Genomic DNA, 118757 nt, shown 5'->3' with positions numbered 1-118757 from the left:
GAAGAGGTCTAAGGGGAAAAAAGCAAACTACAGCATGTTGTTGCCATATATGGCCGGGGGAGCGGTATGAATAATTTAGAGCAGAAATGACTGTAATTGTTTGTGGGAGCAGATGCACAGCAAAAACACAAAGAGACGATTTCCCTTCTCTGCACAGACTGTGCAGCAAGGCTCATGTTGCTCTGAGGTAAAATAACAACATCTGGTGTTTCAGGGCTTGCCAGAGGGCCAAGGCCTTTAACAGGGCTGGCCCCACAGAGAGAACAGCTGGGTTGTCCCCTAGAGGGACTGGGTTCTTTGAAAGTGCCCAGGCTAGGGAGGTAGATGGGGCTTCCTCCCACAGAGGAAACGGTGAAGACGGTGCCCTGTTCATACGTGGGGTGATGTGGCATATTGTGAGCATGTCCGTGGGGCTGGACAGGAGCTCAAGCAAGGGAGCTTCTAGGCCCTAGAATCTAGGGATTCTCTCAGATTTAGAAAAATCCAGTTAGGATATTTTTGCCTCTCTTTCCTAAGTGCAATTGAACATGCATGCCTGTTATACATGGGTAATAAACATGTCAAAAGGCAGAATGGTGGGGCCGGGCAGGGGGAGGGGGTGCTGAGGGAGAGGGGCTGCCGTGCCCTGGCTCTTTGGGGGCAAGATTGACCTGAGGCACCTGATCAGGATTTTGACACAAACCTGAGCCTGGAGCTTTCATGGACTCGTTACTGGGCCAGATGTGAATGCCAGACAATTGGCCTGAGCGTCTGGACCCAGTCCCTGCCTGGGAGGCATGTGCCAGGGCAGTGTGGGTACCAGGCCGGGACCGGCAAGAGCGCACGCCTCTATCTTTGAATCTCTACCTGATGGGGTGCCAAGAGGTGTGTGCCCGGCCCTGCCCATCCTGCTCAGCTCCCTGGGGCCTGGCCAGCTGGCGCTTCCTGCACAGAGGGCCTTGGACATGGTGAGCCCCTGGCGGTTATCCAGCCAGGAACTTGGGCCGTTGGTGGGGGCTTCGGAGTACTTCCTTTCTGTGAAAGTGTCCCGGTGCTGTGGCTGCAGTGACTCTGGTCTGCCCCGGTGACAGCAGCACAGGAGATAGGCCAGCTCCAAGGCCCCAGCTCGGTAGCTGCCAATTTCGCCAAAGGCACAGTCTATAGTGAGAGAGGGAGTGAGGGAGGGTGCAGACGGACTTGGTGAACTGCAGCCCTCACACGGGTTCTCCCCTAATGAACACACCGGCACCTTCCCATCATGGAAACTTAGGCTGAGGGAGGACACACAGAGTCAGTGTCTGACCCAGGTCTCCTGAGGGCCAGTCCAGCCACTCTCGCCTCCAGCCTCAGCAGCAATCCCTGCACAAAACAGCGCGGGAGCTGGAGGCTGGAGGCTGGAGGCTGGAGGCTGGAGGCTGGAGGCTGGAGGCTGGAAGCTGGAGGCTGAGCGGTGCTCTGCCCCAGCTGGGGAGACACGGCCCGCACTTTGAGCCTGACCTCAGCGGAACTGCCAAGAGAAGTGCGGTGTAGACTGAGGGCTGGACCCAAGAGTGTGGTTTCTGTTTTCTGCATTTTTCATTTTGCATTGTTTCCCCTTTGGGTTTTAGGGGATTGGGAACCTGGCATCCTTCACAGGACCGTCAGTGCAGCTTCCATCTGGGGAACACATAGGAGTGATTCACACTGAATTCATCCACGAGGATGCAGGAGGCCTGGGGCGTGGGATCCAGGGAGGAAGGGAGACCCCGGAGTACAAGGACAGATGTGGACCTGAAGCAGAACTGGAGCTGCTTTCTGCCTCTGGGAGCCTGGCTCTGGGCAGCTCGCAGCCCCTGCTTAGCCCTGGACTGACACCTGGTGTCCAGGAAGGCTCAGCACAGTCTTGTCCCAAGGCTGTGAGGACCCAAGGGGGAAGGTGGAGAGACAGGCAGTTCTGCTGAGGCCTGAACTTCTCAGCTCTCCCTTCTCCTTCTTGGCACCTCTTCCCTCCCACTGTACACCCCCTCCCCAGAGGAGGGCAGCTGACACACCATTCCAAATCCTCCTTAGCCAATGGCATTTTTCTACATGAAGCCAGGGACTGTGGCTTGGCGTGATGACTCATGATTTCAAACAGGCTGAACCAAAAGGTCTAAAAAGCACATAGTTGGGTTTAACTTAGTCAGCCTCCAGACCTCAGTGACTTATGTTTCGTGTGGTTTGCTCTGGAGGGAAGCCGACCTCGCCACAATGAGCCCGTGGAATGAGGGGAGAAGCGCTGCCGCTGAGGGCAGAGAAATCTCCACCATGACCAATTTGTTGGGCACTGGCCTGGGCCCTGTCAGCCGCACTGAATGTTCTGCCTCTGACTCAGGTGCTCTGTCCCCCACAGGCCCTGGGCTGGTAGCTGATGAGCTCGGTCCTCCTGGCTCCCCAGGGCCTCTGGGCACCCTCTCCATTTGGGGCATGCCCTATCTTGCAGGTTCACTGCCCACACCCTCCAAAAGACTGTTCTAGGGCTTTTCTCACGGGAAACAAGGCCTGCCAGGTCTTCTCTTGGCTCTCCACCAACCCTGCAGGGAGGCCACATCCTAGCATGCTGCTTTGGGGGATGCAGGTGGTACAGGGAGCCTTGAACGGGGAGACCAGTCTTGACTCGCGGGGTGACCAAGGCCAGATCATCTCTGGTTCTCAATCAGTCTGGATGGGGAGGGTGTGAAGGCCCTTCAGGGATGGCAGATTGTGGTTCTAGGAAAACTTTTTGGAGTGTTTTATTCCTCCAGCCCCCTCTGCCTGTTTGAGTTTGCTACTGGTGCGCTGAAGACAGGACTCGAGGCCAGAAACAAAGGTCTTCTTTGTGAATTCGGGAAACCAGGAAGCGAGAGGGAAAGACAGCCCAAGGCAGTCCTGAGTTATCCCAAGGGCAAGGTCCAGCGTCCAAGCCTTCCTGGAATGCCCTGTGTCTCTTCCTTCTGCAGTCTGTCTCACCATCCGGACAGAAGCTGCAAAAACACACAGTTCACTTCACAAAATGAAATGTAAAACTTGTCCGCGGGGCCTCTGGTGGCCTAGCTCTTGCTTTCTCCCAAATACTGCTGGAGACAGACCCCAAGGGAACATCAGAGCATTGGGCTCTCACTGAGCATCTGTGCTGGAATGTTAGCGTCCTGCCCAAGAGTGGTCCTCCTGCTGGTCGCCAACCAGAGGGCCATTCTTTTCAAGGAGACTTGGTGCTCAGACGTCAGCTGCAATTTAGAAGAGAGGGGAGGGACTTACTAGGGGCTTTGGGGCTATTGGACAAGGCTACCCTACTGCTTTTGCTCTTGATCCTATTATATTTAATTTTCACTTCATTAATTTCTGATCTAATTTTAAGATTTTCTTCTACTTTATTTGGGTTTAGTTTGCTTTTCTTTTAATGCTTTGAGATTAAAACTTAGCTCTTGATATATAGTTCAATATATTCATGTAAAGCGATAAATTTCCCTCTAAGCACATATTTAATGGCGTTCTGCAATTTTATGTCATGTTTCTTACTATCTAGTTTCTAGTTTGATTTTTCTTTCTAATTTCAATTGTGTGTTTTTTCTTCCATCCAATAGTAAAATAGAAATATATATTTTAAATGTCTTATATGTGGATTTTCACATTATTGAAGGTTTTGTTGTTGTCGTCGTCAGCTCCCTAGCTCAATTGCCTTGTAAGCAGAAAACATCCTCAGTATGAATTTGGCTGTGAAGGAAAGCAGAGAAACGAGGTGAGAGATAAAGAGGGATGATATGGGTCAAAGAAGAATTTTCAGGGTGAGAGCTATCAGAGCATGTTTGTACGCTGGTGGGAATGCTTATGATGATGTCTATATTTCCTCCTCATGAGAGGTACATGTCATACACATGACAGGTCAATTATCAAGTGGGATTTCTATGTTTGCCCCACTGTGGTGCTTTAATTAGCATGAGTCAAAGTCCATGGGCCCTGTCACTCATGAAGTCCAGTGACAGCCAGCCTTTCTTATCTCATCCATAGTCACTTCCATTTCCTCCCCGACTCACTCCCACATCATCCTTGGCCCTTGACTAAGCCCATCCACTGTCATTAGAGATGATGCTCCTGACTGGGGCTCCTACCTAGGGCCACCAGTTTCCAGCCCCTTCTATAGGAAGCTACCAGAGCCAGTCATATTGATTATATGCCAGTCACTGTTCTAGGTGTTGGGAGCACTAAAGTGCACATTTAAATACACCACTCTTGCCGTAACTGGTTTGGCTCAGTGGATAGAGCGTCGATCTGCGGACTGAAAGGTCCCAGGTTCGATTCCGGTCAAGGGCATGTACCTTGGTTGTGGGCACATCCCCAGTAGGAGGTGTGCAGGAGGCAGCTGGTCGATGTTTCTCTCTCATCGATGTTTCTAACTCTCTATTCCTCTCCCTTCCTCTCTGTAAAAAGTCAATAAAATATATTTTAAAAATAAATAAATAAATAAATAAAATAAATAAATACGCCACTCTCCTATTTAATACCTTTTGGCTCTCAGTTTTCCTTTGTTCCTACCTGTCTCTCCAGTCTCACCCTTTTCACCTTTGTTCCCTCTCCCCAGCAGGCCGTGTGTGGGGGGTAAGGTTGGCCTGTCTGGGAAAGAGATGCTTAAGTTGAGGAAGGTGGGGGCTCTGGGTGTCAGAACTTATCTGCCCGCCTTGGGCCAGCTGTCCCAGGGCTACCCTGTGCTGGGAGGCTCTGCTTCCCTTGGCTGGGAGCCCCTGGGCGGCATTTGAGCTAAACTCCATTTCCAGGGAGACAAAGGGAGACACTCTGAACTGGTGAGCCGGGCTGGGCTGTGCCAGGGCCTTTGCTTCTAACTTGGGAGAGGCTTCAGGTTTCTGTGTGTGTGTTTTCTCTAAGAACTGTATACGTGCCACATGGGCACCACAACAGCCAGAATCAACAAGAAAAACAATTCCCAGGGGAAAAACCTACTCCCTTAAGTCACAAGATTGTGGTGTGTGTGTGTGTGTGTGTGTGTGTGTGTCTCAGTTTCCATATCTGTCACATGATTATATGTGTCTCTATACGTGTATTTCATATCTGTGCATGCACGTGTTGCTGTGTCCCTGTGTGTGTGCATACCTGTCTGTGTTGAATATGCTGGGAGGTAGGACAGGGGAGGGTCTGTATTGTTGTCCTGTCTGTGAATTAGTTGTGGGCCTGGCTATGCTGTGTGACTGTGTATGTCTGCATGTACGCCTGTACACCCTTGTCTGAGTGTTTCTGATATATGTTTGCATTTGTTTCTAATCCTATATATTTATACGTATTTAGTCCTCAAATTCCAACACTTCTACTCCAACATTTCTCCTTCACTGCACTTCAGCCACTCCCTCTTGTGGTCACGTCCTGAATCTTGTCAACAGTGAGAGAAGCCTCAAAATCCAATGTTTCAGGCTCTGACATGCCCTCCTCTCTCTAGTTCTATCACATTCTGACTCTCCCCACACTTGTCTTCCACTCCCTGGGGCCTTCAGCCTTTCCCGGCTCCCCATCTCCTTCAGCCTTGACCTCTAGATGTATGAGTTTAATAGCTCTCTCCTCAGCACCTTCAAAGTCCTAACCTTCTAGCAGATGTGTTTTATAGTTTACCTCACCCAGCTAATGTCCAACGTGTAGCTGAGCTTTGCTGGAGCAAAATCATATACAGTCAGGTGGATGAGTCTACCTAAAACACATCACCTGTAACCTGGAGATTCCTCTACCTGACCCAAACCGCCTTCCTCTCCGACTATAGCTATTCTTTATTTCCAGCTGCACCCTTTACCCCACCCCAAGTGCTCTGTTTGATCTCAACACAAAGGTCTTGCCTCCTATCACCTCACAGAAGGAAAACCCTGGAGATCAATGGGTGTGAACTTCCTCCATTTCCTGCCCCCTCTCACCTTCAAACTTGTCTGCAGCTGCACCCACTCTCACCTCCTTTTTCTGTATCTTGGTGTCCTTCCACGCATTCAAGGCTAGATCCAGCCAAAAGAATTTATCTCAGTTCTCTTTTGTCAGCACTCAAAAGGGTCAGAATCCCAACCCAAACCAGCTTAAGGAGACAAAAAGGGATCCTTTACCAACTCACACAACGAGGGTGGCCAACTTTGCATTCTTTTTAGGAACAGCAAGATCCAGGAGCTTGTGACACCACCTGGACAATATTGTTATTCTGTGCCTCAGTTTGCTCATCTGTAAAATGGGATGTTAATAGTTCCTACCACATAGGGTTTTTTGTGAGGAAGAAAAGTCCTCAGAAAACCAGATAACACTCTTTGTTTGCTCTTTTTCTCTATGCAGCTGGTTTTATCCTTTTCTCTGCAGCCTGTCTTTCTTTGCTCCTTAGTCATGCAACAGAAAATGACCACCCACACTTCCTCCGCATATCAGGCCAGTTAGAACTAGGATATTTTGATCCCAATTCTTAATAGTTGGGAGAGAGAGTCCTATAGGCTTAGTTTGGGTCAGTGCCTACCACTGGGCCATTTAGGTATGGTGGGAAGAGAAGAACCTGGTAAAAATGTGGCTGCAGCAGGCCCATCCCTGAGGGTAGTTGGAGCACCACAGGGAGAAAGAATTGTGAATTGGCCAGACATCCCTAAAGGTATCCATTGCAATTGGAGGATGAGGAATCCCAGTCTGCTTTATGAGTAGATATAATATGGAGAATGAAGCTGGAACCTTCCCCTTGATGTAGATGAAGAAAGGCCAAGCATTGAAGGTGTAGAAGCTTAGTCCTTATTTTATGTCTTAGAGTCCCTGGAAGTTGAAGGAAAGTATTCTTGGAAAAGAGACCAGAGGTGCTATTTAAGAAAAAGGACAATAGTGGGGAGTCCCTGGGGGGGGGGGGGATGTACAGAAGGCCGTACATCATCCTGGCCTTACCCTGTAGATGCTGTTTGCTCAGATTCCAGATCCAAGGTGTGCTGAGGGAAACCACAATCCTAACAAGTCATGGTGTGGGGAGCTCCAACCTAACCTCACATCTGAACCCCAAGTTTGTGGGAAGAACTCTTCTGTGTAGATAAAGGAGGTGCTGGCAACACCCCCGCCTTGTGGCTTTATGTCATGGAGGCTGAATTGGTCAGGGATTCCAGGGATCAAGACAAAGATAAAGATTACAGGGGACCAGCCGTCCACCACCTGGTTGCACATGAGCAGAGTACAAACCACCTGTGGGAGCAACATTGCCCTAAAGAGGAGAGGAGGTCCCTCCCTCCAAAACAGATTTGATTTTGACTTTCAGCATGAATTTTCTTATTATGTTAAGAAACATAAATAAGAGAAGGGCTTTTACTTTTGATATATAATAACAATAACAGCAACAAACTCTTATTCAGAGCTTATTATATACCAGGCACTGCTCTAAGTGTTGTATATGTATTAACTCGACTAGTCCTCATAACTTTTGAGGTAGGGACTATCATTGTCCTTATTTCACAGATGAGGAGACCAAGGCACAGAGAGCTTAAGCAACTTGCCTAAAGTCGCACAGCTAATAAGGGACAGAGCTGGGATTCCAACCCAGAAAATCAGTGCTCTTAAGTACTCAGAACTGCTACTCTCACTCCCATGGTGTGTATTGGTTAGGTTCTTAATCTCTCTCCCCTACACCTCTCCACCTTACTATCCAGTTGGACACCTGGAGCACAGGTTTACAATGGCAGCTTTTCTGTGGTTGGCCTGCCCTCTGCTGGTTAAAGAGCTCGATTGCAGAGATGTGGACTTCTGGGAAGCGCCGGCTTTCCAGAAAGAGGGTTTGATCAATAGACCGGATTTCCTTTGGGTTAACTCTAGGCCTTTTGTTGACCAGAAGGAAGGCCTAGGAGGCTGGGACCCAACATTTAAATGGGGAGTGGGAAGCTTCCTGATCAATACAACTGCCTGTTTAGAGGTTAAAAAGTTGTCTGCCTGTTTGAGTTTATCTATACACAATAGAGAGATGTGAGAGAACGCATTTGTCTAGTGTTAAAAAATTTCCTAGCCGAAACCGGTTTGGCTCAGTGGATAGAGCGTCGGCCTGCGGACTGAAAGGTCCCAGGTTCGATTCCGGTCAAGGGCATGTACCTGGGTTGCGGGCATATCCCCAGTAGGGAGTGTGCAGGAGGCAGCTGATCGATGTTTCTCGCTCATCGATGTTTCTAACTTTCTATCTCTCTCCCTTCCTCTCTGTAAAAAATCAATAAAATATATTAAAAAAAAAAATTTCCTAGACAAATTGATCTTTAGTAATTGCCAAAGTTTACCAACTTGCTAATAATGGATCCGCAAGATGACAAATGCTTACGTTTTGTGTATGAAAAGGATATAGAACTTGATGGCTTATACAGTTAGGATACAGAAGACATATAAAGCAGCTAGTTTAGAGGGGAAACTTCCCTGACAAGGTAAAGGTTGCAGTTTCATTACAACGGTAACAAAAATATCATATTTCAAGTCAGTTATTAGGGAGGAAATATAGATGAGGAGAGTGTGTGAGGCGAGGAACATAGTCTATCAATCAGAGATTAAAAATACAGTATACCTAAGAAGCAAAATGAAGATACATCTATGGCTGCCAACTGTAATGATAAAGTTTCATTTCTCAAGAATGATAACCTGACTGCCATGGACACATAAACCACAGACACAGTGGCAAATAACCAGTTCTGACTTGAAACAGGCTGCTTGGCTAGGGATTGTCTCAAGCAGCAAGCATCGCAGAGAGAATATAGTTTATACTCTGTCACCCCCCACCACTTCTTTTCTTTTTAAAAAAATTATTATTTTTTTAATCTTCACCTGAGGATATGTTTTTGATTGATTTTTAGAAAGAGTGGAAGGAATGGAGGGAGAGAGAGGGTGAGAGAGAGAAATACGGATGTGAGAATCACGTCAATTAGTTGCCTCCTGCATGGGCCCTGACTGGGGCTGACTGGGATTAGAACCCACAACCCCTTGGTGTGCCGGCTGACATTCTAACCACTTAGCAACACCAGCCAGGGTCATTTTTTTACTTAAAGAAATTATTGAATTTTTTGGGGTGGCATTGGTTAATAAACTTATATAGGTTTCAGATGTACAATTCTATAATACATCATCTGTATATTGTGTGGTTCACCACCAAAAGTTAAGTCTCCTTCTGTCACCATTTATTCCCCCTATATCTTCTTCTACCTACGCCCGCCCCCTTCCCCATGGCAATCACCATGCTGCTGTCTGTGTCTCTGAGGTTTTTTTTCCCTTTGCTTAATTTCTTTACCTTTTTCACAAAGTCCCCCAAACCCCTTCCCTTCTAATAGCTGTCAGTCTGTTCTCTGTATCTATGAGTCTGTTTCTGTTTTGTTTGTTAGCTCATTTTGTTCATTAAATTACATATGTAAGTGAAAACATATGGTACTTGTCTTTCTCTGACTGGCTTATTTCACTTAGCATAATACTCTCTAGGTCCATCATTGCTCTTGTAAAAGGTAAGATTTCTTGGCTGATGCCATTTTGGGGCTCAGCCCATCTGGTCTCCAGGTGACCTAATCCTATCTAATAAAAGAGAAACATGGTAATTAGCATACATCCGCTACCCTTCCCATTGGCTCATCAGCGAGATATGCAAATTAACTGCCAGCCAAGATGGCGGCCGGCAGCCAGGCAGCTTGAAACTAACATGAGGCTTGCTTGCTTCAGTGACGGAGGAAACCAACGTTCCCCGCCTGCCTTGCCGGCCTCTGAACTTGCAGTTTGAAACATTGTTACAAATATAGAAGCTAAACAAAACCCCAGAAACCTGCTTTCAGCCCGCCGGGATCTCAGAGCTGGAGTTGATACAGTGTTTCGATAATAGAACCCAAACAAACCAGATACCTGCTTTCAGCAGCAGAGGCCTCAGAGCTGGAGCCAGAGCTAAAGCTGGCCCAGAATAAAATTAAAAAAAGAAAAAAAGGAGCAGTTGGGAGCTTCAGTCACCCACTAGCCTGAAAACAGCCCTCAGCCCCTCACCCAGACTGGCCAGACACCCCAGTGGGGACCCCCACCCTGAAGGGTGTGTGACCAGCTGCAAACAGCCATCATTCCCTCACCCAGGCTGGCCAGGCACCCCAGTGGGGACCCCCACCCTGATCCAGGACACCCTTCAGGGCAAACCAGCCGGCCCCCACCTGTGCACCAGGCCTCTATCCTATATAGTAAAAGGGTAATATGCCTCCCAGCACCGGGATCAACGGAGCTGAGAGGCCTCCCGGCACCGGGATCAGTGTGACAGGGGGCAGCGCCCAAACCCCCTGATCGCCCTGTGGTTCTGTGTGTGACAGGGGGCGGGGCCACAACCTCCCTATCCGCCCTGCTCTGTTCATGACAGGGAAAGGCATCCCAACCCCCTTATCAGCCCTGCTCTGTGCCTGATAGGGGGGACCTCCCCAACCCCCTGATCGCCCTGCGGCTCTGTGTGTGACAGGGTGCGGCACCCCAACTCCCCAATCGGCCCTGCTCTGAGCCCGACCAGGGGCTGCACCTAGGGATTGGGCCTGCCCTCTGCCACCCGGGAGCAGGCCTAAGCCAGCAGGTCATTATCTCCAGAGGGGTCCCAGACTGCGAGAGGGCATAGGCAGGGCTGAGGGACCCTCCCTCCCCGCCGAGTGCACAAATTTTTGTGCACCGGGCCTCTAGTCTATGTATATAAAAGGCTAGGTGGCCATCCATCCGTCCATCTGACCATCTGATCGACTGGCCGGTACATATGACACACATTGGCAATTTAAAAATAAATGTTGACTTGTGCATGCGTGATACATATAAAGCTCTCGCTGGCACCAATTGCATGTGTGTTTCGATCTGTTATTGTCAATCATGAATTTTGTTGACACTTTTATTATAGAGAAAAGGCAAATAGCGATATTAAAATATTTCTTCTAATTAATTTCCTTTCGATGTGCATGAATTCGTGCACTGGGCCACTAGTAAATTTATAATCCCTTTAAAAAAAGGTAAGATTTCCTTTTTTATAGCTGAATAGTATTCCATTGTGTAAATGTACTATAGCATTTTTTAAAAAATATTTTCAATTGATTTCAGAGAGGAAGGGAGAGGGAGATAGAAACTTCAATGATGAAAGAATCATTGACTGGTTGCCTCCTGCACATCCACTACTGGAGATTGAGCCCACATCCCAGCATGTGCCCTGACGGGAAATTACAGGTTGATCTCTTAGGTTGATGCTCAACCCCTGAGCCACACTAGCTGGATTGTACTACAGATTTTCTATCCATTCATCTACTGATGGGCACTTGGACTGCTTCCAAATCTTGGCTATTGTAAACAACCCCCAATGAATATAGGGGTGCATATATTCTCTCTAATTAATGTTTCAGGTTTCTTTGGATATATTCCAAAAAGTGGAATCATTGGGTCAAATGGTAGTTCCATTTTTAATTTTTTGAGGAAACGCCATAGTGCTTTCCACAGTGGTTGCACCAATTTGCATTCCCACCAACAGTGTACACGGGTTTCCTTATCTCCACATCCTTGCCAACACTTGTTGTTTGTTGATTTATTGATGATAGCTATTCTGACATGTGTGAGATGACATCTCATTGTGGTTTTAATTTGCATTTCTCTGATGATTAGTAACATTGAACATCTTTTCATGACTATTGTCCTCCTCTATGTCCTCGTTGGAGAAGTATCTATTCAGGTCCTTTTCTCATTTTATAATTAGGTTCTTAAAAATCCTCACCCGAGGAGATTATTATTTTTATGAGAGAGAGAGAGAGAGAGAGAGAGAGAGAGAGAGAGAGAGAGAGAGAGAGAGAAACTGATTGGTTGCCCTGACCAGGAATCAAACCCACAACCTTTTGGTTCATGAGACAACACTCCAACTAACTAAGCCACCCAATCAGGGTACAGAGACATTATTTTCTAAAATATCTTTCTAAGGTTTAAAAAAAAAAAGGGTAAAAAGAAATAAGAGATTGGAGTTGTTATATTGGCATCATTTCTAATGAAGATCTTGCCAACATGTTCTCAAGTATTAATCTGTTGAAGGCCCTCCAAATATTTTACAATATTTCCTTTGGTGTCCTGAAATTCATGGATAACACAATCTACTTACACAGATATGAAAAAATCAATATAAAGCTTAACACATAAAAATAAATATGTGGATTATAGAGAACAACATAGACTGATGAAAAGGGACAGACCCAAAGACTGAGAAACAGTGATCAGGCTATCAATCCCCAGAAGGAAAGTAGGGGAGGGCGGGGGTAAGGGGAAGAGATCAACCGAAGGACTTGTATACATGTATATAAGCCAAACAAATGGACATGGACAACAGGGGGATGGGAGCATGAGTGTGTGTGTGTGGGGGAGGTTGGGGGTTAATGGGGGGGATGAGGACACATTTGTAATACCTTAACTAATAATAAAAAAAAATTTATAGGAGTGACAATCCTATATAATAAAGAGCTATTATGCTAATTAGAAAAAAAATAAATATATTTGTTATAAAATATAGTAATATGTATTTCAATATTTAAATCCTTGGGTTTACTACTAAAAACATAATGAAGCAATGAGATGCTTGCATCTATGTTTAATGAATAAATTTGGACATAATAGGAGTCATAAGAAGAAAAGCCATTCTAGTTAAATGAAAGCAGAAGTGTGGTGGACACTAGAATAAAACCTGGTGTTGAAGCTGACTGGGGCCCTGATACGAGGAGGAGGTTGGACGTGAGCAGAGGAAAGAGCACTCGGTGCTCGAGGACACGGAGGAGGCAGCCCTCGCCTCTGCAGTAGGTTAAGGTTGGAATTTTTGTTTCTGGAATGTTTGGTGGGGCCATTGATGGTAAACCTACCTGGGTGGTGCCCCTGCGGGAAGGATTTACATCGCTGTTCCTTTAATCATTATGCATCTGTTGTGCCCAGATTTCAAGATTCCCAAGAACCCACAGGGAGCCAGCGAGTCCGATGCAAAAGCAAAGAGTCATTTATTTCAAACCTAGGTTTGGCTCCCCAGCCACACTCACCGATGCAACGGTGAGCTCCAGTGGCCGAGAGAGAGTGAACTCTGTGTGGAGAGAGGTTATATAGGGGGTTGGGGTAAGGGGAGGAGAAAGGACTGTGGGCCCTGCCGATTGGCCAGGCGTGGAGTCGGTGTCTCATTACACAGGATGTGGTCATAGTGATGGTGTGCACTTCCCTTGACTATCACTGGCCAGTCCAGAGAAATCCTGGGCGTGGCTAGCAGTTTCTTCCCGTGAGGAAGCACATGGCACCCTCCCAAAATGGAGGACCCAAGGCAAGATGGAGGGCGCAGTCCTTGCCCGGCTCCTGCTGTTGCCGCTCGAAGTTGCCACAAGGCAGGATGGCCCTCCCGCACAGCACTCGCAGCCGGCCTGTGGGCAGACTGGGACTCCAGCGCGTCTGGGTGGCACAGGCCCAGCAAACGGGGTGCGGCCGGTGGAGTGGCCCAGCTCTGGAGGAGCGGCATCCGCTCGGAGCAGGCCCGGCCCATGGGGCCGTTGCACTGCAGCATGGCGGCCTCACCGGGCTAGGGCACGCGCCCCACTCCGCTGCCGCCGCTGCTGCACTGGGCCCAGTCCGGGGGGCAGCGGGCGGGTGGCAGCCTGCGCCGGGCTCCCGCCGTGGGCCAGGGAGCCAATGCCCCCCCCCATGGGGCCCGGCGGCCGGCCCACGCAGGCCCCCGTCCCCCTGACCGGACCCCGAGGGCCGCATGGGCCCCCGGCCCCACGGGGGAAGGGAGGAAAGAGCCAGGCGGTGAGGCCTTCGGCACCCATGACCTCCCCCGTGGTCTGTCGCCGCCTGGCCCCGCCCCCCCCCCCCCCCCCCCCCGCCTGCCGCCGGCCACCACACAGCCGGGCCGGACACTCTCGGACCTGCTCCGGGGAGCCCAGGCCCCACGGCGGGCGCAGAGGGATCCCAGAGCCCGGCAACCAGACCCCCCTCCCCAACCCCCCCCACCCCCCCCCCCCCACAGCCGGGAGAGGCGGGTGCACGGTGGGCCTTTCACATCTTTTCACTCACTGTCCTGGCCACTGTGGTCCTTCTGTCTGGCTGTGCATCCTCGGGCTGGGGGCGCTGGCTGGCATCCTCTGATGTGCTTCCCACTGCCCGTGTTTGTCTTCGTCTTAAATCATCTACTTGGGCCTTAGACCTCCAGGTCCCTATACTAATTGTTTTTGTTCAACTGCTTCTCATGGATTTGTTTGGCTGGTTTCCTCAGCTTTCTTCCAGCTCCACGAAATTCACGCTCGGCCTTGACCCTGTACCTGGTGTCCCTGGCCACGCCCGCTCCGGTCTGACCCCAGGAGATAACGTTCTGGATCTTCCTGCAGGGCCAGTGGGGTGCTGACTGTCCGGGAGGGGGCAGCTCGGTGGGCTCCATGTGCCTTTGAAAGTCTCACAGCTGGTTTGTTCTCCCACAAACAGTCTCTCCCAGTTCAGAGGGCGGGCCTCCTGTTCCTGTGCTGATGGAGCTGCAGCAGGAATCAGCTTGCTTTTTTTTTTAAATCCTCACTCAAGGACTTTCTTTCTTTTCTTTCTTTCTTTCTTTCTTCCTTCCTTCCTTCCTTCCTTCCTTCCTTCCTTCCTTCCTTCCTTCCTTCCTTCCTTCCTTCCCGCCCTCCCTCCCTTCCTCCCCTCCCTTCCCCTCCCCCCGATTCCCTTCCTTCCAAGCGGGGGAGGGAGGGAGGCAGAGACTAGGTTGCCCACGCTTTGTGTCCTTGGTATGTGGCACAGTGTCTAGCATAAAGTAGGTATCAATACACATTCATCAAATAAAAGAGGAATTGAGCCATTAAAAAAAGAGACAAAATGTAGAAAAGCAAGCAAGACTTTATTGACTGCGGCAGAAGTTACTGAGGACAACGAAATATGAAGAGCCTAGAAGAAGCCACAGGAGAGCCCAGGCCGGCTGCTGGCTCACTGGGAAGCTGAGAACAGGGGGCCTGGGGGACAGGCTCAGGGGTCAGCCAGGACGAGCTGCCGCTGCCCATGGCTCCCCCGTGGCAAGTCTCCTGGAGGTTAGCAGATGCCTGCCTGGGGGGAGGAGAAGGAGGGGATGGCACTGAGTGCTCCCTGGAGGGGGAGCACCTGCCACCTGCCTTTTCAGGGGTTTAAAAGGCTGGGCGTTTAGGGGCGGTCTTAGGGGTGAATCAGTAGACTATTTTTTCATCAGTTTTTTGCTGATGTGCCAAAATGAGATTTATTGCCGGGGTCCAACCCCAGCAGGTCCAGGGGTCCCCAAAGGTGTGGACGGAGTCGGTGAAGAAGGAATGACATGGAGGCAGCGTTCAGGTGATCATCATAGCCAGGTTCTGTAGCTAGGTTCTCCAGACTGGTTCTGTAGCCAGGGTCTAGTCAGGTTCTCTTGCCATGTTCTATAGTCAGGTTCAGTCCAGGATCTTTTGCCATGTTCTCTCCAGCAAAGTTCTTCTGTCTCCAGGCTCTGTGTAGGTTCTGTCTTCTGAATTCTGTGTTCTAAGTTCTGTGTCTTTCTGTCTTGTTACATCTGTATTTATACCAGTTGATTCAATCCCATCAATCTCTATTCCAAAGGTTAGGGCGTTTCTTATCTCCATTCCAGGGAGTAAAGATTATGTAGCTTAAGCATGATTGTTCATAGTTAAAGTGATTAATTACCCGCCTGGCACTTAGTTAAGGGGTTTTATTCCCTCCCTAACTTCAGGGGAAAATCCCTACCTGGGGAAACAACCTTTCTCAGAGGTGACCTTGGTTAAAACACATAGTGCCAAGAAGGTGAGCAAACATATTAAGAAAAGTATGCCATATATGCCAGGTCCCTTGAAACAGCAAGGATGGACCGGCTCCCGGCAAATTCCCCCTTTTTTATTTTTTAAAAGCAGGCATTAAAAAGAAAAACCTGAAATGCTCTCTTGTATCCATTTTAAGAGTAGGATTGGCGCTTTCCGCTATTACCTGAGTCCTGATCTATCACCCCAGGGAGAGCTCGCCAATCCTGCACTTTCCCGGGGTGGAAAGGCTGCAGTGGGGTTAAGGATAAGGCTCCTTGGGCCTACCTTCTCCCATGCCATTACATTTACCTTTCCTTCCTCAGAAAAGCATGGACATACTTCTTGTATAAAACGTTCTGTCTGACTGGGAGTAACCTTAATTCCTCTGCTAGCAAGCATATATGTTAAAAGATCAATACAGAGTCTTTTTTCTTTAGACTCAGTATGGCACATCTTCTTAATCTAAAGATCAATACAGAGTCTTTTTTCTTTAGACTCAGTATGGCACATCTTCTTAATCTAAAGATCAATACAGAGTCTTTTTTCTTTAGACTCAGTATGGCACATCTTCTTAATCTAAAGATCAATACAGAGTCTTCTTTCTTTGGACTCAGTATGGCACATCTTCTCAATCTAAGTTCTGTACTATCCACCTTCTTACCCTATTTATCCTCTATAGGGGGGTCTGTAGCACCCTGGTGGAGTACTATCCGTCCCGAGCGTGGGGGTTCTCAATGGGGGGGCTTACCTAAGGGAATCCTGTTCCAGGGGTTCCCAAAGGTGTGGACGGAGTCGGCGAAGACTATCCACCCTATTCCTATGGTGGAGTCCGATCCGTCCCGACTGTGGAGGTTCTCAATGGGGGGGCTTACCTAAGGGAATCCTGTTCCAGGGGTTCCCAAAGGTGTGGACGGAGTCGGCGAAGACTATCCACCCTCTTCCTACGGTGGAGTCCGATCTGTCCCGAGTGTGGGGCGCTTACCTAGGGGTCCCTGTTCGGGCGCCATATGCTGGGGTCCGAACCCAGCAGGTCCAGGGGTCCCCAAAGGTGTAGACGGAGTCGGCGAAGAAGGAAGGACACAGAGGCAGCGTTCAGTTGATCAGCAGCCTAGCCAGGATCTCTAGCCAGGATCTCCAGCCAAGTTCTGGTCTGGATCTCCAGAGAGGTTCTGCTTTGGATCTCCAGCGAGGTTCTGTAGCCATGTTCCTCGCTAGGTTCTCCAGCCAGGTTCTGTCCAGGCTCTCCAGTCAGGTTCAGTGTCCAGGTTCCAGTCAGGTTCTCCTGCCAATCTCTGTAGTCAGGTTCAGTCCAGGATCCCTTGCCATGTTCTCCCGCTAGGCTCTGTCTCTAGGCTCCGAGGCCAGTCCCTCTCCAGGATCCTCTGGCATGTTCTCTCCAGCAAAGTTCTTCTGTCTCTAGGCTCCGTGTAGGTTCTGTCTTCTTGATTCTGTTATAAGTTCTGAGTGTTTCTGTCTTGTTACAACTGTATTTATACCAGTTGATTCAATCCTATCAATCTCTATTACAAAGGTTAGGGCGTTTCTTATCTCCATTCCAGGGAGAAAAGATTATGTAGTTTAAGCATGATTGTTCGTAGTTAAAGGGATTAATTACCCGCCTGGCACTTAGTTGAGGGGTTTTATTCCCTCCCTAACTTCAGGGGAAAATCCCTACCTGGGGATTCAACCTTTCTCGGAGAGGTGACCTTGGTTAAAACACAGCGCCAAGAAGGTGAGCAAACATATTAAGAACCGTATGCCATATATGCCAGGTCCCTTGAAACAGCAAGGATGGACCGGCTCCCGGCAATTTATTCTCTTACTTTGCCTGTCCCAGGGTGTGGCTGGCAAATGGCACTGAATGGATTTCTGTTATCATCTGCCTAAATTGGGTGATTTAAGCGATCTGCCCTCTGGTTGGGAGAAGTACAAACCATTTACTCCAGTCTGCTTGGCCTAGGGCAGGGGTGGGCAACCCCTGGCACGCATGCCAAACATGGCACGCCAGTAACTTTTGCTGGCAAGCGAAACCCTCTCTTATAATCTTCCATTTACAATCTTTTTCTTAATATCGACTTTTTCATTTTTCAGATAAATTCAGTGTATGTGCATCTTAGATAAATAAGTAATTTTACATAACAAGATATCTTAAAGACCATAGACATGGATTGACGAGAGAGGGGAAGAGCAATTTCTATGCCTCTGCCTTAACTCTCCCTGCCTTCCTAGATCCGACCAGTGTTTTGGTTTCATCCACATATGCTTGTGAGTCTTTGTTCTCAGTGATGAATTTTGTTAAGTCTCATAATAGGACTAGCCTGACGGATGAAAGTAGTAGCTCGTGCATACCTCTGAAGGTCACGAAATAGAAACCTGATGTAAAATCTCTGTCATCAGTGATGCAGCAGCAAAAGTCCCACTGATAGTATCAAACAGAGTCATAAAGTTTTCTGTCGGACTATCAGTGTACATGTATACATTAAAAAATAAATGTATTTTTCATCATCAAAAAAAAAACCCAAAAAAAAACCCTGGTGTTAAGTAATTATAGAGAAGACATTTGTATAAGCAAAATAGGGAAGTAACCTTAATTAAAGTAAGAATAATATATCAAGTACTAGGTAGAGACAGTGAAGGTATATACCAGTGATGGCGAACCTTTTGAGCTCGGCGTGTCAGCATTTTGAAAAACCCTAACTTATCTCTGGTGCCGTGTCACATATAGAAATTTTTTGATATTTGCAACCATAGTAAAACAAAGACCTATATTTTTGATATTTATTTTATATATTTAAATGCCATTTAACAAAGAAAAAATAACCAAAAAAATGAGTTCGCATGTCACCTCTGACACGCGTGTCATAGGTTCGCCATCACTGGTATATACTATTGTTGAAAATTAACTGTCTCTTATTTTTAAGGAAGATGTTATAATTTTCTATGTTGTGTTGTAGGATGGGATAGTAAAAGAAGATCTCAGAAGTCATAGCCTCATCTAGTTCATTTGACCACATGTTGGAGCAAACACTTTGACTCCCAGAACTTTGAGATCTTGGAAATCAGGTCCTTCAAGAGTTGATGGGGGAAAAGAGAAAGATTTGGAAAAAATAAGCAGTATTTAAGAGGCTACAGGGAAGTTCTGTGGCCAACTTTCGGGGACACTATCAGATAAGACTGAACGCCAATAGGAATCTGCAAGTAAATCATTTCAATAAGTAATTTTCACAATAGATTTCTTACCATTGTGCTGCAAATATTTTTAAATTCATATAAATTGGCAATAAAATATTTTAAAACTAGCCTTTATTTATAAAGTCCATTGATATCCCTGCATTCATCTGCCTCTACTAATTTAGTAATGCGTAAAGTCTATTAAAAGGAGTCTCAGCTGTACATATTTGCAGTTGGTTTCACTGTTTTTCCAGCAACTGTACCACTGAAACGAACCCCTTTTCAACTACTTAGTTTGAAATGCTGTAATTTAATTCTTCCCACAGTGGGTATGAAAATCCTAACTGGGTTCCAAACTTTTCAGTATCAGTCTGATTAAACTGTGGTTTGGATTCAAACTCATCATTCATTCATTCATTCATTCATTCAATTCATTCATTCTCAATGAACTCTACCTACAAATGTTGGCTAGTGTTCCATTGCTTTCGAATGTATTAACCTCCCAGTATTGTAAATTCGATCCTAACTTGAAATCTAATCAACTAATCGCATCAAACAAAAGCAACATTTCCAAACCAGTGTTTCTACGCAGAGTGTTCCTCCAGAAAAGAAAGGAGAATTCTCTCGAGCGGGTGCGCGGACGCCGGCTTCCGACGGCCTCTAATGCCCCGCCCCTTCACGTTCTCCATGCCCTCCTCCCGTGCGTACCGCCTTCAGGGCGGGCGTCCGACGTCGAGCGGAAGTGACGTAGGACGGCCTCCGGAGGTATATTTGGTGGGTTGCGCGGCTGGGCCTCAGAGTAGACTGGTGTCTGCGGCCAGGAAGAGAGCGCGATGTCTATCGAAATCGAGTCCTCGGAGTGAGTCCTGCGGCCCGGGATGGTGGGGAGGTGGCGGGGCCGGGAGCTGAGGGGTGTGGAGTGGAAGGTGATCAGGAGAGGCGTCCGCGAGGCTAGGGGGTGGCGGGGCATTTCCTTGCCCACAAAGAAGTTTCTTGCCTCTGGCTCCCACGGAGGCGGGTGCACGGGAAGTAGCGGACCAGATGCCCAAAGCCCAGTGGGAGGCGGCGCGGGGCTGGGGAAGGGTACTCCTCGAAGACCGAGTTCTAGCCATCGCCGACCCCTGGCGCTCCGGGGCTGATCAGGTGACCCTCTGCGGGCTCCCGTCTGATGATCTGCTCCGGGGGCTGCTCGTCCTGCCCGGGTTAGAACAAGTGTGATTCGTTTCCTCTGGGGTTGCGTGGCTTCTTTGCTCTCCCCTTCGCAGCATTAACCCAGTATTGTCATTGTTTCGCTCCCCGCCCCGCTGTGCTGGGCGCTTAGAAGCTCCTTTTTCTATTTATAGTCCCAGTGCCTAGCACACTGTAGAGGCTCGATCACTGCCTTTGAAATGAATGGACGACTAGCTTTTTTATCATGTCCTACCTGGAGCTGAGTTCTGGTTAGTCTGTGAGCTCTGTGTAGCTACAGAGAGAATCTGGAGATTGGGCCCAAAGAATGGCAGATTGGGGGTGGGGCGGTCCTAATGAGTGACTGAAGGTCTTAGTGAACTTTTCCAGGACAGCGTCCTCCACCTTGCACTTGCCAACACTCAACAATTGAATCGTCAGACGTAACATTTGTGTTTTGAGTGTAAGGGAGAGGACTTGTTCTGAAGACCTGCCATGGGATGAAAGGGAGCTTATTTATTCAACAAATACTGAAGTCTACTACTATATTGTTCTAGATTCCTGGGGATACAGCAGTGAACAAAACAGACAAAAATCCTTACCCTTACAGCATATACATGGCGATTGGGGAAGGCAAACAACAGACAAAAACAGCAAATAAAATATTGCCGGGGTCCAGCACCAGCGGTCCAGGGGTTCCCAAAGGTGTGGACGGAGTCGGCAAAGAATGAAGGACAGGGAGACAGCATTCAGATCAGCAGCATAGTTGGGTTCTCTCTTTATTCTCCTGTTACATCAGTATTTATATCATTTCAGATGATCAGCATAGACAGGTTCTCTCTTTATTTCTTATCTAACCTTTGCCAAAAATCCCATCTCCATCTAGTTGTGTTAATCCTATCCATTCTATTCCAAAGGTTAGGGCTAGTTTGTTATCTCCATTCCCAGTCTACTAGCAATAGAGTCTACTGTTCTGTTAAGCTACTAGGAAGTAACTGAAGGAGATTATCCTAAATAAAGATTATGTAGCTTAAGCATGATTGTTCGTAGTTAAGGTGATTAACTACCCGCCTGGCACTTAGTTAAGGGGTTTTACTGGTTTATTCCCTTCCTTAGTCCTGTTAATCCCTAACTCCAGGGAAACATCCCCACTTGGGGAAACCTTTCTCGGGGAGGTGGCCCTGGTTAGAACACATAGCTATAAGAAGGGGAGCAAACATATTAAGAACAGTATGCCAGGTCCCTTGAAACATACGCTGTGCAGATGTTTCTTCCCTGCAGCAACTGTGTCAAGCAGCAAGGATGGACCGGTTTCCGGCAAAATATGAGGCTTAGCAGATGGTGATAAGTATTGTGGAGAAAAAATAGAGCAAAGAAAAGTGATAAAGAGTGCTGGAGTTAAGATAACTAAGTCAAAGGCAGGGGTTGGAAAGGATTCTGTGATTTAGGACCTAAATAATAGTGGATACTGACATTCTCCCATTTTTGGGCTGCTGTGCGTTTTTATCTTCTATAATAATAAAATCGTAATATGCTAATTAGACCGGACAGTGGACAACTTCCGGATGACCTTCTGGACGAAGCTGGGGCTGCGAGGGCCGAGCCCCATGCATCGGGCCTCTAGTTATCAGTAATAGCTACTATTTACTAAGTGTTTTTTATGCTCGTCGTGCTGTAAGCAATTTAGTCAACCCTTTCACCAAGCCTACAGGGTAGGTATTTTTTTTAACAGATGAAGAACAGGCACAGAGATAACTGACTTGCCCAACCTCACAATTAGTGACAGAACTCTGATTCAAATCCCAGCCTATCTCCAAAGTCTTGAACTCTTTATTTTTAAAAAAAAAATTTTTTTTAAATATATATATTTTATTGATTTTTCACAGAGAGGAAGGGAGAGGGACAGAGAGCCAGAAACACCGATGAGAGAGAAACATCGAACAGCTGCCTCCTGCACACCTCCCACCGAGGATGTGCCCGCAACCAAGGCACATGCCCCTGACCGGAACCGAACCCGGGACCCCTCAGTCCGCAGGCCGACGCTCCATCCACTGAGCCAAACTGGTTTGGCCAAAGTTTTAAACTCTAAATGTATTACATTGTGTTTGAAGGAAGTAAATTTGATTGTGGTCATACCAAATAAGAGGTCTTTACAGGGAGAGTGTCTTATTTGGGAGTGCAAATAGAAGTGTGTTAAGGAGGATAGTAGGTACTAGAACAACAGTGATCTAAACCTGAGCCCTGAGAAAAAAGACTACTGCAATTAGCAGTAATCGGTTTCCTTCCTAAAATCACTGCCAATTTGAATCTTCATTTTCCCACTTACCTGTTATTTGTCGAGATTCACATCTATAAAATGGACATTACAGTAATAACCTACCTCATAGGATTGTTTTGAGGAGTAAAACAATGTGTCTAAAATGTTTAGAATAGTACTTGGGCCCTGGCCAGTTGCTCAATGGTTAGAGTGTCGACCCATGCACCGAATGGTCGTGGGTTCGATTTCTGGTGAAGGGCACATCCTTGGTTGGAGGTTTGATCCTCAGCTCTGGTGGGAGCTTCTGGGGCACATGTGGGAGGCAACCAATCTCTCTCTCTCTCTCTCTCTCTCTCTCTCTCTCTTTTTCTCTCTTTCTCATCCCTCTCTCTCTCTTTCCCCCCCTCCTCTATACCTTCCACTTTCTCCAAAAATATCCTCAGGTGAGGATTTTAAAAAATTTAAAAAAAAAAAAGAATAGTACTTGGTATATTGTAAACCAAGCATGTCAAACTCAAAGGCTAACATGGGCCAAATAAACAAGGTTTAAGTTTATGTGGGCTGCAAAAAAAACCCAAAAGCTTCAATTTTCATAGAAACGTAGGTTTATTTCGGTAGAGATATGCTGAATACAAAAGGCTGAAATAAATGAGTAATCCTTAACATAAAATAATAGAACATTGTAATAAAAATTAATATTTTTTCTTGAACATTAACTTACCAGACACTGAATAACTGCACAAATTAATAAGCGTAACGCAAATACCTATTTTTCTTTTTCTCTGAAAGCGAAATATTTCCTGTTGTGCACACCAAACAAGTCAGCACAAGATTAATGATGGGGCAGTCAGCTGCTAAAATATTCGTTACTAGTATTAGTGGAGAGAAATGTCCGCCTGTGCATAAGGCTCTTAAGAGAAATGCATGGAACACGATTATAGTAATCAGTCATTAGCAAACGTTGTAGTTCATTATTAATAATTATGTATAACAGGATATTGGAAACATTAAGTTACGAAATTTTTATTAAAACGTTTCTTACATACCATTATATTGGTTGGGCCGAAAAGTATTTGTTGTGGGCCACATGTGGCCTGTGGGCCGAGAGTTTGACATGCTTGCTGTAAGTGCATAATAAACATTGGTTATTATTTTATGTTTATTATTTCTCCCCAGAGAGAATTGACTAAATTTCAGTCTGAAACCCCTTCCCCAATCTGACCCTTTATACTAGTGCTGTTCAGTGGAAATACAGTGTGAACCATGTATAAGGAAAGAGAAGGAAAACAGTGTATCACAACATCATACAGTGAACTTTTACAGTACATGTGAACCAGATTCCTCACTAGACTCATGAACTCCAGATCAGGAAGTTTTAACTATAAACATTTAACTAAAAAATTTATAAGTTTTCTGTCACATGTTGAAAATGGATGCTTATTTCAATAGTTGGCAATTACCTGACTCCTCTTTTCCTTGGGAAACTGAGTGTATAATGTTTTTATTTCACTTGTCCTGAAAATTTGGTAATAGAGGCAGTAGGTAATGTTATTTTTGCAAGTGAGGACACATGGATTTGCTTTACTTTTATATACAGTATAGCTCACCTTATTTGTGTTCAACAAATCCTTATTAAGAAAATCCCAATTCACATGTTTTGGTTGTCATTTTAAAAATGGACCAAATAATCCTAATAAGAATTTAGAGTACTTGAGTTAATGACTAGACTAGGTTTAAGTATTTCACTAAAGTGTGCAACAATGTAATTGTACAAATTAGTAAGAAAGTTGGCATAATACAAAGCTCTCTGGCCTTGGAAGTAAGAGTTATTTTGTACCAACTCCCTTTCTAGCTGACTATGAGACATTAGGCAGATTATTTCTCCCCTGAATCTCAGTTCTCCTATTTCTGAGGCGGAGGTAGGACGGGACAAGCCCCAGAGTCCCCTGTAACTTAGATTCTGTGATCTGGGGCACACTTTTCTCATATGATAAAGAAATGAAAAGTGGGTAGAGAAAGCCGATGGTTGAGTAGGAGAAATAAGCTGGGATGGGCTTTTATTTTGTGGCCTCTCTGGGGAGTAGGATCCCTGACTGGATGACTTGCTTTCTTTTTTCAGTGTGATCCGTCTTATCATGCAGTACCTGAAGGAGAACAGTTTACACCGGGCACTAGCCACCTTACAGGAAGAGACTACGGTGTCTCTGAATACCGTGGACAGCATTGAGAGTTTCGTGGCTGACATTAATAGTGGCCACTGGGACACAGTTTTACAGGCTATACAGTCTCTGAAATTGCCAGACAAAACCCTCATTGACCTCTATGAACAGGTAAGAGTGGAGGTGATGCTGATTCCCATGGGTTGGTTCATTGTGGGACCCCTGACTGAGAAGCATTAGTGAGCATTCCTTCAGGCCCTATAGGGCTGGAATAGTCCTTAAAACTCAGACTGTCAAGGTTCAAGTGCTACTTTGTACTTTTCTTCTCTCTTCTTGGAAAAGCCAAGAATTTCCCAAATTGAAAGTATTTCTTAAGTGATCATTAAATATTCCGGCACCAACCGTTCTGAAACCAACTAGTGTACTGCAAATTCAGTTCTGGCACTAACCACCCAAAGTTAGCAAAGACCCCATAAGTTAAGGGCTCAGTTCTCCATAAGATTGCCCTTATTCAGACACCAAATGCACTTTGGGGTCTCACGCCACCCACATTCCTGACTAATGCTGTAAATTTGGGGACTCCCATGACCCCCTCAATTGATAATTCACTAGAATGACTCACATAACTCAGGGAAGCACTATATTTATTATTGCAGTTTTATTATCAAGGATGCAGATTGGAACCAGCCAAAAGAAGTGACACATAGGATGAGGTCTGGGAGGGTCCTGAACACAGAGCTTCCAATACCCTCTCCCCGTGGACTCAGTGTCTTTCTCACCTGGCATATTAATGTGTTCACCAACCAGGAAGCTCCATTGGGCTTTTTATTGGGGTTTCATTCATTCTTCAGCCCCCTTGAGATTGGGCTAGCTCAAAGCCTCAACCCTACAATCACATGGTAGTCAGCCCTCATCCTGAGCTATGTTATTAGCACAAACTTAGGTGTGATGCAGGGGGCTCTTTAATAACAAAGATACTCCTATCTCTGGCAAACTTTTAGGGTTTTTAGAAGCTCCGTGCCAAGAATCTAGGACAAAAATCATACAAATTATATATTATGCAACAGAACAGAGTGGAGTTTATGGAATAAGAATGTAGTGTTGTTTGTAAAAATAGGGTAGTTGGTTTGTTTCTTTACAATCTACATGAGTTCGGTAATTCCCCAAAGAAAATTTTGGTACCTGAAGAAAGGTTTCTCTGAAGCCCATGGAGAGATTCCCATCTTTAGTTTTCTTCAGCATATATAGTCTGAACAAATGGCCTGAGAGGAGAGGAGATTGGTAGATAAAAATGGAGGGTGGAAGTTGAAAGATTGAAGTTATTACTTAGAATTACTTCATTTGTCCACCTGAAAAGGAGAACGGGTATTTCCCAATATAGGAAGTCACTTTGACAGGCCATTTTGCATAAGAAATTGTACTGAAAAAGAAGTATTATTATGAGAATGCATTGAAACAGCCATTTTCTTTCATTTGTCCAGGTTGTTCTGGAATTGATAGAACTCCGTGAATTGGGGGCTGCCAGGTCCCTTCTGAGACAAACGGACCCTATGATCATGTTAAAACAAACGCAGCCAGAGCGGTATATTCATCTGGAGAACCTCTTGGCCAGGTCTTATTTTGATCCTCGTGAGGTATGACTGTGGTGACAAACAAAAAAATTGTTGTTAATTTTTGCAAACATGCAATAATGTAATCTTTTGAAATCATTTCATTGGATCGTATTTGGGATTTTGATTTTAATTTTCGATAGCACTTTTCCATTTATATATTTTTGTTGAAGTTTGCATATATTAAAGGGGTTGATCTTGTTCAGTTTTCTGAGTATTGAAAGGTTTCCCTTCCCCACATACCACATTTTAGAGGCTGTGTGTCAGTCAAGAAGCAGAAAGTTTATTCTGATATCATTTCCTCATTAGCCCAAGTACTTGTCTGGCCCTGAAGGGCTTCCTGACGGCTGGTATATTCTCTATGCATTTATGTCCCTTGCCCCTGACAATTGCATTTTCTTTTGGTTCAGGGAAGCGTTCACTTCTTCTTTTTTTTTTTTATATATTTTATTGATTTTTTACAGAGAGGAAGGGAGAGGGATAGAGAGTTAGAAACATAGATGAGAGAGAAACATCGACCAGCTGCCTCCCGCACACTCCCCACTGGGGATGCGCCCGCAACCAAGGCACATGCCCTTGACCGGAATCGAACCTGGGACCCCTCAGTCCGCAGGCCGACGCTCTATCCACTGAGCCAAACCGGTTTTGGCAAGCGTTCACTTCTTAGCCAATTATGTTTACTGGTAGGGCATGATGACTGATGATCTTTTATTTCCCCCAAAGCTTTTTTTTGTATGTGTGCTTTCATTCTTTCTCAGACAGCCTTTACTAGTCTAAATGGGGTGAAGAAGAATAGACATTGGATAATGGAAAGTTAGAAACCATGAGGATAAAGGGTTACCAAGACAGGATTAATGTTAGAGGTGGTGAAGAACTTCTGGGCTGGGGTCATTTGACTGAAAAAAATTACCAAAGAATATAAAAGAATCCTTGACTGTGCAGATTTTTCAAAAACTGGAAAACAATCCTGGCTTTGACATAGTTTACTTGGACTCCTTTGAGCAATAACAGTGTGGATCGTCTGACCTCAGTTTTCTTTCAGCTCATACTTTTGAAATTTAGGTGGACAGAATGGGGAAGCCATTTTTGAAAACTAATTGATTTAATTAACCCCCTGTTCAACTGGGTAGTTTCTTTTCATGTTTTCCATTTTGAGTGTTTCTGCTTGATGATTGTTGTGTAGTTTTTTTTTTAAATAAGTACAGTCATATCTTGTAACCATTTCTTGGAAATGATGGTACCCCCTTTCCTTTTCAGGCATACCCAGATGGAAGTAGCAAAGAGAAGAGAAGAGCAGCAATTGCTCAGGCCTTAGCTGGGGAAGTCAGTGTGGTGCCTCCATCTCGTCTCATGGCATTGCTGGGGCAGGTAATTAAAGTTTGTGGAACTGAAATTACCCTTTATATAAACTACTAGAGGCCCGGTGCACAAAAATTTGTGCACTCAGGGGGTAAGGGGGGTCCCTCAGCCCGGCCTGTGCCCTCTCACAGTCTGGGACCCCTCGGGAGATAATGACCTGCTGGCTTAGGCCTGCTCCCCGGTGGCAGAGCGCAGGCCCAATCCCTAGGTGCAGCCCCTGGTCGGGCTCAGAGCAGGGCCGATTGGGAAGTTGGGGCACCACCCCCTATCAGGCACAGAGCAGGGCTGATAAGGGGGTTGGGGCGCCTTCCCCTGTCACGAACAGAGCAGGGCGGATAGGGAGGTTGTGGCCCCGCCCCCTGTCACACACAGAGCCGCAGGGCGATCAGCGGGTTTGGGCGCTGCCCCCTGTCACACTGATCCCGGTGCCGGGAGGCCTCGCGGCTCCCCTGATCCCGGTGCTGGGAGGCATATTACCCTTTTACTATATAGGATAGAGGCCTGGTGCACGGGGGGGTGCCGGCTGGTTTGCCCTGAAGGGTGTCCTGGATCAGGGTGGGGGTCCCCACTGGGGTGCCTGGCCAGCCTGGATGAGGGGATGATGGCTGTTTGCCCATGATTTTTTCACTCATAATATAGTTGTGAGTGCTGTTGAAGTTGTAACTTTTTGGGAAAACAGTTTGTCATTGTATATTAGGAGCCTTAACCATTCTTGTTCTTTTTTGAATTCAATAATTTCTATTCTGGGAATCTATTCTAAGGTGGGAGTAACCCCAAAATAGAAAAAGCCTTATGTTCAAAGATGTTCATTGCAGCATTATTTAGATGAGTAAAAAATTGGAAATGTGTAAATGTCCATTAATATATTAATTAAATAAACTGTTAAACATCCAGGATATATTTTACAGCCATTGAAATGATAATTATGGCATAGCATGATCTGATGTTAGGTGAAAAAAAAGAATATAAAACTTTACCTATAGCGCCCTGGCTGGTTTGGCTTAGTGGATAGAGCATTGGCCTGCGGACTCAAGGGTCCCAGGTTCGATTCCGGTCAAGGGCATATATCTTGGTTGCGGGCACACACCCAGTAGGGAGTGTGCAGGAAGCAGCTGATCGATGTTTCTCTCTCATCGATGTTTCTAACTCTATCCCTCTCCATTCCTCTCTGTAAAAAATCAATAAAATATATTTTAAAAAAAACAACAACAACTTTACCTATAGTATAATTACAGCAACATTAATTAAATACATGTGTAAGGGGGAATACTAGAAGGTAATATATAAAATGCTAAAAGTGGCTGTGTTTGAATGTTAGTTAGAACAATGGGAGATTTTTGTTTTCCAAATTTTATTTATAATAAGAGGGTCACATCTGTAAGAAAATAGATGTGGAAAGATGAACCTATTAGCTCTTAGAGTTCCCTGAGATCAGCCTGTGTTCCCAGGACACACAGAGCAGCATAGATTTTGCTGTGTTTAGATGGTTGGGTCTAGATGGCTCAGTTTCCTGTGAACCTCATTATTTCAGGCTTGGCTTTAAGCAATCAGGATCAGATCTTAAAAGCACCCAAGTGGATTATTACACATTTCTTTTCTCATAGGCGCTGAAGTGGCAGCAGCACCAGGGGTTGCTTCCTCCTGGCATGACCATAGATTTGTTCCGAGGCAAAGCAGCTGTCAAAGATGTGGAAGAAGAAAAGTTTCCTACACAGCTGAGCAGGCATATTAAGGTAGGATCCTTTGACACTCAGCCAGTTGGTAATCATCTGTTGAGGACTCAACCATGTGCTTCCTCAGTCAGGCCCTGTGGTAGGCACTTGAGTTAGAAAGCAGAATTCATTCTTCAGCTCTGATAACATTCAGGGTTGCTGTTAGTGACCACTGGGTCCTGTGGCCTGGCAGTGGCACACCTCAGTTGTATAACCAAGTGGACATACAGTTGACATTTGGCCTGTCATCTGCCTTTGCACTTTCTCCCCAGAAGCCTGCATTTGGAAGAATGGTTAGCTCTTTGGTTAAACCTGGGACTAACAATGAACTTTTAATGTATTTGCCTTGTTCAACATTTGTGTTTTTGCCTGCTGCATGTCAGCCAGAGTACCAGGCGTGGATTGTAAAGTGGGCTTGTGTGGTATTTGAGGAAAATAACTTATCATCTTATGGCTGGTTCTTGTTTGTTTTCTTTTAATCTGAGACTTTTCTAGGACAAAGCACAATCAAGTAATTGGCAGCAGTTTCCAGAATTACAAGTATATTTGCTATTTCAGCATCTTTTTTATATTATAGTTTTTGGGTTTGTGCTCTCATTGAATATATTAAGGATTTTAAAATAACTCATTCCTCAAATCTTTTGACTTTGGCTTAGTGCATTGAATTAGTCTTTTCTGGATTATATGTTTTGACTTGTATTCAAAGATGATTCTGAGCAGTATTTTTACCCTGACTGAAGCCTTGATACGAATAGAAATCTTCTATTTATATAAAAGCCTAAGCTATTGTTATGACCGAACGACCAGAATGACTGACCAGTTGCCATGACACACACCACCAAGGGGCAGACGCTCAAGGCAGGAGCTGCCCCCTGGTGGTCAGTGCACTCCCACAGCCAACTTCCCATGGCCAGCCAACTTCCCCCAGTCCCTCCCCCTGCCAGCAAACCTTCTGCGGTCCCTCCCCTGTCCCTCCCCCAGTCTGGCAGGCCCCATCCAGCAGCCGGCAGACCCCAGCTGGCAACTGGCAGGCTCCCAGCCCCAGGCTGGCATGCCTCAGCCGGCGGCGGCAGCAGGCCTGACCCTGATTGGGACAGGCTAAGACAGCTCTGAAAGGCCCTGATCACCAGCCAGGCCTAGGGACCCCACCAATGCATGAATTTTGTGCACTGGGCCTCTTCTAGTCCATTATAATTATGCTGCTGGGCTAAGATTTTTGTTACAAACACTTTCCATTTTTGGCATTTAAATTGAAATTCATAAAAGAGCTTTTCTCTGTTATCTGTCTAATATTTTGTAGTTTTCATCTGTTATTGGGAGCATGATTGCTGGTAAGTGCTTAGGATACATTGCCCAGATAAATAGTCTCTATTAGCTTTAATTAGTTCTCCTAGAGTTAGTCACCTTCGCATTATCACTTGGTTAAGTGAAGGTCATGTAAAGAAACAGTGATAGAAAATTTGTTTACAAAACAGTATATGAAAGCTGACATTTATTTTATAAAAATGAGTTTTTTCCTCAGATGCACAACAGGAACATATGCCATATTAAGTTGAGTGTGAAAGTCATGCTAATCGTGGCTGACTCTGGTAAAAGATTATTGTTTGGGTTACAGGATTATTTGTTCTAAGGCCCATTATAAAATATATTTTACTTTTCTTTGAAAATGTCAACTTCACATTAAAAAATTAGTTTCAGCTGACAGGCTAGACCAGGGGTGGGCAAACTTTTTGACTCGAGGGCCACAATGGGTTCTTAAACTGGACCGGAGGGCCGGAACAAAAGCATGGATGGAGTGTTTGTGTGAACTAATATAAATTCAAAGTAAACATCATTACATAAAAGGGTACGGTCTTTTTTTTTTTTTTAGTTTTATTCATTTCAAAAGGGCCGTATCCGGCCCGCGGGCCGTAGTTTGCCCACGGCTGGGCTAGACTTAAAACTGGTCGGAGAAAATATATCCACAACCTTCCTGTGTCCAGGTACAGAAATGTCCCTCCAATGCTCCATTAGAATAAGCTCACTATGACTTCATGCTAGGGCAGGGTTTCCCGAAAGGTTAAAATGGGAATTGTTTTAAGGCCACTAAATAAAAATGTATCTGTTTGTTTCATTTGAAACAGTTTGGTCAGAAGTCACATGTGGAGTGTGCTCGATTTTCTCCAGATGGTCAGTATTTGGTCACTGGGTCTGTTGATGGATTCATCGAAGTATGGAACTTCACAACTGGAAAAATCAGGAAGGTAAAGTATTTAAAATATATTAACTTTTCTAGTGAAAGAATTAACTATTGTTATTCTTAAATTACCTGTTAAATTTATACCCTTTATTTTATTTTATTTATTTTTTAAAATATATTTTTATTGATCTCAGAGAGAAAGGGAAAGGGAGAGAGAGATAGAAACATGAGTGATGAGGGAGAATCATTGATTGGCTGCCTCCTGCATGCTCTACACTGGGAATAGAGCCCACAACCCGGGCCTGTGCCCTTGACCGGAACCAAACCTAGGACTCTTCAGTTCGCAGGCCGACGCTCTATCCACTGAGTCAAACCAGCTAGGGCTACATTTTATTTTTAATTTTTAAAATATATTTTTATTGAGAGTCATTGGTTGGCTGCCTTCTGCACACCTCACACTGGGGATCGAGCCAGCAACCCAGACATGTGCCCTGACCAGGAATCAAACCATGACCTCCTGGTTCATAGGTTGACACTCAACCACTGAGCCATGCTGGCTGGGCTATTTATACACTTTAAACTTATTTTTGAATGGGTGGTATGTACATCCAATACAATATTTTACGAAATAGAAAAGCTGTTCAGTAAAAGGTCATGCTCCCACCTTTGGCCCTCAGCTGGTCAGTTCCTTTCCTTGGTCCAGCCAGGTTACCAGTTTCTTGTGTAACCTTCCTGGAATAGTCTTGGTATGTATGTGTAAGCAGTTACTTTTTATGCCCAACCTAACCTAATTGTAGTACTAAATGTGCTTCTCTTATTATGAGTGAGAAAATGGTCTTTTTATATGTGAAAAACCACTAATATTTCCTATTCTGTGAAGTGTGTTCATATCCTTTGCCTGTTTTGTTTTTCCAGTTTATTTTTTGAAAATATTTTTGTTGATTTTTAGATAGAGAGAAAGGGAGAGGGGGAAAGAGAGAGAGAAACATTGATGTGAGAGTGAAATATTGATCAGCTGCCTCCTATATGCTCCTACTAGGGATTGAACCTGCAACCTTTTGGTTCATGGGATGATGCCCAACCAACTGATCCACACTGGCCAGGGCTGCCCATTTTTCTTTTGGATTGTAATTTAAGTGATTTGTTGGAGCTTTTTATTTTTATTATTATTTTTTTTAATGTATTTTTATTGATTTCAGAGAGGAAGGGAGTGGGAGATAGAAACATCAATGATGTGAGAGGATGGTTGATATGCTGCCTCTTGCACGCCTCCTATTGGGGATCGAGCCTGCAACCCAGACATGGGCCCTGACTGGGAATCTTACCTCTACCTTCTGGTTCATAGGTTGACACTCAATTCACTGAGCCACACTGGTCAGGCTGTTGGAGCTTTTTAAAGTTTGAGGGAATCAACCTTTGCAATCTGTATTGCAAATATTTTTCAGTTTTGACTTTTGTCTTGATTTTGCTTATGGTTTTGCTTTATAGACTTAAAATCTTTTATATCATCATATTTATCCATCTTTTCTTCCACAGTTTCTTCTAATCTTTTTATGTTTCATTTTATGTTCAATTTTTGATCCATCTAAAATTTCTTTTTTTCTTTTTTTTAAATATATTTTATTGATTTTTTATGGAGAGGAAGGGAGAGGGATAGAGAGTTAGAAACATCAATGAGAGAGAAACATCGATCAGCTGCCTTCTGCACACTCCCCACTGGGGCTGTGCCCGCAACCAAGGTACATGCCCTTGACCGGAATCGAACCTGGGACCCTTGAGTCCGCAAGCCGATGCTCCATCCACTGAGCCAAACCGGTTAGGGCCTAAAATTTCTTTAGTGAGATAAAGTTGGTGTAGATAAAATTTAATCATTTCCCCAAATAGCTATTTATTGACTTTACGCTGATTTAAATTGTAATCTTTATCATAAGAGTACTGAATTCTACTTGGGTAGTGAAGTAATGAGTGATATTCACTTTCTGCTTTATATTAATTTTTTATAGTTTGTCTTTTTAAAAAAAAAACACACACGATGAAGCAGTTTATAATTTTTTCAAAATAGAGATACTTCTGTTTGAACAATAATGGTTGATAAAATAAGCATCCATAAAATGGATGATAATTAAGTATATTAGTCAGTACATGGTTTGAGGGAAAGGAGCTGACAACTTGGAAAAAACATTAGTTTCTCACATTATACCCCTAAGATAAATAAATTCAGATTTATTTAAGATGTACAATATGAAACTGTGCACCCATGGAGACAGACAACAGTGTGGTGAAGGCCAGGGGAGGGGTGTGGAGGTGGGCAAAGGTGAGGAATATGATGGGGGCATCTGTAATAATGTCAACAATAAAATACATTGTAGGGAAATTCTGCTTAGAAAAGATTAGTAAGCATGCTCGCTTCAGTAGCACATACACTAAAATTGGATGATACAGAGAAGATTAGTGTTCCATATTTTTTCATGTAATAAAAGTGTTTATTTAAAAGAAAAAAGATTAGTAAGAAAAATATATAAGCTGTGATGTTGGCATTTTTTATAATGTTTGAATTGTGTAAAATTTATTCCCAGTATTAGTCATTTGTTGGAATTTGTGTGCATGCCACTACTGTTTGCTCTGGAGATTTAGAGTATGTACAAGCCATTATCCTGATTTTAGTGAGTTTGTAGAGATCTGGGGTAACTGGGTTTTTTGTTGTTTTGATAACTGCTTATCATTGTTTCCTTTAGGATCTTAAGTACCAGGCCCAGGATAACTTTATGATGATGGATGATGCTGTTCTCTGCATGTGTTTCAGCAGAGATACGGAAATGTTAGCAACTGGGGCTCAAGATGGAAAAATCAAGGTATGGATAAGTGGCACAAACTCTGGTATGCAGACATTCGGAGAGTTCTGTAATTAGGGAGTGTCCTACATATGATATGAGCTTGATAACAGCTACTGTTTGTTGAGCATCAATTTTGTGCTGATAATCAGTTTACCTTTTTTTAATTTTTATTTTTTTTATTGCTTAAAGTATTACAAAGGGTATTACATATGTGTCCTTTTTTTTCCCCCCCGCCCTTGACAATCCACTGGCCTCCCCTACCCCCCCAGTGTGTTATGTCCATTGGTTATGCTTATATCAGTTTACTTTTTCTTGTTTTATCCTAAGAACAACTCTGCCTAGTGAGTTCCAATAATTTGTTTAAGGTCACAGTTAATGAGCAATAGGTCTGAGACTTCAATTCAAATCTGCTCATGCCCTTTCTGCTGTACCACCATTGCTCACTTTATATGATGTGTTGTACTTTGTGTTTTTTTTTATTTGTTTGTTTGTTTTTAGTGAATGGGATTTTTCTAAGGAATGGGGTAGTCTGCAGTTGATTAGCTGTGGCTTGTATTTAATTGCTGGTAAAATGCCGTGAGCTAGGTAAAATACAGAAGTAGTCTCTGCTAAGTGAACTTAGTCTAAATTTTTGTTTTAATAATTTACAAGGAAAGAGGTTTAACTTTCAAAGGATTCAGTTATCATTGTTCTGTGTAAATCAAACATATCATATTCAGCTATTAGTGTGCATTTTTAATGCTGTTTTAGTACATTAGTGAGCATTGCATCTTGCTTGGCTCTATGGACATTCTACTTACAAGTTTTTACTATTTTTTTTTAATAAAGGTTTGGAAAATTCAGAGTGGACAGTGTTTAAGGAGATTTGAAAGGGCACACAGTAAAGGTGTCACCTGTCTAAGCTTTTCTAAGGATAGCAGTCAGATCCTCAGCGCCTCTTTTGACCAGACAATTAGGTAAGTAAGAATCCCCACTGCCCTTACTTGGGTTTGATGTGATGAAGCTCTGAAGGGAAGTACTAGTGATTCCTTATACTTTCACCAGGATGGTATTATATAGAGAGTGAGGTATATGAGATCTCGTTTCCCCAGGCAGAGTACAGCTGACACAGTGCTATAATTTTGTCTACTTGAGTCATTACCCACCTGCATCAGAATCATGTTAGAGGGCATATTACAAATACAGATTCCTGGGATCTAGCCAAGACCTAGAAGTCTGTCCCTGAACAGAAACCTGTGGTATTATTTGCATATTTTCTACCAGTTTCTGTGCCAACCTTTGGTTTTATTTTTGTTTGATTGTTTGACATAATGAAAATTATACTGCATACGTAAATGCATAGCCCCGTTTCTTCACTTAATATTATAACAGGAGCTTCTGTAATTCATCTAAAATGTATTCAACACTTGGTCTCAACCATAATATATAGAATATTAATTGTTCTTTTCATTTCCTTTTATGTGTGATAGAATTCATGGTTTAAAATCTGGGAAGACCCTGAAGGAATTTCGTGGCCATTCTTCCTTTGTTAACGAAGCAACATTTACACAAGATGGACATTATATTATTAGTGCATCCTCTGATGGCACTGTAAAGGTTAAGTATTTGCTACTGGATTATTTTGGGGTATCCGTTCCATTTTTGCCCTTTAAGGAGTTTTCAGTGGTGGTAATGGTGATAATTGTGGTGGAGTAAACCTCTTTACTAGCTATTTTAGTTATAATTGAGGTGAGTCTGAGACAGTAATAATATTCTGTGGGTAATTCCTATTGGCCTAGGAACCTCAAATCTCAAATCTACAAAATCAGACTTTAGCATGTGTAGGAAAAGAAGAAACGTGTGGAGTCTTAGGTTTAAGTCATCCCCCATTTAGAGTGTTTAAATTTGATCTTGTCATAGGTATGGTCCACCCACCAAAAATTCACAAAGGGCTCAGTGGCCAAATAAATAGCTATCTTTTTTGTTGCTCAGCCTCATCCCACCCCTGACACCCACATTTAGGGTCTTCCTACTAGCATTTATAGAGGAACAGAAGAGGTTTAGAGTTAAAACCAAGCCCTGCCCTGACCGGTTTGGCTCAATGGATAGAGTGTCGGCCTTCGAACTGAGGGGTCCCAGGTTCGATTCCGGTCAAGGGCATGTACCTTGGTTGCGGGCACATCCCCAGTGGGGAGTGTGCAGGAGGCAGCTGATCCATGTTTCTCTCTCATCGATGTTTCTCTCTATCCCTCTCCCTTCCTCTCTGAGATCAATAAAAATATATTTAAACAAACTAAATAAATAAAACCTCAAAGCTGTAGAAATTCTTAGGCTTTAATTTTCTTATTTTTATTTATTTTTTGTCATAGATATGGAATATGAAGACCACAGAATGTTCAAATACCTTTAAATCCCTGGGCAGCACTGCAGGGACAGACATCACTGTCAACAGTGTGATCCTGCTTCCTAAAAACCCAGAGCACTTTGTGGTGTGCAACAGATCAAACACAGTGGTCATCATGAACATGCAAGGGCAGGTGAGTACTCCGGAAGTACCTGTGGACCATTCCCAAATCAGCACGTCTTGGTCCTGGCCCTTCCAGTAACCAAATATGGGTTCACCACTCCAAAAAGCATATACACTGTATTTGTTATTCAAATGCTTATTTAAACTATATTCTTCAGCTTTTCAAAAGTTATCTCCTTTCCCCCGGGTTTTTGTATATTATGTTCTTCTTTTGCATCCTTGGGGTAAATGAGGCTCTTGCCTCTGCAGAATCTCATTGAAGAGTTTACGATTAACAATTCCTATCAGAGTGAGGGAGATAGAATGTGTCAGTTAACCAATTTAGAACATCTAGCTACCACATGATCTCAGATAGAACGCTAATTGGAGAAGGGCAACCATATTTTCATGATGTATATTTGTAATCAGCACATTTGCATGGTTCCTAAGGAACCTCACTTTTGTAGCACCAGGGACATTAGAAGCTTCAAGGTTGAGGTCTCGAGGCCTGGGAACATGTGGTGGTGCTATTGAAATGTTGGCTTGCGCACTTGGGATTCTGCTGAGCATGGAGAAGACCCAGGGGCTTGTGTATGGAACTCTATTCCTTTAGTCCCTATAACTAATAGAAATTAGTGCTTTAAGATCCTTGGTTGAGATGGTTGGTCTGTGGTATCTGCTGGGCCCTGTGTAGTAACTATAGGTGCCTACTTCCTCATTTTCTACTTGACATTTTAAAGACATTTTATTAAACAAAAATAATTTTAGATTCATAAAGAAGTTGTTCCTGTGTACTCTTTCCCCAATGATAACATCTTCCATAATGATAGTATAATTATCAAAACCTAGAAATTGACATTAGTACAATTCTGTTAATTCAAATGCAATCTTATTTGGATTTCACCAGTTTTTACATTCATTCATTTTGAGGCAGGAAGTTAATAGTTATATGAAATTTCATTACATGTGTAGAATTATGTAACCACCACCACAGTTAGGCTAAGTAACTGTTCATCACCCCAAAGAAACTTTCTCATTCTACATATTTATAGTCAAACCTTCCCAAACAACATTGACCACTGGTCTGTTTTCCATTATTATAATTTTGTCATTTTGAGAGTGGTGGATAAGGAATCATACAGTATGGAATCTCTTATAACCTTGCTGTTTGTTTCAGCTTGATTTGTGGTGGTTTTAAATGGTATATAAAATAGAGCAAACAAAGTCTTAGAGACAGTTCCAGCCTGCAAGTGGGGAGTGTCTCATTCTGTTAGAAAGTGAAACTGGGGAGCATGGTTCCATAAAGTGTTGAGAAACAGAGGTTTATTGACTTAGAAATTGTCATATGTGTGGTAATGAATTTGTTTCATGGTAAAATGGCTCAATAAACTAAAGAGCAGGATTGGTGACTTGGGATATAGGAATTCTAAATTTCTACCTGCCACTGACTTTAGATAGCCTATCTTCAAATATTTCTCAGGCAAGAGGATTTAGCATATGATGAATGGAATTTGTGATCTAATTAAACATGTCAGTAAACCATAGTACAAAATAACAGTGTAAAGATGTCCATTTAAACTGCTGCTAATACAGATGTTTTGTTTTTTGCCTTGCTTTGTGATATGATCTAGATTGTCAGAAGCTTCAGCTCTGGTAAGAGAGAAGGTGGTGACTTTGTTTGCTGCGCTCTCTCTCCCCGTGGTGAATGGATTTACTGTGTGGGAGAGGACTTTGTGCTCTACTGTTTTAGCACAGTCACTGGCAAACTGGAGAGAACTCTGACAGTAAGTATTATTGACTTAAGGCCATCTAAAGAAATTTTGTTAATGCTTGTATCTTTCTAAACTCTAATGTAAACCTTTTCCTGACTGCTATCAGTGTGAACCTTGACATAAAAATTTTATCAGTAAATAATTATCCATAAGTAATTATATGGAATTATCTCCTCTCTCAAGAAGAAAAGTCATCCTTCATTGAGCCCTCAGCTTCAAGTGGATAGGGTTGGGTGTACATAAAGCAGAGAAGAAGAAAGGGAATATGTCTAGATAGCCACCTAAATTACCCATATATTCCTCAGGGGTGATTGGAGAGGGATAGATATAGCTAGTTCTGTCCATGTCTTTACAAAGACAAATTATCTTATCAAATTGATTTGATTATGTTTTTAAACAGCTCATGTTGTCAGAGTCACTATAAGGAGTAATTAAGTCAGCTGTTGTAATAGCCCCCAAATTTCAGTGGCTTAACATAATCAAAGTTTATTTCTTAGTATATGATACTAGAGGCCTGGTGCATGAAATTGTGCATGGGTGGGGTCCCTCGGCCTGGCCAGCAGTCGGCTGATCGGGGTCAGGGGGAGGGGCCGTGGGAGGTTATCGGTGAGAGCACACTGACCACCAGGGAGGCAGCTCCTGCGTTGAGTGTCTGTCCCCTTGGTGGTCAGTGCATGTCATAGCGACCAGTCGTTCGATCATTCAGTCATTCCGTCGCTTAGGCTTTTTCATTTATTTATATATATATATGAGTTGAATAGCCCTCCTCCATCTTTTAGCTGTGCCATTTGGAATATATGGACTCCAAGATCTCAGGAGTAAAAGATAGGTGGAGGGCTATACTGGATGTTTTTAAGACCCACATCTGGAAGTGGCTTATATTACTTTGTTCCTCATTCATTTTTGGTTAGAATTCAGTCACCTGGCCACACCCAAATGCAAGGGGGACAGGGAAAATGTAATCTTTGTGGCCCAGGAAGAAATGGTATGGTGAACATATGAAAAATTGTATATGTACCCATGTTAGAGAATAATCTCTTGTCTTGTACATTCTTGAGTGAACTTTTGGCACACCTGCCCTGGGAAGCCTCCAATATGTGAGCAAAACAAGGTGAGGTCGACAGTGTCTAGCTGAGGGTCCTGGCCAGTCCAAGTTCACTGAGTTGAAGGAATCATTTAGTCTTATCCACTGTCCTGGGACAAAGTGTTATTTACACATTATGAAAAACAGTACAAAAAATATGAACAACAATCTAAATAGCCTTATTTGAGCTTTTGTTTGTGTGTTGCCTTAGGCTTGATTCCTTTGGTGGAAAGTGGGAACTTCACTCTTATCCTCTCCCACTCGGCTCTGGAAACCTCTTCAAAGTGTTTTGTTTTTTTTAATAGAATTATGTACCCTAACCCTCTATTTTACTTTTTCCAGGTTCATGAAAAGGATGTGATTGGTATTGCACATCACCCCCATCAGAACCTGATTGCTACCTACAGTGAAGATGGACTCCTAAAACTCTGGAAACCCTAATTAGACTTTTTTCTTTAAACTAGCCTGAGAGCATGTACTTCAATGAAGACATATTCATGTGTTGCTTTTTTTTTTTTGCCAGTTTCTCTGACTAACTTGTCTGAATTAGGCACAAGAATAATTTTGTGAAGGTTCATGTTTAAGTTAGCAGTTACCCTTTTTATACATTTTTAAGGTATTCATTTATCTTTCTAATTGGGGCAGTCACTTAATGTTTTCAATTATCTTTTACCTGGAGAGTGAAATAATTGATAGTTCTAAAAAAAATTATAATCCTTTGATTATTGCAATCCTGATTAAAATGTGCCTCCTTGCCAAACCGGTTTGGCTCAGTGGATAGAGCGTCGGCCTGCGGACTGAATGGTCCCAGGTTCGATTCCGGTCAAGGGCACGTGCCTCGGTTGCGGGCACATCCCCAGTGGGGGGTGTGCAGGAGGCGGCTGGTCGATGTTCCTCTCTCATCGATGTTTCTAGCTCTCTATCCCTCTCCCTTCCTCTCTGTAAAAAATCAATAAAATATATTTAAAAAAATAAATAAATAAAAAAAATAAAATGTGCCTCCTTGCAGTAAACTTGTAAATAGGAACTATCCCATATTCAGTAGCTAGTCCTTTTTTTTTTTTTTTTTTTTTTTTTTTTTTTTTTTTAGAAGGTAATAAACTTTGCTGAAACGGTTTGGCTCAGTGGATAGAGCATCGGCCTGTGGACTGAAAGGTCCCGGGTTCGATTCCGGTCAAGGGCATGTACCTGGGTTGCGGGCACATCCCCAGTGGGAGATGTGCAGGAGGCAGCTAATCAATGTTTCTCTCTCATCGATGTTTCTAACTCTCTATCTCTCTCCCTTCCTCTCTGTAAAAAATCAATAAAATATATTTAAAAAAAAAAAAAAGAAGGTAATAAACTTTATACCTTTCTGGAGTCTTTGTTCTTAAATGTGAAAGTTGCTTATCTAGTTAGCATATTAGAATCTAATGAGGTGGGTGGGACATGGACATTATTATGCTCGAATCTTAAATACAGTAGGAAGTCAACTTCTGGGTAGAAGAAGAAACTGTATGTGAAAAGGTTGGATGTTACATAGGATCACATTTCACTGCCTTTACCCTTCCATTCTTTTTAAAATTTTAAATGAATAGCTGTTTTTATTCTAAGTAATTTTTTTAAAAATCTTTATTGTTGAGAGTATTACAGATGTCCCCTCTTTTCTCCCTCACTACCCACCTCCGCCTGGTTCCTGCCCACCCCAGGCCTTCACCACCCTACTTCTGGCCACAGATAAGATCTTTGGTTAATCTCTTCCTGCCCTCCCTCTCTTCCCTCTGAGATTTGTCAGTTTGTTCTATGCTTCCATGCCTCTGATTCTATTTTATTCACCAGTTTATTTTGTTCATCAGATTTCTTATTCATTTATTTTGATTATTAGATTCGATTGCTGATAGATACGTATTTATTGCCATTTTATTCATATTTTTTTTTATCTCTTCTTAAATAACTAGAGGCCTGGTGCATGAAATCTGTGCACTGAGTAGGGGGGAGTGGCGGAGTTCCCTCAGCCTGGCCTGTGCCCTCTCACAGTCCGGGACTCCTCGGGATGTCCACCTGCCAGCTTAGGCCCACTACCCACGGGGATCGGGCCTAAGCTGGCAGTTGGACATCCCTCTCACCGTTCAGGACCCCTCCCTCCTTACTGCCTGCCTGCTCCCTGCTTCTTACTGCTCAGCTTGCTCCTCCTTCCTTAGCACTGCCGCGGAAGTGGGAGAGGCTCCTGCCACTGCCTCTGTGCTCGCCAGCCGTGAGCCCAGCTTCTGGCTGAGCGGTGCTCCCCCTGTGGGGGCAGCTCCTGCATTGAGCGTCTGCCCTCTGGTGGTCAGTACACATCATAGTGACCGGTCATTCTGACCGATCCACCATAATGGTCACTTTGGCTTTTATTATATAGATACCCTTCAACATTTCATATAATACTGGTTTGGTGATGATGAACTCCTTTAGCTTTTTCTTGTTTGTGAAGCTCTTTATCTGACTCTCAAATCTAAATGAGAGCTTTGCTGGGTAGAGTATCTTGGTGGTAGGTCCTTACTATTCAATACTATTGAATATTTCTTGCCATTCCCTTCTGGCCTGCAAAATTTCTGTTGAGGAATCAATTGACAGTTGTATAGGTGCTTCCTTGTAGGTAACTAACTGCTTTTCTCTTGCTGCTTTAAGGTTCTCTGTCTTTAACTCTTGACATTTTAATTATGATGTGTCATGGTATGGGCCTCTTTGGGTTCTTCTTATTTGAGACTCTCTGTGCTTCCTGGACTTGAAAGTCTATTTCTTTCACCAGATAGGGGAAGTTTTCTGTCATTATTTCTTCAAATATGTTTTCAATATCTTGCTCTCTCTTCTCCTGGCACCCTCATAATTTGAATGTTGGTATGCTTGAAATTGTCCCAGAGGCTCCTTACAATATCTTCATTTTTTTTTAATCTTAATATTTTTGGATTCTTTTTTCTTTTTGCTCTTCTGATTGGGTGTTTTTTGCTTCCTTATATTTCAAATCATTGATTTGATTCTCAGAATGCTCTACTCTACTATTGAATCCCTGTAAATTATTCTTTATTTCAGTTAGTGTATGCTTAATTTCTGACTGGTCCTTTTTCATGTCTTTGAAATTCTCACTAAGATCCTTGAAAGTTTCATGAAGATCCTTGAGTAACTTTATAACCATGGTTATGAGCTCTATCTCCAGTAATTTGCTTGCTTCCATTTTTTTCATTTGTGATATTTCTTTGTCTCTGCATTTTGGCTGCTTCCCTGTGTTTGTTTTTGTGTATCAGGTAGAGCTGCTATGTCTCCTGGAATTGGTAGAGTGGCTTTGTGTAATAGGTGTCCTGTAGGCCCCAGTGGCTCAGCCTCCCCAGTCACCTGAGCTGGGCACTTTAGGTGTGCCCCAGTGTGGACTGTGTGCACAGCCTTGTAGTTGACCCTTGATTGCTGTTGGTGTCTCTAGGAGGAGTTGACCTCCAGGCCAGTTGGCTTTGAGGACCAACTGTGACTACAGTGGGAGGGCTGTTGTGCAAGAGGCGAGGCCCAGCTGTGAAGCAAGGCAGGCTGGTGCTAGGGCCTGGTCTTGGCCTTTTATTGATAGGCTTGGGGAACGCTGTCATCAGCTGCAGTTTGTTAGTGAGATTTTAGTAAAGTCTGAAGCCTGAGCCAGGACAGGCCATTTATATGGAAAAGCTGCTGCAAACAGCTTGGGTGGGGCTGCAGATTGGATGGGGCAGGGTTTCAGGGAATCACGGGGCGGAGCAAACAGTGCTCCAGGCAGATTGAGTATCAGATATGGCTGCCAGTCAGCCCTGCGACAGGGGAGGTTCCAGCACAGGAACAATGACCCCTGTGAGTACCTCCTCCTGGGAGAAAGCTGCCCCCAAGTTCCTGCCCCGATTCCAGACAGTCCAGTTGCTCCCCATATGTGTCTGAGCTCCCCAGCACTGGAGCTGGAAGAAGCAGGACTGTAAGTTTGTGCAAAGACCCTTTAAGAGGAACACCAGGGATTCCAGCAGCCTCCATGTCACTCAGTCACAGTCCCATAGTTGTGGGGACTTCTCTATCCAGCCCTAGGACCCTGGCCTGCAGGTCTGGTGTGGAGCTGGGACCCCTTGCTCCTCATGTGTGGCCTCTGCAGAGATGATCTCTCTCCCGGTTAAAAAAAAAAAAAAAAGGCACAGGTGGGTGTCGGACCAGCCCACTCTGCTCCTACCAGTCTCAATGTGCTTTCTTCTTCTCTAGTTGTAGGACTTCCATTCAGCCTGCTTTCAGGCGGTTCTGAATGATGATGGCTTTGTATTTTAGTTATAATTTTGATGTGGTTGTGGGAGGCAGCAAGTACAGGCATTTACCTACGCCACCATCTTGGTTCTCTTTTTTCCCCACTCATTCTTATTAGCTGTGCCTTCGCACATGTTCTGGCCAGTTCCAGGGACTATCATCTGAATCTTCTGGATAGAACTAGTTGCAGGATCCATTATACGAATTCAGTTTGGGCACCTCCCTTTGTTGGAGGGTTTGGCATTGCAAATGTGTTGTTCTGAAGAAAAATTAATAAAGGACCTGAGATTTAGAAAAGTCGTTTGCTATGTACATCGTTACCAGTTAGTGGGGAAAAAAAGTTAAAAGCCAACAAAATCCTTGAAAGTATTTTGCATGTGGGTGTCTTTTTTATGTTTAAGCCAAAAATGTTGGAAGATGGAGCATCTGTGTTAATGTATGAAGGTATTGTGTTAGGTACTATTTCAAGAAAGTGAGATTAGTTTGTATAGTCCTTTTATGCCTCTGTGTAATTTTATTTTTTAAAAATATATTTTAGAATTCAGAGAGGAGGGAAGAGGGAGGGAGAAATAGAAACATCAATGATGGGAGAGAATCATTGATCGGCTGCCTCCTGCACGCCTCCCACTGAAAATTGAGCCCGCAACCCAGGCATGTGCCCTTGACTGGAATCAAATCCGGGACCCTTCATCCCGTAGGCCGACACTCTATCCATTGAGCCAAACCAGCTAGGGCTGGAGAGAGATTTTTAAAAGTGTTGCAGTCTTATAATTTATCTTTGATTGTAATTTGAAATACAGTTGTCACATGAATTGAGCCCTCAGCTTCAATTTTGTTTTTGTTTTGAATATTAAAACAAAAACAAATAGTTTGTTCCATATTGGCTAAATTAATTCTTAATAGCAATAAGAAATCCCCCTTTGCAGTCACATTCCCCAAACTAAAGATTTTTCCTGTAGCCACAAAACCTGTGGCTTTTTAATTAACAGAATGCCTGTCATATGCTGCCATTTTGAGATTTGAACACAGCCATAAATCCATGAATTTGTGTGAATGTAGCCTGCCATCCCAGTGAAAAGAAGCCTTTGCTTAAGTACTAGTAAAAAAAGTTTAAAGTGGAAAAGAAACAGCTTCTGTAAAGTTTTTAGAAAAACTTTAATGAAATTGGATTTTTTTATTTAGCCCATGGCCTCATGAACTGGCAGTTGTGAGATGCATGCTTTGTGCCCAGGCTCATGAAGGGCAAGGATCCAGTCAGTACATGTTGCTTATTCCTTCTAGGAACTTTTTATCAAACACCTCTTCTGTTCCAGCACCTAGTGCTGAGGATGGTTTAAAAAAAAAAAGACCAGTTTCTGGCATAGGATAGGGAAGAAAAGCAAGTTGAAAGGAGTAACTAAAATAGTGGAGTAAGAGAAAATCTTCAGTTGTTTTGGTAATGGAACGGCACCTAATCCAGCCCTACTGAGTTGGGAAAGGCTTCCTAGAGTTGAGCATAAATCCCTGCAGGTAAAGGGATTTGGCAGTCTCAGTAGTAGTTTATGGCGAGACCAGGCAAAGAGGAGAGACCTGGATTGGGAGCTATTAAGTATGGGTTTTGTTTTTTTTTTTACTTTTTAGTTAAGTAATACATTGGTGTAATAAGTAAATACAAAGCTGAAAAAGAAAAGGGATCTGCTTTTCCCAGGAACCTTTAGGCACCTGTCTACAACTTAACCTAAAAACAGTGTTAACTTTTATTCAAAAGTGAAAACAGGTGCTTCTTACTCTGCGCTTAAATTTTCTTCTTAAGAATCATGTGGCCATTTAAATACAGAAGGCAGGGGGAGCTCCAGGGACAGAGGCCCAGAAGGGAGAAGGGAAGTCCATGCAACAACTGCTGTTCTGCCTTGCTGTCTGTCTTGCAGAGAGAGGGGGAGATGGCTGAAGAGGGCATGCCCCACATGCCCAAGGTGCCTCAGCGCACCCCTGCGGTGGTCCCTGGTCTGGTGGACCAGGCTGAGCAGCGCCAGTGGAGGCCCTTAGCTGCTGGTGCACCCTGCACCCTCCTTGGAACCAGCCATCAGCAGCTGGAGGCCTCTGATGGCGCCACTGGGCTGCTTTGCATGTTACATAAATTGGTAGTCAGAGATCATGTTATTGGCCTCTCTGACCACAATGCCAGTTGTAAAAGCTCAACGAATGGTAGTGGGATACCGGTAATCAGTGGCTACTCCCTCGTGGAACTAAGTGTATGATGTCAGGGTCCTAGGGAGGCGTTCTGCTGCAGCTTGATGACTTAACTGATACTCCTCTTTAGGTCTTAAAACTTAAAATACCTGGCATTAAAGTTAAGCCTGTGAGAGAAAGTGTATTTGCCCTATTTCTCACTCAGTTGTTTAATTAGACTCTGAAAAATATCCAATGTTTTCTTTCTTTCTAATAAATAGTCTTAGGAATAATTTATCTTCTTCAGCCAGTTAAAATTTTCAACTTGTATTGCTGGCACTAATAAACAGTACTTCCTATGTAAGCAGCCTTATTTAATTCTCAGGACCATTTTATGAAGTACAGCCTATTATTCCCATGATGCACAGGAAGAAAGGTTCCACACGTTGCTCATGGAGCTGACACTGAAAACCAGGTGGTTCCAAAATGCAATTTCTTTATTCTCATTCAAACTGCTGTCAGTTTCTTCTCTGTCTAGGTTTGGGCAGAAGTGAAGAAAGAATCCATGGCTTGTTTTTCCACATTCTGTTAAAACTTATCTAAATTGGCCACAGGCAGTGAGATAAGTAGAAAGAACTAAATTACAAGAATCTGGATTCCAGTCTTTTATTTGGGCCAGAACAATGGCTCTCTTACCTGGCAACTTGTTTGAAAAAGCAAAATCTCAGGTCCTACCCTAAGACCTACAAAATCAGAAACTGTGAAAGTGGCACTCAGCAAGCACACACAAATTTGGGAACTAGTAGACTGGACAGCAGTTTCCTCACCTACAAAGTATAACTGTCCCCCAAGGGAGTGGTTCCCAGACCTCTGGCAGATAGATACCCAAATCCAGAAGATGCTCAAGACCCTGTATAAAATGACATTTGTATATAGGCTACAGCAGGCATATCTGCACATCGCCTTATTCTTGTACAAATTCAAGTTTTGCCTTTTGGAACTTTCTGGGATTTCCTCCCCGAATATTTTCAATCCAATTTATTGAATCCATGGATGCAGAATCTGAGAATACACAGGGCTGACTGTGTGTTTTGATTCTTGTTCTGTCAGTCTCACAAGGTTTCGGAAACCAAATTAAGTGATAAAGGTACAGGACTTCAGAAACTCTTGAATGTATCTGTATTGCTGTAGCTTACTAGCATTTTCATTCCCTGCTTTCAGAGCCTATGCTTTATTTTCCCACGTTATTTCAAAAGAAAAACCGTCATCAAGTGTTATTTCTAAGCTTGGATGCTCCCTTGTCCTGAGCATCAAACTCTCACTTGCAATGGCATGGGATGCCCCTATTTGAACTTCCACGTTAATTCTAAGTAGCACTTCTGTCCTAGGTGGTTAGGTTAATACAAGTATGTCCCCATGTTGGTAGTGTTGAAACTTGGCAGTACTTGACCATCCAGGTGCTTAGGCTACATCCAGTTCAGTTACACCAAAATCAGGTGTAACCGCCGAAACCGGTTTGGCTCAGTGGATAGAGCGTCGGCCTGCGGACTGAAGGGTCCCAGGTTCGATTCCGGTCAAGGGCATGTACCTGGGTTGCAGGCACATCCCCTGTGGGGGATGTGCAGGAGGCAGCTGATCTATGTTTCTCTCATTGATGTTTCTGACTCTCTACCTCTCTCCCTTCCTCTCTGTAAAAAATCAATAAAAATATATTAAAAAAAAAAAATCAGGTGTAACTAAAATCAATTTTTAAGCTTCCCAGGTAATTCCACTTGTAGCCAAGGTTGAAAAACAGTGCCATATGCAGAAAAGATGATGCTAATTTCACACACAGGAAGGTTGGTCACGACGTTACACAGCATGGGACAGAATTCTTACTCTCTGAAAAAGCAGTAGTGCTAGGGCCAGGAACTGCACTTGTGGGGATGGGCTTTATTTCTGTGATTACCTGGGTCAGTGTTCTAAGAGGTATTTTTTCTTTTTACTAGACTTGTCAGTTTCTGCCTTTCCAGATATAACTATTTTCTTTTAGTGATTTCTATTTTCTTTTAAAGGTTTTATTGTGGTAAGATATGTAAAATAACTTTTAACCACTTTTAAGTGTAGAATTCAGTAGAATTATACAACCATCATTTCTGAAACTTTTTCATCACCCTAGAGACAATTAAGCACCAACTCCCTGTTCTTCTTGCCCCCCGCCCTTGATAATCTGTGAATTTGCCTAGATATCTCATAGCTGGAAGCACATATCTGTCCCTTTGTGTGTCATTCTGGGGTGAACAAAAGGTTTACAGTTCTTCATATGAAAAATACAATGTACTTTTGCCTGACTGGTGTGGCTCAGTGGTTGAGCATTGACCCATGAACCAAGTCACTGGTTCAATTCCTGGTCAGGGCACGTGCCTGGGTTGTGGGCTTGATTCTCAGTAGGGGGAATGCAGGAGGCAGTCAAGATCAATGTCTCTCCCTCTTCGATGATTCTCTCTTTAAAAAATTAATAAAAAAATTAAAACTTTTGTATACAACTGTAAACCCACTTTTTGCTAACCCCTATATACATAGCATTTTGTTTACTATCTGTTGACTAAATGGTTTTCCCTTTGGCTATTGTGAATAATGCTGCAGCAAAGGGCATGCAAAGTATCTGAATCAAGGAGTGTAATTACTGGGTCATATGGCAATTCCATGTTTGGGTTTTTGAGAAGCTGCCCAACTTTTCTATAGCAGGTATAACATTTAATATTCCCATGAGCAATGTGCAGGGTTCCAACTTCTCCATTCTCATTTGCTTTCATTTTGAGTTAGATTTTGGATCAGTTGATGTGAAGTAGCAGCTCAGTGTGGGTTGATTTGCATTTTCCCTCATGACTGATACTTTTCACTCTCCACCCATTTAAATAGAAAATATTTAACTAAAGTTGATATTTTTGGGTGTTAACATTTTAACTAGTTAAGTGAAAAGTTACCTATCTTAGTGACCAGCTAATGCTTTCTTCTGGGGAAAAATAAAAAAGCCTATAGTGACACACTGGAAATACTTTGTAATCAGTGTATTAAGGAGACATTCATACATTTCAAGAATTGCTTAAATTCTGATATCCAGATTTAAGCTTGTGAACATGACTTTAAACATACAATTAAATCTATTCATAATTTGCTATACTACCAACATTAAATTACAGTTACTTTGGAGCATAAGTTAAATGGTTTAAAGTAAGCCGGTAACATACCTAAAACACACCTTCCTATCTCATACATGCAAATTACTTCTCCATGTAAAGGTTTCATCACTCAACTTCTAAGTAAGCCTATTCCAGAACTCACTACTCTAAGGCTTATGGTCCAAAGAGAAGGGGGAAAAAATGTAACCAAGGACTGATATATAATAATAATAAAAAAAGATGGCACAACAGAAGGGAATGCAATTCTACAAGTGCAAGCCCTCAAGAAGCAGATTATGATAAACCCCTTCTTTGGAAAGGTATCATTTCTATCACTGATACCACAGGTTAAATTATATGGCATGCCACCTTCAAGTAACAGTTGAGGCAACAGAATAAATGCAGAGGCATCACAATGAATCCCACCTAATACAACTATTCAAACTAACACTTCTTTGTCTGACTGCCAGTTAAATACAGAATTTTAACTTCATAGCTTAACAATTAAGGGTCACACACCAAAGTCAATACATATATCTAGCATTTCAGTCTAAGCTATTCCATGTACATAACTGAAATTAATTACAAAGTATGGCCTAGCAAATGCTAGGGGAATTTTTTTACAGGTATTATCTTGCACACAAGTCATCATACATACAGGGCAAAGTCAGAGCTTTTATATTTGAGTTTATTCTTCATTTAACTTTTAAAACACTACTATACTTGAATATTAAAACAAAAACAATAGCAAGTAGTGAGCATATTGTGGTTACAGTCCTTCACTCATTCACTACTGTATATAAAATGCCAGCAGTGAGTGTTATTCACTGGCCCCATTAAGAGGTCTGACACTGAACACCACCCCTAGGATGATGTTCATCATCCTCGTATGCTTCTCCATTGTAATGGCGCCGTCTTTCTTGATTTGGATCAAAGTCCACCAGTTCTACCTGGTCCATTTCATCAGTCTCTTCTACTTCCTTCCTTTCAGGTAGGAGTTTTTCCAGCAAAGAGAGTTTATCAGGAGAGAGAAAGCCATTCTCAGGAAAGTTTACCTATACAAAAAAGAACTTCTACTGTAAGTCTGATTTATTTCATCATCAGTTCCTTGAATTACTGTCAACCCATTTCCCCCAGAAAAACACATGTAACCACAACACTATTTTTCAGTGAATTTGCCCATCCCAAGTAGAATACATGCTCTAAAAGGCACAGCATCCAGTGCTCTGAACCAGTTTAAAGCATATGGCACAAGTAAGGTCTTTTAAAAAAATAATGATCCTAGTAAAATAGCTCTGTAACAACCATTGTTCTATTCCGAAAATACATTATACATGAGAATCCTTCCTAAAACACATTTTATGAACCACCCTATTAACAAACCAACCACTGTATTTTGCTAAAAATCCACAAGTTATTTTAAGTCCTTCTGCTGAACTTTAAGATCCCAGTTACAGTCTTGTAACCTCTTCCTCCACCAAGTTTTAAGTAGCCAAATAATGATGTAAACAAACCCAATCCCAACCTGACAGAAGTATTAGATAAATCTATTTCCTTCTGGATAAGGGAGAATAGAAATTTGATGTTTCTTTGACATTCAGAAGATGTAACTGTTATCAGATTTTAGTAAGTAACCACTCAAATACTCCTAAAGTACTTTATAGCTTACCTTAAATTCGATGATTAGGCGACCCTTTTCATATGGTCTACGATAAATTGGCATGCCTTCATTTAATACACACTTGATATCTCCATGCTTGACAATCTGACCTAAAAACATTGAAGGCAGGTTCTTCCTTAAATACAGCCACATTTTCATGTAGAGAGAATAAGGAACAGAGAAAAATGTCCTAGCTCATTGACAGGAGGTAAAGTTATGTGAAACAATCCTTTATTTTTCATTTATGGGTTTTCCAGGGGCTTCCAAAAAAAGAGCCAAGGTCATACAATTTCAATTTCAGTTCAGCTCATGAAAGGGATATGTAACTGAGCAAGTAAAATACCCATTTCCTCAGTGCCTAAACAGCTATCTGCAGACAATGAAAATAAATTACTAGAATAGAAAGAGAAGCTCATCTATCAGTACCTTACCTGGATGAGAGGTGATGACTATGGTTCGGTTGTCAAGAGTAGCTATTGGCTTTTGGAAGCCACACAAAGCTTCAACCAGCTGTATGTCCATACACATGAAAAGGTCTTCTCCTCGTCTGTATTAATATAAATTTAGCACATACTTAGATCTTTCAAATCACCAATTGTTATAAGTACCACAGCAGGCAATTGTTTTCTTAATAAGAGCAAGGTATCTTTTACAAAGGTGTCCTTTCTTCCCCATTATAAAAACAGAGCTGAGAACCAGGAGCAGCAAATATATGGAACCTGCCAGGCCCATTTCCTGGACAACAAACACTTCGGAATCCTTACCCACACTCTAGGTAGTCTCTACATTTACCATCCCTGAATTGTCCCATCACCTAATTTTAAATTTAGTTGCTCACATAAAGAAAAAATTCTAGTAACAGTGAGGCTTTAAAAAAAAGCAAACATACATTAGGGAGATTATAGTATAATATGAACAGACCTCAGCTAGCCCTGGATTATGGGCTTTATAAAATTTACTGACGTACATAAATCAAGTAACATAGTGCTTGGAACATTATGAACACAATCTTTTATATTTAATAACAGCCCATTTCCTCCTCTTGGTGTTTAGACTTTTTTCCTTTTCCAATCCATAGTAGTAACAGGATACTCTTCCGAAAACCTCCTGAGGATTCACCTCAAATAATGGCATTAAAATCCTGAGTTTAATAGTATTTCCCATTGTAGGAACACTTGGGGACTGTTCTATTACAATTCACTTAAAACCAGTTCCTTCAGATGTAAATCCTGACAAGATTTATTAGAACCCCAATCCAGTGTTTTAAAGTCAGCCATGGGTATATAATTGACATATTCGCTGTTTACTATCCATTTTTCTTTGCTTTCCTATTAAGTTCATTGTAAATACTATTAAATATTTCACAGCAATAGGCCTGAATTTACAGATTTTAATAAAGATGGTTCTAGAGACACTTATTTACAATTAAAAGCAACTGAACATATCGTGAACTCAAGGATTTAAAGTGGTGAGAACTTTAGGACAAAATTTTGTCTAGGGAGGTTTCCCACAATCCACCTGTTTATTATATTCATGCCAAACATCATCTAACTGAAGTATATTCTTCAAATTCCAGATTAGGTAATCAATTTACCTAAATTTGGACAAAAAACTAAAATCTGATCCTTTTTGTTCTCAGCCTCTTTCCAGATGAAAACATGAATGATTAACGACATTTTAGAAAAGATATACATAGTCTAACTCTCCCACTATGTTTTTCCAGAGTATTTCTAGGAAGTATGTTCTAAGTAATGAAAAGCTCCTTTAAAAAAACACTCCAAGTATGCACGACGTCAGTTTGAGTAGCTGATTATAAAATTTTTACCGAGTGAAAACAGCATGGTCCTTCTGATCTAAAACAATGATAATATCTCCTGGCTCCAGGCCTGGCTCCTGGTCTCCTTCACCATGGAACGTTATCTTCTGGCCATCTTTCATGCCTAAAACCGGAAGGCTCATTTTATACTTTTATTTAACATCCAGCTAATGTCAGATTCTCAATATATTAAGAAACACAGATGCATGTTTGTGCATAAAAAAAGCAAGTTCAAGTTTTTGTGGATGCTAAGGTCTACAAAAATGACGAAGAATGCCCACATGATTAGACCAGTCCAATTTCTTACTGAAGAAAGATATCACAGAGAAGAACACAAACTCTAGAGGCAAACAGATCAGGCCTCAAGTCTCAGCTGCTACTCACTACCAGCTGGATTATCCCAGGGAAGCAAGCTGCTTAACTCCTAACCATCAACTGTCCCACAGAGACCTATCTCATGAGGACTGTTGTGAGGATTGAATAAAAAGGCCCATGCTGGCAACAAATCCGTGACGGGCAAACACTTTAACCATAAATGTTAACTATTCCAATTTCATTACTTACTTAAAAGAACCTGTATCAAATTATTTCTAGTAAGCCTAACAGTAACATAAATCAAGACTTTCTTTTCTCTATTGTATTAGCAGTATTTACACAGAGGAAGTATAGGATGTCCCTCAAAAATGTATGCACACACTGTGAATAATTATACAGTGTTAGCCCTAGCTGGATAGTTCAGTTGGTTAGAGCGTTGTCCCAATGTGCCAAGGTTTAAGGTTCAATCCCCAGTCAGGGCATATACAAAAAGCAACCAATAAATGATAAGAAAGTGGAACAACAAATTAATGTCTCTCTCAAATCAATAAATAAAATAGAAATTTAAAAATGTTAAAAAAAGGCAGTGTTTATTAAAGGCCAACTTATTTTATTGAGAGAGTCCTTCCCTCGTACCTCTAACCCATATATTTTTAGTTCAGTGAGGCCTTAGACAACATCTCTTTAAACTTAACTCATGTAATGTGTTTGCAGATTATACTACAGCAGTATCTCCTGATAATTTCCTGAACCAATCAGTGACATCACCCAAAGAGAACAATTTATGGGAAAAATTAAACCTATATAAACACAGCCAGTACAATGGATTTCTATATATCAATCTAGATCCAGCAGTTAACTCATTACTAATATTTCATATATACCTTCATCCTTGTCCAACCCAATATCTAAAGCAAAATCCAGACATGAATTAACCCACAAATACTTCAGTACCTCTAGAAAAATAAAAGCTTAAACCACAATACCAGTGTTATACACCAACAAAACTAAACATACTGTGGCTTTAATCATCACTAGGCAGTATGACTAGTTACACTAGTGTAACAAACTCAGCTGTATTTTGCTGGCTGTTTCAGTACTGTGAAGAGCATGGGTAAGAGCAAAATAAATGGCTTTAATCGCAATTAATGCCCTCCTAAGTACATACTATTGGTAGCGAGGTGAGGCATCTTACTGGAAGAAAAAACCACCACCAATCCCACATGGGCCAATTAAGTGGGGGATAAATGGAGGGAGGGAAGTATCATGATTTACATGGGTTAAGTACTATTGCAGGACTTACATAATGTATATATATACTAATATGAGATGTTCATAATATTAATAGTTCCAAATCAGTATGTACAGTATAATACTAGTTGCAAAGTCTGAAGATTACAACATTTACTATTTCAGGATAGCAAAATTAGAAACTTTAATTTACTCTGGAGTTATATACATTTCTGAAAAAAGTTATATAGTTATAAACTAGAGCCCCAGAGCCAGAAACCTACAGGTAGGTTTACAGTCTATAAAAAAAACATTAAAAAACATTTTTATTGATTTCAGAGAGGGAGGGAAGCAGAGAGAAACATCAATAATGAGAGAGAACCATCAATTGGCTGCCTCCTGCATACTCCCCACTGGAGGTTAAGCCCACAACCCGGGCATGTGACCTTTTAGTGCATAGGTTGACCAAAACATTTTAAAAAGCACTATTTTTTTTGTCTTTTTGAAGATTTTCTAGAGAGAGGGAGAAAGACAAACATTGATGTGAGAGCAGAACATCAATTGGCCACCTCCTGCAAGCTCCCCATCAGGGATCCAGCCTGCAACCCAGGCATGTGCCCTGACTGAGAATTGAACTGGCAGCCCTTCAGTGTACAGACCATGCCCTAACAACTGGGCCACACTGGCCAGGGCTAAAAAAGCAATATTTTTAATCTAAGCTCTTACAAATCAATAAAAATGTAACACATTTCATTAGTTTAGAAAAATTTCAAGGAAATAACTTAAATTCACCTAAATCTCCTCCCCCCAAGTTTGAAAGTTCATATTCCTTACCCTAACAGTTCCTAAGGAACTTAACATGTGCAAAAATTAATTACAATTTAAAAAGAGGTAGAACTAGAAATTTAATGCAAATGAATTAAGCTTGGAACACTATTTAATCATTCACTGATGTCAGTGTTATAATAAATGAGGAGATTCCTAATATATTCCTTACAAATGTGCAAAAATGTCTGGATGGAAAAAGTTTTTACTATTTAGCCCAGATATCTCTGCGTGATAAGACCATGCATAGAACCCTATTGAGAATCATTTTTAACAACTATAAAATCTAAATAATCTTGCCATTGCACTCAAGAATTCAGAGAACTCACCTTTATCAATATGAACTTCTAGAATCTTCTTCTCTCGAACTATCTTCCTTCCATTGCAGCTTTTACATCTATCTTTAGGACTGATCCTTTCCCCATGGCCCTGGCACTCCATGCACACAGACTGAATTTGCTGAACCATTCCAGGGCCTATCTGATGAATTCTTATTTGCATTCCAGTACCTCGGCAATTGGGACAGCACTCTACTGCTCCTTTCTTACCACCTCGGCCTAAATAGTTTAAAAAGAAATTGAATTATGTTTGAACTTAGTATCAGACACAATGATGAATGTTTTAATAAGATAGTTTTAATAGACACAACACTGTATTAACATTTCCAAGTGTGATGAAATGCTTGTCCATCAAGAACTAAAATTTAGCCTTTTTATTTGATAAAATACAGCTGCAACCAGCTTCAGTCATCTATAAACATTGACTGTTGTTTTCCCAAAAAACCATTGTAGAATTGTGAATTTTAAACGTGCTCCCAAATCACAATTCACTGGACATACTTAACCTGTGAGACGAGAACAGTAAGGAATTTATTCTCTTTAGAAGATACCATATTTCCAAAAAAATAACTTGTACTTATAAAAGGCTTAAAGGGTCAGAGCCAATAACTTGTCTCTATATGGAACAGTTTAGTGTGCAAAGAAATCACTGTTTAAATCCTATTACAGATTATGAAGCCATTGGAATGATTGTTTGAGACAATATGATGTGCTCATTTGAACTCTGTTGGACAAAAAATGACACTACCTTAGATTCCAACTGCATTAAAATCCTATATAATAAAAGGCTAATATGCAAACTGTCCCCAAGAGCGGGACCAACCAAGAACTAGAGGTGCGCTGACCACCAGGGGGCGGCACGGAACATGACTGAGCTTTGGCGATGCAGCACTGGCAGCAGGTAGCAGTGGAAGCGCTGCCAGGCCCCAATGGGCCCTGATGAGTGTAGGACCGCAGTGGGATGGTGCAGCAGGTGAGTGGGTGGTGCCAGGCCAAGGTGGGTGCAAGCAGGGGCCCAATCGGCCTGCCAGTCACCCCACAGATTGGCCCTGATTGCCGGCCAGGCCTAGGGAACCTACCTGTGCCCGAATTTCGTGTACCAGGTCTCTAGTATACACATAAAGAAGTGCTCACATTTTGTTAATATTCTCTAGATGGTAGATATAGATAGTTCTTTATATTTGCACTCTCCAATATTTAGGTAGTGTATTATTCGTCAGTTTTATATCTTCAGAAAGGCTTCAGTTCAATTTTCAGTTTATTTAAGATGTTAGAAGACCATACCTTCACATTTGTCACAAATCACATTCTTTTGTAGAGCTAGTTTTCTCGTTGCACCATTATATAAGTCTTCTAAGGTTACAGAGAGCTGATGCACAACGTTTTTACCTAGAACAAAATAATGCTCATTAAAAATCTAAGATGTACGTACCTTATTTGTGTTCAATGCACCATCAAAATGACAAATAATAATAAAAGATAAGGCTCACAAGGTACATTTGTTAAGTAACTTGTATTACATACATAGAATTTGTTAAGTACATATTATATACAGTTTGGCCACATTACCCACAAACTGCAATTAATTTCAGTTAAGAAAAATTGGGTGAGATTAAGTAATTTGCCTAAGAATGTAGTTGTGACTATCTTACAAATTATGGCAATCAAAAACATGAACAGTAAAATCAGTTGAGAACCAAGGCCATTTATAGAGGCACATTTCATAATAATTATTTTAAACTACATTTCTGTCCCAATATATTCTTTGAATCTTTCACTTACTATGATATTGAGCAACATGGCCTATTACTTCATCCAAAAATTCTTCAGCACACTAAGTTCCAAGTTCCAACCAATCAAGATTGGCTGGGGAAGCTGGTGCATTTATTCAACCTCCACAGAATATCAATTCCTACTTCTACATGAAGCAGGAATAGCACATTTATTGTTTGACTAGCACTAGTTTAACGACTAGGTTTCTCATATCCTTTATCATAGTGCTGTCCAAAAGAACTTGCAGCAGTGATAGGAATTTTTATATTTGTGCTATCCCACACAGTAGCCACTAGTCACATATGGCTACTGCAGATGAAAACTGAATTTCTGTCTTTGTTTTTAATGGATCTAAATTTATTGTGGACAGTGGCTACAAAGGAGTGCCGTAACTCATTTCAGAATAGGAAGTGGAAGGTTAGAGATCATATAAGGACACTGAGGTTACAGAAATGAAGTCACCTGTCAATGGTTAATATGTTCCCAGCTAGTAATTCTTTCACAAAGACTTCATCCACCACAAAACAGTACTGCCTTATGCCCAAGTGAAAACAAGTTCTCAAACTCTTATCTGCACAATATGCCTGTTGTGAACATTTTTAGTTTCCAATGAAGTGTGAAGCACCATTAACTATATCCTTCTGCTCCTAGCTTCATCTTTGGGTTCTGTATCACAAATATAGCCCCATACAGTTGGTTCCAGCACACTGAAAGCTGCCTTTCTTACTTTAAAGTTTTGAGAGTTTAAGGGAAAAAAGCTTATTAAATTTGATCAGGCAAGTATTTTTTGGTGTCCCACACAGAGACCTTTCATTGATCTAAATCACATAGAAGAGTTTGCCAGCCAATTCATTATTAAAAATATAAGTATAAAAACATCTCCCTTTCCTTTCAGGAAAAACTAAGTAAACCATTTCTAGTCTTTCTGAATTTTAAAAAGCTCACAGTGGAATTTAATGGCTTCCCTATTCCTTCTAAAATGGACTCTACCCATTGGCCACTATTTATGTAAACTATACTGGGAACAAATGAGATTGACTCTGACCTGAACATTGTTTTCCTATGAAGAATATTTCTACAACCAGGAAACGGCATTTCTGATAAATGTTAAGGGCACATATATAGATATAATAAAGCTGAAGCAAAATTAACAGATAGCAGGCTATCTGGAAGTAATGAATCTATGCTCAAATCCTGACTACTGATGCCTTGCTGTATAACCTGGAGGGAAGTTTAGGTTTCTGAACTTTAACCCACTTTCAACTGAGTGCCTCCCGTTAGGTTGGGGGGTGTCAAATAATAGCTTAAAAAAGGGCTTTGAAAATTATGTTCTGATACTTTGTTCCTTTAATTAATGCTTGACAATCTTATTGAAGTTTGTGTCCCAGTGTCAAAGAGCTTTAGAAGCACTCACTTGTTAGCACTTGGTCTAGATAGTTTTAGTTACATCAAATCTTATTTTAAAAAACGATACAAATAGAAATGGCAGTGTAGTTTGCAAAATTGTAACAACATGTAAACCAACATTTAAAATAGACAAGAATTTGCTCTGACCAAGGGGCTACTGTGAATTGCTGCATATAGACTGGATTATTCTTACCTCTCCTTTCTCTCTGCATCCTTCCTCCTCCTCCAAAAAACATATCAAAGATGTCCATGGGGGAACCAAAACCACCACCTGCTCCACCTTCCTTAATTGCTTGTTCTCCTCCTTTGTCATATAATTCCCTTTTCTTTGCATCAGAGAGCACTTCGTAAGCTTGAGAAATCTGTTTAAACTGTTTGAGAAAAGAATAAATCTCACTTTAAAAAAGTATTACAAAGCATAGCTACTATATTAGACATACTCAATTTCAGGTTGTTATGGAACTACCATACACCTGACCAAAAAAACGATTCAAGCTGCGCTTGAGTATGAATATACAACTTGCCTTCTCTCCTTCATTTGGATTCTTATCAGGGTGGTACTTCAAGGCCAGCTTCCTATAAGCCTTTTTCAGTTCTTCCTGGGTGGCATTGGGTTTGACCCCCAAAACATCATAGTAAGTGGTTTCTTTCACCATTTTTGACAGCCTGAAATTAAAAACAAAAACAATTTTCACTGACTTTCAACTGGTAGCTGTAATTCGTTAAATCATAGATATGGCCGAGAAATCTGTTCTTTGCCAAATCTGATTATAAAAACCCTGCCTTTTCTGACCTGCAGAGGAGGTAACACTTCCTTTGACAATTCAGCAATAAACTCTCACAAATTACAGATAAGCTAATAATTACCAGGGAACAATTCCGAAGCTCCTATGGCAGCTGGCTCGCGTTCTCCCACACCAGAGCCTCCACCCGGTCTGGGTTCTTCCTGCTCCCCGCCCCCAGCAGTGACAGAAGGAATCGAAGGAGCACCAATAGGTTCAGCCCGCTGGGTCCTACATTACCGGGGCCTCTGGTCAATACAAGACACACACTCCCCAGAAAAAAGACACCTGGGCACCAGCGGCCAGGGAGTGGTGTATGGAACGATGTATGGCGAGCCCGAGTCTGCGTCTCAGTTCCAGGGCCCACAGCGCCTCCACGCCGGCCGCCGAACCCCTCGCTCCCACCGGCCGCGCAGCTTACACGTCGTTAGGTGTCCCCTGCACTGGGCGCCGATCGCGGAGGTTTCCTTCCTCCCCCCGCCCCCCTCCCCGCTCACCAGGGAGAGAAGGGGTGGGAGAGGCCAGCCGGCAACAAAGAGGAGGGGAGGCCGAGAAGCGAAACCGCGGCCGCCGCCCGCTCCTCCCGCAGCCCCTCACCCGCAGCTCCTTCTGCGCTTGCGCGCAGGGTCCCCCACCCCCCCGGGAGCGCGGGGGCAGGGGCACCGGGAGGAGAGCCCCAGGCGGCAGGGCCCGGAGATCCCGGGCGGGATGGGGAGCAGGAGCAGCTTTGTGGAGGGTCTCGGGCCCACTCCCTACGAGCCGGGGATGGCTCGCCTTCCCCCCCAAAAGGGAATCGTGGGTCCTAGAACCCATACCCCTCCCGCCCACGCGGAGCCAACCGCCTCCCGCCCACGGCTCCGTCCAGCTTCCCGGCGCCGCCGATGGCGCCGGCCTTGGGTCGAGGGGGGGTGCCAGGACTGACACTCACCGGTGAGCGGGCCGAGGCAGGTGTGGAGGAGCTGGAAAGAGCGCGTTGCTGCGCGCAGCTCAGGCAGCCGCCGCTCCTCCACCTCTCGCCGAGCGTTCTGGAAAGTTCCGCCCGGCGCGCCGCAGCCGTCGTCTTTTGTAGCCGAGCCTGGACGCGTCACCCGCAGGAAGTCCCGCCCTTCCCGCCGCTGCCACCGCCCCGCGGTTACCCGGGCAACGGCGCGGGGGAGCTCGGGCTGGAGGGGGCTGTGCCGAACAGCCTTGTGGGGTTGGGTTCCTAGTGCTCCTGGAACTTTCTGGAGCCCTTTCTTCCACCGGGTCGGTCCAAGAGGTCGGGATGGTCAGGCGGGGACAGGGATTGCCCAGGAGCGTGGCAGCTCCGCGCCAACTCGGAGTTTCCAAACCGGGAGCGGGGGGGGGGCGGCCGCCGCCGCCTGCGAGGCCGGGACCGCGGGCGGGTGCCGTGTGCAGAGCGGGTGTCTGGCAGAACAAAGCCCTGCAGCGCTTCCTCCCCGCCGGCGCCTCCTTTGCCTCTTTCGGCGACTCCTACCGGCTTAGTTCTTGAGCGCTGAGGTTCTGGGAACTGCTGAGCAAGCAGCGCTGAGCAGGATGGGCCTGGGCCCCAAGGCCATGTCACAGGCTTTGGATCTTGTTCCTTGTCACACGCAGCCCCTGACCTGATCATGCAAACTGCGAGGCTGGAAGAGCGCTTTGCAAGTCCAGGCTCCTGCACACGCGCTGCAGCCTCCTACACGCTGGGCTCAGGCCAGCGCCAAACCAGAAACGTTTGCAATGTCTTTGGGCAAACGGAGGGCCGTGAACTCTTGTCTGGCCAGGTGTTCACTTGGTTGGCTAGCGGGAGACACAGAGTAGCACCAAGAGTGACTGACAGATTGTTTTCTCTGATGTTTTAAGTACCACCAGCCTGTGAACCTGGACCTACAGTCTGCAAAGTGAGTCTCTGGGCTTTCAAATGTTGGGAGGGGGGCATATTAGGAAAAGGGGGCCGTTTTTTCTTATTCATTAACACCACAAACTCAGGAGTACTATCTGGCTCCAAGGAAACTGAAACTGAAAAAAAAAAAGCCGGTTCACATGGCTTAGATTTTAGTAGGCGGCCGTACAAGTCAACGAACTGTAAGTGAACCCCGATACAGAGGTTAGCAGGAGAGAGGCCCCTGTATATTAATCTGATGGAACAGGGAAAGCTTCCCTGGGAAAGTGGTAGTGGAGCTGAGTTTTGAAGGGAGAAGAGCTTTTGCAGTAAAGGACAGAGGACAAGGGGAAGGTGTGGAAGAATATGGTGTTTGTAGGAAATTGCAAGCAATTGGAAATAGCCAGACCTAAGGGATCTGAAATAGCAGGAGGTGAGGCTTCAGAGCCAGTTGGGGAATATCTTGCTAAACTAAGGATTCTGAACTTTACCCTGGAGGCACCCCATGTGTATCTCTTCAGCCTTATCTCTTAAATTGTGTGCACCAGTTGCACTGAACTATTTTCAGTTTCCCAAATGCACGTTTTCACCTCTCTGTGCTTTACTCTGGCTGACAAACACCTAATTTTCCCAGTCTTACATGTTACCTTCTCAAATACTACCCCTGGTATAAAGTTTTCTTTTTCTTCTTCTTCTGATCAGTTACTGAAAGTCTAATACTTCCTGGAAGGGCACTAGGGTTTGGTAATATAAAAATCACGCAAGTCATGGCCCCTGTCCTTAAGGAGTTCACCATATAAAGAAGAAGAAGTTGAGGAATATACCCCAACAAGAAAGAGTATATTGAGGTGCTCAGTAGGGAAAATCTGCACCATCTAAGTAAATATCCCAGGTTGAGAGACCAGCAGTTGTGAAAGCATGAACAGTTAAGAGGAAAGAACTACACACACTGTTCATGTGTTACGTAGACATTATCGTTCTAAAGTCCATACTTGGCTTTAAAACGTTAGTGAATCTAACACTGGTTAAGCAAAACACTTCAGTTTAACAAAACACTTCAAGAGTTTCCACAATGCATATTACCATGCCTCCTGTTTCTTAAATATAACCATGTTTAGTGTTTCTTTTTGCCTGAGGGACCCAATTGAAATTCCCACAGCTTTTAGAAAGATGGAGGTATGATACAAACATGAAGAGACCTTCTTGAGACCATCAACATAAGGCCATGAAATATGATATTGAAAATACTTAAAAAATCTGCAAGCTTAATTCTTTATTTAGAATAAAGATAAGGGGTATATAAGTTGATTTTTTAAAAAAGGAAAACTACTTATTTGCTTGTATGTGCATAAAATATTTCAGAAAGATACCCCAACACTTGTAATATGGTTGCCTGTGGGAGAGAGCTGGGTATTGGAGAGAGGCAGATGGGAGGAAGGCATGCAGTATTACCAAATAACCTTTCATGACTTTGGAATATTTAACCCATTTGAATGTAGCACTTATTCGAACATTAAAAAACATCATATGATCTGTTTGTCATTTTTTCCTTCATAGAAATTTATGTCAATGATACTGAAAATATGTACTGATGAATATTCTGGCTTAACGTTTTTTAAGGCGCATTCTTATTTACATAAAACAGAAAAAGAGTAACAATAATTACGTGATTTTTTTTTTTTTTTAAGAAATGGGATCATATACATGCTGCTTGTTCCTTGCCCTTTTAATTTATTGTCATCTTATCATGTTCGGATAAATAAACCTACCCTATTTTTAACGACTTCATAGAATGTAGGATGCAGGCACTATAATTTAACCATTGTCCTATTGATGAACATTTTGGCAATTGCCGATGTTTTATAAACAGTGTTAAATAACAAATATCATTTATTGTTGAGAAGTTCTCAAATCCATCTTTGAGCATTAATGCAAGTATTTCTGTAAGACAGACATCTAGAATTGAAATAGTTGAGCCAACGTAAATGCAGATTTTAAATTGTAATAAATAATTTTCTGTAACAGTTTGTATTGCTGCCAGCAGTGTGAGTGGGCCTTGCCAATATGGGGGATTTTATCTTTTTTTAGTCTTTGCTAACCATGGAGATTAAAAAGTGGTATCTATTGTTTCAATTTGAATTTCTTTAATAGTGTGGTTAAGCATCTTTTAAATAGTATTTATCAACTCTTCTTCTGTCAGTGGTCCTTCTTGTTATTTGATCATTTTTCTGTAGTGTAACTCCACTATTTTAATGTGATATAATAGCACCTTTATATTAGGGATAGTGTGTGTGCATATATAAATACGTGTGTTGCCGAAACCGGTTTGGCTCAGTGGATGGAGCGTCGGCCTGCGGACTGAAAGGTCCCAGGTTCGATTCAGGTCAAGGGCATGTACCTGGGTTGCGGGCATATCCCCAGTAGGAGATGTGCAGGAGGCAGCTGATCGATGTTTCTCTCTCATTGATGTTTCTAACTCTCTATCTCTCTCCCTTCCTCTCTGTAAAAAAATCAATAAAATATATTTAAAAAAAAATACGTGTGTGTATATATATATGCCATATGAAGGTTTTAATTTTTATGTAGATACATTTAAAAAAATTTTTTAATTGATTTATTGGTTGCTTCTTGTATGTGCCCTGACCGGGGAATTAAACTCACAACCTTGGCATATCAGGATAATGCTCTTACAACTGAGCTACCCCGCCAGGGCTAAATTTTCTTTTTTTAAAATTTATTGGTTTTGAGAAAGAGAGAGAGAGAGAGAGAGAGAGAGAGAGAGAGAGAGAGAGGAAGAGAAACATCTATTTGTTGTTCCACTTAGTTATGATTCGTTGGTTGATTCTTGTATGTGCCCTTGATTCTTTTTTTCCCCCCTTGATTCTTTTTTTTTTTTTTTTTTATAGATTTTTTATTGATTTTTTACAGAGAGGAAGGGAGAGAGATAGAGAGTTAGAAACATCGATGAGAGAGAAACATCGATCAGCTGCCTCCTGCACATCTCCTACTGGGGATGTGCCCGCAACCCAGGTACATGCCCTTGACCGGGCTCGAACCTGGGACCTTTCAGTCCGCAGGCCGACGCTCTATCCACTGAGCCAAACCGGTTTCGGCATCCCCCCTTGATTCTTGATTGAACCTGAAATCTTGGGTATTGGAACAATGCTCTATCCAGCTTAGCTATGCAATGAGTAGGTTAGATAAGTTGCAACATTTTCTTTTTGGCTTTTGTGTTTCTTCTCCCTTCTTTTCCCCTTCTCCTTTTCCTTTATTTGTTACACATAGAAAGCCTTCACAAATCCATTATAAATATATTCTCCCAGGTTTTCCTCTAGTACTTTTATGGTTCCATTTTTCACATTAAAAATTTTAATCCACCTGAAATTTATTTTGGTGTAAGGGCTGAGGATTATTTTTAAGTAATTGAGGTTTATTTTTGTCCAAATGGAGGGCTAGTTTATCTAACACTATTTTAGTACTTTATTTTTTTTCATGACTAATGTGAAATGCCACTTTTATTGTATACTAAAATACATTTTAATTTCTGGTAGTTTCCCTTATTGCTCCTCCTTTTTACAATTTTCCTGGCACTTTCTAGGATTTTTATTCTTCCAGGTAAATGTAAGAATATTTCTAGAAGATTTCCCCCATTCCCACTGTCATTTTGATTGTGATTATAGAGCTTTTATATATCAGTCCGTTTGGGGAGAATAAAAATGCTTATGGTATTGAATCTTCCTACCCATGACAAAGGTATATAGTGCATATGACTGTGTGTTCACTTTCTTTATTGTGTTTATGTTTTTTAAAAATTTAGGTCCTGCTTATTTCTTCTTAAAGGTGTCACTAGGCATTGTCTTCGTGTTGCTTTCACAAATGGCCTCTTTTCTTACCATTGTATTTTATTTCAGTGCCTGTGCTTGGTGCACTCTCAGTAACCATGTGACCAGGTCACAGATGTCCATGCTGGTAGCTGGAGACGGCTGGAGGCATGGCCGGAGCCAAGTCATAAGGGCTTGAGCATTATGTTATTAGTTTGAACTTTACCTTGAGAGCTCTGAAGAGATACTGGAAGACTTTAAGGATGGGGTAACATAACCTCTCACAGCTGATTTTTTTTTTTTTTTTTTTTTTTTTTAGCTCCTATCAGGCACTGCGCTAAACTCTACAAGTGTCATATTTTAGTCCTCACAACTCTGTTTTACAGATGATTTGATCATATGTACTTTTTAGAACAGTCATTTGGGTGCTAATGTGAAGGATGGATTCTTAGAAATCTTTTCTGATGAGGATGAGATTAGTAAGTGATAAGGCCAAAACAGGAGAAATGGAAAGGGAGGGAAGTATAAATACAAAGGTGAAGTCTTTAGGTCTTGGTGACTGGATGCAGAGGTGAGGGGAAAGGCGTCATCACTGACATCCCCCTTTTTGGACTGAGCAGTAGGATAGTTGCAGATGCCCTTCCTGAGACGGACAACCTATAATAGTGATGGCGAACCTTTTGAACTCAGCGTGTCAACATTTTGAAAAACCCTAACTTAACTGTGGTGCCATGTCACATATAGAAATTTTTTGATATTTGCAACCATAGTAAAACAAAGATTTATATTTTTGATATTTATTTGATATATTTAAATGTCATTTAACAAAGAAAAATCAACCAAAAAAATGAGTTCGTGTGTCACCACTGACACATGTGTCATAGGTTCGCCATCACTGAGTCCTAGAAAGAGGAGGAAGAGGAGGCTGTGGTGGGGGCAGAATTGGAAAGGGGGGCAAGATGAATCCAGTTTTGGATATGTAGAATTACTGCTATCCTTTTTTCTTTAATTTAAAAAAGAAAAACATTTTATTGGCAAATACAAAATGGGAAGTAAATTGTAGTCAAAATGCTATTTTTATGCTTGTATAAATTAAATTTCTTGCAGCATTTAGGTTTTAATTGACTGTGAGGCCTAGTAGGGCTGGAAATTGTTTTCAGTGTCACCAATTTGTGCTGGTACTCCTCTTATCACTGTGAATGCCCACGGTTTCAGTCCTCTCTATGAGCAGTTCTCCTTCCTTCCAAACCCCAAACCCCAATTGTTATTTTTAAATTAAACTTTTAATTTTAGAGTAGTTTTAGATTTACAGAAATGTTGCAAGGATAGTACAGAGAATTCCCATATCTGGCGCCCAGTTTTCTGTATTATCAGCATCTTGTGTTAAAGTGATACAGTTGTCACTACTGTGGACGAAAGGGGCCACATGCTGACCTGACAAGCTCAGGAGAGGCCTGCATGGCAGTTTTCCAGACTTGGAGACCTAAAGTAACCACAAAGGATGGTCTGAAATTAAACCTTAACTAAAAGCAGTTATGGTGGGCAGTTACGTCTTAAGCCGATATCTTCACTGATAAGGTCAACCTTTACTGTAACTGAGCCTATCTGTCTTTTTGCATCTATGATAACATACCCTTGAAATGTCTGGGTAACTTGTGATTTCCCTGTATCTGGAGCCCCTGGGGCACAGCTAGGTGTGCTAAACCCAGGACAGATGCAGCAGATTCTTTCATTTATCATGTTAATGGTTCCTGCACCCACCTAAGTATGTGTCCATCATTTTACTTTTTATCCTATCACAGAGGTTTCCCCCACTTCGCTTAATCCCACCTCCTTAAATGTGTCACCAATGAATTTCATGTATAAATACGGATGTAACCCTGCCATTCTCCGGAGCACTATCTCAATTCGTTGAGGTTCTGCTTCCCGGCATATGTCGACAGTTTGGCTCAAATAAACTCACAAAAATTCTTTACAGGTTTCAATGGTTTTTTTACGTTAACACTACTAATCAACCAATTTTGATATATTATTAATAACTAGAGCCCGTTCTTTATTTGAATTTCCTTAGTTTTTACTTATTGTCTCTTTTCTGTCCCTGGACCCTACCCAGGATAGCACATTACTTTTATCTTTTTTCTTTTAATCCTTACCAGAGGATGTGTTTAGAGGAGGGGAGGGGGAGAGAATGAATCATTGATGTAAGACAGAAACATTTATTGGGATCAAACCCGCAATCCAGGGACCAGAAATCAAATCCAAAACCTTTTGGTATACAGGATGATGCTCCAAGCAACCGAGCGGGCTGGCCAGGGCAGGATATCACATTACTTTTAGTCGTCATGTCTCCTTAGGCTCCTCTTGACTGTGACAATTTCTTAGATTTGCCTTGTTTTTGATGACCTTGGAAGTTTTAAGGAGTGCTGGCCAGGTGTTTTGTAGACTGCCCTTCAGTTTGGGTTATCTAGTGTATTTTTCTCATGGTTTGAGTGGGTTTATGGGTTTTAGGGAGGAACAGTACAGAGGTAAAGTACTAGTTTCATCATGTATCCCAGCTACATGCTATGAACATAACTTATTACTATCGATGTTGACCTTGATCACCCACCTGGCTGAGGTCGTGTTTGTCAGGTTTCTCCATTGTTCTTCCTCTGCTCTCTGCTTTTCCATACTATACCCTTTAGAAGGAAGTCTTACTTATCTTGATGTCATAGGCTTGAAGGCACAGAGTAGTATTTGCTGAACTGAACTGGGTCCCTATTATTTTGTCTCACAAAAGTTCTGCCAGATATTTTTTTCTATTTTATCAATAGGAAAATAAAAATTAGAGAATTTGAGTAACTTGCTCCAAGTAGCACAGTAAGTAGTCAAATTGGAATTTGAACCCAGTCCTTCTGAATACGAAGCCTGTGGTCTTTGCCTGCGCCATCTGGCTCCACAGAGGGTTGGATTTACTTTGGCCGTCTTCCCTAAGTACTTATTATGCAAAATTGTCCATAGATAATGTGGTTAGACTCGTCATATGGAAATTTAATTCCTCCTTTCAATTTAAAGTTATACCTTAGAACTCTCAGTCTTGAATTGGGCAGATCTCTGTGCTCAGTATTGCTCGATCCAATTTTAATATAGTATCTTCTCTTTAATTCTCTATAGAGTTATGAAGAGTGGATTACAGCAGGGCCTTCCTGGGAAAGTGGGTACAGTTCAGATGTTACAGTAGTATAGGACTGTTTTTATATTTTGTGAGGCAGTGCAAAATGAAAACAGTGCCCCTTGTTCAGAAATCATTAAGAATTCCAGCTGTAGTGGGTTTTGCTTAGGTGTTAGAGCATCAGTCCTTGGACAGAAGGGTCTCGAGTTCAATTCTGGTCAAGGGTTTATACCTCGGTTGCAGGCTCGATCCCCGGTCCTGGTCCGGGCATGTGCAGGAGGCAATCAATCGATGGGTCTCCCGCACATCGATGTTTCTCTCTCTGTCTCTCTCCCCCTCCCTTCCACTCTCTCTAAAATCAATGGGGAAAAGTAATATCCTCGGGTGAGGATTAATAAGAATTCCAATACACTGACAGCAGAGCATTATACCCAACAGGAGGCCTTTCTAAGCATGAGACCTGTGTGAGTGTACAGGTCACATGTCCATGAAGTTGGCCCTGCAGTAGTAGAAGTAGTAGGTGAAGAGGGCCAATATTAAAGCAGTGGAAGTGGGAACGGAGATTGGAGGGTGGTTACACAGTATATTAAAGAGGTAAATCTATAGGAATTGATTGATGATTAGTTGTGATGAGTGAGTGGGCGGATAAAATATGGAACATAAAGTTTCTGATTGGGTGAGGCCATTCACTGGCACAGGAAATCAAAGAGGACCAGATTGGCCTTGAGGGGAAAATGATGAGTTCAGTTTTAAACATTAACATCCAAGTGTAGATATTCAGGAAGCACTTGGATATATAAGTCGCCATAGAAAAAGAGCTGGGGTATACTCTCCAAAATGATAGTGCTGCTTGCTTATTCTGAGGTTGAGGACCAGGATGAAGGGGGATAATTGGTTGAAGACTTCCATCTTTTAAAGAAAGTATTCATGTCTTTCTTGTATAACTGAGAAATAACTTTTAAGTGGAAATCAAGTCACAAAGTATTATTGTCTTTGTAAGAGAAATAGAGTCAACCTGAAAGTAAAAGTTTCAAAAGTTTATAGTAATAAGAAAGGCATTTATGATAGAAATAGATTTGCAACCACATATTTACTGTTGCCAATACCACACCACATGTGTCTCAAAATAGACTCTTAGTTAACTTTTTAAACTTTTATTGAGTACCCACAATCAATTGGTTCCTCTACAGGTTGTATAACTGAAAAATTACATTAAACTTTAGTTTTACCTTGCATCTTTATGCTTTTTGATAACTGACATATGAGCATGTCCATATTTTAGTAGTATATTGTATAATGCTTTTTTCTTTTGATTACATTACCTGTGTATTTTTTCCTGGGGGAGGTGATAGGAAAGCCTGAAGATAGAATCTGAAGCTCACATTTGAGTTCTGCCTCTGCCTCTTGTTGGCTGTGTGGTCTTGGGAAAATTACCCAGCTTCTCTGAGCATGCGTTCCTTATTGTAAATGGAGATGAAGATAACCTTATTAGAGATGTGAAAATTAAATGAGACTATAAATGAAAGTTGTTTGTAAACTCTAAATTTTATAAATTCATACCTTTTTTAGTTTTGCACCCAGGACCTTTCTTAGTGAGCTTCCCACCTCACCTCCTTTCCAGAATCATCTCCTCCCTTCTCAAACTCGTTTTCTCACCATCCCCAGAATGTGCCGTGTACTCTCCTGCCTCCTTAATACTGCTCTGATTCATTTATTTACTCAACAAATGTTTATCGAGCACCTCACTTCCCTCAAGTCTTTGTTTAAATGTTACCTTCTCAGTGAGGTCTACAGTGTCTACCCTATTCCAAGTTGCAACCTGCTGCTGCTCAGCACGGCCAGTCCTCCTTCACCTGCTCTCCTTTTCCTCCACTACACTTATGACATAACACAATATTTACCTATGTCTCTTCTCTCCACACCCCCTTCCCACTAGAATTTAAATGTCATTTGGGCAGGGATCTTTGTTTTGTTTTACGATGTATCCCAGGCATGTAGAACACTGCCTGGTACAGAGTAGGAAATGAACCAGGGGCATTTATTGAACAAATGAATGAATATGCATTGTGCCAGACTTTTAGCCAGGCTCTGGGTATATAGTTGTGAAAAGAAGAGCTGGTTTCAGCCCTCATGGAACACCCAGCCTGGCATTATTGTCTGGTGGGTTTTCTGCCGCCTGGGCTGTCCTCCTTTGGGAAACGTCAGAGTGACTAATAGCTGAGTTCAGAGTGGCCTTTCCTCTTAGCGGCGAGCAATTTTCAGATAGTTTTGCTTTTAGGTTAAAAAAAATATATAATAGAAGGTCAGGAAGAGAGTAACGCATTCTATTTAGTTATTCTAAGTTAAAAGTCAACAATTTTCCCGAATGCAAAGAAGAATACAAGTATTTCCTTTAAAGTGCTGGGCCTTGCAGGTAGCTGAAAGAGGTCATGGGGGTATATCTGGTTTAACTTGTTTTCCCTCCCTTCCTCCCTCTTTCCCTCCCTCCCTGCCTGCTTTCTTTTTTTTTCTTTCTCTCACCACCCCTCTTCTTTCATCTGAAGGAAGATGGCTGTAATTTTTCATATTATTGAAGAATGAGAGGATGTGCAATAAACATGTTTATTGCTGTGTTTTTGAAAAATTTTGGAATGCTTCGTTCATGAGATCCTGACCTGTTTCTTGAGGTCCTCTCAATGCAGTTTGTCAATAGGAGTTTTTATATTGCTAGAACTCTTTCTTAAGAAAGGAGAAAACAAAAGATTAAATTGAGTATATTTAAAAATAATCTGCTGATCTGGCACACTTAAAACTGTATGTCAGCAACTGTTCTTTCTCTCACTATGTTCTCACATAGGCAACCAGGAAAACACAATGCAATCCAGGGAAACTCTGTAAGATGGGATGAAGAATTAAGGAAGAACATTGCTCACAGGTATGCAGCTGAACTAAATGATTTTTAATATCCCTTCCAAATCTGAGACTTTTGATCTAGATAATTTAAATTCCTAAATCCTGTTTGTCCTCATTTATTTGAATAATCCAATTGATAACATTTTGTGTAGATATATTTTCTAAATAATTATTTTAATTCTGCAGGTATGAATTGGTTTTTTTAAAAAATATATTTTATTGATTTTTTACAGAGAGGAAGGGAGAGGGATAGAGAGTTAGAAGCATCGATGAGAGAGAAACATCGATTCAGCTGCCTCCTGCACGCTCCCCACTGGGAATGTGCTGCAACCAAGGTACATGCCCTTGACTGGAATCACACCTGGGACCCTTCAGTCCGCAGGCTGACGCTCTATCCACTGAACCAAACCGGTTAGGGCAGGTATGAATTGTTTTGCCCCATAATCTTTTTGTCAGAAAAAATATTGATAAAGGAAACTCTTGGGACTGTAGCCTCAATTTATTGTAGACAGTTTCTATGATGTCCCATATACCCATGATATGATATAAAAATCTACTCTGCAAGATTATTTTTAGCATCTTCTTGCACTTGGTAACAACTTAAGTTTGTGTAACAATTGTTGCATTGTGAGTAAACTCTAAAACATCCTCAATAAAACAAAGAACAAAAGAAAATCTCAAGTGATGAGCTCTATGTAAAGTCTCTTGTAATGCTCTTGACTGATTTATGAGCCCTTGAGAGTGCTCACATTGACCTGTGGACACATCTCTGTCCTGGTATTTATGTAAATAGGTATATACATTATAAACACTGATGGCGATACCTTCTTCCAGAAAGGATTCATAGCCATTTCCAAAGGTACAAGAAAACCCGCCAAAGCAAAACTCATTCACATACACTCCAAGATGCCATAAATTAGAGCAGGGGTCCTCAAACTACAGCCCGCGGGCCACATGCAAATACAAATATTGTATTTGTTCCCGTTTTGTTTTTTTACTTCAAAATAAGATATGTGCAGTGTGCATAGGAATTTGTTCATAGTTTTTTTTTAAACTATAGTCCGGCCCTCCAACGGTCTGAGGGACAGTGAACTGGCCCCCTGTTTAAAATGTTTGAGGACCCCTGAATTAGAGAATGAAAAAAAAAAGAACTGCAGAGAATGAAGGAATTAAAACATGGGTAGAGACAAAATGGAGGCAAAGCTAAAAATGAATATAGGAATGACCTTCACATTTGCTACAGCTGGGCCATGAATTTGTCTCTAAGCTGACAGTTCTCTTGGTCCCACAATTCATGATATCTATGGATAAAAAACAAACCCGTTACTCTGGAGAAATAAAACTATTCCCGGAACTGAGATCAGATTGGACTGTCTCCCAGGGACACTCAGAGGGAAAACATTGTGTTATATGAGCAGCAGTGTCCTTGACAGCATCCCTGACAGGGTGACCAGTTCACAAGGATGCCTCTTAGAGCCTGATGGCTACACACCAAAAAGCGAGTCCATGGGTTAAAGCAATAGTTCTGAGGCAGAGGACTGGCTCAGTGATCATGGCCGCACAATGTTTTGATCTCCTGGACTACAGTTATTGGCATATAGCAGGTATCAAGAAGTATTTTGAGTGAATGTCAATTGAAGAAGACCAGTTCAAGACTCCCTCTAGAAAGGTCTTCCAATTACCAAGACCTAAAATCCTGCTCCCCAACTTTGCACCCCTTTTGTAGCCATCAAGCAATAAATACAGTTATGCAATATTTCTCCTACTGTTGGGTTAAACTGCCATTTCAATATTTTGACATTAAATTTCTCATGTCTTCCCCAAATATAGGAATGAGGCCAGGGGTATTTGTATGTGTGTGCACATAGTTGTTGTTGGTGGTGGTGGTGGAAGTGTTAGGTCTAGAAAGTACTGTACTCATCAAACTGGAAGACCAGTTTGCAGGTCACCTTGGGAGTACTATTGGCTTAGACCCAGACTCCCACATCCAGGCTGTCCTTCAGAGCTGAAGCAGGGTGGGTCACGGTGCCACTGTGGGCCTATTGCCATGGGTCTCTGCTGAGCAACAGAAAGACCCAGTCACAGGTAATGGTATCACTGGCATTACAAGAGACTGAGTGCTGAGCAGCTACTGACCCAGGGCTCTTTACAGTCCTGTAGGGGAACTGGGGTTGAGTTGAGTTGGCAGGTTAGGGTTTAGTCATCTTAGTTGGCAGAGTTAGAGGCTTGGGAGTAGGGCTTGGTGTAAGGGTTTTTCTTCCGGGTGGGTGACACCACCTCTCAGTTCTGACTGTTATCTTCCTGTTGTCATTGACATTGTAAAGATGCTTCAGAGTAGGAACGTGTCCCTATGTGCAGCTTTCTACCTGCAGTCACAATGATGATGAAGATGCTTGTCTTCTGGTGTATAACTTTACCTTGTTCTTGTTTCAACAGCAATGGCACTGCCAGACCTGGGATAGGAAACTGGGAGAGGGAGTATAGTGGTTAAGAATATGGATTTTTTTTTAAAATATATATTTTATTGATTTTTTACAGAGAGGAAGGGAGAGAGATAGTTAGAAACATCGATGAGAGAGAAACATCGATCAGCTGCCTCCTGCACACTCCCCACTGGAGATGTGCCCGCAACCAATGTATATGCCCTTGACCGGAATCGAACCCAGGACCCTTCAGTCTGCAGACTGACGCTCTATCCACCGAGCCAAACCAGTTACGGCAAGAATATGGATTTTGATGGAGGCCTGTGCAGGTCTCAATCCATCCAGGGCTTGAAGTTGCTATCTGCCTCATAAAGGAAGTAGGTGGTTTGTCTTTTGGCAAGACAAAGTTGTCTTGTCTGAAAAAGCCTCCTCCATGCTTGGCTTTGGCATCTTCCAGGAATAGGAGGGTCTCCTGTTATGATGGGCAGGAGGTGCTTTTGCTGATTCACAAGATGGGTGGCTGAGGTTCGGGGGAGACACGTGCCAAGCACGCAGCAGCAGTGGGAGGCCTGTGACAGCACCAGGATTAGGCACAGCCACAGGGTCACGGGGAATGGAAAGGTGCTCAGGATCACCTTGTTGACTCTATTGCTGGTGGCACTCGGCACTGCAGGCATAGCATTGCCACCTCCTGTGCCCTCACATGCCTTGCTGCTGCCATCCTGCCCCAGTGGCCACCCCTTTCCACCCATCTAATGGCCCAACCCAGGCTCGTCATCACTTTCTACTTTGCTTTTTTTAAATAGAATTTATCCCCACATAACCTGTATATTTCTTTGTTTATTGTCTGCCTCTCCCCACTAGATTGTAAGCTCCTTGAAAGCGGGAACTTTGTTTTGTTCACTGTGGCAGCCCCAGCACCTAAAGCAATGCCTGACATGTAGAAGGTACTCAAAAACACTTATTGAATGAATGAATAAATGTACCAACCAATGGAGAGCTAGAACTTTGGTGAGTTCATCTGGCTAGAGGACAAGACACTGGAGAATATGTAAGGAAGGTGTCCACATGGACTCCTATAGCTATGTCTCTCCTACTAGACTAAGGGGAGGAGCTGACAATGAACCCAAGCCCCCTGGGAGTTACTGTTAACTATCTGTAATTGTAAGGTTGAGGGCCTAGAAAGATAGTACAGGATTCATTTAGTTTGGGAATGGTACAAAGGGCAGTCCCATCAATTTTAAAGTTAGCTAGAGTAGTTTTCTGGCTTCTAATCCAAAAACCTTGACTGAATAGGTTCAAGAAATTGAAAGAAAGCCCCTGTGTTTGGGTATGTGGATAGACAAGGGAAGAGTGATACATAGAAATAGGTAAGACCTTCTCTAAAAGTAAGACTAAACAAATGTGTTTAGTATTAAGTGGATGAGGAGTGGAAACCCATGAAAGAGTTTAAGCAGGGGAATGATACGGTCAGATTTGTGTTTTGAAATATTGTCTTGCCCAGACAGTGTGGCTCATGGATTGAGCGTCGACCCCTGAATCAAGAGGTCACTGGTGTAATTCCTGGTCAGGGTACATGCCCAGGTTGCGGGCTTGATCCCCAGGGGGCGTGCAGGAGGCAGCCAATTGACATTTTTATCTCTCTATCCCTCTCCCTTCCTCTCTCTCTAAAATCAATATTAATAATAAAAAAAAGAGAAATATTTTCTCTAGCTGAAGCATGAATGGATTGGAGGAAGTCAGAGTGAATTATGGAAAAAATAAAAACATTCCAGAGGAAGTAGCATGAACATCAAGGAACACAATAGAGTATTGCAGTTGGGCCAGGGCTTAGTTAGCAAAGATCTTTCATTTATCTCTCTATAGTACAGGGGAGAAGGAGTTTGAAGGCTATTGCTGGCACAAGGCTGGGAATGAAGAGAGGTGGGAGGTAGGGCAGGATAAGTTAGAAGGGCTTTCTTTTTAATGTTTATAAGAACTTTCAGGAGAGACCACCACAACATCCATGATTTACACAAATAAGAACTGAATTGAAATAAAGTCTAACTTGAACCATCGATGTATAAATGCCAGTACTTGGGGTTATAGTGACAATCTCCTAAACTCTTAAAAATTTAGAATCTTGAGAGAGTTAAGCTATGAAATCAACACATAGTTGATTAACCAGCTATGGTTATGGAGAAATTAGCCAGCCCTAATAGCAGGAGTTGAAAACAATAATGTGTAAATTATAGATGGATGCTTTTAAATTATAGGTTATAGTTGATACATTAGCATGTTTACACTATGATGTGGAATTCTGGTGTACCAATTATAGATATGACTATCAAGAATTTGAAAAGATTATTAAAAAATTTTAATCAGTCAGAATGGCTATCATCAAAATCAACAAACAACAAGTGCTGGCGAGGATGTGGAGAAAAAGGGCCCTAGCTGGTTTGGCTCAGTGGATAGAGCGTCGGCCTGCAGACTGAAGGGTCCTGGGTTTGATTCCAGTCAAGGGCACATGCCCAGGTTGTGGGCTCGATTCCCAGTAGGGGGTGTGCAGGAGGCAGCCAATCTATGATTCTCATCATTGATGTTTCTATCTTTCCGCTCTCCCTTTCTTTTGGAAATCAATAAAAATATATATTTTTTTAAAAAAGGAATCCTCGTACATTGCTGGTGGGAAGCCAGACTGGTGCAGCCACTGTGGAAAACAGTATGGAGTTTCCTCAAAAAATTAAAAATGGAACTCCCATTTGACCCAATAATCCCACTTCTAGGAATATATCCCAAGAAATCAGAAACACCCATCAGAAAGAATATATGCACCCCTGTGTTCATAGCAGCACAATTTACAATAGCTAAGATTTGGAAACAGCCTAAGTGCCCATCAGCAGATGAGTGGATTAAAAACCTGTGGCACATCTACGCAATGGAATACTACATTCCAGTAAAAAAGAACTCCTACCATTTGCAAAAGGATGGATGGACCTGGAGAGCATTATGCTAAGTGAAATAAGGCATTTGGAGAAAGATAAATACCACATGATCTCACTCATTTGTGGAATATAATGAACAACATAAACTGATGAACAAAAATAGATCCAGAGACATAGAAGCATGATCAGATGCTCAAACCTCAGAGGGAAGGCAGGGGAAGGTGGGAGTGAGGGAGTAAGAGATCAACCAATGGACACAGACAATGGGGGGTTGAGGACCTGTGGGGGGGGGGGGGGGCGGGGAGTGGGGGTGGAGCAGGCTGGGAGAGGTCAATGGGGGAAAAATGACATGTAATACTTTCAACAATGAAGAATTAAATAAATAAATAAAATGTAAAAAATGAAAAAAAATTTAAATCAGAAATTATATATCTATTTAATCATGAAACCTAATGTCAAAAAGGTAGTATTCACAGAAACATGCTCAAGTTCCTCAGGAAAAATTTAAAACATTTTATTTGAATATTTAGCCTTAATAAAGGTTGTGAGTTTCTCCTTATGAAGGGAGTGTCCAGGGGCGCACGCTGCCTGGAAACGGCCACAGGGGCAGCAGCCCCAAGTCTCCCGACTCAGAGGCGCTGGCGGTGGCAGGGGAGCGGCTCTCCCGGGGAGAGCAGCTGGGGAACTCCCGGGAACCACGCTTGGGCCACGCCCCACTGAGGGACCAATAGGGGCGGGCGTTAGGCGAGACACTCAGCCAATCTGATGACAGGCGCTGGTGACGAGCATCGTTGCTCGCCAGTTTGTCTGGTGACGTCATCCCACAGCGCCGGAAGTGGCGCGTCAAAGGAGTACCGCGAACTCATCCGTCACCGCTGTTTGAGGTAAGGCAGTTTGGGCCTACCTCCTGAGCTGGCCGTGATGGAAGCCGTGGGCGTGGACCTCATGCCGGCTCACTTCAGTTTTTGAGTGACGTGCCTTGAAAAGCGCTCTCACGGCTTCTTTCTCTGCCGGCGTTGCCCCTTCCTCGGGCTCCGGGGCTCTCGGCTCCCTCCGGCTCCCTTGGGCCGTGTTTGGCGGCGCTCACGTTGGTCTCCGCCCCACTTGGCGTCCGTTCACCTGTGCCCCTGACACCCGTGCCTAGCTTGGTCGCAACACAAGCAGAGCAACTATTAGAGCGTGGGCACTGTCCAGCCCGTGGGCTGTCAGGTAGGACATTGTTTCCTTCGGAAACCCTCCCTGAAAGGAGCTTGAAGGCCTTTCACAGCGTCCTCAACAGGCCGGTGGGAAGGCAAGGCTGTTCCCACGCGGACCAGCGATGGCTGTTCCACACAGCGGGGGTCTAATTTCCATCGGGAATAATGTGGCCCAGGTGTGGGGCCTACTGGGAATTTGACGTTTCGTTAGAACACGGGACAGGGCTCTCCATGGGGGGAGACAGTGCAGATTGGGGCCTTTTCACGTTAGCTGCACGGTCTGCTGTCGGATGGTCCTGAGCTCCGGCTTTCATCCTGCCCGTACTATTAACAAGAGCGATAATGCTTACTTTTTGCCAGACACGGATCTTTACATACTAACCCGTTTAGCCCGTGTAGTGTAGAGCAGTTATTAATATTGTTTTACAGCCGAAGAAATAAAGACTTACGTCAAATAACTGACCTCAAGTCACACAGCGAGGAGGTTGTGGCGCCACGATTTGAACTCCAGCATTTGGACTTTAGAGGCCCACTATTCTATGCTGATTTTGTTCAACTGTTCGTCAAGTGCCCGAGCACCTCACTCTGTTGTTATCTACTATTTTATGGAGAAAATTGAGGTCATTAGAGGTGCCCTTCCTCACATTTCTGCTTTTGCTTTCCCATTTACAAAACCACCTAGATTTACACTCATGTTGATCTTAAGTCTCAGAGGATGAGGATGAGCTGTATCCTCTGATCAAAGCAAATCCCTTTACCTGTGTTCCTGATCTTTTATACTCTCACCTATGAGAGCTTGTTTTCATTTGTCGTTTCTGCCCCTGTCCCAGTCATGTATAAACAAGGCCAGGTTTCTCAGGACCCTGGCCATCTCTCATCCCCACGTCCACTATGCAAGCCAGAAAGTAAAAAGTTCTTGGTGATCATCTTCCTTTAGCTGTCATCCAGTGACTCTTCCCCCTTCTTATCCAAACTGTTTTAAAGGGTATTCTAAATTCTGTCTCCATTTTCTCAACTCCCATTTCCTTCTGCAGTCTGCTTTCAGACCTATTATTCCCCTGAAATCTTACCCTAAGGTCACCAGTGATTGTTCCTCAAACCAGATAGTCATTTAAAAATCATCACTGGATTGATTCCCTTGCTGCTTTTGAGACTTGATACCTCTCACTCCCTTTTTTATTTTTATTTTTGTTAATCCTCACCGAGGATATTTTTCCATTGACTTTTTAAAATATATTTTATTGATTTTACAGAGAGGAAGGGAGAGGGATAGAGAGTTAGAAACATCTATGAGAGAGAAACATCGATCAGCTGCCTCCTGCACACCCCCCACTGGGGATGTGCCCGCAACCAAGGTACATGCCCTTTACCGGAATCGAACCTGGGGCCCTTCAGTCCGCAGGCCGACGCCATATGCACTGAGCCAAACCAGTCAGGGCTCCATTGATTTTTTTAGAGAGAGTGGAAGAGAGGGGGACAGAGAGAGAGAGTGAAACCTTGATGTGAGAGAGACACACTGATTGGTTGCCTCCCATACGCATCCTGACCAGGGCCAGGGATGGAGCTTGCAACCTAGGTACATGCCCTTGACTGGAATCGAACCTGGGACCCTTCAGTCCACAGGCTGATGCTAAACTGGCTAAGGCTCACTCCCATAATACACTCAGTTGATTTATTCAGTAAACATTTATTGTGATATAGAGATGAGCAAAACAATGTGCCTTTCCTTAAGGAGCTTATATTCTAGCTGCTTCTCCATGTTCCTCTCTCACCAGTCATTTCTCCTGTGGATAGTCTTTTTTCCTCCACCCAAAATGTTGGGTGTTTCCAATGCTTGCCACTTTGGCCCGCTGTACTTTTTAAAAAATATATTTTTATTGATTTCACAGAGAAAAGGAGAGGGGGAGAGAGATAGAAACATAAGTAATGAGAGAGAATCATTGATCGGCTGCCTACTGCACGCTCCCTACTGGGGATGGAGCCCCAAACCTAGGCATGTGCCCTGACCGGGAGTCGAACCATGACCTCCGTGGTTCATAGGTCGACACCCAACCACTGAGCCATGCTGGCCAGGCTGTTCTTTTCATTCTGTACATAATGCCTGAGTGAACACATCACCTGGCTTGGTTTTAACTCCCTACATGCTTTCAAATAGAAGTTGTCATATTAGACCTCTTTTCTGAGTTTCACCCTCACTTCTGATTACCCTGCTGGACAGCTCTGCCTGCAACTCCCACAGGCAGTTCAAATTCAGAGGTCCAAAACTGAACTCAGCATCTTCCCTGAACTTACTTTATCACACCCATCACTAAATTCTAATGATTTTACCCCCTAAGTGTTTCTCAAGTCTCTACTCTCTACTTTATCTCTCCATTGTCCTACTTCAGGCCTCATCATCTCTCACCTGAAATACAATGGGCTTCTAACTGGTTTCCCTGCCTCTAGTTCTGTTCTCCACATATCTTTTGTCCATACTACCTACCTCCTCCCCCAAATGATCTTTGAAAACAAATCTGTGTCAAAGACCTGCTTAATAATCTTTAAAGAGCTTTCTGTTCTTTCATCAGTTTGCTCTTTCATTCAGCACATACTTATTGTTTACTGAATTGCAAAATTCATTGGAACTTCTAGAATATGAGCTTCTCAGCCAGTCATCCAGGGCCCTGCTTCATTCGGACCTGCTTGAATCTTCAGCCTCTTTTCTGCCTCATACTTTGGGTTGCAGCAACACTGAACTGCTTCTTCGTATGTACAGTGCTGTTCCTTTGTGCACTTGCCCTTGCTGTTCACTTTTATTGGAGTCTTCTCCCAGATTTCTTTCTTTACTTCTTTTTTTTTTTTTAATATCTTTTTATTGATTTCAGAGAGGAAGGTAGAGAGAGATAGAAACAATGATGAGAGAGAATCCTTGATCTGCCTCATGCATGCCCCCTCCTGGGGATTGAACCCGAAACTTGGGCATGTGCTCTGACCAGGAATCGAACTGTGACCTGGTTCATAGGTCGAAGCTCAACCGCCAAGCCACACCAGCCAGGCTCTTTCTCCACTTCTCCTCGCTTAGTTAAGCTGTTCCCTTTCACCTAATTAACCAGGTTTTTATATATATAGGACTCATTGTGGGCTCAACGCCTATAGGAAACCTTTCTTGACACCTTTCTCCAACTCTCGGTTGGGTACTTCACCTTTGTGCCCTGTCTTTGTGACAGCAGGTATGATGTATTATACCTGTATCATACAATGCAAGTGAAATGTATTATGTCTTTACTCCCAGCACTAGTTTGGCACAAGGAACATAGTGGGCATGCAGTAATTTTGACTGAATGATCAAATAAGTGAAGACAAAAGGTATATGGTGCAGATTAAGAACCTGTTCTTTAGCCCTAGCTGGTTCAGCTCAGTGGATAGAGTGTTGGCCTGTGAACGGAAGGGTCTCTGGTTTGATTCCGGTCAAGGGCATATACCCAGGTTGTGAGCTCGATCCCCAGTAGGGGGTGTGCATAAGGCAGCCAATCAATGATTCTCTCTCATCATTGATGTTTCTATCTATCGCTCTCCCTCTCTGAAATCAATAAAAATATATTTTTAAAAAAGAGCCTGTTCTTTGGAATTAATTCAAATCCTGTCTCTGGCACACATTGGCTGTATGACTTGAACACATTACTTATCTTCTCTAAGCCTTAAATTTTTGCTTCCTTGCAATGAGAGTTGTTGTGAAGATTAAATGAGATGATATAAGTAAGATATTTAGCAAATGCCTAGCACATAGTATGCACTTGATAAAAGCATGCTGAACACCAGGGGCTATAGAAGAAAAGTATGCTGAAGACCAGGCCTAACCCAGGGCAATGATCTCCAAAGAGCCTTCCTCCAAATTTTCTGAATGGATGGACAGTGATGCAGTCTATATACAAGGAGATTTAATTATCATCTGTATCCATCCATCCCACCTTGACCCTTGGATCTTTCATAGGCAACTTAATCTAATTGTGTTTTAATCTTAAATCATCTCTTCTTTACCTACTGTTTATCCCCAAATTATGTCTCTTTGTATATTCTTCCTTTCGGTTAATGGATATTTCCAAATTAGGAATCCTGGTTATCTCCCTTTCCTCCTTTGTCATTCCCCAAATGCAGTCAGTAATTAAGTCTACCTTCATGATTTCTTCTGGCTGTTCTTCCTCTCCATCCCCTTTGTTCTGCCTTTGCTCAGGCAGAATTTCTTGTCTCTTTTTCTTCTGCTGAAACTCTACATGGTCTTAAGGGTTGTTTTTCAAGAGAATGCCAGCACCTCCACTATTGTGCAGGTTGTGTATTGCACAAAGGTGCTGCAGTCATACTTTGGAAATTGCATGTCTGCAATTTATTATGACAGTCTTCTGGCAGTTGGCAGCAAAACATCATTCTAACATCAGTATGTTAATGACAGTTAAAGAAGGGAAACCTTCAAATACACAAAAAGTGCCTGTAGACTGAAGAATATCTTCTGTTTTTATGTTCTTAGTTTTCTGCCAGGCAAACTCCTTTTCGGTCCTTTAAAACCCATTATAAATATCCCTTTTTCATAAAGTCTTTTTTGATACTCTCTGCAAGAGTCAGTCATTCCTTTGCCTGAGCTAATGCCGTATTTGGTTACTTCCTTCTTACAATGCTTATCACATTATATTTTAATAAATGGTATATGAGTCTATCTGTCCCATTGTACTCCAGGCCCCAGAAGAATAGGGACAATGTTTAATCATTCTTTGATCCTCAACCTGTAGCCTAATGCCCAGCACATAAAGTATATCAATAAATATAACAAATATTTGATTGCTTGGCATGATTCAGGCATAGAGGTGAATACTTTACGCACATTTTCTTAGTTAATTCTCACAACAGCCTCATGAATCCTGTCATTATCACATTTTACATGTGAGGAAATTCAGACTAGGGAGGTGAAGTCACTTGCCTCAAGATGAACAGATGGTATATGGCATGTGTGGTATCCGGGGTGTGGCCCTGGAGGACTTGTGCTTGTTTTTCCATGATTCTCTTCTGTTTTGTCTCTCAGAGTAATGATGAGGGTGTGCTGGTTGGTGAGACAGGACAACTGGCACCAGCGAATCAAACTTCCACATTTGGAAGCGGTGGTGGTTGGGCGTGGCCCAGAGACCAAGATCACTGATAAGAAATGTTCTCGACAGCAAGGTAACTGGTCCCAAGAATGTGGAGAGCACCATGCCCGGCTCCTTAGCGTAGTGATAACCAGAGGGGCGCATCTTCTGGGCGGTCATGATGGAAAACGTTTGGTCTGCCACAAACAAAACTCAGGAACAGGCTCTTTTAGCCAACACCAGGCCCCATTCACTCCTGATTCCACCCTCCGAAAGCAGTAACTGTTCAGTGTTGGGAACAGACGGGTCCTTCCTGTTACTGTTGGGGGTGGAGTTCTGCACCCTGCTTTGTCTAGGAAGGGTTCGAGGTGGGAAGTGAGACAGTTGAATTCTAGGATCTCCAGGCTGAAACTGTGTCTGAGAAGTGATGGGATGGTTCCATCCTTTACATATTGCCTCATACAGAGGGTGCCATTTTTATTTATTTTAAAAATTTACCTTTATTGTTGAAAGTATTACAGATGTCCCCTTTGTTTTTTTCCTCACTGACCCCCTCTACCCGGCACCCACCCTTCCCAGGCATTCACCACAGCATTTTCTGTGTCCATGGGTTATGCATATATGCGTATGTTTCCCAGTTAATCTCCCCCATCTACCTCCCCACATCTATCTTTCCCAGAGGGTGGTATCTTTATAAGATGATAGTATCTAGCTCTTGAAGTGTCATCCCTGGGATTTAATGAAATGAAAGTCCTTAGGAAAAAGCCTTACCATATACCTCATTTTTTTGCCTGTAAACTTCTGGACATGCTCATTGCTACCAGGCCTCCCAGTGCAGTACGTTCCTCATAGCAGGGTTTCCCGAGGCTTGGAGTTGCAGCACTGGTGATTGGTTTTGCCACATGAGTTCATCTAAATGGGTGAAAAAAAGTCATGCTTGACCTGGCTAGGCCCAAGATACAGAAGCAGACGCTGCTTCTCACTCTCTGTCCCCCTGGTCACAATAGGTGTGTGTCCGCCTGTCCTCTGCCTGTCCTCTCTGGAGAGCAGCTGTGGTGTCTCCTCTTTGTTCCCTGTCTCACTTACCTGAGCATGAGTGATAAATGTTACTTCTTCCCACACATGCTCAGATTGTTCTGACTGTTCCTCTTTCTAGACCAGTGGTTCTCAACCTCTGGCCCTTTAAATACAGTTTCTCATGTTGTGACCCAACCATAAAATTATTTTTGTTGCTACTTCATAACTGTAATGTTGCTACTGTTATGAATCGTCATGTAAATATCTGATATGCAGGATGGTCTTAGGCGACCTCTGTGAAAGGGTTGTTCGATCGCCAAAGGGTTCGCGACCCACAGGTTGAGAACCGCTGTTCTAGACTATTCTCTCCACTCCTCCAACCCAAGGCCAGCTGAACTTCTGTTTTCCAGGAATGTATCATTTGCCCCTTTCTCTGGTAAAGGCATCTGATAGTTTTATGTAATAGCAGGAGCCTGATTTAATCTTGAGTGAAGAGCTTGTAAGAGAAGTGGGTCCCCTTCCCTGACTGCAGAGTCTGTGATCCCAGGTGGCCAAGGGCTCTGGAATAGGGAGACCTGTGGGAACTTAGTGACGCTGCCTCGTAGGGATATTAGCAGTAGCTAAGGGAGTATGTACACTGTTGGACTTTTTTTATTTTTAAGTGTTTGATTCCACAAATGTCAGAGAATAAACAGATAGTCCCATCACGCTAATATTCTCTGAGTGAAGAAAATCAAATTTTAATTTATGATGACCTGTTGGACATTTTATGGAAGGATTTGGAGCCCCAGTCACCTGTATTATGGGCAGTTTTGCCCCCTGGGCCTTTGAGGAAACCCATGTCAAGTTGCCTTCGTGAGGCTTCATTGTCCTGTAGAGAGAATAGGAGCAACTGCCTGGTTCTTCATGGCATTTGGGTTTGACTTTTTTCAATCTCTTTCAGTGCAGTTGAAAGCAGAGTGTAACAAAGGATATGTCAAGGTAAAGCAGGTATGTCTGTTTGTGACTTGAATTTCCTTTTTTTTTTTCCTTTTTTTTTTAATTTTTATTTTTATTTTTTATTTTTTATTTATTTTTTTTATTGGAATTTCCATTTTATACTTGAGGATTTTCTTACGCTGTTGACTTTAGAGTGTCAGTGCCAGCCAGTAAGTCTTCTCTGTCATGTGTGGAAGTGATGGAGTAATATAAGTGAACATTAAGCATAGTTCCTGGCACATAGTAAGCGGTTAACATAACAGTGACTATATTGGTGATGGGATTGTTGCTTTTTTGTAATTACCTTCTGATTATTTCATAGGTAGGGATCAATCCCAGCAGCATTGACTCAGTCATAATTGGGAAGGACCAAGAGGTGAAGCTGCAGCCTGGCCAGGTTCTCCACATTGTGAATGAACTTTATCCGTATATTGTAGAGTTTGAGGAAGAGGCAAAGAGCCCTGGCCTGGAAACACACAGGAAGAGAAAGAGGTCAGGCAACAGCGATTCCTTAGAAAGGGATGCTGCCCAGGAAGCTGAGCCCAGTACTGGACTGGTACCTGGGAGTGACCCTAGCCAACGCTCTGTGCCCCCAAACAAGGGGACAGATGAGTCTACCAAAAAGGTGAGGGTATTTTGCTTGATAGATAATGTGGAGATTAAATGATATAATGACGGCTTAAATGTTTTGTACACTCTAAAGCCAGGCACACGTGAGGGGTTATTAACCATGATAGGGGTTATTAACCAAGATGAAAGAGTCACTTGTTTGTGTCACCAGTCACTTGAGTGACTGTCCCTTTATGTGCTTTTCTTTTGCATTCCTGAGGTAAGCCACTTGAAGGTAGGGCGATAATGGAATATACTTAACACTGAGCTACTAAAATGTGTCAGTCATTTGTATTTCTAGAAGGTTAGCATTGGAACACTTTTCATAGATCATGTGATTCACATCCTGATGTCAAAGTGGAGACCTAGTCAGGCTTAGATGGAGTGGGAGAGGACAAAGAAGATGTGGTTCATACTCTGGCATTTCCAGCCTCTGTCTAGACATGTAGCTCTGGATATAGGGAGAAAATGGGGATGGCTTATGATTACAAAGGCAAAAGATTGATATAAAGGGGATATAGTTTAATTCTTAAAAATTAACTTTATTTCCAAGTTTGGTTGGATTTTGCTGACATTCAGTGTTAACTAATGCCAAATTTAATTATTGGCATTTGAGATTTTCATTGCTCTTTATTGTTTTAGGAATCATTGGGCCACTGGAGTCAAGGCTTGAAGATTTCTATGCAGGATCCCAAAATGCAGGTCAGAATAAAATTTTGGCATTGAAATAATCGGCAGAGTTTATAACTATAAATGAAATCAAAGGCGATCAGTGTTTCAAATGAGATTTGTTTTGTTGGGCTATTTGTGAGAACATGTAGCTTTTCTCATTGCCAATAAGTTAGCACCTGAAATTCTTTGGAGAGAAACTAAGTTCTTCAAATGAATATCCCCTCTGCCTTGTTCCTCTTAAACTTCTGCATACTATTAAGGGAAATTGAGTTAACCTTACTGTGGTCCCTTTCAAGGGAGCATCAGATAATAATGACTGTGGTTACTGGCTTATCCTGGGATTAATAGTCCGGTATCACCCTAGGAGGGGTCTTTGAGTTCTTAAATTATCTACTGGGTTGACAAGGGGCCAGATCTGATAGGGCGTCTTGGAACACACGGGCAGATGTCATATGGTCTGCTGTGGTAGAGTGGAGAAGGGAGCATTTAATTGATGCCTGGATGGATCTCACATCAGATCCTTAACAACTAATGTACTTCATACTGTGCATCTTCTGTGTAGTGTGGTGATTAAAACACAGACTGGCCCTAACCGGTTTGGCTCAGTGGATAGAGCGTCAGCCTGCAGACTGAAGGGTCCCAGGTTCAGTTCCAGTCAAGGGCATGTACCTTGGTTGCGGGCACATCCCCAGTGGGGGGCTTGCAGGAGGCAGCTGATCGATGTTTCTCTCTCATCGATGTTTCTAACTCTCTGTCCCTCTCCCTTCCTCTCTGTAAAAAAATCAATAAAATGTATATATTTAAAAAAAACCAAAAACAACACAGACTGAAGTTGGGTTGCAATCCTAGATTTCCTACTTTGTAACTGTGACTTTGCATAAGACACTTAGCTTATCTGAGTTTCTGTGCTTTCAACTGTCAAAATTGGGATACTAAAAACTTTTACAGAAGATTGTAGTGGGATTAAGTGAGTTAATGAATATAACAGCACCTGGCACAGAAGATGCATGGAAAATGTCTGTTTCCTTCTCCTTTGCCCCTCTTCTAGGTTTACAAAGATGAGCAGGTGGTGGTGATTAAGGATAAATACCCCAAGGCTCGTCACCACTGGCTGGTCTTACCATGGGCCTCAATTTCCAGTCTGAAGGCTGTGACCAGGGAACATCTTGAGCTCCTCAAACATATGCATGCTGTGGGGGAAAAGGTGATTGCAGATGCTGCTGGGCCCAGCAAACTCCGCTTCCGATTGGGCTACCATGCCATTCCCAGCATGAGGTAAGCCCTGTGGGGAGTGCTGGTGCATTCTGATTATGTGTACGTGGAGATGGATGCAGCCTGGGTCTGCTGAGTGTGCTGATATCTGCAAGGCCCAGGGGAGTTTCCAAGGCAGGTGAGCTGAAACTTCTGTTCTGTCTGACTTTTCTGTAAGCCTTGAGTTCCTACTTCTGCTTGTAATTCAGTTACATACTTTTTTTTTGATCCTCTCAAAGTGTAAACCTCTGAGGACCTAATTTATGAACTAGACGAAGTAGCTTTATTACACTGGGATGAAGAATTAAAGAATTGTAGTCAGTGACTGTTCAGAAACTCCTAAGTGATTAAGGACCATTGCTTTGAAGGACACAAACATCACTGACTTCTGTCCTAACAGCTTAGTAGATCTAAGATGTAAGATAAAATGAGAGAAAAGTGCAGAGCCAGTTTTCTTTTGGCTCATACCCAGAAGGATTGAGAAAGGAATGATTGATTCTTTTCAAAGAATGCATCCAAGGCAGTGCTCCACAGGTCTTTACACCTAAACGAGATAAGCAGAGTAATGGATTTCAGAGTTTTTATCTTGGGTTTTTTGAGTTATTTTATTTTTTTGCTTTTTTTGTGTGTAATAAAATATATATAGCATAAAATTTACCACTTTAACCATTTTCAAGTGTCCAGTTTAATGGCATTAAGTACATTTACATTGTGAAACCATCACCACTATCTATTTCTAGAACTTTCTTCCCACACTACCATCTTCCTTCCTCCCTCAACCCCTCAAAATCACCATTTACTTTCTGTCTCTATGAATTTAACTATTTTAGGTATCTCATATAAGTGGAATTGTATAGGATCTGTCTTTTTGTGACTGGCTTATTTCACTTAAGGTAATTCTTCAAAGTTCATCCGTGTTCTACCATGTATCAGAATATCTTTTTAAAAAATATATATTTTATTGATTTTTTGCAGAGAAGAAGGGAGAGGGATAGAGAGTTAGAAACATCGATGAGAGAGAAACACCGATCAGCTGCCTCCTGCACATCTCCCAACTGGTATGTGCCCACAACCAAGGTACATGTCCTCAACCGGAATCGAACCTGGGACCCTTGAGTCCGCAGGCCGACGCTCTGTCCACTGAGCCAAGCTGGCTAGGGCTGTATCAGAATATCTTAAGGCTATCTAATCTAATAAAAGAGAAACATGGTAATTGGCGTACGACCGCTACCCTTCCCATTGGCTAATCAGGGAGATATGCAAATTAACTGTCAGCCAAGATGGCCGCCGGCAGCCAGGCAGCTTGAAACTAACATGAGGCTTGCTTGCTTCAGTGATGGAGGATTCCAACGTTCCCCGCCTGCCGCTGCAGGCCTCTGAGCTGGCAGTTTGAAACATTTTAACAAAAAATAACCTCAGAAACCAGCTTTCAGCGAGCTGGGATCTCAGAGCTGGAGTCATACATTGTTTCGATTACCTACTTTCAGCAGTGGAGGCCTAAGGGCTGGAGCCTCAGAGCTAAAGCTGGCCCAGAATTAAAAAAAAAAGAAAGAAAAAAAGGAGCGGTTGGGAGCTTCCGTCACCCCCAGCCTGAAAACAGCCCTCAGCCCCTCACCCAGACTGGCCAGGCACCCCAGTGGGGATCCCCACCCTGAAAGGTGTGTGACCAGCTGCAAACAGCCATCATCCCCTCACCCAGGCTGGCCAGGCACCCCAGTGGGGACCCCCACCCTGATCCAGGACACCCTTCAGGGCAAACCAGCTGGCCCCACCCATGCACCAGGCCTCTATTCTATATAGTAAAAGGGTAATATGCCTCCCAGCACCGGGATCAGCGGAGCCGAGAGGCTTCCTGGCACCGGGATCAGCGTGACAGGGGGCAGCGCCCAAACCCCCTGATCGCCCTGTGGCTCTGTGTGTGACGGGGGGCGGGGCCACAACCTCCCTATCCGCCCTGCCCTGTTCGTGACAGGGGAAGGCGCCCCAACCTCCTGATCAGCCCTGCTCTGTGCCTGATACGGGGGAGCTCCCCAACCTCTGATCACCCTGCGGCTCTGTGTGTGACAGGGTGCGGCGCCCCAACCCCCTGATCGGCCCTGCTCTGTGTGTGACAGGGTGTGGTGCCCCAACCCTCCCACCCCCCACGGGCCCTGCTCTGTGTGTGATGGGGTAGAGCCATAACCTCCTCATCGGCCCTGTCCTGAGTATGAGAGTTGCGGTGCCCCAAACCCCTGATCGGCCCTGCTCCGTGGGTGATAGAGGGCGGCGCCCCAACCCCCTGATCCGCCCTGCTCTGTGTGTGACAGGGGGCGGTGCCCCAACTCCCCTATTGGCCCTACTCTCTGAGTGACAGGCGGCAGCACCCCAACCCCCGGATTGGCCCTGCTCTGTTGCATGACAGGGGGGAGCTCCCCAACCCCCCTGATGGGCCCTGCTCTGTGCGTGACAGGGGGTGGCACCGCAACCTCCCCATCGACCCTGCCTTGAGTGTGACAGGGGGTGGCATCGCAACCTCCCGATCCGCCCTGCTCTGTGCACGACAGGGGGCGGCGCCCCAACTCCCCAATCGGCCCTGCTCTGAGCCTGACCAGGGGCTGCACCTAGGGATTGGGCCTGCCCTCTGCCACCCGGGAGCAGGCCTAAGCCAGCAGGTCGTTATCTCCCGAGGAGTCCCAGACTGCGAGAGGGCACAGGCCAGGCTGAGGGACCCCCTCTTCCCCCCGAGTGCACAAATTTTTGTGCACCGGGCCTCTAGTTTTTAATAAACACCCATTATTTTTCACGTGTTTTTTTTTGGATGAGTAATTATGACTTAGATTACTGGCTACTTTTAACCTAATGAAATTTTTGTGCCACATATTTCTCCTCATCAACACTCTTTCATTTAAAAGGACGCATAACGTATCTAGAATAAAATGCATAATAAGATTTATAGTTTGATCAGTTTTGACAGATGTACATGCCATGCAACTATCACTCTGATCAAGATACAGAACATTTCTATCATCTCATCCCAGGAAGCACCTTTGTGCTCTTTACAGTTAATCCTCCGCAAGCATTGTTATAATTTCTTTCAGCATAATTGGTTTTGTCTGTTCTCATGTAAATGGAACCATGTAATGTGTATTCTTTTTCATTCTGGCTTTCTTTGGTCAGCATAATGATTTTGAGATTCTTGCATGTCACCCATAGTCCTATTTCCCTAATGATTTAGAGCCTATGACTAACAGCTAATGATTAAAGAGCCCTTTTCACATAGTAACCATGGTGTCCGTGCCTTTTTCATATAATGAATACTGTTGTGCTAAGAAGAATTCTAAAAGCAAGAGCTGTGGCAGGTGTGGGTGGGAAACAAAGTGAGCAGTAAGTAAAGTTGCCACTTACATATCCTTTTATGACCACTCTTTATGATATAATTTTGAATAAAGTTTATAGAAAGGAAAAGGTAACAAATAATTTTGTCTATTGTAAAAGTAATATATTTTAAATTTAGAAAAAATAAAAAGAGAAAGTGTGAAGCAGGACAAAAATCTTTCATAACATCACCACTAATTAAACTGTAGACCTTATTCGAATTTCACCCATTTTTTTTAAATCCTTTTCTGCTCCAGGATTTGATCCAAGATCCTGCAATTGAAATTATTATCTCTCCTTAGTCTCCCCTAATCTGTGATACTTCCTCTTCCTTTTCTGTTTTTTTTTTTTTAATTTAATATATTTTATTGATTTTTTAGAGAGGAAGAGAGAGGAATAGAGAGTTAGAAACATAGATGAGAGAGAAACATTGATCAGCTGCCTCCTGCACACTCCCTACGGGGTATGTGCCCACAACCAAGGTACATGCCCTTGACCAGAATCGAATCTGGGATCCTTGAGTCCGCAGGCCGACGCTCTATCCACTGAGCCAAACCGGTTATGGCCTTTTCTGGTTTTCATGACCTTGACACTTTTGATGAGTACTGGCTAGTTATCTTATAGGATATCTCTCAGTTTGGGTTTGTCTGATGATTTTTCATAATTAGATTGAGATTATCCTTTTTTCTTTTTTTGCCAACATGCCACAGAAGTGATGTGTCCATTTCAGTGCCTCATATCAAGGAGTGCAGGATGTCAAGATGGTTTATTACCCATGATGTTAACCTTGATCACTTTGTTAAGGTGGTGTCTGCCAGGTTTCTCTACTCAAAGTTACTATTGAATATTTTGAGACTATGCAACTATCGTATTTCTGTTCAAACTTTTGCCTAGTACTTTTAGCGTCTCTATTGGTGGATCTGGCCTGCAATAGTTATTACTATGGTGTTTACCTAATGGTGACTTTATGTTTCCCTCATTCCTTCTAATTTATTTTTTGTGTTTTATTAATACTCACCCAAGAATATTTTTCTACTGATTTTTAAAGAAAGTGGAAGGGAGGGGGAGAGACACAGAGAGAGAAACATCTATGTGAGAGAGACATATCGATTGGTTGCCTCCCACGTGCTCCCTGACCAGGGCCGGGAATGGAGCCTGCAACTGAGGTACTGCCTTTGACTGGAATCGAACACGAGACCCTTCAGTCCAAGGACTGGCACTCTAACAACTAAGCAACCGGCTAGGGCCCTTCTAATTTATTAATTAGATTTCTTCCATGTGGAAGAGCGCCCCCCAATCCCTGCCCCAATTATATATTTATTCAATTATCAGTACAGATTCATGGATATTTATTTTATTCTGTAAGTTTTAACTCAGTCTATCATTATTTATTTTGTTGCTCAAGTCATTCCAGCTTTGATCATTGGACGCTCCTCTTGGCTGGCCCCTGTAGCACTTTGACATACCTCCAACATGTTTTGAGCACTTATTTTCTGGAATAAGATGTTCCAGGCTCATTATAGCCCTGGAATGAGCCACTTATGCCAAGAGCCCTTGTTCCTTTTATTGGATATTTATAAACCAAGACTTGGGTACTAGGTTTCTGTAATGTTGATCCTAGGGTGTTTTTGCTCCTAGATCCTCTCAGTAGATAGAGCTAGGAAATAAATGCATGAATCCTAACCTGCACTGGTAACACATACCTCTCTATTTATTTACCTGTATGTATATATGAAAACCGTAATTCATAGTGATACCTCTCATTCCATCCCAACCCCACAAGGTTCATTCTTGTCTTCTTATTTCTGTTATTGTAACTTCTTTCTCCAACAGTGAGAAATTTGGCTCTCGTTAGCTACACTAAATTTACTTATTTGTTTAATCCTAGTACAGTTGACCCTTGAACAACACGGGTTTGACTTGTGCTGGTCCACTTATATGCGTATTTCTAAAAAAAAATACGTGCAGTACTGTAAACGTATTTTCCTTATGATTTTCTTAACATTTTTCTAGCTGACTTCATTTTAAGAATACTGTATATAATACATATAGCATACAAAATATATGTCAATTGACTATGTTATTGGTAAGTCTTCTGTTTAGCAGTAGGCTAGTAGTAGTTACTCTTTTGGGGAGTCAGAAGTTAAACATTTTTGCCCAGATGGTGTACCTCAGTGATTGAGCATCAACTTATGAACCAGGAGGTCAAGGTTTGACTCACAGTCAGGACACATGCCCCAGTTTGGGGCTCGATCCCCAGTGTGGGGCATGCAGGAGGCAGCCGATCAGTGATTCTCTCTCATCATTGATATTTCTATCTATCTTTCCCTCTCCCTTCCTCTCTGAAATCAGTTAAAAAAAAGTTACAGATTTTCAACTGCATGGAGCTCAGCACCTCTAACCCCTGTGTTGTTTAAGGGTCAACTTTGTACATACAAAATAGTTACAGAATTGTTATTCCATAGCCTTGTGAGAAATACTTTTACTCACAATAGCACAGTATTTGTATACAGTTCTTATTTAAAAAATTGATTTTAGAGAAGGGAAGTGGGGGAGAGAGAGAGAGAAAGAAAGAAACATTGATTTGTTGTTCCACTTATTTATGCTTTCATTGGTCGATTTTTGTATGTGTTCTCACTGGGGATCAAACCTGCAACCTTGGTGTATTGGGATGACACTCTATCCAATTGAGCTACCTGTCCAGGGATGTATACAGTTTTTTTTTTAAAGTATATTTTATTGATTTTTTACAGAGAGGAAGGGAAAGCGATAGAGAGTTAGAAACATCGATGAGAGAGAAACATGGATCAGCTGCCTCCTGCACACCCCCTACTGGGGATGTGCCTGCAACCAAGGTACATGCCCTTGACTGGAATTGAACCTTGGACCCTTCAGTCGCAGGCCAATGCTCTATCCACTGAGCCAAACCAGTTAGGGCTGTATACAGTTCTTTTTCTACTATCCAGTGAAAATATTGCTTTCCAAAGTTAATTAGGTTAGTTATTTTCTTCCTGACCCCCTTTAGAATGGTCTTTTATTTATAGTTAGGTTTGTTACTGCTTATATTCCATTTTGGATTCCGCACATACTGGTTTTTGTTTTGTTTTGTTTTTTAATATTTTTATTGACTTCAGAGAGGAAGTGAGAGGGAGAGAGATAGAAACATCAATGATGAAAGAGAATCATTGATTGGCTGCCTCCTGCATGCCCTCTACTAGGATTGAGCCCACAACCCAGGCATGTGCCCTGACTTGGAATCGAACCATGGTCTCTTGGTTCATAGGTCTATGTTCAGCCACTGAGCCACACTGGCCAGGCTACTGGTTGGTTTTGATTATTTATTGGTGGAATGTGAAGTATTATTGAGTCTAAAAGTCAATGCTATACAAAAAGGCATCCTACGTGGTTTAACAAGTTGAATAGCAAACTCTTGATTTCGTTCTCAAATCTGCTTTTCCCATAAACTTCTCTATCTCAGTAGGTGGCACCTCCCCAAACCCACATCCAATCCATTAATAAGTCCTGTTCCAAAATATTTTAAAAATTGAATTGCTTCTTATCATTTCCACTATTATAGCTCTAGTCTAAGACATGATTATTTCTGACTTGGACTGCTAGGTCTCTGTATCCATCTGTACCCACTTCATAGTCCTTTCTCCCAGCAGCAAGAATCATTTTTAAAAAGTATAACTTAGATAGTAGCACTCCTCTGCTTAAAATCCTTATTGGCTCCCCAATATAATCAGAATATAGTGCAAACCCCTTGCTGACCTATAAGACCCTCATGATCTGGCTCCTACCTAATCTCTGCTCCAAGGCTCCAGTCATTCTGACCATATTACCTTTCTGTTCCTTGGTTGTACTGAGCTCTTTCTCATCTCAGGGCCTTTTGTGCTTAGCCTCCCTGCTCTCTGAAATACTCTTTCCCCAAAAATTCTTTGCTTGCCTGACTGCTTTCTCAGTTCAATCACTGCCTGGGAGAGACCTTCCCTGAACACCCTAAGCTAGTTAAAGAGGCAACCTCTACCCCCTTGGCACTCTCTATCACATTTCTCTGTTTTATTATTTTCTAAGCAATGTTATTTGAATCTTCTTGTTTATTGGTTTACTTATACTTTATTTGTCTCCCCTCATGATAATATAATTTCTGTAAGGACAGAGGTCTTTCCCATTTTGTTCACTGCTAAATTCCCAGTGCTAGGATAGTGTGTGGCCCTAGTAAGTAGATAATGAGCATTAAATATTCTTAAGTGAATGAATGAGTTGAATTAAATGGGAACAGTCAATATTTTACATATCCATACTTTTACTGTTTGTCCTTTTAATTTAACCATAGTCTTTCATGGATTTAATCGTCTATTTCCCTCCCCCCCCCTCAACTAGCCATGTACACCTTCATGTGATCAGCCAGGATTTTGATTCTCCGTGCCTTAAAAACAAAAAACATTGGAATTCTTTTAATACAGAATACTTCCTAGAATCTCAAGGTAAATAGTATTCTTTGGTTTTCACAATTGTTTCATTTTCTCAGCTATTCTTATACTCAGTTATTTCCCTAAATAACAAGCTGGTCTCAAAAACCCCTATTTAACTTTATATTTCCTATAAAGAGGGCCCCACTAAAATAAACTGAATTATTTGAATTGTAGTGGGATTGTCACTTTGCTGTGAGCAGCCATCTTTGGGGACCTAGAAAGCTATTATATCAGGGTCAGAAAGGTGTTTTATTATAATACCAGGGTACTTAAAATTGTTCTGAGAATTATTGGAGTTCATAGCTATGAAAGCTCTGAACAGTTCTATGTCTCTTCTGCCATCAGCTGAGCAAGAACATGGGTCTACCTCGTGTTAGGAGTGGTTAATTAACAGGGGAAGGGCGTGTGTGCAGAGAAACATTTCCCAGTGTACATTCTGTGGAACTTAAGTATGCTGGGGGATTAACAGTGACAGCTGCCATCAACCAAGGGTCAATTAGTGGTAAAGCACTGTGATAAGGCTCTGACATAGTGACAGGGATTGCTTAGAATGTATCTCAATGGAATGTAATATCCAAAATAGGTTGCTCAGATTGAGAATTTGATCAAGCCCCTTTCCCCAGCAATGAGTCTGACCTCAAATTTACAGGATACCTGGCATATATTTATTTGGGGTTACATTTTTTTTTCTTTGTATTGGTTTTCCAGAGTATCTGGTCTCTGAACTTTTTTTCCTTGCTTGCAGCTGTGATCAAGATGATACAAGAGGCTGGCAGAGTGACTGTCCGAGATGGTATGCCAGAGCTCTTGAAGCTGCCCCTGCGTTGTCATGAGTGCCAGCAGCTGCTGCCTTCCATTCCTCAGCTGAAAGAGCATCTCAGGAAGCACTGGCCCAAGTGATTGTGTGGAACCTGAACTTCGGCAGCAAGTATGGTGATTGTTTAGAGCAGACTCCCGGCACCTGTTCTGGATTGCCTGTGAACTTTTACTTATTTCTTAAATTAAAAATACAGGTGTGCCGAAACCGGTTTGGCTCAGTGGATAGAGCGTCGGCCTGCGGACTGAAGGGTCCCAGGTTCGATTCCGGTCAAGGGCATGTACCTGGGTTGCGGGCATATCCCCAGTGGGAGATGTGCAGGAGGCAGCTGATCGATGTTTCTCTCTCATCGATGTTTCTAACTCTCTATCTCTCTCCCTTCCTCACTGTAAAAAAAATCAATAAAATATATTAAAAAAAAAATACAGGTGTGTTTTTTTTAAACAAATTTTGTTCTATTCTTGAGTGGCAAAATGTGGGGTGACTCAAAATAGGTCAGGAATTAGGAATTTGGGTTTGTCATGGATGTGTTCTCTGGTTGGGCGAGGATGGCCGGGATAGGCCTGACCACTATCTCCAGGACCCACATCAGCTCTAATGGGAGCAAAGCCATGTTCAGACTGATCTAATGCAGGATATGGAAGTAGAGGGCAGATAATGCCAGTATGTTTCTGTTCCTTGTACTTATCCTCCCTCCCAGAGGCACGAGGTGCCCTTTCTTCAGACCAGCTGGAGGGGTCTCTTGTATATCCTGAAGGCATTGATTGGTTTAGTTCTCTGATCTTTTTAAATTAAAATTTCTTTTTTCAATTACAGTTTACTTCCAATATTATTTTGTATTACTTTCAGGCATACAGCATAGTGGTTAGACAATCATATACTTTACAGTGTTCCCCCTGATATTTCCAGTACTCAGCTGGCACCATCAGTTATTATAATATTACTGATTATATTTCCTATGCTGTATTTGTTCTCTGATCTTAATCTGTTCTGTAATATTCTTTCTCTTTCCCTTCTTCATGGAGAGGCTTAGATTCTTCTGTCCCTTTCATATTTTTCTATCCCAAACCATCCAAATACTGCCTTCTTAGGAAATCTATCTCATAAGTTCTCCTTCACTCTGAGCAAACAGGCTAGGTGAGTGGGTGGAGGGATGGGGCTTTCTTCTAGTATCAGGTGCTCCTGGGTGGTGAGGAAATACTCAGCCATATGTTCATCACAGTTCAGTGAGCAAGTCTTCTTGCTGGCCTCCTTGAATCTGTTTGAAAATAAAGTTCATTTGTTTGAGGCATCTCTGCTAGGTAGTTGAAACTAACAGTTTAGCTAACAGTCACAAAGTAATTTCTGATACATGAAAAGATAGTTGTTTAATGAAAAAGTTGCATAGAACCCTATAGTGTCATTTTCCCCCTAGGACAGGGGTGGGCAACCTTTTTGTGAGTGCGTGCCAAACCCAGCAAAATCTCTGACTCAAAATTCTTCTCTGTGCCAACCCTAATTTTTTGAGAACATGTTACACCTATTTGATATCTCTTAAGGTGTCTGTATGTGAAGAACCTTGAAGAAACAATAAAATTCATTCGAACAACAAAAACACAGTATATGATGATGAAAAATACATTTATTTTTTAATGTATACATGTACACTGATAGTCTGACAGCAAACTTTATGACTCCGTTTGATACTATCAGTGGGACTTTTGCTGCTGCATCACTGATGACAGAGATTTTACATCAGGTTTATATTTCGTGACCTTCAGAGATATGCACGAGCTACTACTTTCATCTGTCAGGCTACTCCTATTATGAGACTTAACAAAATTCATCACTGAGAACAAAGATTCACAAGCGTATGTGGGTGAAACCAAAACACTGGTTGGATATAGAAAGGCAGGGAGAGTTAAGGCAGAGGCATAGAAATTGTTCTTCCCCTCTCTCATCAATCCATGTCTATGGTCTTTAAGATAAGTGTGTGTGTGTGTGTGTGTGTGTGTGTGTGTGTGTATTTAAATACATTTAATTTCAGAGAGGAAAGGAGAGGGAGAGAGAGATAGAAACATCAGTGATGAGGGAGAATCATTGATTGGCTGCCTCCTGCATGCCCCACACTGGGGGTCGAGCCCACAACTTGGCATGTGTCCTGACGGGGAATCGAACCCTGACCTCCTGGTTTGTAGGTTGACACTCAGCCACTGGGCCACACTGACTGGTCAGGGCACCATATTTTTCAAAGGGCCCCCAATGGCTTTGTGAGCTTGGTGACGGGTTTTGAGCTCAGCCAGGGGAATGAAACACTTCATCATCCAAGCAAACTGTTCATCCACCATGGACCATTTGTGGTGGTGGTTTTTGCTGGATGGATCATAATAGGGATTGCTTTTCTCAAACTGTGTGTGGTCTGGGTAAGCCTCCTTCACAATCTTCGTAAGTCCTACAATGCCTGGCTCTTTGCAGTTGCTATAGTAGAAGGTTTCCTCCTCCCGCTTCATGGCTCTAAGGAGGTTCCAGGCCTGAGGGTTGCGAACCCATCCCAGCATGCTGTCTGCTTGGGCTCTGCTTTGAGATCCTCAATGTTGAACTTCTTTCTCTAGTCAGCTTTCTGGCTCTGACTTCATCAACCAGTAGCTGCTTAGATTCTCCCACATTTTTTAGAGCCTAAAGTCTTCTAAGGGCTGGCATTCTCCACTTTAGTTATGCCTAACCTGAGTTCTTAGTCTTGGCGTGCTTTCCTGCTGCTCCCTTTTTGTCTGGCCCAGCAGCCCCAGCCCGTCCCCTCCTGGGTCTCAGCATGGTCTGAAGAGTGGAAGATTCTGGAATCTCCTGAGAGATACAGATGGCAACTTTTTTTCTGCCCTTAGAAACCACTACTCAGACACAACCCCAGCCCCTAAAGTAAGTTTTTTTTTCTTTTGAAGCAAGCAAACGTATCCTCAAGATTTTATTGTCACATTATGAAATAAAATGTAAAGCTTAGAACTAGATCACTTGGCCCTTTGTCTTCTCTTCTCCCAGATAAGATGCAGTGCTTGTATCTCTTAAAGCCAGTGTTTTCTTAGATCTGCAGTTGGGCTCAATGCATTCAAACCTCAGCACAATCTCCTCTGTAGAATTAGCCTTTTTGTGGAAAATCAGCTTAGTCTGCTCACCATAACTACTCTGCTTCCTGTCATAACTCTGTTTTCCCTGCACATACAGATACTCCTTGCCCTTCTCATACTGTGTTACTCTATGGGTTGATGCTTGCCACACTTATTACAGAAAGTCTACCAGGTTTAGGAACATTTACCGTGTTTGCAAGAGTATTATCGGCATGGAAAGTCAAGTAAATTTTGAAAGAAATCTTCATCTGCACCACTTTATGCTGATTCTGAATTCTTTACATAGTCAAATCTGTTTTATTTCCATCTCTTAGTTCTGCTTTCGGTATTGATCTCTTGAGAGGGCAGTAAAAATAGCTACAGGCCAGAGAGAGAGAGAGAGAGAGAGAGAGACTTTTCCCCCTACCATTCCTTCCAAAGCACAGAAAGGACCTTGGCTCCTCTGCTTGGGTCACATACTCATCTCTGGACTAATCACTGTGTCTCTTAGGAGGATGGCATACTGTGGCTATCATGAGTTACAGGACCATCTTGTGGAGTGCCTTGGGACTGATGGCCTTACTGGAATACCTGGAGCAGGGATTGCTAGTTTGAAAAACAATTGATGTTATCACTCTGTGGACTGCATACCTCATCCCAACACGCTGGTAGCTCCCTTGGCCCCAGGCTGTTGTCCTGGGATCTAGGACTAAAAAGAAGGAAAACAGCCCTGGACTTCTGGCAGTTAGTAGTGAAAAGTCAGACCCCACCCCCAACCTGTACTCTTTCCCTTGGTTGGAGGAAAAACGAATATATTCAAATTGAATAATTGGTTACTGGCCAAGGGTCTTTTGGAGAAACTTCTCCAGAAATTATAGGATGTACTTTTACAACTCTGGCTGGAGTTGCCAGGGCTCCTGGGGCACCTCCCTGTCCTGGCTCACCAGCAGACCACCAGCCTTTGCTGTTCTTTCCTTGGCTGCACTCTGGAGATAGGAGGCCAGGGCCAGGCAGAGGAAGCGGTGTTGAGGGATGCCTGAAAAGCCAACTGAAGGTTGGATTCTTACCTACTGTTAGCGTTTCCACTATCCTAAGTATTCCTAGAGAATTGCCCAGTGACTAGGGACTGTTACTTTTGTTTCCAAGAACCCGTAAAGGGGGCAAATATTTATGACAGAGAAAGGGGAAGAAATCGGTCAAATATTAAAATGTGATTCTTCCAGCTGGTCATGCATTAGGGAAGAGACCCAAGGTATCTAAATTCCCCACCTGAGAAGCTGCTAGCCCATTTATCCCCTTAATGGGAATGAGAAAAGAGTGCCCCCTGCCTCGAAGGCAGAAGTTTTTAGACTACTGTCACCCTGGAGGCTAAGGCCCATGTAGGGCACAAATACACAACCTTACAGATTGGGGACCCTGTTTGTCACCAGACCATGAGGTTCTCCAGAATAGATGCTGTTTCTTTTGTTCTCTATCATGTAGCCAATGAAATTCAGTGTAGCTAGGATATACTAGGATCCAATAAAATTTTGTTGAGTGAATGAAACCTGTGTCATACTTGAGAAGCATAGAAAAACATACTTAACTTTCTGGTGCAGCTGGGTTTAACTCTCAAGTGTGTTGTCTGGTGGGGCTGCATCTGGCTTTTGTCAACATTTTGATAAACATCCTGCTACCACTGTTTACAGGCAAAGTATCTTACAGCTTAGAATTAGTGGGACATAAACATTTTCATATTTTCCCACATAATGCTCCAGATAATATTTTCCCATATAATATTCCAGCTTATCACTTTTGCTAATAAACCAGGTGATTTGGGATATTGGTGTTTTCCATGATCTATTTTTTTTGTTTACTATCTTTGGCCACCAGATGGCAGCCTTTGAACAATAAATTCTTAATCTTTTTTATAATCCAAAACTTTTTTGGAAAGAAGTTTTATATAACTCTTTTATGTTTCAGAATCAGTGTTTCAAAATAAAATATACAAGCGTGGGTTTGTTTTTTCTAGGGACTGGTGAGAGTTTAACTGATTTCCAAATTAAGATAGAAGTTTGAGAGAAAACTAGGGTACAGGTTAAGAATACAGCCGAAACTGGTTTGGCTCAGTGGATAGAGTGTCGGCCTGCGGATTGAAAGGTCCCAGGTTCGATTCCGGTCAATCGCATGTACCTGGGTTGCGGGCACATCCCCAGTAGATGTGCAGGAGGCAGCTGATCGATGTTTCTATCTCTCTCCCTTCCTCTCTGTAAAAAATCAATAAATTATATTAAAAAAAAGGAATACGATTGATAAGGGGAGGTTGTTTGGCTTGCAGATTAAATAGACTAAAATTGGTGAGAGCCAGGTTGAGGCCTGATACTGGCATTTATAAGATGAGGGTCTTAAGGCATGTCAAATGCATGTTAGACATTGAAAATATGCTAGCTCATTCCCTTGTTTCTTAATTTGGCCCCAAGGTTAGTAACTTTTGTTCCCATCACAAGTATTCCTGGGAGTAGCACTGGGAGCAGACACTTCTCCTGGCCATATCCTTGAAAAGTGGCATCATTTTTATGTTGACATATTTGTTGTTAAGTTTCTCTGATGGTTTGATGTTAGAGGAAGCACTGACAAATGATACACAGAGAAGGTAAAGGTTGTGTGTTCATTTTTCATGGGTCAACTCCCCTCTGTCTGATATAAGAACCTAGCCTCACTTCTGTCGTCGAGCTTGTCTAAGACTTTTGCCTTCTAAGCAGACAGAATAAGTGCTGCAGCCTGAAATAGTACTAACATATTAGAGCTGGAAAGAACTTTATAAACCAGGGCTTCTGAGAAATTGGTGAAAGCTATGGTCCCTCTCCCCATACATTTTCATAAAAATCAGTTGTCTATGTATGGGTTTCCCAAGGCAGAGGTTCTCAACTGGAGTTTGTGTTTGTGTGTGTACATTCTTCAGGCCTCAATTATTTTGAACCATGCAGTAAGGCTTTTTTTCTAAACACCAGAAAGACACTCTATTACCAATAGAAGAGCATCAAATGCCCCTGGTGCTTTGGGGGCAGACAAATGTTTAATCTTGTGCTTCAAGAATCTGTTAAAGCTAATCTAGTAGCCTCTGATGTTCCATTGAGTAGTTTGAGACACAGTAATGGTTGTTACAACACCAGTGACAAACTTATGTCCTTTTAATTTTAATTTTTTAAAATATATTTTTATTGACTTCAGAAAGGGAGGGGGGGTTGGGGGGAGAGAGAGAGAGAAACATCAATGATGAGAGAGAGTCATTGATTGGCTGCCTCCTGTACGCCCCACACTGGGAATCGAGCCTGCAACCTGGGCATGTGCTCTGACCGAGGATTGAACCACAGCCTCCTGGTTCACAGATCGAAGCTTAACCACTGAGCCATGCTGGCCGGGCAAACTTATGTCCTTAGTAAACACTTAGAATGCTTATGTTCCTAAATTCATGCTGAGAGAAAATATACTAAAATGTTAATGGGTGGCTTTCTCTGGATGATGAAAACATGGTTAATTTAAATTTTGTTATATTCTTGTGTTATATTCACTGTCCCTAATTAGCTACAGTGAATATATATTTGGGAATGTGTAGAAAACCATGTTTTACTTTTTAAAAAAAGCAGTAGATCACAAGGAAATGCAATCAACATTATTTTAATCAACAGCTGATATAAAACCAAAAATGGCTAATAATTTCAATAAGTCCACTCAGTTCTCCAGTCCTCTAGAGACAGAAAGACATCTTGCAGAGCCAAATCCCAAGTGTTTACAGGTTAAATTGGCCCTGAGGATTACACAAGTAAAAGTAATTCATGTTGTGGATCTGATTTCCCAATTACTGGATCTAGAAAAGTGAATTTTCTCTGTTTGTCCCCAACCTCAATCTCTGTCTCTTTCACAAAGACATTAACTACATTTTCTTCAAAATTGTTGTTCATAGCAACTTCCTATTTATATTTGCAAATGTTTTTCAGTAACCACTGAGGTCCCGTGATTTCTCTTTTGTGTTATGTTACTGCAGCATCTATATATATTTAAAGCCTAAGCGACTGTTTGACCATCCGACTGTTTGACCATCCGACTGTTTGACCATCTGACCGTTCGACCGGTAGCTATGATGTAGGGCAGATGCTTGATGCACAGGCATGGAAACATGGAACAGACTGATGAATCTCAGAGGGAAGGAGGGAGTGGGGAGGGTGGGGAGAGATTAACCAAAGATTTTATATGCATACTAGAGGCCTGGTGCACGGATTTGTGCACCGGTGGGGTCCCTCAGCCTGGCCTGCAGGGATCGGGCCGAAACTGGCAGTCCGACATCCCCCCTAGGGGTCCCGGATTGAGAGAGGGTGCAGGCCAAGCCAAGGGACTTCACTGGGACACAAATCTGTGCACCGGGCCTGTGATGTTATAATAAGTTTCGTTATTGAACCATTCTTGAGTTCTGGGAATGAGCCTTCTGGCTTCCTAAGAGTTGCTCTTTCAAATGCTGACTTGGACTCCAGGAAACATTTTTGATGGGATGGGGGAATAAGATTTATAGATTAGTTCATGTGTGAGTGCTTTGTGGCCTGGAAACCAGATTTCTGACATAAAGTATCAGGAGAGGAGGAGGAGAAAATAGGACCTGGAATCAGGAGCATGGGTAGGATTATGGCTTGCTGGGTCAGTTCATAGGATTCCTTTGTGGTAGAGAGTTCAAGTAATGGGAGAGGTAGAAAGGCAACAAAAAGAAGTCAGAGAAGTTAAACCAATCTACATAATGAAGAGGGAGAGAGGCAAAAGATGAAAAAGATATGTGAAGTGAACATTTGGGGAAGACTTTGAGGTGTTTGGGAAGTGGGAGCTTTAGGAGTGGTGAGGAGGACTGGGGAAGAGAGGAGAGGAACTTGGAGAAGGGTTGTCCTCTCTAGCTGTGACTTGAATCCTGACTTCAATGGTTTTTGAGAGGTGCAGGCAAAGATTATATACTTCATTCTTTTTTTGGAAATTTTGATATCGTTGTTCTTATTCCATTTCTCATATCTTGCATTTTGTGTTGTTCCCTTCTTGATTACATTTGCTAGATGTTTGCTTATATTATTAAGTGATATTTTTCAGAAAAGCAGTTCTTAGATTTGTTACCTTCATAATTGTCTTTTAAAAAATATATATTTTTTATTGATTTCAGAGAGGAAGGGAGAGGGAGAGAGAGATAGAAACATCAATAATGAGAGTCATCCATCCACTGCCTCCTGCATGCCCATCACTGGGGATCAAGTCTGCAACCCAGGCATGTGCCTTGAGCAGGAATTAAACTGTGACCTCCTGATTCATAGGTTGACACTCAACCACTGAGCCATGCTGGCTGGGCTTCATAATTGTCTTTATAATTCTTTTATTTTTGCATTTGTCTATTTCTTTTCTCTTGTTTTATTATTTTTAAAAAGTTTTTTGAGTCAAATATTGAGTTACTATATTTTACTGTTAAAATATCTTTTTATTAATAATTCAATTTTAAAAATAATGGAAGTATTTAAGACGAATTGAATTTCTGGGCTAGACCTGAGATTGCCTTGGCTGTTGATAACAAGGAAATACTTATCCTAATTTCTAGACCAGAACCATCAGGTTTCCTTATGTCCATCAGGGAAGGCTTATGTTCAGGATGCTAAAGTGGAAATGGTGTGCTTATCCCTAGGTTAAGGCTTTGTTCCTTGTACATTTCACAAAAGTTTTTTCTTTCTTTTTAAAAAATAAATGAATACTTGTATTAGGGTGCTCTCATCTTTCTTCTTACCTGCACTACAGCAATGACACAACATGACCTAGGCAAGGATTTACTATTAGTCTTTTATACTTGAGTATGATTTTATTTTTTTGGTCAATCCTTACCCAAGAATATTTTTTCCATTGATTTTTTTTTTAGAGAGAGTGGAAGGGAGGGGGAGAGACAGAGAGAGACACATTGATTGGTTCCCTCCCACAGGTGCCCCTGGCCAGGGAATCGAGCCTGCAACTGAGGTACATGCCCTTGTTCGGAATTGAATCCAGGACCCTTCAGTCTATCTGCTTAGCCAAACCAGCCAGGGCTTTTAGTATGATTTTAAACTTCAATTTTATCTCTTCCAGATATCTGCATTTCAATTCTATTTGTACAACAAAACATTCTGCCCCCAGTGAAAGGATTTTTCTTTCAATGAAGTACAACTTAGCAACCCCCGCCCCCTCCCCCCATAGGTCATGCTTTAATATTGTAAAGTCATCATCAAACTCAAGGTCACCTAGATTTTCTCCCATGTTATTTTCTAGGAATTTATGGTTTTGTATTTTACATTTAGATCTATGATCCATTTTGATTTAATTTTGTGAAAGGTGTAAGATTTGCATCTACATTCTTTTTTTTTTTTTTTGCATGCAAATATTCATTTAAAGAATTTTAAAGCATTACCTGATGGGGGAAAATTTAAATATGAAGTAAGCATCTCTTTTTTCCTCTCCCAGTGCTCTACTTCCCTGCTAATGAGAATCTATGAGAAAAATTTCAAAGGAAAAGAATACAATTGCCAGCAGAAAGCCATGGAAATTAGGGAGACTAGAGTGTGACACCTCCACTCCTCCTTCCGCTGTTTTGTTTTGTTTTCTCCTCTCATAGCTGGAGGGAGGTGGGGTTATGGGAGCCCGATGCCTTCCCTGGGCTGGATGTGCTAACTATTTCTAACTCTAGAGCAGCGGTTCTCAACCTGTGGGTTGTGACCCCGTTGGGGGTCGAGTGACCTTTTCACAGGGGTCGCCTAAGACCATCAGAAAACACATATATAATTACATATTGTTTTTGTGATTAATCACTATGCTTTAATTATGTTCAATTTGTAACAATGAAAATACCTCCTGCATATCAGATATTTACATTACGATTCATAACAGTAGCAAAATTACAATAATGAAGTAGCAACGAAAATAATTTTATGGTTGGGGGTCACCGCATCATAAACTGTATTAAAGGGTCACGGCATTAGGAAGGTTGAGAACCACTGCTCTAGAGTAACCATCAGCAGAGGCCCCTCACTTCCTGCCTGTGCCCATCTGCCAGTTCCCAGGTACCACGGAATGGGGGCAGTGTTCAGAAAACTGTGCGTTGGCTTCCATATCAAATCCCAAGCTCACTTTAAGATTAGGGGAAAAGGAGCAAGGGCAGCTACCATCTAGGCTAAATGTGGAAAGTCAGTTGTTTGTAGAAGGCATGATTGAAATGTCACAATTTGGAAAGAACTTGTCACAGTGTGTGATCTGCCCAGAGGCACTCTCCAAAATACCGCAAAATGCTCCAGGAATCTTTTCATCTTTTAAAGACTCCAGTTTGCATTTCCAGGAGCCAGCTGACCTGCTGAGCACAGTGTTCTGTAAAGGCAGAGTTTGTGTTTCAGTTCCTGGTGGTGGAAGGAACACCAGAGTGGTGTCTACTTTTTGAAAAAGAGATGGGAACTCATTTGTGAAAGGCAGATGGGCACAGGGAACACTAGGCTCCCCACGTGTGTGAGCAGGGAGGTCAGGGAGGTCTTTGGAGACAAGTAGTTCCCATGCTAGGTTTACCATGAGAAAGAGAAACTGGTCTCTTTAAGATGAGATTCTGCGCCCCCCCCTCGCCCCCTCCCCCCGACTGGGGCCTAGGATATATTGTCTGCTGGGTATAGAGGCACCAAAATCAAGAGTATCAAGGTTCCCTTTGTGCCAGGCATCAACCCTGGCAGCAATGCCATAAGGCAGGTGGCTTTAGTTTCCCTTTGCCTGAGGAACTTACAATTCAGAGTGGTTACATCACAGACCAAAGTTGGGGCTGGTGGTGGAGAACGGGGCAGTCAGGAGATAGAACTCTTCCCTTACTCACATATAATACCTCCCTTAAACTGGTTACTGAGCCTCGAATTTTAGTCAAAATATGTTAGAAGGCAAGTTGAGAATGACCAAACCTGTCTGAGCTGAGGGGATTAACTCTGAAGGCTGGGGCATGTTATTTGGACCACCTGCTTCCACCCTTCAGGAAAGCACTGGTGCTTCCCCAATGCAGTCTCTTTTAACTGTGTTAACAGAGAAAGGGGAAATTACAGCTAAAAAACGACTTACTCCAGTAAAACCTCCGCTGCCGCTGAGGGAGGTGAGGTGGAAAGGGCAGAGAGCAGACTGAGCAGGTTTGGACTGTTTGGATCCTCCCTGCTCTGGCTGCTTTTCTGAGCCTCAGTTTTCTTTGCTGTTAAGTCAGGGGTTAAAACTGTAAGAAGTAAATGAAGTAAAGTATCTAAAGTACCCAGCACAGTGGATTTTAATTCTCGTGGAGGTGGGATGGAGGACCTGCCTGGGAGAAGGTATGGCCCACAACCCCCAGGAAGGGGAGGAAGTTGGTACGCTGGGAAGAGGGGGACAAGGCTGCAGCTATGAAGCTCTTACCCGCCTTCTTCCTCGCCCTCCTCCTGGGGGAGATGGGCTCAGGGCCCAGCAGCATCTCTGCATTGAGCTGGGGGGAGGGAGAAGCTTCAGGAGACACCATGGAACCCACCACGAGAGTGCCCTGGGCTCAGTGGGTTCCTTGGCTTTCTGGTGGCTGTGGAGGCTGCCCATGCGGGCTTGAGCCAGAGGAGGTGGGGAACAGGGGAGATGATGACTCAGAGGGAGACCTGGATCCAAGAAGGCTGGGCAAGAGGAGGGTAAGCGCCCTCCTCCCCAACCCCTGCCCCATCTTCCCCCAGGTGCCTACAAGAAGCACCCTCCCCTCCACAGTAGCAGCTTGCTGGGGCTGTGTGCGGGGAGAGGGGAGAAACAAGCTCAGGTGTGGGGTCTTGGTGTGGGGACCTCCCTGAGGTTTGGGGTTGTGGGAGGCTCAGGGAGGCTCTGGCCCCAACAGGTGCTGCTCATCGTGGACCCGGACCTGGCATGATCTGGATAGCAGAGACCACAACTGCTGGCTGCTGCTCTACCTGGGCAAGGGCATCGTCCTGGATAGTGAGGTAAATGCAGTTCGGCTGGTGACTTGCTGGGCCAGTGCTTAAACTCCCAGAGGCTGGGCTGTGAGCAAGGGGACCCATATTTCCTCAGGGATCCAGGTCCCTCAGTCTAAAAGTGGTTTTTCAGTCACTTCCTGATGAAATACTTGCACCTGTTCAATCCTCAATGACCAATCTTGATTTTTCTTAGTCTCTCATGTTAACCAAAGTGACCCACACCCTAGATGACAGCCACACTAGAGCTTTGGAGCCACTTGATAATTTGTTCAACTTCTCTGATCTTAGGATTTCTCACCAGTAAAACAGGACACTATAATACATCACCATGTAGGATTACAATGAACATTAAATGAAATAATGAGGGTAAAGCACTTGGTAGATGGTCACCAACTATGATGATTATGGAAAATAGTTGTTCTCAAAGGAAACTTTGTGGAATTGGTTTAATCTATTTATTAATCAGAATCTTGGTTTTGTTTCTGATAAGGAACTACACAACAGTGAGCAGGCTTTAGAAAAGAATCATTTTGGTAGATTCCAAATATGGTTTAGGACCATATAAAACATCCTTGACAAAACAAATTGCTTTTAATTCAAAAGAATTTTGAGAAAGGAAATAATTTAGCCCCTCTTCCATAGGTAAGAGCTTGCAATAGTAGTTTCTATATGAATTAATAAACTGTTATGTTTCTGAAGTGGAAAATAATTGATAGGTGAAGATTTTAGGTGAATTTACTTCCCAAATGTTTGGAGCAACAGCCAACTTCAAGATTAAACTCCCAGTCATTTTGCCAAGCACAGATGAACATTCCAACTCATTTGTTGTAGCTGTATAGAAAGTAAACTTTTTGCATAATTACAATCACCTCTCATCATCATAGTGTCCACTCTCAGGATCCTATCTTCACAAAACCAATGAGGTTTTAAACTAATGTGACTAATAGCAACGATGTTCAACAGACATCCTCTCCTCGTCTGTGGTCCATTTTTTTCTGGATGGGCTACTCTATACACATAACTGTGTTTTGCACATTATCTACTCCTTTATGTAAAACCCAAAGAGGAGTTATCAGAAAGAAAAGAAAAGGACCTTTAAAGAGAAACAATGCAGACAGGTTCATTGCTTCCAACCACATTTGTAGGCTAGCCTACCAGGATTTTGTGTTATAATTAACAGTATTTCTGAATTGCTTTTTAATTTCTCATCACTATATTCATATGGCTTCTGTTTCTTGAGATAAAAACCCGTATTTTCTTTTTAACAGAATTGCCTAATTGCACAGTTATTTTCAACTATATAAAAGCCAACATTAAAAACCAGCTAAGGGAAATAATTACCACTTGCAGACAGGGTAGCGGTAAATAAGCTGATATGTAGTTCTTATGCTTGAGGTAATTTGAGATCAATAGACAAAAGGATTTTCTGAAGAAAAAAATTGCAATTTAATCTACCATATATTTAGCTATTGACAGTTCTATTGACAGAATTCATTTAATGTTTTTCTGATTCATTTGCACTTAGCGAAGGAATTGCTTTAACTCTTGCATCTCAATTTATTGTTGTATGAGTCTTTAATCTTAATTTTTATTGGCTGTGAGATAAGTAAAATATTTATAGTGAGAGATTTAGTACTATCAAAATTGGACATCTTCAGGAAGCAAAATACACATAAGGACATATAGGAATTTAACAACATGGTAAGTAAACTCGTTTCCATAAAACATTTAAAATAGTTGATTTCATCCTGGCCAGCATGGCTCAGTGGTTGAGTGTTGACCTATGAACCAGGAGGTCAGGGTTCGATTCCCAGTCAGGGCACATGCCTGGTTTGTGGACTCCATCTCCAGTGTGGGGCGTTCAGGAGGCAGCTGATCAATGATTCTCTGTCATCACTGATGTATCTGTCTCCCTCTCCCTTCCTCTGTGAAATCAACAAAAATACATATAAAAAATAAAATAGTTGGTTTCAAATTTGATACGTCTTTGTGACTCACTTTTTGTAACAATCATATGTTACTTTTATAATGCAAAAAATAAAAAAATGGTTTTTTTTTGTTTCTAATGTCTAGAACAGTGGTTCTCAACCTTGGCTGCACATTAGAATCACCTGGGAATCTTTTTAAAATCCTGATTTCTGGGCCTCATCCTCCGGAAATTCTGTTTCTTTGTTATGCGGTGGGGCCACAATAGTAACAAAGAAACAGAATTTCCTGAGGATGAGGCCCAGAAATCAGGATTTTAAAAAGATTCCCAGGTGATTCTAATGTGCAGCCAAGGTTGAGAACCACTGGTCTAGAACAATGTTTGGCACATATTAGGCACTCAATAAATGTTGGCTGCATAAATAAACAAATGAATTTTAACCTTCATTAAGTATCTTGTATGTGTTAGACAGTGAATAGCAGGTATTTGCCCCATAGCTGTGTGTTCTAAAGCCATTTGAGTTAAGTGGAGTTTGGCATATCACAGAGCAAACATATGCTCTCAAACATAACTAACAGATAACAAGTCTGCAGTCACTTCTTTTTAAAACAAATTTTTTTTATTGATTTTTTTAACAGAGAGGAAGTGAGAGGCATAGAGAGTTAGAAACATCGATGAGAGAGAAACATCGATCAGCTGCCTCCTGCACACACCCCACTGGGGATGTGCCCGCGACCAAGGTACATACCCTTGACCGGAATCGAACCTGGAACCCTTCAGTCCGCAGGCCGACGCGCTATCCACTGAGCCAAACTGGTTAGGACTGTAGTCACTTCTTTACCCCATGACAGGGGCTATACCTGTTCTTCAACCACAAGAGATTCTGCTGAAGTGGTTTATTTCATACCTTTGATATCAGGTATCCAGTTCTCACACTTTAGGCAATAGTTTACAGAGTGAGGGAGGACTGATAAGGGCATATGGAGAAGGGAAAGCTTTCTGACATTGAACATGCTGATTGCCCAGGTAACTCTCATGTCCTTTCTAGCTTTACCAAGAATAATTCTTCCATCTCCAAGCACACTGGCTCTGTTGTCCATTTATTTATTATCATTTTTTACTTGTTATCTGGAGATAAGTCTTATTTTTTTCATTTAAAAATATTTCTTTGCTCTTTTCGAAATGTTGGCTTAGTTAAAGGGGTTAATTTTCTGCTGTACTTGATGACTTAATTATAATAGGCACACCTTCCTGAAGTACTACTCACCATAATGCTCACTCATATTTTAAGCCATTTTCAATCAAGGAAAATTAAGAGCTCATAATTGGATTAGGCTTTTCACTTGTTTCTAATTAGGCATTCACTTATAATTTGGAAATGTTTGTTGCCCAGAGGCAAAATTAGCATCAATATTAAGGGTAGTGCATTTTCTGTCCAATAATGTGCTATGCACTTAATAGGCAGAATAATAGGGTGCCTATATTCCCCCCCCCTTTTTTCTGCAATTATTAAGAGCTTAGTTGTGCTGGGCACTGAACAACGCTCTTTAGGTAAGTTATTTCTTTTAAAAAAATATTTTTATTGATTTCAGAGAGGAAGGGAGAGGGAGAGGGAGATAGAAACATCAATGATGACAGAGAATCATTGATCGGCTGCCTCTTGGACACCCCACACTGGGGATCAAGTGTGCAACCCAGGCATGTGCCCCGAGCAGGAATCAAACCGTGACCTCCTGGTTCATAGGTTGATAATAAGTTATTCTACTGCTAAACCCATTCCACTATATCCCAGTCTTGGATCAATGCCACAATTTTCTTCCTTTGCTCCTATCTTCAGATTAGTTAATGTTAGAAAAAATTCAGTAGACCTTGCAATAAACCTTGCATATTGGTACCACTACCCGTTCATGGCTTTAAACCCATTCTGAGCTATCAGCACTCTCATTCTGTGGCTTGGCTGTTTTTAGGCTCTTCCTTCATTGTCTTCAACAATTGTGCCATGTCAATAAGTTCTCACATTCCTTACTCTTAGCTATATTTTCTACTATTTCATAAAAAAAAATGGAAGCAATGAAACATTATCTTGTTCAAATTTCCATCCCCCTCACTGCCACTCATCTACATGTATACGATTCCTGACTTTCTTGCACAGAAAAAGGGATCCCTCTTCCTGTCAAAATACAACTCCTCACCTGGACCTCAAGTCCAAGATGGAAACACCTGCATTCTGGGCAGCGGGATGGAGGAAAATATGAAGAAGTGGTTCAAGGACTCACACATATTATCTCTTAAGAAGGTTCCTAGATGTTCCTCATGACCCTTCTTTATATCGCCATGGCCAGAATTCAGTCACATGCTACAGGTGACTAAGCTTTAAGAAAGGCTGTGAAATACCTTTATTTTGGGCAACTACATGCCCAACTAGAATTTTTATTATACAAGCATCACAGAATGAAAATTGGAGATATTGAACAGTCCCTGACAATGTTCCTTTGCACAGAAAAAAAATTGGGTTGCCTCTCCTTTTCTCCTTTACTTATTTGTTACTCACTTTGCAAATATTTTATAAATTTTGACTGTTTTACTCTTTTAATTTTATTTATGGTGTCTCTTGTTACACAGAGGTTTAAAATTACTATGTAGCCAAATCAGGCATTCTTTTTAATTTATTGTTTCTGGGTTTTATATTTTGCTTAAGTAGGTCTCCCTTATTATATATTCTTACATTTTCTTTGGTGCTTTTATACTTTTGTTTTTTGACTTTAGGTCTTTACTATATCAGGTTATATGCAACTTTTGAAAGCAGTAAGAACTTGGAAGAAAAAAGTTTAAAAAGGACATTAGATAACCAAGGTTAATGCTAGCTGGTCCAGGTGATAGAAAATCACACTCTTTACTCAGGAGTAGGCCAGCTTTTTGCTTTTCCTTTACACACAATTTTTGTGCCTTAGTATATACCCTTAGTAAAGCAAGGCATTTGAGGGGAAATGAACTGCAAGAAGTGACAGGTGCCATTCTACTCTGAGGAAGGACTCAGACAAAAAAACATTTCAAAAGACCCAATTGTTTAAAAAAAGATAGTGTTCCAGAGCCTTTTAGACGTAAAGGATCAGCATTTCCTCAAGGATTCCTGAAGGCAGTTCCAGGAAGAGAGTGGCTCTTCATAATGAAGGTCTGAGCCACAGGAAAAAGCTCATTATTACCCACTCTGTTGAAACTGGAAAATTGTCATGGAACAATTTCATCAAGATGTGTAAAAATTTTTTAAAAATATATTTTATTGATTTTTTACAGAGAGGAAGGGAGAGGGATAGAGAGTTAGAAACATCGATCAGCTGCCTCCCGCACTCCCCCTACTGGGGATGTGCCCGCAACCAAGGTACATGCCCTTGATTGGAATCGAACCTGGGACCCTTGAGTCCGCAGGCTGACCCTCTATCCACTGAGCCAAACCAGTTAGGGCAAGATGAGTAAAATTTAAAAGTTAAATGTTTAGCCCTGGCTGGTGTGGCTAAGTTGGTTGGGCTTTGTCCCATGCAATGAAAGGTTGCTGGTTTGATTCTGGGTCAGGGCACATGCCCGGGTTGCTGGCTTGATCCCTGGTAGTGGGCGTGCAGGAAACAGCCCATCAATGTTTTGCTCTCACACTGATGTTTCTCTCTCTCTCCCTTCCTCTCTCTTTAAAAAGTCAATAAACAGATCTTTAAAATATAAAGGTAAAAATAAAAATTAAATGTTTGAAAGAAGCTCTGGTTAGAAGAAGATAATTGGGCAGCTGCTTTTCTGCCTTTTGAGTAAACCCAGTTGTCCATTCTTTCTGTGAGGATGGGGAAACAATGTGATTCCAACCCAGGCTCCTGTGAAGTTGAGTTGGCTATGAGACTTAATTGTCTCCAGGGGAATGTGAGTAGAAGTTATGATCTGGCTCATAAACAACATCCTTCGCTCTCTTTTCCCATCTACTGATGGGACATAGATTTTCTGAGCAACCTGAAAAGCCTTGTATTGAAGATGGCAGGGCCCCCATCAACAACCTAGTTCCTGTCCTTTCTTCTTATCCCAAGCTGATTGGACTTTTAGATAAACAAGAAAGTAATTTTCATTTTGTTCTGCTATTCAGAAAATGGGGTTTATTTTAATAGCAGTAAACATTACTTCCACTAATACTGAGTAACCTAGTCCTACCTTAGGAAACCTGGCAATCTGCAGAAATAATCCACCTCCACTTGTTTGTATATTCTTGTGTGAAGTCTCTTTACCATTAAAAGATGGTGACAGGTGCCAAAACCGGTTTGGCTCAGTGGATGGAGCGTCGGCCTGCGGACTGAAAGGTCCCAGGTTCGATTCCGGTCAAGGGCATGTACCTGGGTTGCGGGCACATCCCCAGTGGGGGATGTGCAGGAGGCAGCTGATCGATGTTTCTCTCTCATCGATGTTTCTAACTCTCTATATCTCTCCCTTCCTCTCTGTAAAAAATCAATTAAAAAAAAAAAAAGATGGTGACAGGGGGATAAGCACACATATGTAATACCTTAATATATAAAGAAAATAAAAAAATAAGTAAATAAAAGGCATGTGCCCTTGACTGGAATTGAACCTGGGACCCTTTGGTCTGCAGGCTGATGCTCTATCCACTGAGCCAAACTGGCTAGGGCTATATCCTTTTTTAAAATTGCCTTCTCCTCACCCCCATTTGCCAAAATCCTCAAAAGGCAATGTTAACTGAGAGCTGTAATCCTGTATATCCTTGTCTTGAACCTAAAACTTATATTTCTGACTGACTTGATTTCTCATTTTCTGTTTTACTATTTAGGGGTGTGTACATTTTGTTAAATGAAGGAAATTGTTTCCTTAGTTTAATGCTCTATAATGGATTACAGAGCAAGGAAATGATCTGTACCTTGGAGATATGTTATTTTCAAATCATGTCAACTTGGATATGGAAGTAAATTCTTTTTTAGAAAGAAAGGTAATTGTAAGAACAGAAATGAAATTTCCCCCTTTAAGAACAGAAGTCAACTTATCAGTAAAGTGCCTGTTAGCTAGATTTTGAAGTTTCAAGAAAAGTCTCCAAGACAAATGCATTTGCTTTGATTGAACTGTTCTCCAGCTTCTGACATCCAGGGAGAAGATAAGAATTTTTCTTGTACTAAAAAAATCCTTTAGTTCCTTTCCTGTGCACATAATAAACCCTCTTAAAAATTTACTGCCTCTAACACTTATGAATATTATTTAGATAAATTATAATATTGTATTTACTAGAGGCCCGGTGCACGAAATTCGTGCATGGGGGTGGGGGGGGGGAGGTGTCCCTCAGCCCAGCCTGCACCCTCTCCAATCTGGAATCCCTCGAGGGCAGTTGGACATCCTCTCACAATCCAGGACTGCTAGCTCCCAACCTCTCGCCTGCCTACCTGCCTGATTGCCCCTAACCACTCCCCTGCCAGTCTGATCGATGCCTAACTGCTCCCCTGCTGGCCTGATTGCCCCTAACTGCCCTCTCCTGCTGGCCCAGTCACCCCTAACTGCCCTCCCCTGCCGGCCTGGTTCCCCCCAACTGCCTTCCCCGGCCGGCCTGGTTCCCCCCAACTGCCCTCCCCTGCAGACCTGGGTCCCCCCCCCCCAACTGCCCTCCCCTGCTGGCCCTGTCACCCCTAACTGCCCTCCCCTGCTGACCTGATCGCCTACAACTGCCCTCCCCTGCTGGCCATCTTGTGTCCACATGGGGGCGGCCATCTCGTGTGTTAGAGTGATGGTCAATTTGCATATTACTCTTTTATTAGATAGGATTATTAAACATTTAAATTTTATATTATTTTAGTAGTGATCTTTATGGAGAAGCACAATGAATGGTTCAAACATTGTTCAGTATTGTAAATGATTCACAGTAAATTTCTAAGACCTTCCTTAAAGGTGAGTTGTAATCGACACATATAAAAACATACATCTGGTTTCTTCTATGATAGTAGATGAAGAAAAAAGAATTCTCAACAGTTCTGCCTCCTGGAACTTAAACACAATGCAATAAGTAATAGGGTGAGATAATTACATGGTCATGGGTAACCCCAAATTGCAGTGTAAACCAAACTCATTAAGGCACTGTACAAAGTGGATTTAATTAACTTATTTGGCACATATTATATTGTGAATAGGGCACTCACTTCTGAGTTATGTGCATGACCCACTTTCCTCAGTCCTATGCTCTTCCTGCCCTCTTCTCTACCGCCCCTCCCCCTCTGAGAAACCCACTCAGTCTAACTTCCTTGACTTCTTTTTCTCTTTTCCATTCACCCTCCCCAGCTCTAAGCGTGAAGCAGTTGAGGCCACTCACATTTAGCCAAAAGGTTCTAAGTTGGGAGAATTAAAGAACTAGATAATAGATGGTTAGGTTTAAGAGTGTTTTTCAGTGGACACAGGACGTGTTGGTAAGGGCAGATTTAAAAGTTATCTCTTATTTTCTACCAGTGTCTTATGAAGCTCTTCCCAACTATGAGAAGACTTTTTTTTTTTTTTTTAAACATGACCTGGGCAGTCTGAAGAGCCCCACCAAGTCAGTGAAAGCTGCGAAGTGCTCTTTTTCACCTCCCAAACAGCTTCTCCCCCATCATGGAAATTCTTTTCACATATCAGTCCGGTTATTTTCTTTTACATTTGCACAAGGCATGAGTCACAGTAAAAAGTCACTGTGAGAATATGCTAGATTGCAAAATAGATTTCCTTTTCCCCCTAATGGCAGATTCAAGATTTTAAAATGGCAGTGATTTTGTAAGCTTAAGAGCATGATTTTTGAAGCCCCATACTTTTTTTTTGTTAATGTAAACTGCATTTTTGACTATAAAAAATTAACTAAAATTGTCATTTAATTCAGGCATTCTCAAGTTTAAAACAATTGCTCCTACTATTCACACTAAAAATGAAAGGTGCAATTATACCATAAGTGGAGGCAGCACATGTTACTGTGTGTGTGTGTGTGTGTATTGGGTGTGTGCTGGGTTCAGATTTCACAGCAGTATTCCTATTTGTGCTAGTCATTTCATCAGATTAATTTAATATTAATCAATTCATGCCGACATCTGAAACAATGAAACCAGCCTTTACTAGCAGTAAAAGATTCTTTTTTGGTCTCCCATTAATTACTGTTTTGTTTTTAATAGATTTTAAAAAATATTTTTATTGGTTTCAGAGAGGGAGAGAGAGAAACATTAATGATGAGAAAGAATCATTGATTGGCTGCCTCCTGCACGCCCCCTACCCAGGCAGGAATTGAACCCGGGACCCTTCAGTCCACAGGCCAATGCTCTATCCACTGAGCCAAACTGGCTAGGGCCGTGGTCGGCAAACTGCGGCTCGCGAGCCACATGCAGCTCTTTGGCCCCTTGAGTGTGGCTCTTCCACAAAATACCATGTGTGGGCGCACGTACAGTGCGATTGAAACTTCGTGGCCCATGCGCAGAAGTCGATTTTCGGCCTGGGTGAGTCTATTTTGAACAAGTTCTGTTGATATTTGGCTCTGTTGACTAGTGAGTTTGCCGACCACTGGGCTAGGGCACAATTACTGTTTTCTTTCAATATAGCAGCTAATTTTAACATTTTGGCCTGAAGCCTGGTCGAGGTGATTGGTATTATTTTGTATTGCAGCTTTCAATCCAAAATAGACAAGTCCCGAATTTCTACCACAATTGGCTTTCTGTTCCTACTACAATTTAAATTAAAATATATTGCAGCAACTTAACCTTGTTTTCATATTCATTGAATTTTGTCAATATAGTTTATACCGTAGCTTCTTGATAGCCTAGTCAGTGATGGCGAACCTTTTGAGCTCGGCGTGTCAGCATTTTGAAAAACCCTAACTTAACTCTGGTGTCGTTGTCACATATAGAAATTTTTTTATATTTGCAACCATAGTAAAACAAAGACTTACATTTTTGATATTTATTTTATATATTTAAATGCCATTTAACAAAGAAAAATCAACCCCCCAAAAATAAGTTTGTGTGTCACCTCTGACACGGGTGTCATAGGTTCGCCATCACTGGCCTAGATCTCATCCTATCTTTGTTTTCCGGTTGCCATTTGTTTAAGTTTTCTCATTGCATCCTACTTTACTTTCAGCATTATCACTTTTTGTTTCTTTGCTGTACTTTAATCTTTGTTGTAAAATGTTTAGTGAGTTTATCACTGGGCGACAAAGAGGCAACACAACTGTACTCTTTAATGTCTGTGCAAGAACTGAATAAAGAGTGCTCAGTGGCCAATTGTTTACAATTAATATATAACTGATATACAATTGTAACTGAAATTTGCATTGTTTTGTTGAGTGGTATTACTTAACTAAACCCTGGTAACTGAAATTTGTATCTCTTGGAACCTTGTGAAGCGAAGGATACCTGTAATCTATTTCAATGACTCACTTATCTTTAAATCTTATCTACTTAATAATCTTGGGTCTCAAACTAACTGAATCTTTTATTTGAGTAAGAGTCGTGAGGCTGTACCACTCTAGCGTTTGAATTTAAAAGTTATGGTAGCTGCTCTGATCCCTGTGATTGTCTTCTCAAAATGAGGTCTCCTCCTTGCCTCCTACCCTCACTAATGATGTTCCGCAGGTCTGCCTCTGACATGTCCTTTCATGGACAAAACAACAAAGCCTTCTCTCTCTGATGTCTCCTGTCCTCTCTCTATTTCTCTATGTTTTTATGATTTAGAATGGCCCTCCAAAAACACACGGCAGCCCTTACCTGGCTTTACAGCTCTTACCCTCCAGCCAGGATGAAAAATCTGCCTTAATACTACCCACAGTGCAGCCAGCTAGACTCTGCCTGTATAATGAGTAACTCATAAACACCGAAAGCACTGTTCTCCCTGCAGAATGCCTCATAGTGGCTGCTACAACCTCTTTCAAACCTCAGGCCAATCTTTTTCTTTCTTTTCTTTTTTCCCCATTTAAGAATCTAACCAGCTCCAAAGGTTCACAAAGGGAAAAAGTTTGCTTTTTATCTTTAGAACCTT

At 42.4% G+C, this 118757-nt stretch overlaps 3 protein-coding genes, 1 non-coding gene and 1 pseudogene across 10 annotated transcripts; 2 read left to right on the top strand and 3 right to left on the bottom strand.

Moving 5' to 3' along the window:
* The first annotated feature begins 19622 nt into the window (after window positions 1-19622).
* SMU1 (SMU1 DNA replication regulator and spliceosomal factor) lies at window positions 19623-40268 on the top strand. Its single transcript, XM_059657118.1, has 12 exons — window positions 19623-19761; window positions 24446-24656; window positions 25967-26119; window positions 27353-27463; window positions 29059-29187; window positions 31290-31409; window positions 34081-34197; window positions 35008-35135; window positions 35649-35775; window positions 36528-36695; window positions 38296-38448; window positions 39863-40268. Exons 1-12 carry the CDS (start codon window positions 19736-19738, stop codon window positions 39959-39961), a joined length of 1542 nt encoding a protein of 513 aa, XP_059513101.1. The 5' UTR covers window positions 19623-19735; the 3' UTR covers window positions 39962-40268.
* A 9488-nt stretch (window positions 40269-49756) lies between these two features.
* Window positions 49757-60312, bottom strand: DNAJA1 (DnaJ heat shock protein family (Hsp40) member A1). Of its 2 annotated transcripts, XM_059657119.1 has the most exons (9): window positions 60161-60312; window positions 58975-59116; window positions 58644-58821; window positions 56555-56659; window positions 55262-55489; window positions 52572-52686; window positions 51178-51293; window positions 50756-50856; window positions 49757-50141 (listed from the first exon to the last, which is right to left on the bottom strand). In XM_059657119.1, the coding sequence occupies exons 2-9, from the start codon at window positions 59104-59106 to the stop codon at window positions 49923-49925; spliced, it is 1194 nt and encodes a 397-aa protein (XP_059513102.1). In that variant the 5' UTR covers window positions 59107-59116; window positions 60161-60312; the 3' UTR covers window positions 49757-49922. The 2 variants fall into 2 exon arrangements, with proteins under 2 accessions (XP_059513102.1, XP_059513103.1); XM_059657120.1 differs by lacking the exons at window positions 56555-56659; window positions 58644-58821; window positions 58975-59116; window positions 60161-60312 and adding an exon at window positions 56405-56548.
* A 153-nt stretch (window positions 60313-60465) lies between these two features.
* APTX (aprataxin) lies at window positions 60466-97346 on the top strand. Of its 6 annotated transcripts, XM_059657123.1 has the most exons (10): window positions 60466-61112; window positions 70902-70979; window positions 82551-82687; window positions 84554-84600; window positions 84911-85213; window positions 85840-85899; window positions 86918-87144; window positions 94858-94961; window positions 95695-95964; window positions 96195-97345. In XM_059657123.1, exons 3-9 carry the CDS (start codon window positions 82555-82557, stop codon window positions 95847-95849), a joined length of 1029 nt encoding a protein of 342 aa, XP_059513106.1. In that variant the 5' UTR covers window positions 60466-61112; window positions 70902-70979; window positions 82551-82554; the 3' UTR covers window positions 95850-95964; window positions 96195-97345. The 6 variants fall into 6 exon arrangements, with proteins under 6 accessions (XP_059513106.1, XP_059513108.1, XP_059513107.1 ...); XM_059657121.1 differs by lacking the exons at window positions 60466-61112; window positions 70902-70979 and adding an exon at window positions 77034-77188 and having other exon boundaries at window positions 96195-97344; XM_059657122.1 differs by lacking the exons at window positions 60466-61112; window positions 70902-70979 and adding an exon at window positions 77144-77513 and having other exon boundaries at window positions 96195-97344.
* On the bottom strand, window positions 84270-84407 carry LOC132212919 (small nucleolar RNA SNORA79). The gene has a single exon (XR_009447854.1). It is a non-coding gene; the product is annotated as a small nucleolar RNA SNORA79 (small nucleolar RNA).
* A 630-nt stretch (window positions 97347-97976) lies between the features above and the next one.
* On the bottom strand, window positions 97977-98556 carry LOC132211696 (thymocyte nuclear protein 1-like; annotated as a pseudogene).
* Window positions 98557-118757: the final 20201 nt, after the last annotated feature.

Source organism: Myotis daubentonii, chromosome 11, assembly GCF_963259705.1.
Source record: "Myotis daubentonii chromosome 11, mMyoDau2.1, whole genome shotgun sequence".
Lineage (NCBI taxonomy): Eukaryota > Metazoa > Chordata > Mammalia > Chiroptera > Vespertilionidae > Myotis > Myotis daubentonii.
This window is presented reverse-complemented; position numbering and strand designations above follow the sequence as displayed.

Excerpts from the sequence above, each read along its gene's own strand:
- APTX (XM_059657121.1), top strand. The coding sequence starts at position 77,070 with ATGACAGGCGCTGGTGACGAGCATCGTTGCTCGCCAGTTTGTCTGGTG. Across the intron at positions 82,688-84,553 it reads GAAATGTTCTCGACAGCAAG|TGCAGTTGAAAGCAGAGTGT; the intron begins GTAACTGGTCCC and ends AATCTCTTTCAG. Across the intron at positions 87,145-94,857 it reads CATGCCATTCCCAGCATGAG|CCATGTACACCTTCATGTGA; the intron begins GTAAGCCCTGTG and ends CCCCTCAACTAG.
- DNAJA1 (XM_059657119.1), bottom strand. The coding sequence starts at position 59,106 with ATGGTGAAAGAAACCACTTACTATGATGTTTTGGGGGTCAAACCCAAT. Across the intron at positions 56,660-58,643 it reads GATGCAGAGAGAAAGGAGAG|GTAAAAACGTTGTGCATCAG; the intron begins GTAAGAATAATC and ends ATTTTGTTCTAG. Across the intron at positions 51,294-52,571 it reads GACCATGCTGTTTTCACTCG|ACGAGGAGAAGACCTTTTCA; the intron begins GTAAAAATTTTA and ends ATATTAATACAG.
- SMU1 (XM_059657118.1), top strand. The coding sequence starts at position 19,736 with ATGTCTATCGAAATCGAGTCCTCGGA. Across the intron at positions 31,410-34,080 it reads CAACTGGAAAAATCAGGAAG|GATCTTAAGTACCAGGCCCA; the intron begins GTAAAGTATTTA and ends TGTTTCCTTTAG. Across the intron at positions 36,696-38,295 it reads TCATGAACATGCAAGGGCAG|ATTGTCAGAAGCTTCAGCTC; the intron begins GTGAGTACTCCG and ends GATATGATCTAG.